We start from the raw sequence: 144,179 nt of genomic DNA on the forward strand, positions 1-144,179 counted from the left end.
GTACCAGCTGCAACAAGGCCGCCGATATTCAGGTCAGACTCCACACATAAGACCTCAGGAGTGGACCTGGATGTCTGACATATGTACCATCTTGACAAACTTTGAGGAGTCCACCAAGATGGTGAGTGGCGATGATGGCCATCATTAGCGTCAGCATTCAACTTGTCTGTCTTTTGTAACGCTCTCTGCAGAGAGTTAAAGAGGAGGCATTGCAGCCAGAGTATGATGAGATGGATCAAGAAGCCATAGCGGTCGATAACACACAGCCCAGCCTCATCTCATCCCAACGTGCATTGGGGGACAATGAGGGAGAGGAGGAGGAGGACGAGGAAGAACAGGAGCTTGTATCATGCGCTGTAGACGGTAGTACCTGTACAACTGTCATACCGTTGGTTCAGCGTGGGTGGCCTGAGGACAGGGGGGAGGAGGAGGAGGAGAGCATGGTCAGTCGTCATCTTGGTGAGGACACGGAAGTCTTGCCCGTTACCAGTCTGGCACGCATCGCTGACTTTATGTTACGCTGCCTTAACCGTGACCCTCGCATTGTCAAAATGTTGGGTGACAGTCATTACTGGTTGGTGACACTTGTAGACCCCCGCTACAAGGAGAACTTTCACTCTCTTATTGCTGAGGTGGAGAGGTCTACAAAAATGGGGCAGTACCAGAAGGCCCTTGCTGCAGAACTGTTAAAAAAATTCCCATCTGAACATGCTAGCGGCAGAGGTCACAGTTCATTGACCAACCAAGGCGTACATGTGAAAGAGACGCAACTCCAATCCAGCAGAGGCAGGGGAACACTGTCAACGTTCTGGGACAGTTTTCTCAGACCCTCCCTTCGGACAGACCCTGAGGCGCAGGGTACTCTCACAAGGAGTGGAAAGTTTCAAAAGATGGTGAGGGAGTACCTTGCCGACCGTACCAGCGTCCTCCGTGATTCCTCTGTGCCTTTTAATTATTGGGTATCCAAGCTGGACACTTGGAATGAACTCGCTCTGTACGCCTTGGAGGTCCTGGCCTGCCCTGCCGCTAGCGTGTTATCGGAGCGTGTTTTCAGTGCCGCTGGGGGAATTATAACTGATAAGCGCACTTGCCTGTCAACTGACAATGCTGACAAGCTGACCCTTATCAAAATGAACAAGGGCTGGATTGGGCCAGACTTCTCATATCCACCAAATGACAGCAGAGTAACATAAAGTAAAATCCACTGTGTTATTTTGGGAGGTGTATTCACATGCACCGCTTCACACCCACACATGGATATACGCTTCCTCATTTTGGCTGTTTTATGTTCTTCTCCTTATCCTCAGCCTCCACCACCACTATACCACCAGGGTGACCGTGGTCCGTGTTGCCATTATTGAAAGTTCCTCCGTCCTTATTTTTGTCAGCTTTTGCTTGGAAGGCATAAGCAAAGACTGTGGGAGACCCACTCCCCAACAAAGGGAAAAATGTTTTTAAGATGCTGTACTGTATGGCTCTTGTAAGGGGCATTAAAAACGTCATGTTAAGCTACTGCGACCTCCACTACTTTTCCAAGGGCCATTAAAACCGTCTTGTTAAGCTAATGGGACCTCCACGTTTCTTCCGAGGGGCATTAAAACCGTCTTGTTAAGCTACTGTGACCTCCACGTCTCTTCCGAGGGGCATTAAATCAGTCTTGTTAAGCTACTGTGACCTCCACCACTTTTCCAAGGGGCATTAAAACCGTCTTGTTAAGCTACTGGGACCTCCACGTCTCTTCCGAGGGGCATTAAAACCGTCTTGTTAAGTTACTGTGACTTCCACCACTTTTCCAAGGGGCATTAAAACCGTCTTGCTAAGCTACTGGGACCTCCACGTCTCTTCCGAGGGGCATTAAAACCGTCTTGTTAAGCTACTGGGACCTCCACGTCTCTTCGAGGGGCATTAAAACCGTCTTGTTAAGTTACTGTGACTTCCACCACTTTTCCAAGGGGCATTAAAACCGGCTTGCTAAGCTACTGGGACCTCCACGTCTCTTCCGAGGGGCATTAAAACAGTCTTGTTAAGCTACTGTGACCGCCATGTCTCTTCCGAGGGGCATTAAAACCGTCTTGTTAAGCTACTGTGACCTCCACGTCTCTTCAAAGGGGCATTAAAAGCGTCTTCTTAAACAACTCTGAACTCCACAGCTCTTCCAATGGGCATTGAAATGTTGTTTTTAATTACCTCTAGCCTCCACGACTCTTTCAACGGGCATTGCATTTCCTCCTAATTTTAGTCAGCTTTTCAATGCAAAGGCGAAAACTAAGGGAGACCCACTCCCCAATAATTGGTAGAAGGTTTTTAGTACGCTGTAATCCACGTCTGTTTCAAGGGGCATTGCAGTTCCTCATAATTTTTGGAAAGTCTTCCATTCACTGCTTATACCAACAGTGTACAGGAGACCCAGTTGCTATAAATGGAAAAAATGGTTTAGTTAAGGCCCTCTGACCTCCATGTCATTTCCAAGGGGCATTGGAGTGCCTCGAAATTTTTGTTAGGCATTGCACTCACTGTATGCCTTATAACTGTGTAGCCGAACCGCTCCTTTTGTTACAGAAACATATCCTACAAGACATATGTGGTTGACTGGCCTGATATTGATGTGAATGGTCCCTGCTCTTTCTCCTTTGCCACCACCTCATGCATCATTTATCACCTGAAGCTTTGTTTTAAAGGAAGTCATAGAACTGGGATAGTAGCAGGGAAACATCCAGCAATCCTCGGAGGAGGTAGGATATGTGCCAAAATGCTGACCACCTCAGGCCTAGCCGCTACTACATACATGCGCTTGCATTCCAAGAAAACAAAGCAGATGCTAACTTCTATCATCATCATCATGCTCCTCACCTTGGTACTCTCAACTCCCCTGATGGAGAAGCCAGGGGCCACCGGAGGAGTCTGGTTCTCTGGTGTGCTCGTCCAATGCTGCCCTAAAGCAGGCCAGGCTAAGAAAAGTGTGTGGGAAGGTGACAGGAGAAATAGAGGCGGCTGGGGACCGTGTGTGGACACCCGGCCTCGGGGCGGCTGGGGACAGAGTATGGACACCCGGCCGCCCCCTGGTGGCTGGGGACCGAGCGTGGACACCCGGCCGCCGGGGACTGAGTATGGATACCTCGCTGCCGAAGCAGCCATGAGGTAGTGGCCAGCTTCAACCTCCTCCAAACTAAAAGGCCCCATTTCAAGTGCAAGTTAGCAGTATGGTATTGCAGCCTGGGGGTGGGTGGGTTGCAGGCTGCACACTTACGCTTGCATTCCAAGAAAACAAAGCAGATGCTAACTTCTATCATCATCGTCATGCTCCTCACCTTGGCACTCTCTACTCCCCTGATGGAGAAGCCAGGGCCCACCGGAGGAGTCTGGTTCTCTGGTGGGCTCATCCAATGCTGCCCTAAAGCAGGCCAGGCTAAGAAAAGTGTGTGGGAAGGTTACAGGAGAATTAGGGGCGGCTGGGGACCGTGTGTGGACACCCAGCCGCCGGGCAGCTGGGGACTGAGTATGGATACCTCGCTGCCGAAGCAGCCATGAGGTAGTGGCCAGCTTCGACCTCCTCCAAACTAAAAGGCCCCATTTCAAGTGCAAGCTAGCAGTATGGCATTGCAGCCTGGGGGTGGGTGGGTGGCAGGCTGCACACTTACGCTTGCATTAAAAGAAAACAAAGCAGATGCTAACTTCTATCATCATCGTCATGCTCCTCACCTTGGCACTCTCTACTCCCCTGATGGAGAAGCCAGGGCCCACCGGAGGAGTCTGGTTCTCTGGTGGGCTCGTCCAATGCTGCACTAAAGCAGGCCAGGCTAAGAGAAATGTGTGGGAAGGTGACAGGAGAAATATGGGCGGCTGGGGACACCCGGCCGCGGGGCGGCTGGGGACCGAGTATGGACCGAGTATGGGGACTGAGCGTGGACACCCGGCTGCCGGTGTGTCCAAGCTAGCAGTATAGTATTGCAGCCTGCGGGTGGGTGGGTAGGTGGTTGGCAGCATATTTGCGCTTGCATTGCAAGGAATGGGGGAGGTACAATTGAACACTGCCCTGGGACAAGGACTTGCACGGGGATAGTTGCAAGTCTGCATCTTCTGATGCGGCAAGGATCACTTCTGATGGGCACACTTTTAGGCAGTGACCTGGGTGTTAGAGATGCTTCCAGGGGTCCTCCCCATGCTCTTCCCATGTCTTTTCAGCACTGTATGTGTGGCGCCCCTGAGGGTTCGACCGCCACAGGAATGCTGCACTTCTCTAATGGAGTGTGGTGTTCCTCCTCTGAGGTAAGCCCAGTGCGATGGTTGTGACCTAACCTTTTGCATCCAACACCACACTTCTCCATCAGAGGGAGCTAGTATGCACTAGGTGCTGCTCCCCTGGTTACAGGGAGACTGGGGAACACAAAGTGGTAGGAACCAGTTAGTGGGTGAGGGTGGAGGACTTACCAGTAAGTTACACTTTAGATTTCATATTTAATAGAATGCCATCTTTGATCTTGGTCTTTGTCTGTCAGTTCTAGTGGTCGTACTGTGCTGTCCAATTACTGTGCGTAATGTGACTCCCGCCTGGGAGTGCAGATTCTGTGAGGGCCTGCACCGGCAAGGGACACAGCCCTCGTACTCTGGCCTTGGGACGAGAGGTAGGTTGCAGACAAGGAATGTCTCAACCCGGCCAAGGACCAGGATCAAGAAGGCCCCGGGAGCTTTAAAGTGTGGCTCCCTAGCAAATGGGTCCCACGGAGGATGCAGACGGAGCGGAGCTCGCCACCTGTCCTCGCCTACCTGATCTATTCAGAGGGATCCCGGCTGCAAGAGGGGTACCGGCCCCCGACACCCGACCTTGTACTCCATGTCCTGGATGGGAAAGCACGGTTAGGCCCTGAGGAATCCACCAGGCATCGGATGGAGAGGAATTGCCACCCGTGCCCTAGTCCTGAGAGGAGCTCAGAGGAAGACCTGGCCTATCCACACACGCACAAACGGGAAAGGGTGAAGTCTGTAGTGCAGGAACACTCTGGTGTAGGGTCATTACCGAACACTGGACTTCCTTGGAGGTAGTCGGACCCCCGTCTCTGGTGGCCGCAGGACTCCGCGGGGAGTCGCCCTCCCGCTGTCATCTCTGGGTAAGTAAAAGCCTTGGAAGTTCACCCCTATGGCCTCCGGACTGTTCATCACGCGCCATACCATGCGATGCGGTGCCCGTACTCCCCGCACTACTACCCCCTCTCTTTCCTGTTTGCCTGCCCTGAGGCCTTGCTCCGCCTGTGGGGAGCAGTGAGAACTTTGGCCGCCATGACACCTGGCCTCAGCAGACTGTAGCGGCGCTGGTGACCCTTCACCAGGCACCACAGGTGGTGTAGTCGTTAATCAGCCACTCAACCCGGACAAGCCCACACCATCTCTTTCTAATGTGACGGCCCTGAGCACGGGTCGGGCCCAGGCCACGGCTGCATCCCATCTCTCCAACAGGGCCCGACACCGAGTCCCCCAACACCCAGGGTAAAACACGGGCTTTACGAGTAGAGGCGTCACAACCTGGCGTAGTTGGCAGGATCGCGTGCTCGCAGCAAAGGAAGAAGTGCCCATTGCTATCGGGTACTGTGTGCCTTACACCTTGAACTGCTGTTTTACACTTAAAATGGCGCCCGTCCAAGAAGAACAGGCGCCATAATGCTGTAGAAAGACTGTCTTTGAACGCCTCCCATCATGGGCTGGGCTCCCACTTGGCGCCTAAAATGTGGACTGCCCCTTCCATCAGAGACTGTCCGTGGGGTAATGCCCGTCAAACTGGATGGGCTGAACGAAGGCGGGCCTGTCAGCATTCCACCCAGGAACCGCCCCGAAAGAGGAGGAAGAAGCAAAGCAACAAGGTGCGGCCGTTGCAGTCGGAGCTTGGCAGTCAACGGAGCCAGACATGGATGCCTCTGGGGAACAAGACCATGCGTCTACTGAACCCGGTTCAGGCCCTTCACCCGGCAGAGAGCAAGGCGGCAGCGTATTGACCCTGGGAGATATTGCATTTCTCCAGCAGGAAGCTCCAGAACTCCTAAGAAGGCAGAGAGAGGCCCAGGAGGCGGCGACGGCTGCGTGGCGGGAAGAGATGCTGCTGCGTATCGGGGACCTCCGCCAAGGAGTTAAAGGCCCAGGACAAGTCGACTCGGTGACAGAGGTCGAGAGCGGCCCAGAGGCGGGTGAGTGTGCAACCCCTGCCCCGGCTGCAGAGCCTACCGTGACTATCTTGGACCTCATGACGGAGTGCCTAATTCCCCACGCGGTCACATGGGAGCAAGCGTTGGCTCCAGAGCTGCAATCGGCAGCCATGGGTGGGGACCTGCGATGCCGCCCAAACCCTGATACGGAGGGAGGTGCCTGAAGCTACGGAGGAAACTACCGGCTCCAACCCGGATTGGTCCGCGTCTACAGAGGACTCGCAGCAACCCGTTCTAACCCCGCTACCTGCACCAGCAGTAACCTGGCCCAAGGCTGAAGAGTGGGCCTGGGAAAACCAGGGGAGCGACCTAATGGGCTTCCCCCGGGAGACCAGGGCTGAAGCGCGGAGGAGGAGCCAGTGGTGCAGCGACCAGATATTCCAGCTTGCATGGGAGCAGAGTCGGCGGGAGCAACGCTGCGAGCGCCTCGAGGCCCGGACCATTGCTGCAAAGACTCGGGCGCGTCAGGAGGAGGCCACCCGTCCCAGTCCCCGGTACGAAGGCCAAGTCGTCCGTTTTCATAATGAGGCGGGGTGGGGGTTCATCCGGTGTCCCCAGTTCCAGGACGATGTGTTCGTCAGCCGGCGGGACATCGAGCAGCGCCTCAAGAAGGGACACCCCGGTCGGAACCTCTTCCCAGGCGACACAGTGACTTTCACTCGCCACCAGGGGGAGCGTGGGTGGTACCCCTGGACGTACACAAGGTGTCCGGGAGCGACGTCACCCCGCGCTCAGCCTCAGGGGACCGGCTAGCCTCCGTCGGGAGGAATGAGCCCTTTCCAAAAAGGCAGCCCGAAGTTTAAAGCAGCCCCCGGCTGTTGTTGCAGTTTTGTTTACAAGTTTAAAAGTTGACTTGTTCTATTATGCCTGATTTCTAACCCGGTTTTTCTAGAGACATGTGTCCCTGCGGACTGGCAGCAGACAGACTCCTTCCTCATGTATATAGTTTGCATCTCTTTAGGTGCTCCATATTGGTTTTATACAAAACCGCAGATATTTCTACCTCAACTGACTCTGAGTCTTTGCACCTTAACTTGTCTGTTTGCACTAATGTCTCTGGAAAGATGCTAGCACTTTTATAATTTTATACTTTTGTATTTTTATACCTGTTATGCAATGTTTAAGAAAGGTGCCTCCCATAAAGGGAAGATAGTTGTGTTATTATAAAAAGAAAATTTCCTGGGTGTTACTTCTTTTGCAGCCCGCGGACGTGCTGTGTTTTACCAGGGGGGAATGTGGCGCCCCTGAGGGTTCGACCGCCACAGGAATGCTGCATTTCTTTAATGGAGTGTGGTGTTCCTCCTCTGAGGTAAGCCCAGTGCGATGGTTATGACCTAACCTTTTGCATCCAAAACCACACTTCTCCACCAGAGGGAGCTAGTATGCACTAGGTGCTGCTCCCCTGGTTACAGGGAGACTGGGGAACACAAATTGGTAGGAACCAGTTAGTGGGTGAGGGTGGAGGACTTACCAGTAAGTTACACTTTAGATTTCATATCTAATAGAATGCCATCTTTGATCTTGGTCTTTGTCTGTCGGTTCTAGTGGTCGTACTGTGCTGTCCAATTACTGTGTGCAATGTGACTCCCGCCTGGGAGTGCAGATCCTGTGTGGGCCTGCACCGGCAAGGGACACAGCCCTCGTACCCTGGCCTTGGGACGAGAGGTAGGTTGTAGACAAGGAATGTCTCAACCCGGCCAAGGACCAGGATCAAGAAGGCCCTGGGAGCTTTAGAGTGTGGCTCACTAGCAAATGGGTCCCGGGGAGGATGCAGACGGAGCGGAGCTTGCCACCTGTCCTCGCCTACCTGATCTATTCAGAGGGATCCAAGCTGCAAGAGGGATACCGGCCCCCGACACCCGACCTGGTACTCCATGTCCTGGATGGGAAAGCCCAGTTAGGCCCTGAGGATCCCACCGGGCATCGGATGGAGAGGAATTGCCACCCATGCCCTAGTCCTGAGAGGAGCTCAGAGGAAGACCTGGCCTATCCACACACACACACAGACGGGAAAGGGTGAAGTCTGTAGTGCAGGAACACTCTGGTGTAGGGTCGCAACCGAACACTGGACTTCCTCGGAGGTAGTCGGACCCCGGTCCCTGGTGGCCGCAGGACTCCGCGGGGAGCAGGGAGTCGCCTTCCCGCTGTCATCTCTGAGTGAGTAAAAGCCTTGGAAGTTCACCCCTATGGCCTCCGGACTGTTCATTACGCGCTATACCATGCGATGCGGTGCCCGTACTCCCCGCACTACTACCCCCTCTCTTTCCTGTTTGCCTGCCCTGAGGCCTTGCTCCGCCTGTGGGGAGCAGTGAGAACTTTGGCCGCCATGACACCTGACCTCAGCGGACTGTAGCGGCGCTGGTGACCCTTCACCAGGCACCACAGGTGGCGTAGTCGTTAATCAGCCACTCAACCCGGACAAGCCCACACCATCTCTTTCTAATGTGATGACCCTGAACACCGAGTCCCCCAACACCCATGGTAAAACACGGGCTTTACGAGTAGATGAGTCACATATGCATGTGTCACACAGCACATGGCGAGATAAGGTTGTAAAATGTTAAAATGACAATGCAATACAAAAGTGCAAAAACGCATAAAAAATGCTACTTGTGAACATAGCCCAAGGTGTGGAGGAGTATTTTTTTGGGGGGTTATTTATTTTACCTTATACACAAGTCTTTACCCTGGAAAGGAACTTCCTTAACATATTTCACAGGAAAGCAGTTTCAGTTTCATTTTTGAACGTTTTATTGTGAGCCCTTAAATCTCATCAGGATCACCTTCCCCCGGGGGGTTAACATCTGGTGCCAAGGGTCAGGATTCTGCTCGGTTCCTACTTCGTCCTGCCCCGGAACCAACCTTAAAAAATTTTGGCCATCGGTGCAGATGCTTTCCTCCTCTTCAGTCTGTGAATCTTTGGAGCAGACCTCTGATGCCCATGGCAAAGAATGTGTGAACAGCTCTGCAGACTCACCCATTTGTGGCTCCGTACAGTCAGTTGGGCGGTTGGAGAGTTGTGATGCGGGGGGAAACAAGGGTAATTGGAGTGACAACTCTGATGACTGTACTGTGTGTGATGTTGAGGTGGAGGAAGAGGAGGAGAGGCCAATAGATGCAGCGTTTGGCATCCACTGGAGCACATGCTCTTTCTGGCCCTCATGTACAAGGCGTACCACTGTGTGGCTACCAAAGAAAGGGAGAGAGTAACCCATCTAGTAACAGAAGTTGTCAGTTGACTTTGGATTTGACTTGACGCATGTTGGTTCACTAGTGATTTCACTAACATTACCACCTACCCCACGTATACCTTGAACACCAAGCCTATTCCCCCTTCCACTCTGACCACGCTTTTTCCCACTCATGTTGCTCAGATAGTATGGTTGGAGCACACTATTAGCAACAAAAAATTAGAATTTTTACTGTGGATGAGGCCTATATAACATAGAATATATGCTCCAAACAATTTCAAACTGAGATTTGTCCTGCTGTATCACAATAGTAACAAAAGAAATTAGATTTTTATTTACTGTGAACGAGCTCTGCATACAGTTGAATTTCACCACCAGGAAATGACAAGCTTAGATCTGGCCTGCTGTATCACGTTAGTAACAGAAATATATTTTTTTACTCTGAACGAGCGCAGCATCCCCAAAGGATGATGAAGATGATGATGAATTGGATGCATCTGAATTTCCCTCTTCCTCTTCTGGACTGCTAGACGCAGATTCAGGGGATACATTTTTGGTCTATTTTTGTTTTTTCGCTTTACCCTGAAGGGATCTAAAAGGTATTTTCTACCTCTGTTTTTACTATGGACCTGAGCTCAGAGGCAAATTTTGGAGTTTCCTCACAGATTGTTCTATACAAGAACTGCAGAGTCTTTTCTCCCATGTTGAGGTTAACTCTTCCGTGCAAAATGCACAGGTCCTGTGCTTGGTCTTGCAAGCATTTTTTTCTTCCCTGTATAAGAGAAGAAAAAGGGGGGGGATCCAAATTACAAAGTGAACTTTCATGAAGATCACTTATAATTCTGACGGAAGAAGGGGTGCCGGGTTAGGAGGAGGAACTAGTTCTGTAGATGGATTCCCTTTAGAAGTTGACGCCACACTGGAGTCCTTGCTACGCTGGGAAGATCTGCCAGAATGCCCACTTCCACAGCTGCCACGACAGTGATGATGGAAGGGTGCTCCTGTCATCCCGTGTGTTTCTTCTTCTTCATCTATTGTTGCTGTGGGGATGCAGACTCTGCACCTACAAGTGCTACTGCACGGTCATAGCTGAAAGAGGGCTGCCAGAACACTATCAGAAGCACCTTCCTAGTTCTTCCCAGTGGTATTTAAGCCCCAGTGTCCCCCCCCCCCCCCCCGTTCTTACTGCCGGCCTATACACTTCCGGTTCAACTTTATTAAATTTACTAGTGTGTCCCCGCATATGTGCAGTTGGGACGCCCGACTGTATGAAAAAAAGTGCTCGCACATCCACGCAGAAAGGACATCCGGCCTGCTGCAGCGCTGCGTCATAGGGACAGGTCCCCGGTGTGTCCCCGTACATGCGCAATGGAATGCGTAAGTCCTGGGTGTGTGGCTTCTCTCACCAGCGGCAGCTCGGGTTGCACAGTATGACAGTCCACAGGGAGAGGCAGTGGACCGGCTGCAACATCCTCCAACGCTGCCCTGGTATGGTGGAATTCCTTGTCTGCTGCATCTCCCCGCACACCCTAGAGGCCCATTGACCCCAGCGGTGGCCCTTCAGGACACTGCGTCAGCGGAGACAGGGACCTCCTGCTGCCTGGATCGGTCTGACTAGGCCTGGAATCCCACAACGTCTTCTTTCTTCCAGCAACCTTCAGGTATGCCTCTTTCTTCAGGAAGGACAGAAAACAAAGTGATGCGGGAGAGAGGTACCGCTCTATTTATCTGTAGGTTTCCTGTCCTTGAATGGCGGATCCCCTCTTTCCATGGTGCTGTCATGGTGGAAGGAGAAATAATAGTGGACAATAGAGGAAATGTATACTTGTTGGGAGTATTACTGGAAAGTCTGAAAGGAATACAAAATGCACATGTTATATTTGATTAATTACATAAACACCAAAACATGCACGTATCGATTTTTTTATGGACAACATAAACAGATGGTAATCAGGAAGACAGCAGGGTAACAGCAATCAATCTCTAATGGTAGATATCAGACTCTCCATTTAAACCCATGAGTGATAGGGTTTCAAGGGTATGAATCCAATAGGATTCACGCTACGTCTATTTTTGGATACGTTTGCCTCCTCTTCTGGCCAATGGGACGTAGTCAATAATCTGATGTTAGCTATGCGATCGTATGTCCCCTGGAGAAGAAGTGTGCCGGAATAGGTAATAGAGTACGTCCACATCTAATGGTCGATTTATGCTGTGAAATGCGGTCTCGGATATGCTGGGTAGTTTCCTCAACATATTCGAGACCGCATGGACATTTAATTAAATACACTACAAAAGATGACTCGCAGGTAAATGGCCTTTGATGAAGTAACATCTCCCAGATCGAGGATGAGTAAAGGAATCTCCTTTACTAACATTAGAACACTGTTAGTATGTTGTGTAATGTTAGACTTATTCAAACTTATGTCAGGCGTGACAAGATGATTTGGATATTACTTGGAAGTTTACTGCAAAGGAGTGGTCGGTTCTTGAATACAGGTATATCAGAATATGATTTTTGAAGCAAAGATCAGTGGGCGAGGATACATTGATTAATCCGTTTACTAAAGGGATGGTATGTACTAACGAACGCCACTCTCTGTTGATTATCCCGCACTCTCGTAGTCGGGGGAAGTGGTTTTTAACAACCTTTCAGGGTAACCTCTACTTCGAAATTTTTGATTCATCGCGTCATGTCTAATGGGTCGGATAGAATTACTAGAAACGATTCGTTCTACTCTTTGGTGTTGGGATTTGGGAAGTGCTTTCTTAATATGGATCGGGTAGCAACTGGAGTAATGTAAAAGACTGTTTTTGTCTGTTGGTTTTATATATAAGTCGGTATCTAAAGTACCACTGGTTCATAGTTACTAAACTGTCCAAAAATTGGATGGAATGATTGTCTTGATGGATCGTAAAAGTCAAACCCGAAAGATAGGTATTAATATCTTGGGAAAAAAAGCTCTTCCTCGCTACCCGACCAAATTAGGAAAATATCAACTATGTATCTTTTCCAGTTAATGACATGGTTTTGGTAAAGAGTATGACTACAGATGAATGACATCTCGAAGTAGGCCATAAAAATATTGCCTTGGGGGGTGCCTCATTGGACCTTATGGCTGTTCCCCTCCTTTGAAGGAAGAATTGGTCTTCAAAGAGAATTTTTTTTAGTAAGTTTCAATGTAAAAAGGTCAATACAGAATATTATCTGGTCATCAGTAAAGGTAGAGTTACCCTTCAGGAACTCTAGGACGGCTTTTATGCCGGTTTGGTGCTCTATACTGGTATATAGGCTATTGACGTCGAGTGTAACTAATATACTCCCTTGTGGGATATTACCAATGGTTTTAATTGAATGAAGGAAGTCTGATGTGTCTCTTAGGCAGGCTGTTATGTTTGGAATATACGGAGTCAGTATCTTCTCCAACATAATAGCTAGGGGGGACAAGATTGAATCAGTTGACATGTCTATACGTCGCCCCAGGGGGGTCTGTATAAATTCTTCTGAACTTTCCGTAATGCATAAAAAACGGGGGTGATGGGGTGTTGATTAACAAGAAATTCTCCTAGTTTTCAATCTATGGTCCCTAGCTGTAAATAATGTTCCACCAGATCCAATTGTTATGATCTGCTACCGGAGCTAAGGAAAGAGAGGAGATCTGTCCCTACGATAGAACTCAGCTTAATCCCTACGATGTAACAGGGAACCTGATCCTGCGATCAGACCTGCTAAAGTCCTAAGCTAGTCTGTACGGAGACCTATAGATGTGGGGAAGGAATCCCTACAAGTACTAAGGACTGGGAGGAATATGGGACACCTCCTAACAGAAATAGTAGCAGACAGACGAACAAACAAAATATATAGAACAAAGAGGTCAGTAGACCAAGCAAACTAACAGAGCAAGACACAGAGCACAGGCTAGCTAGAAAGTAGATATACAATGAAGTCCAGCAAAGCCAGAAGGGCGGAGCAGGATTAAATAGGCCAACAAGGTCATGTGACCAGCAAAGGAAAAAAGACCTAAGAGCAAGGTTCTAACAGTACCCCCCCTTCTAAGAGGATCCTCCGGATCCCCTAGGACCAGGCTTATCAGGAAATCTCCTGTGAAACGCTCTGATAAGTCTGGACGCGGAAACATCATCCGACCTCACCCAAGAGTTATCCTCGGGACCGAAACCTTTCCAGGCCACAAGATACTGCAAACTACCTCTATACCGTCTAGAGTTAAGGATGCGAGAAATTTCATATTCCCCGTCCTCCACCACCGGAGGAACAGAGGCAGAGGCGTCACAATCCGATACAACAGCTTTTTTCAACAGAGAGACATGAAATACCGGATTAATTCTCCAGGAGGTAGGAACCTCCAACCTAACAGCAGATTGGTTGACAACCTGAAGCACCTTAAAGGGCCCTACAAACTTGGGACCCAATTTCTTTGAAGGAATCCTCAACCGCAGATTCCTAGAGGACAACCAAACCATGTCACCAACAGCGAACAAAACCTCCTGTCGTTTCCTATCAAAGTAGTCTTTAGATTTTCTGTTGGCCTCCTGAAGATTACCACGCACATCCGTCCAAACTCTCTCCAAATCACCGGAAAAATTCTCCTCCTCAGGCACGGCAGATCCCAACTTGGAGAACGACCCAAACGACGGATGTCTCCCAGAACAACAAAAAAAAGGCGAACAACCAGCAGAAGAAGATGTATGATTGTTCAGAGCAAATTCAGCAAGTGGCAGAAACTCAGACCACCCCTCTTGATTGTCTGCCACAAAACAACGCAAGAACTGCTCAACATCCTGGTTTTTCCTTTCTGTCTGGCCATTAGATTCAGGATGATATCCGGACGAGAACGACAAATGAATTCCCAACCTATCACAAAAGGCACGCCAAAAACGAGCCACGGACTGAGGACCCCTATCAGAAACAATGTCAGTAGGAACGCCATGAAGTCTGACAATTTCCTTGACAAAGGCCTTAGCGAGAGTTTTAGCGCAGGGCAGTTTGACGAAAGGAACCAAGTGACACATCTTGCTAAAACGGTCCACGACCACCCAGATGACAGTAAAACCCTCAGAGGGGGGAAGGTCAGTTATAAAGTCCATAGCCAAATGTGTCCAAGGAGCACTGGGAACCTCCAAAGGACAAAGCAACCCCGCAGCAGGAGTATGTGAGGACTTAGATCTAGCACATATAGTACATTGACGCACCCACTTAATGACTTCCTTCTGCTATCCAGGCCACCAAAAACTGCGACCCACCAGTCTCTTGGTCTCAGAGATTCCGGGATGACCTGCCAACCGAGATTCGTGACACTCAACAAACAAATCTCTCCTAAAGGTCCCAGGCACAAACAACCTGCCATGAGGAGTGTTAGATGGGGCATTCTCCTGTGCTTTAAGAATCTCATTTTCCAAAACGGAGTCCAAAGCAGCTATCAAAACACCTTCTTGTAAAATGTTCTCCTCTTTCTCAGCACCGACTATGGGAGAAAAACTGCGAGACAAGGCATCCGCCTTAACATTCTTAGTACCAGGGATGTAAGTAACGGAGAAATTAAACCGCGAGAAAAACAGTGCCCACCTAGCCTGACGGGCATTCAGGCGCTTGGCAGCATCAAGATATATCAGATTTTTATGATCCGTAAGAACCTGAACGGGAAATTCCGCACCTTCCAAGAAGTGGCGCCAGTGTTCAAATGCGAGTTTAATAGCCAATAATTCCCGATTACCAATATCGTAATTCAGTTCAGTCTCCGAAAATTTTTTTGAAAAAAAGGCACAGGGATGTAATCCATCCCCGTTATCCTGAGACAATACTGCGCCAACCCCCACAGAGGAAGCATCAACCTCAACCAAAAACGGCCTAGTAACATCAGGCTGCATAAGGATGGGAGCAGAGGTGAACCTCTCCTTGAGATACACAAAAGCTTCAATGGCCTCAGAAGACCACTGAACCGCATCAGCACCTTTCCTGGTGAGATCAGTCAGAGGTTTGACAATACTAGAAAAATTTTTTATGAATTTTCTATAGTAATTGGCGAAACCCAAAAACCTCTGTATCGATTTCAAACCAATAGGCCTAGGCCATTCCTGCACAGCCTGAACCTTAACCGGATCCATCTCAAAACCTTTGCTGGAGATAATGTAGCCCAAAAAACGAATTCTCTGTACAGCGAACTCACATTTCTCCAGCTTAGCAAAAAGCGAATTGTCCATTAATAACTGTAATACCTCACGCACGCTCCGCCAATGAGACTCCAGATCTGGCGAATAAATCAAAATGTCATCCAAATACACAACCACATTTTTAACGATCAAAGGTCTAAGGATGTCATTAATCAGATTCTGAAAAAATGCAGGAGCATTAGTAAGACCAAAAGGCATAACCTGATTCTCAAAATGACCCACAGGAGTGTTAAAAGCAGTCTTCCATTCATCACCCTCCTTCATGCGCAACAGATTGTATGCCCCCTTAAGGTCAATTTTAGAGAACCACTTGGCCCCCAATAACTGGTTAAACAGATCAGGAATCAATGGCAGTGGGTAAGGATTGCGTACCGTAATTTTGTTAATCTCACGAAAATCCAGACAAGGACGTAAACCGCCGTCCTTTTTTTTTTTACAAAAAAAAATCCAACCGCCACAGGAGACTTAGAGGGCCTAATGTGACCGGCGGCCAAACTTGTCTGTATGTATTCCTCCAAAGCCTTCCTCTCAGGAATAGTAAGGTTAAATAAACGACTTTTAGGAAGAGTCGCTCCAGGGACAAATTCAATAGAACAATCATAGTCTCTATGGGGAGGCAAAACCTGCGATTCCTTCTCAGAAAAAACTCTCCAAAAATCCTGAATAGGAACAGGCAATTCTCCCCTATCCAAAGCTGCAATACGCCCGTTACAACACTTTTCATAACATTTATGGCTCCAGGATTTAATTTCACTGGTAGACCAATCCAGTACAGGATTGTGAAATTTTAACCAGGGCAATCCCAATATTACTGGAGAAGGCAAGTTATTCAACACTACCAAATCCAATTTCTCATGGTGAACACCATTAATAGTGAGAGGAAATTCACAGACCTTGAGAGTAATATTCTTCAAAGGGGAACCATCCACAGAAACCACAGCAATGGGGGATGATAAAGGTTCAGGTTTTAAATTGAGTCTTTCCACGAATCCCCCATCAATTACATTCAGTGTAGACCCGCAATCAACAAACACCCGAAATTCCATTAATTTTTTCTGGGCAATCGTGGAAGCAGCTAAAAATATACCCTTGGAATTTAAACAGGCAATACGGGCGTGACTGACCATTTTTTTTTCTTTCTTCATACGAAGCTCACAGCCTTTAATCAAATGACCAGATTTTCCGCAATAGAAACACAAGCCTTCAGAAAATCGACGATCTTTTTCTTGAGAGCGAGGTGCCACCGATCCAATCTCCATCGGTTCACCACTGTTAGTACACACATTCTCATAACCAGAAACTGACATAGCAGAGGATTTGCTCTCATTAACCCTTGCACGCAGTCTTCTATCCACCCGTATAGCTAATTGCATAGCCTGTTGCAAATCTTCAGGTGTAGGATAAGCAATTAGCAGGTCTTTAACCCTTTCACTGAGCCCAGCAAGAAATAGACTTTTCAGAGCAGAATCGTTCCACCCTGTTTGAGTCGACCAACGACGGAAATGAGTACAATATTTTTCCACATTACCTGATCCTTGTTTTAAACGTCTCAACTCAGTCTCAGCTGATGCGACACGGTCAGGATCATCATATAATAGTCCCAAAGCAGAAAAAAAACTATCCACTGATCTGAAGCATGAATCACTAGGTTGCAAAGAAAAGGCCCACTCCTGAGGCTCTTTGCGCAAAAGTGACATTATGAACCCTACGCGCTGGGATTCATCCCCAGAGGACTTAGGTCTCAAACGAAAATACAATAAGCAAGCATTTTTAAATGAAAAAAATTCTCGGTTTTCACCAAAAAATAAATCCGGCAAACATACCTTAGGCTCCAAGAAATGTGCTCCAGGACAGTTACTCACGTGCTGACGGAGCTCGGCCACCTCCAGAGAGAGTCCTTGCAGGCGATGAGCCAAATCCTGAACCGACACCATGATGGAACAGAAAAATCTTTCCTTAGAGAATTTGCTGGCTGGACTTACTGTTATGATCTGCTACCGGAGCTAAGGAAAGAGAGGAGATCTGTCCCTACGATAGAACTCAGCTTAATCCCTACGATGTAACAGGGAACCTGATCCTGCGATCAGACCTGCTAAAGTCCTAAGCTAGTCTGTACGGAGACCTATAGATGTGGGGAAGGAATCCCTACAAGTACTAAGGACTGGGAGGAATATGGGACACCTCCTAACAGAAATAGTAGCAGACAGACGAACAAACAAAATATATAGAACAAAGAGGTCAGTAGACCAAGCAAACTAACAGAGCAAGACACAGAGCACAGGCTAGCTAGAAAGTAGATATACAATGAAGTCCAGCAAAGCCAGAAGGGCGGCGCAGGATTAAATAGGCCAACAAGGTCATGTGACCAGCAAAGGAAAAAAGACCTAAGAGCAAGGTTCTAACACCAATGGTTAACATTGGAGGATGTCACCTCTATTCCAACGTCATCTGTTTATTCTTTACCTGGATAACTAACATCACCCCCAGAGCTTACAGACCAATATCTATGAAATAATACATTTCATCTTCATGATATTGAGTTCCTAAGTCATATTGAGTTCTGTTTAATTTTGGTCCTGCCCTCTCAGGATTGTCTTGAATAAAGAATTGTCGTCCATTGATGTATATGAAATTATCTGTCTATATAGACTTGCAAATTAATTATTTTGTTGTATTAACCCATGTTAAGGTGATTGCTACATTATGATTTATTTATGTATTTTTGTTTTGTATACACCGATACCTTGAAAAATGCCATGATAGGCCGGAACGTTGATTTATGTACAAGTGCTTCAGTTTCAGTTCTTCAACACAAAAAGTGAAACTCAATATATAGAGCCATTACAAACAAGAGTGATCTATTTCAAGTGTTTGTTAATGGTGATGATTATGGCTTACAGCCAATGAAAACACAAAAGTCATTATCTCAGTAGATTAGAATACTTTATAACAGCTTGAAAAATGCTTTTAAAATCCAAAATGTTGGCCTACTGAAATGTATGTTCAGTAAATGCACTCAATACTTCTTCGGGGCTCCTTTTGCATCAATTACTGCATAAATGCTGCGTGGCATGGAGGCGCTCAGCCTATGGCACTGCTGAGGTGTTATGGAAGCCAAGGTTACTTTGATAGCAGCCTTCAGCTCGTCTGCATTGTTGGGTCTGGTGTCTCATCTTCCTCTTGACAATACCCCATAGCTTCTCTATGGGGTTAAGGTTAGGCGAGTTTGCTGGCCAATCAAGCACAGTGATACTGTTGTTTTTAAACCAGGTATTTGTACTTTTGGCAGTGTGGACAAGTGCCAGGTCCTGCTGGAGAATGAAATTTCCATCTCCAAAAAGCTTGTTGGCAGAGGGAAGCATGAAGTGCTCTAAAATTTCCTGGTAGACGGCTGCGCTGACTTTGGTCTTGATAAAGCACAGTGGACCTACACCAGCAGATGACATGGCTCTCCAAACCATCACTGATTGTGGAAACTTCACACTAGACCTCAAGCAGCTTGGATTGTGTGTCTCTCAACTCTTCCTCCAGACTCTGGGACCTTGTTTTCCAAATGAAATGCAAAATGTACTTTCATTTGAAAACAACAACTTGGACCACTGAGAAACAGTCCAGGTCTTTTTCTCCTTGGCCCAGGTAAGACGCTCGTTGTCTATTGGTCATGAGTGGCTTGACACAAGAAATGTGAAACTTGAAGCCCATGTCCTGGATATGTCTGTGTGTGGTGGCTCTTGAAGCAATGACTCCAACAGCAGTCCACTCCTTGTGAATCTCCCCCAAATTTTTGAATGGCCTTTTCTTAATCCTTTCAAAGCTGCGGTTATCCTGGTTGCTTGTGCACCTTTTTCTACCACACTTCTTCCTTCCACTCAACTTTCCATTAATATGCTTGGATACAGCACTCTGTGAACAGCCAGCTTCTTTAGCAATGACCTTCTGTGGTTTACCCTCCTTGTGGAGTGTGTCAATGACTGCCTTCTGGACATCTGTCAAGGCAGCAGTCTTCCCCATGATTTTGGAGCCTATTGAAACAGGCTAAGTGACCTTTTAAACGCTTAGGAAGCCATTGCAGGTGTTTTTTGTTAATTACTCTAATTTACTGAGATAATGACTTGTGTTTTCACTGCCTGTAAGCCATAATCATCAACATTAACAGAAATAAACACTTGCAATAGATCACTGTGTAATAACTATATAATATAGGCGTTTCACTTTTTGTATTTAACTGAAATAAATTAACTTTTTGATGATATTCTAATTTTGTAAGAAGCACTTGTATCTGATTTTCCTACCTTCTGTTAAGCACTATTAATAGACAATCATCTATATTTCACACTTGTGTGCCGAAGTTTTCATCGACTATTGAATATTTGACAATTTTACTCCTGAGCACCACTATACAGTTGAGCACCCAGTTTTCTACACGGTTTGTACATATGTAAACACATTACTAGCTTATTATACGCAGACTAAATGAACAATGTAAATTATGTAAAGCTATTGTGAAAAAATATAAAGCAGATATAGATATTAAAATAAGAGCACCAATACTCTAAAGCGTTAAAGCAATAGTTGAGTAAGCTGAAATTAGAGACTTTATTGAAGGGAGAGTGAATAACTAAAAACTTTATTAAATTGTCACCCTGAGTATCTGCCATCTGATCAACATAATACTAATTAAACAGTCAATGACTTAAATTGGGATACCAAAGGCTTCCTCCCGCTCTTCAAACAGAAGGATACAAAGATTGAGGATGGGAATTGGCCTTATGGCTGAGTTCACATGATGCGTATTTAATGCGTTTCTGCGGCGTTTTTGCAGTTGCGGAAACGCATTAAAAACGCATGGTAGAAGGGCAGCAATGTTCCCCAATTGAAATCCGCATATGCTGTGCCCATGATGCGGATTTTTCCGCAGCGTAAACACTGCGCTCAAAAATCCGCAGCATGTCAATTAATTTTGCGGAAACGCAGCGTTTTCGCCGCCATTGACTTGCATTAGACCGCGCCATTTCCGCAAGACTGCATCTGTACTTGCGTAATTGGTGCGTTCTAATGTGCGTATGGTACCCGGGTGTAGAGGAGAGGAGAGTCTCATCCACACCCAGGTACCATTAAAAAAGCTGTAAAACAAGAATAAAATAAAAAAAATATATATATACTTACCATCTGTCGGCCCGCGCAGCGCTCCTGCTTGCTTCCCGGCACTTGCAGTGAGTTGTAGGACCTGCGCTGACGTCAGAGTCATGTGACGGGTCACGTGCCGCTGACGTCGGCAGGTCTTTCAATTCAAAGTTGCCGGCGAGGGAGAACGGAGTGAGCGGGACAGCGCGGGCCATCGGAGTTAAGTATATACACTCTCTCGGGTCACACTATATAAATCCATGCCGGTTGCATGGATTTATATAGTGTGACCTAGTTGTCAAGCACTTTCCAGGTGATGCTAAAATCACCTGGAAATCGCTTGTCAATCGACATGCGGAAACGCATGTGAATCCGCATGTATTCCGCAGGAAAAACGCATGCACAATCTGCATGCGTTTTTTCTGCCAGGGAGATGCAGAAATGATGCAGAAATGTTCTGCTTCATTTCTGCATCGTGTGCACATACCCTAAAAGACAGATGTTCTTTTATGATGGGTCTTGGACAATGAGCACAAGTTCCTTGTAAGTTTACCTTAAAAATGTACATTGTAGAGGGTTTCAAGATGTGAGAAATGTCACCAACTTTAATTTGCAGTTAAGAGATGACACGTTTTAAAAACTAGACTCAATGTATTGAGAACTATAGCCCATTAGACCTGTTTCAGGATTACATGAACCATTTCAAAATATGGCAGGACTTAAATGTAGACGTGTAAAACTTAGATATTTTGCAATTTCTACGGAGCTGTTAAATACAGCTATACTAGGTTCTGAAGCTGGCTAGGCTTATTCGGTCTCACCCCAGAGTACCCACATCAAAATATAGTGACTACTATGGCTTACATAAAGAAGTGTTGCCACCACACTCTTAATTGGCTCGGGGTGCTTCTAATGCAGGCGGTGCTCAACTTAATAGAGCAATAACAATCATCAAATTCTAAAAGATTTTAAACTGAGGCACTCGGCAAGTCGTCTTTATTATTTACATTCTGACAAACAGGCATATAGAAGTACACTAAGCAGCAGTTACTTCAATTGCAAGTACCCCTCCCCTGCTAAAGTCTGTTTATTCTGTAATGTAAATAAGAAAAAGACTTGGCGAGTGCCACCATTTCAATTCTTTAAGCAGTTAGTTTCTCCATATTACCAGCAAGTTGCAGTCCTCCATTTTAAGACAGTTGCAAAAGGAAGCAATGACAATCTTTTCCTTCATACCATTGTCTCCATTTATACAACACTTCGTATACGGATTGTCATATCTGTTTGGATATTTTAGCATACAGTTTATTTCAGTTGCAAGTCCATTAAGTTTTTATCTTTACAAAGTTCCTATTGGACACACTGCCCCCCACATAGCATAGGAATGGAAAGGACATCATTCTGGCACGACTGCAAAACACCAAGTGATTGTGCAAATGTGGCTTCTAAAATCACGTCCTCCATCTGAAACTTAATCTTTACAAAACTGAACTTCTTGGCACGTCTTCCTCTACTAACGTAAAGATGATCATTTAATTTCAATGTATGAAAATAACCATATGTACTAGACAGTTATATTTAATCTTGCTCTTTCAAAAACATCTCCAGATCAACCCTTTTCTTACCACTCCAAAACAGGTACACATTTTCCCTCAAACCACTCGAGTGTTGCTTTAGTGGTATGCTTTGGGTCATTGCCTTGTTGGAAGAAGAACCTCCATCCCAGTGTCAAATCACTGACAGATTGAAACACGTTTTGCTCAATAATATCCCTGCAGTTCGTACCATCCATCTTCCCCTTCACTCAGACCATTTTCCCTGTCCGTGCTGCTGTAAAACATCCCCACAGCAGGATACTGCCACAGCCATGGTTTGCTGTGGGGATGGTGTTCTTGTGGTGATGATCTGTGTTGGTTTGGCGCCAGACATAGCATTTACCTTTGTGGCCAAAATGTAAAAATTTTGGTCTCCCCTGACCACAGCACCTTCAACACATTTGGGGAGTCGGCCACGTCTTTTGGCAAACTCAAAACGAACCTCACACAAATTGTAAGTGAAGACTTTTCTACCCACTCTTCCATAAAGGCCACCTCTATGGAGTGTATGGCTTATTGTGGTCGTATGGAGGTCGTATGCCTAAACAGTGGAAACCCCCCACAAGTGACACCATTTTGGAAACTAGACCCCTCAGGGAACTTATCTAGATGTGTGATGAGCACCTTGAACCCCCAGGTGCTTCACAGAAATTTAGAACACTGAGCCGTAAAAATAAAATTCACATTTTTGCAACAAAAATGTTTTTCAGCCTCCAATTTTGCATTTTCATAAGGGTAACAGGAGAAATTGCACCATGCAATTTGTTGTGCAATTCCTTCTGAGCACGCCGATACCCCATGTGTGGGGGCAAACCACTGTTTGGGCGCACAGCAGGGAAGGAGCGCCATTTGACTTGGTATGTAAAATTTGCTTGAGTAATTAGCGGGCGCCATGTAGCATTTGGAGAACCCCTGATGTGCCTAAACAGTGGAAACCGCCCACAAGTGACACCATTTTGGAAACTAGCCCCCTCAAGGATTTTATCAAAGGGTATAGCGAACATTTTGAACCCAGAGGTACGACACAGAATTTGATAACATTAGGTCATCATATTGAATAAGTTGTCATTAGTCTTGAGCGCAAGTACTCGCTACCTGAGTTTGCATCGGGTACTCAGGTATGCACCATGTATCGCGGGTGCTCGAGTGACATGCTCGAGTCCCCGCCCGCATGTTTCACGGTTAGTAGACACCCAAAAAAAAAAAAAAAAAACAATATGCAGGGATCACTCGTGCATGGCAGGAAATCCACACAAGTTTTGCAGCTGTTATACAGCAAAAAAAAAAACTTATGGGGCAGGGACTCGAGCATGTCACTCCAGCACCCGCGATACTCTGTGCATACCCAAGCACCCGATGCAAACTCAAGTAGCGAGCACTTGCGCTCACTAGTCGCCATATTGTCATTTTTTTCTTTACTTTTGAAGAAATCCCAATCCTAACCCTAACACAACCAGAACCCTAGAGTTTATTTTTTTACGCCGTTCCTCATGGGGTATAAGTGATTAGACCGCTTTATTCTTCGGGTCGGTGCGATTACATATCGTGTTTTTATTATTGACAGCTGTCACACACTAAGAGACGCATTTTTTTTTTTTGCAATGACTAGTTTCTGCATCGCCATATTTTGAGAGATAGTTTTTCCGTATTTCGGCCGACAGTCATGTGACGGCTTGTTTTTTGCGGGACAAGTTGATGTTTTAATTGGTACCATTTTTGGGCACGTGACATTTTTTGATAGCTTTCCATTTCTATTTTTGGGAAGGAGAACAAACAAAAAAAACAACAATTCCGGAATTTTATTTTTTTTTTAAATACCGTTCCACGTGTGGTAAAATTGATAAGGCAGCTTTATTCTTCGGGTCAGTACGTTTACAGCGGTACCACATTTATCATTTTTTTATGTTTTGGCGCGTTTACACAATAAAAACTATTATAGAAAAAATATATTTTTTTGTATCACTTTATTCTGTGAGCTATAATTTTTTTATTTTTCGGCTGATTGAGCTGTATGGCGGCTTGTTTTTTGCGGGACAAGATGACGTTTTCAGCGGTACCATTTTTATTTGCATTCGTCTTTGATTGCATTTTATTGCATTTTTTGTTTGGCGGTATGTTTGTTTTTTGCTTTTTTTTTTTTTTTTTTACCGCGTTCACTAAAGGGGTTAACTAGTGGGACAGTTTTATAGGACAGGTCGTTCCGGACGCGGCGATACCATATATGAGTACTTTTAATGTTTTTTTCTCCCACAATAATATTTATTTATGAGTACAATATATTTTTATTTTTTTGGATTATTTTATCTAATTTTTTAAAAAAAAAATTTTCCACTTTTACACCTTGTCCCACTATAGGACCTTCACATTTTTTCAGATCGCCTGTATAGCATAGAGAGCAGCAGAAGCTCCCTGTGCTATACAGGCTGTCACTGCTGCAGAGGGAGAAGATACTTTGGTCATGCACTGCGCATGGCAAAAGTATCTTCCTGCTGTCTGGTGAACTGGATATCGTCATGACGACATCGTGTCGTCATGGCAACATCCAGGAGCCGCGGCAGAAAGCGTTGGATGCCGGCAGGAGAGGTGAGTATTGGCGATTACATCCCCTTGCCCCCACAATGCTGCGATTGACTTCGATCATAGCATTGAGGGGATTAATGTGCACATAGTACCGGGAGCAGTGCAGGACCGCACCCTGCACATAGTACCGGTTATCAGCTGTGACAATCATCTGACACCCGGCGGTGATCGCCCCGCACCACTCGTGTGCGATCGCCATATGAACTAATAGTACGTCATTGGTCCAATCGGCCCAGGTCACCATGACGTACTATTAGGTCACACATCAGAAAGGTGTTAACAGGGTTGTATAGACTATTTATACCCACTGTAGAGGAGCAATTGCTAACTCAAGAGAATAAATGTGGAGTGGCAGGAGGTATAGTAGTAGGCTGGTATGGTAAACATGACAAACTATTGCCCATCCATTAGCTGTAATGAGTCTGAGTGGTTGTCAAAATCATGCCTTTTGCATTCTTAAATTCCTGCCTTCGGCACCATGAAAACCTTTCATTTCCAAGCTGATCAGAACTTCACCAAATATGAAAAAAATATAACATCACGCAAATGAAAATTTTAAAAGATATTTTTAATATGTCATCAAGCTCAGAGTTACAACTGTTTGTTTTCCTTAAATATTCTGGAGTTAAATACAATCTGCATAATGTTATAAAATGTAAACTTTCAGGTTTTTTTTTTATTTTTATACATTAGACTATTTATAATCACAAGGCTTTAATACCTGAAGAATTTGAGAAAAAAAAAAAAAAGTAAAAACCTGTGAAATATATATTCCAGCAACGTGAGTATTTAAACCCACAGACTTTTGAGGTAGAGATGTGACATTCCTGAGTTTAACCCCATTTACACCAGAAAGGTATCAACAAGCTGTTGGGACAAGTTGCCATCTGCCCTGATATAAAGGGGTTTACATGATGTATCTGCATTTTATTGTTTTATTTTTCACCACTAAATTCTATAGCCCTGTCTAACACAAAACAAAGGAATACTGCCAACCCACGCCATAAAACACCAACTACTTCCATTTAACTGGGCATATAATTCACAGGACTACAGGATAAGGTGGTGAAATGGTATTGACCAAAAACAGAAGAAAAAAAGAAAATTCTGCATAAAAGCAAGAAACATATAAAAAGGAGATATTTCACATATATTGCTAAAATAATCTACTAACCCTTAAAATAAAAATATATATAGAGAGAAGGAAAAGTCTCAAATTACAGGATAGGTTTGGGGTGTCCCACCGACCCCAGACAATATTTAGCCAATGGGCATTACCTCGGTAGTTCAGCAAGCTGTAGAGAGAAGGCATTTAGTGCATCAAAAATGAGGAAAGCCATTGTGGACAAAGGCTTACAATGCAGAAGGGCAATGGTATGGGTCCCTGAGGAGGAGAATGTAACCAGTAGGGCAGCTCGGTGAGACATGAGCGTACTCCGTAGAGATGTCAGTAAACCAAAGCTGTCAGACATTGAGTTTATTTTACCACTATAACACCAGAAATTAAGCGATCATGCTACATGATCACTCCTACCATGTTATTCAGGACAGTTACTATTTTATGTGGTGTACCTAGCCTGCCCTTGAAGAGTTTTTGAGTTATCTAAATATTGTGGGGTTCCAAGTGAAGTAGTTGAAAGGATAGAAAATAAAAAGATGTCAACATTTTGTTAAGATGAAGTAAAGCCCCACACCCCGCAGACATAAGGCAAACAATTCCTTAATTTCTCTTCCCTGAGGGCGAGTGCCAGTGTTTCTGAAGAACACCACTGCCTCCTAAAAATCACATGATGACAAAAGGAGAATTATTACACAAAATGAAATTATAAAATCACCAAAACAACCCACATGTCCCCAGGCATAGGAGGCAGAGCCAGAAAAAACAATATATCCCCTGAGTTATAATCCAACTCTGCCAAAGATTCACATGGTGCATTTCATGTATATACAAACAATATATATATTAGAGATTTGTTTCTAAATTCGATCTATCCCCACCCGATAAGGACATGATGGGAAAAGCAGCGAGAAGAGAAGGAACAATATCCTGCCCAGCAAACTGTGCCCTACAAGCTTCCGCTTAAGAATTTCATTTTCTTTAGACTGGTCCATCTTATCCCATTGGCATTTGCCATACAGGATGTGGCAGCAGGCTTGCCCTGAGCCAACAATCCTTTGGGCAACAGATATTTTGGCTTTGCAGAACAGACAGATTATTATTCGTATTGATATATGGCGGTAAGTGGCTGCCAGACCTTTCTGGGACCACTTGGGAACCTCCACAGCAAAAATCAGCCAGATCTGCCAAAAAAATTAGAAGTATATGACCAGCTCAACTTTGGGCTGTAAAGCTATTCGAGGCAAATGAGGCATTTGCATCAACTTAATCTGATCACTACCAAGTCCAGGAGCATTATTGCTAAAGATGGTGATCTAACATTAAATGCATGTCAAATGGGTTAATAAAAAAAGTGACAATTAACCTCCAGGGCTGCAATACTATACAATGCTCTACAAGCAATGATCATAGTACTTTTTAAAATCATACACATTTTTACCCGTCATTACCTTAAAAAGACTATTGGTATAATACACTTAAAATAGAGGCTACAAATAGTCCCACTTATAGGGAATATGTCAGCAGGTTTTTGCCATGTAATCTGAGGGTAGCATGATGTAGGGGCTGAAACACTGAATTCAGGGATGTGTCACTTGTTAGGCTGTGTGCCATTTAATTACAATGAGGGTTGTATCACTGGGATGTTATCACTGCCCGGACTATAGCTCACGCTCCTGTTAGACCAACCACGCTCTTTCCTCAGATAAGTAACTCACTGTCAATAGACAATGTACATAGAAAACTGTGGTGTGGGCGAGGTTAGCTTTCTAAGCTGTGCTTCATGCTACATCTAAGAAATCTGTGTTACAACTGCTGCACATGACAACACCATTACTTACCCATTCAATCCTCCAATACGCCAACACCGCCACTGCAGTAGTCTCCACCAGTCATGCAGCGATGAGGTCCATCATTCACATGATTGTTGCTGCCAATCACCAACCTCTTTGGTTGCATTTACATGTACGACAAGTGAACACTGAAGCCAGAGATTGACTGCAGCAATCTTGTAAATGATGGCAGTCACTTAAACCACTTCACGACTTTTATCGTACATGCATATCAAAAGTCATGTCCCTGGCTTTGCTGCAGGCTCACATGCCTCTGCTCTCGCAGCGGCATTTAACACGTGCCAGCAGGGGTGGCGTGTCGTTCCATGCTCCCATCGGCGTGCCGATAGGTTATGACAACCAGGGGTCTGCTCATGACAATCCTCCTGTGAACGCCAGCCTGTGGCTGGCTTACTTAGGAGATAGTGATTTTAGCTATGTATTGGACGATCACAGCTTCAAGTCCCCTAAACTATTAAATCCAGTAAGACGTGAAAAAGTTTTTAAATAATAAAAGTTCAAACCACCCTCCTTTAAAAATAATACCAGTAAAAAAAAAAGAAAAAAAATCACTACGCATATTTGGTATCGCTGTGTTCGTAAGTGTCTGATCAAAATATAAAGCAAATTAAACTTATCGGTAAACGGTGTAATGAAGAAAAGAAGGAAAAAAAAAAGCCAGAATTATGTTTTTTTTGGCCACTGAAACATTGTAATAAAATGCAATAAGAGGCAATCAAAACATTGTATCTGCCCCAAAAATTGTTTTTATTTATACATCAGCTCAGGGCGCAAAAAAATTAGCCCTCACCCAGGCCCATATACCGCAAAATGAAAATGTTACGGGTTTTGGAAAATGGAGACAAAAGCAAGACTTCTTTGAAGTGGTGGAAAAAAATTGGGGGGTAAATTTTGTAAGGAAAAACAGAAAATAAAAAACAAAACAAAAACTATACATGTTTGGTATCTGTGCAATCTCACGGACCTGGAAAATCATATTGCCAGGTCAGTTTTACCATACAGTGAAGATGGTAAATACCCCCCTGAAAAAGTGCCCAGGTGTGAAGGGGTTAATTGCTGCAGGTTCAGTGAGGACCACCAGAGAGGCAGGTGGTGGAACTAGTGCTGGTAATTGTTTTATCCAACTATCCTACTCTTAGCCAGAAAGACAAAACCACAATGTCTTTCTAGTCAACCAGCAATCCTGAAAGATAAGAGGCATCATTTTCATACCTTTACTTAGATAGGTCTGTAATAGCGACAGGTTCGCTACAACCATTTCTTTTTTGCAGTGACTATAAAAGGTATTGGCACCTCAGACATTATTAGCATGTCTACAGGACATGCTATAAGTACCTGATAGGTAAGAGTCCAATCTAAGAAGAACGTTGTCCCAAAACCAGTTTAGCAAACCAAGATGTGTGTATCTGGAAGGAAATCAAGTGGAGTAGTAGCCTTCTACTGAAGAAATGGGCACACTAGTGTGGCTATGCTGTACATGTCTGAAGTCGGAATACCCTTTAAATCACTCTTCGATGCAGTTAAATTAATCTGCTCCTGTGTAGGTATTGTGGGAAATTGTGTAAAGGAAATTCTTTAGAGAATTGTGTGTTTTACATATGATAGACTAGTCTCTGGGTCAATGGATCTCCATGTGCACAGCTCATCCACAAAATCGGCCGTATAGGCAAGCATGTGTAAAATGCAAAATGACAATGCAGTGCAACCAACACAAAAGGGTTAATCACAAAGTGTACAGAACACTCCCATCTACAGGCCTAACAAATGTAGGAAAAGGGGGTATTGGTATAATTCAATATATTAAGTCAAGAGCCTCTTTTTTTACAGCCAGAAAAATATAACCAGAGACTAAAGCCCTAAATCAGCAAAGAGCATGGTATGTGGGTCCAATGTAAGGGCACTTTTTGATACAAAATGGCACTATAGGGGCCATCATTTATGGTTTTGTCTGTTATATGTTAGCATTTCTATTTCATAAAAACGATTAAGCTGGTCTGAGCAAGCTAAGAGAACAAGGTTTGCTTCCTGACATGAAAGTCTTCAGATATTCTGTAACCTTCACTACTACTGCTCCGTCACTTGAATAAAACTATTTGAGCCCATTTGAACATAAGATAAAAAGGAGAGGAAAAAAGTTAATTAATCACAATATACAATCAAAGTGGGTTAAAAACTAACACAGTATCATACTACAAGAGATTAACACTGCCATATCAGCGGCAATTAAGACATTGAGGGTGAACTGCAAATGCCATCTTGTATGGACACCTAATCTAACAGACTTGGCAGTAGATGGTCCTGTGGCATTGCATACACATTATATCGGTGTAAAAAAAATTATTCTGTTTATCTATATGTAAGCAAATATGGATACGCTTCTGTTTTCAATCAAACTACCAGAAGCCGCAAAAGAGCAACATGCTGTCACAGCATGTACCCAGGTAAGAGGGCAAACACAGGAAAGTTCTAGCGTAAAAGTTCAGAAAAACATTCAAATCATATGGTTTGATTTCTTGCCAATTGATTATGACCTGTAAAAAACGTTGAATAGGTGAGGGCAGCAATGGAATGGTGGAGTCTACTTGAGGTACAGATATAGCCTGAACTCCAATACATCAGGCAACCACAGGAACAAAGGGGAAAAACAAGAAAAATATTCAGTAATCTGCATTCCCTGCTCCTCTCGATTACATTCCAGAGCTTGAAGGGCGAGACCAACTAAACACAAGCCTATGAAGGAGCAGCGGGCACGTCCCATCCCATCCCGCGGATATCGTGTGCCCCACATTAGTCCAGCGCCAGGAATACAGCAATATTTATATATTTATATAGATTTCTATTAAAGTTTACATTTTCATCCTTCCTTGAATAAAAGGCATGTACACAAAACCCTCTTTAAATTTCATAGATTTTCATTGTTTGGAGCCATTAAAAAAATAAAAATGTATGTGGGTTCCGGAGAGCAAAGTGGGGATGAGGGGTATATTTGTATTTGGAGGTATTTGAAAGAATTTTTAATATATATATATATGCGCTATATTTGCAGTGCAATAAATGAGGTATATGGGTTTTTTTCACAAAGGGTAAAGGGTAAGATAATTCTAACCCTATACTGGCTCAACCAGAACCCCATCTGAGCCCAGCAATGCATTCCGGAGGTTCCCACAGACAAGGAGTAATAAACCTGAGTGTGAAACATTAAGTGATTTTTTTTTTTTCTTTTTTTTTTTTTGGCTTCAGCTGTACTGGATTTGGCAGAAATGTCAGGGTGAAGAACTATTTGAACCGGGAGCCCGAGTTGCAGACGATGGGGCCAGTGATGTGCTACTACTGGTCCCTCCCACACTGGCAGTCCTGGTGACATTTCCTTTGCTGATTCCAGATGTTGAGGTAGGAGGTTGAGCAAATAAGACCCCTAGAACAAAATAAAAAGCAATGAAATATTAAAACAGAAACCCCAGCAACCATTACAACCCCCAAACAGTTCTATCAAACATCACCACATAGGGCTCCCATTTTTTCCCAGAAGGGCTCTTTAGTAAACTGATTTCAGGGCTTTTCAGCAGGAACATTGCCAGGTTCCCGCAAAGATTATGGCCAAAGAATGCTCAATTCCCCTGCTGTGCTACCATAGGGGAAAACTTTATATAATCCTCATAAAAATCAATGTGTAAGGCATGGCTACATTGGGTCCTGCAGACAAAAGACATGCTCCACTTTGGCTAGTAAAAGGCCTTGAAAATTAAAACTAACACAGAATTTGGGTTTCTAAACCAGAAAGGGAATGTCAGCCCAATCTGACAGTATAAACAAAAAGGCCCAGTGCACCAATCCACCCAATGGCTTTCCATGCTGTGCCTACCTCATTGGTGATTGATTGACAGCACTGACTTGTCTGAACTTTTAGTACAGACAGTGTTCTCTCCAGGTTACCAGCGCTGCCAATCACAAGTGAGGTGGGCTGAGCTTTCTGGCCACACCAAGGATGCACTGAGCACCCAATCAGAATATTTGATTAAAAATTAGCAATGTCTTGACACTTAAAGAGTCTAACCAGTTTAGTACTAGGCCATTTGCCCCATACATGTAGTTTAAATAGCTTTAAAGGGACCCTGTCACCATGAAAATGCAGTCTAATCTGAACACAGTATAACTTGTGTTTTAATGATTTAAACCTCTGCATGTTCCGGGATTTTCAGTCCAGCAGGCGGTCCTATGAGTGATCGCCTTCTTTGTATACGTGTGCACACAGCAATAGCTGTCAATCACTGATAGAACCGCCCAGCGGCCCATTAGAACGAAAATCCCAGAAAGAGCAGAGAATTAAATGAATAAAACTCAAGTTATACTGATTCTTCGCTCACAAAACTATTTATCAATCCACCCAGCTCTCCCTGCTCTAGAACACGGTGCCTGCAGATTGGCCTGCATTCTCATGGTGACAGGTTCTCTTTAAAAATGTTCTTGTATGGATATTAAAATCATTTTTGCATCTCTTTTGTGACACATGGGAGCATTCTGCTCTATTCAGACCTTTTTTCCTTGCCAATATCAGGTGAGAATATAAAGGAAATGTGTGTTTATCTTGCTTTTGAATTTATTTTTTCACATATTGTGCTCACTCATTACAACATTTTACCCCCCCCCCCCCCCATCTGATTTGCCATGTAATTGGGGTTAATATACTAGCCCCAGTCATAGTGGAAATGCAGCCTCCTGCCCACTCCCAGCAGTCACATGACCTGTTGGGTTAGGAGAAAAAAGTGCGACTAGCGTTTCCCATTACCATATACACAGCACTTGTGCAGCGCTGTGTATACAGATATCGGGAAGGTAGACACTGTAACAAACTGTCCCCATCTGTATTGGGAACTAGGCTGTGTAACGGTCAGCTCTCTGTTCCCACAGCAGTATGATCGGTGCAGCTGCTCCACTATGCACTGATGATTTACAGGTTTGTTTTTTTATGCTGCAGATTTTCTACATCAGTGTTCCCAAACTCCAGTCCTCAAGACCTACCAACAGGCCCTGTTTTCAGGATTTCCTTAGTGTATACAGTTATATGAAAAAGTTTGGGCACCCCTATTAATCTTAAGCTTAATGTTTTATAAAAAAAATTGGTGTTTTTGCAACAGCTATTTCAGTTTGATATATGTAATAACTGTTGGACACAGTAATGTTTCTGCCTTGAAATGAGGTTTATTGTACTAACAGAAAATGTGCAATCTGCATTCAAACAAAATTTGACAGGTGCATAAGTATGGGCACCTCACCAGAAAAGTGACATTAATATTTAGTAGATCCTCCTTTTGCAAAAATAACAGCCTCTAGTCGCTTCCTGTAGCTTTTAATGAGTTCCTGGATGAAGGTATTTTTGACCATTCCTCTTTACAAAACAATTCCAGTTCAGTTAAGTTTGATGGTCGCCGAGCATGGACAGCCCTCTTCAAATGATCCCACAGATGTTCAAGGATATTCAGGTCTGGGGACTGGGATGGCCATTCCAGAACATTGTAATTGTTCCTCTGCATGAATGCCTGAGTAGATTTGGAGCGGTGTTTTGGATCATTGTCTTGCTGAAAGATCCATCCCCTACGTAACTTCAACTTTGTCACTGATTCTTGAACATTATTGTCAAGAATCTGCTGATGCTGAGTGGAATCCATGCGTCCCTCAACTTTAACAAGATTCCCGGTGCCGGCATTGGCCACACAGCCCCAAAGCATGATGGAACCTCCACCAAATTTTACTGTGGGTAGCAAGTGTTTTTCTTGGAATGCTGTGTTTTTTTGCCGCCATGCATAACGCCTTTTTGTATGACCAAACAACTCAATCTTGGTTTCATCAGTCCACAGGACCTTCTTCCAAAAAGAAATTGGCTTCTCCAAATGTGCTTTTGCATACCTCAGCCGACTGTTTGTGGCGTGCTTGCAGAAACAGCTTCTTTCGCATCACTCTCCCATACAGTTTCTCCTTGTGCAAAGTGCGTTGTATAGTTGACCGATGCACAGTGACACCATCTGCAGCAAGTTGATGCTGCATCTCTCTGGAGGTGGTCTGAGGATTGTCCTTGACTGATCTCACCATTCTTCTTCTCTGCCTTTCTGATGTTTTTCTTGGCCTTAACAAGAACCGTCCCTGTGTTCTTCCATTTCCTTACTATGTTCCTCACAGTGGAAACTGACAGGTTAAATCTCAGACAGCTTTCTGTATCCTTCCCCTGAACAACTATGTTGAATAATCTTTGTTTTCAGATCATTTGACAGTTGTTTTGAGGAGCCCATGATACCACTCTTCAGAGGAGATTCAAACAGGAGAACAACTTGCAAGTGGCCACTTTAAGTAGCTTTTCTCATGATTGCATACACCTGGCTATGAAGTTCAAAGCTCAATGAGGTTACAAAACCAAAAAAGGTGCTTTAGTAAGTCAGTAAAAAGTAGGTAGGAGTATTTAAAACAAGAAAATGATAAGGGTGCCCATACTTCTGCACCTGTCAAATTTTGTTTGAATGCAGATTGCACATTTTCTGTCAGTACAATAAACCTCATTTCAAGGCAGAAACATTACTGTGTCCAACAGTTATTACATATATGAAACTGAAATAGCTGTTGCAAAATCACCAATTTTTATAAAACATTAATCTTAAGATTAATAGGGGTGCCCAAACTTTTTCATATAACTGTAATATATATTATTATATATACATATATATACATATACATATATACACACACACATTTTTCGGACCATAAGACGCACCTAGGTTTTAGAGGTGGGGAAAAAGAAAAAATTAAGCAAAAAATGTGGTCATGATGCACTTTTAAGGGGGTGGGGGTCTTCTGCTGACACTGGTATAGGTGTAATGTACCCCAATTCTGACAATATCCCCCATCCTGGCATATATGCCCCCACCTTCCTTTTATACGTGGTCCCCGTCCCGGTATGCATGGCACCCCTCATCCCCGTCCCGGTATGCATGGCACCCCTCATCCCAGTCCCGGTATGCATGGCACCCCTCATCCCAGTCCCGGTATGCATGGCACCCCTCATCCCCATTAGGCTGCACATAAAAAAATAAAACACTCCTATCTCTCCTCCAGCGCTGCATCCTGTCTGCCTGCACTGATCTCTCCATGTGAGCCGCGCATGACGTCACTGCCATGCGCGGCTAACAAGGAGAGATCAGCGGCTGGAAGTCACTGCTCCCCACGCCAGGACTGTGTGCGGGGGGGAGCAGAGACTTCACTCTCCTTCATAGCTGGCACACAGCGTTGCCACGCTGCGGCTCCTGCCGGCTATCGCGTGTGCCCGCTTATTAAAGGGCATGAATATTCACCCCATCCCCAAGCTCATGGGCGTGGAGAGAGGTTGAATATTCATGCCCTTTAACAGCGGGCACAGCCGATTCAGGCAGCAGCAGGAGCCGCGCTGCGGCTACACTGTGTGCCGCTATTAAGGAGAATGAATATTCACTGCTCCCCACGCCCTTGGGGAGCAGTGAATATTCATTTTCTTTAGCAGCAGGGACAGTGTAGGCTGCAGCTGGCGGCTGCTGCCTCCTGTGCCCCGCTCCTCCACCGCTAACGCGCCCCCCACACCCCACATATATAATCACCCCCCCAACATAATCACCCCACATATATAATCACCCCCCCAATATAAGACGCACCCCCATTTTCCGCCAATATTTGAGGAAAAAAGTGCGTCTTATAGTCCGAAAAATACGATATATATATATAGATATATATACACATAGATAGAGATATATATATATATATATATATATATATATATATATATATATATATATATATATATATATATATATATATATATATATATATACACACACACACACGCGTGCGTGGGGAGGGGGTGAATATTCATGCCCTTAAACAGCGGGCGCGCGAGATCGCCCGGCAGCATCAGAAGCTACGCTGTGTGCCAGCTATTAATGAGCATGAAGTCACTGCTCCCCGCGCACACAGTCCCGGCGTGGGGAGTAGTGACTTCCGGCAGCTGATCTCTCCTTGTGAGCCGCACATGGCAGTGACGTCATGCGCGGCTCACATGTAGAGATCAGTGCGGGCAGACAGGATGCAGCGCTGGAGGAGAGAAGAAAGGCGAGTAGGAGTGTTTATTTTTTTATGTGCGGCCTGATGGGGATGAGGGGTGCCATGCATAAACAGGATAGGGATGAGGGGTGCCATACATGCCAGGATAGGGACGGGAGCCAAAAATAATAGGAAAGGGGGGCATATCTACCAGGATGGGGGATATTACCCCTATGCCAGTGTCAGCAGCAGACCCCCTCCCCCTTAACAGGGCATCGTGACATTTTTTTGCTTACATTTTTTTCTATTTTCCTCCTCTAAAACCTAGGTGCGTTTTATGGTCTGAAAAATATGGTAGCTAAATTAAGTTTTTTTCCCAGCCACCGTACTAACACAAAATAATGTAACAAGAGGTGATCAAAACATCATATCTACTCCAAAATGACCAATAAAAACCATCAGCGCTGCGGGTACAGTGTGGTGCTATTAGGGAGAATGAATGGTCACTGCACCCCAAGCACGCAGTCCCGGCGTGGGGAGCAGTGACTATTCCGGCACAGAGCGGGGCACAGCGCTAGAGGAGAGAGGAGGTATGACTGTTTATTTTTTTTGTGCAGTGTGACGAGGATCGGGGGGGGGGGGGGGGGGGTCATGCATACAGGGATGAAGCATGGGGGGGGGGATACGGGGATGAGGGGGGCGACGTCTCAGGTCAGGGGGCGCGGTGACGTCATTACACTGCGCTTTCTCCTGAGCCATCACAGGCAGCGCAGAGCGGGAAGACGCCGGCGACGCTGGAGTCCAGAGCTGAGCAGCGGCAGCAGGTGAGAAGTGATTATTCTTTTTTAATGTATGGAGGCATGGGGCATTATAACGGGGAAGGGGGGGGGGGGGTCGAAGTGACATCCTGCATGATGTGACCAAATCACCAACATAAACAAGGTTGTTTTTGTCACAGGGCATATTGGGAGGTACAATGGTGGAGTACGGAATGTCCCTCCATTCAAGAATATAAAGACTGCACAACACATGCACATCTAAATTTGTACCGTGGCCCATGTTATATAACAGATTCAAAAAATGCCCAAGTATATGACATACAGTGAGCCAAAAGAGGACCCCAATTTTAAACTCCTAATTTAGATCTCTCAGGGGTCAAAGTGTCAAATTTGTATATCCATTTCAATTCTAGTCTCTTGAGCTGAGCTACACTATTCTGAGCCCTCCGAGACTGATACACCATTCCTCAATTAAGATGTTGTGGCCAATAGAAGTAAAATGTTTTGGAATAAGAAACTCCTTCATGCATAAAAAAAACAAATACACACACGACTTACCAGTATATACGATTCCATTCAGCTCCACGGACATGCTAATACTGTTAGTGCCATTGGTAGTAAGGTTAACAGCGGAGTCCTGTCTACCTTCAGCTGAAATATAGAAAATGGAAAAAATGTACAAGAAGATATTTTAATCACACCTCCAGAAACAAAGTAATTTATTTATACCACATTTCAGTGGGGTGGGTGGGGGGAGGGCCTGTACATTTTCACTTCACATTATTTTTTAGGCAGTTTTTATTAAACACGCTGGTAGATGTGTCATTTTTTTTTCGGCTTATTGGTGGCACGCCTCCCGTCCATCTCCTATGCACTATTTTTCTTAACTGGTTAAAGCAATAAAAAAAAATAAATATGCAATTCTTCTCTTCAGAAAGGACAAGGACTAGAACTCTAGCGCTACCCATAGGGGATAGCAATCCTAAAGTTCAATATCGACCCTTCAACGAGCCTTGTCATATAACTTTGGAAATAAAGCCAAACCAGACACACGTTTCAGGAAGTTTGCTATTCATCAGTACATAGTCACTTTCCCAGATGAGAATTGCATTTCTTACTAATCTGCTTATACCAGCTTGGCGCTCTCTACAATGAGAACCATTCCCCCCTAAAAAAAAAATGTAGGCACTACAAAAATATTTAACCCCTTAAGGACGGAGACAATTATGTACTTAATGACCAGGCCAATTTTTACAATTCTGACCACTGTCACTTTATGAGGTAATTACTCTGGAACGCTTCAACGGATCCCACTGATTCTGAGATTGTTTTTTCGGGACATATTGTACTTCATGATTGTTGTAAAATTTCTTCGATATCATTTGCGTTTATTTGTGAAAAAACAGAAATTTGGTGACAATTTTGAAAATTTTGCAATTTTCAAACTTTGAATTTTCATGCCCTTAAATCAGAGAGATATGTCACACAAAAGAGTTAATAAATAACATTTCCCACATGTCTACTTTACATCAGCACAATTTTGGAACCAAAATAACTTTCTAACAAAAATGAAATAAGGGTTAAGAGTTGACCAGTGATTTCTCATTTTTCCCCTCAAAAAAAAAAAAAAAAAAAATGGTTTTGTAAATTTTAAGGGACCACATCACATTTGAAGTGACTGAGGGGTGTACATGACAGAATATACCCAAAAGAGACACCATTCTAAAAACTGCATTCCTCATGGGTGCAGTAACAAAAATGTTACTTTAGACACAATTTTTTTTTTTGCAAAGGTAACAGGAGAAAATGGACTACAAAATTTATTGTGCAATTTTTCCTGAGCACGCAGATACCCCATATGAGGGGGAAAACCACTGTTTGGGCGCACGGCAGGGTTAGGAAGGGAAGGAGCGCCATTTGACTTTTTGAATGTAAAATTTGCTTGAATAGTCATTTTGGAAACTAGACCCCTTAAGGATTTTATCAGGGGTATTGTGAACACTTAACCCCAGAGGTACGACACAGAATTTGATAACATTAGGTCATCATATTGAATATGTTGTCATTAGTCTTGAACACAACCCTAACAATCCTAATCCTAACCCTTAAACAACACTGCGGGATAGCCACCAGCGGCTTCCGCTCAATATGCAAATGAGCGGCGCCATTTTTTTATTTTTTTTCTCCCACCTGCAGACTTTCTTCATAGAGGTCAGGTCTATGGGGGAAGCCCGCATGCGGACCCACAAGGGAAATTGACATGCTGCTGTCTGGAAAGACGCGCCGCATGTCAGTTTCCGTGTGTGATCCAAAGGTGCATAGAGACGCATAGTGGACATGGGATTTCTACAAATCCCATCCACTATGCGGTAACAGCTGGTCTCTGTGGATTTGATGCTGCATAAGAACGCAGCGTCAAACCCGCAGCGTCTCCTGATAGTGTGCACATATCCTAACCCTACCACAACCCTAATACTAACTGCAAAGGGGAAAACAAATATGTATTTTTTTATTTTATCATTTTTATCTACCTAAGGGGGGGTGGGGAAACAAAAGGGATTTTGATTTATTTTTTTTCTCTTGATCACTGTGATAGGGTTTATCACAGTGATCAAAAGGAACAAATAGAGAAAATTCTCTATTGTTGCCGGGCACCGGCCGGCAGATCTCAGCAAGCGCACTGCGCATTTGCCAGATATAGATATATATTTTTTTTTACAGGAAGATGCCAGGGGGACGATCAGGGGGAGATCTGGGGACCGTACAGGTACCAGGTGGGCTCAATTTCTCTCTCCTCTGACATGTATATCATGTCAGAGAAGAGATAAATCATTGCAACTACCGGCACACTTTTTTTTTTCGTGATCGCCATTATTCTCTGAATAATGGTGATCACGTGATTGGGGACCGGAAAAAACAGCCCGGATTATATTCTCCAGGGTCTCAGCTACCCCTGATAGCTGAGACACTGGAGAATTAGTACACTTAGCCGCCGTGAAAATGCGTTACGGCTGTCGTTAAGGGGTTAAAACAACAAAAAAAAACCCAGATAAAAAAGATCTTTGTTCAAGTCTAAAGTTTTGTAAAAACAAGCACCTTTGCAGTTTACCCCTTATTAAAAATCCTCTCCATTCTCAAGCAGGGCTATGGAGTCAATAAGCCAAACCTCCGACTCCTCAATTTCCCTAACTTCGGACTCCCCAGCACTGGTCACTACTAAGCATGTACATAAAGAGCAGCACAGATTCATCTCAACTAAAAGCAGAGATCTTTAAATCAGGAACAGAACAGACATTTATAGGACATTTCATAAGTTTCCCAAATTCTTATGGAAACATTTATAGCACATCCTGCATTGTACTACTGTACCTAATTTATTATATATTTTAGTTCAAGTTGGTCCATTTTAATACAACAGACTCCACCAAAATGGATAGACTCCACCTCCACAGCACTGTTCTCAAGAATTAGGAGTATTTTTACTTCTATAGTGTACATCTTGCGGCCTAGATTACCGGCCACTTTGAAGGCACAGCCTGCCGCTGGTTAAGGAGTGTGCTGCGCATGCAAGCTCTGCTTTACAGCCCATCAGCCAGCTTCAAGGTGGCACAAGATCTCCCTTGCTGTGAAGGCAAAGCTTCCTCTCATACAGACTGAAAGAGCGCCAAGTTGGGACAAGCATGCCGCTGGACTGAAGTGTTCTTCAGGAGCCCAAAGCCCCTAGAAAAGAAGGAAGCTGGGGGCTAGGAGCAGTCAGCACCTTAAGATGCAACCTGAGAAAAACACTTTAAAAAGGTGGCATGTAAAAACCACAGGCTGTTTTTTGACTAAAGGTAGCCTTAAAAAAACACAACACAATTCAAATGATAAAAAGAGACACCGTTTGACTTCCTCCATGTCTATGCTAGTTACAATATTTTTCAACGCATAGACTTCACACCAGCTGCAATCACTCCCAATAATCCTTTTTAAATGGGGCCTAATGCAATGATGCACTGGGGCCAATATTCTAAACAGATGAATATCATCAAACGGTACATTGGAAATCATGGGATGAAACACGAGTACTTAGAATAGGACTAACAGAAAACCAACACCAGACATTGCCAGAGAAAGGTTTAATAGCAGGGACTCTAGGACAATACCATGCTTCTGGCCCATTGTGCAGCAACAAGTAAAGGGAATATTAAAAGGAGATCTCTTATTGTTTATGCTATTCATCTTTAACCCCTTAGTGACGGAGCCAATTTTGAACTTAACAGCTTCCCGATCGCCCACTGTAAACGTCGGCGCTTGCTGGGCTCTGTGCAGCACCGACGTTTATGAACGGTCGGCGGTCCCGCAGGGCTCAGGACCCCCAGGGTCCTGCAAGCACTGTGGTTGCGGTGCAGAGCGGTGACATCGGGACCTGATTGGACCAGGTCCCAATGATGTTAACCCTTTGCAATCTTCTAGATGCCGCGATCCATAGAGATCGCGTCATTTAGGAGATAGTGTGAGGGAGATGGGAGTCATCCACTCACCTTTCCAACGGCCCCCATGATAGGACCTGGGGTTGTCATGGCAGCCGGAGGTCACATGACCACCTCCGGATCTGCCATGCACGGTGTCCTACTAGACTCTGGCAGCAGAAAAGTCTAGCAGGAGATCTTACAGTGTAAAACAGTCAGGTCTCATGCAATGCAATACATGTCTACTGCATTGCATGAGACCAGTGATCAGAAAATTAAAAATTTAAGTCCCATAGAGGAACTAAGTAAAAATGTTAAAAAAAAAATAAAAAAAAAAAAGTCTTAAAAAAATATATTATATTAAACCAACAATTCCGTATATTTATACAAAAACAAAAAAGTACACATTTGGTATTGCCGCGTCCGGAACAACCCGATCTATAAAACTTTCACACTAATTAATCCCTTATGTGCACACCGTTAAAAAAAAACAAAAAAAACACACAAACAGAGCAAAAAGCGATGCTTTTTAATCATACCGCCAAACAAAGTGGAATAAAATGCAATCAAAAAGCCAAATGAAAATAAAAATGGTACCACTGAAAAAGTCATCTTGTCCCGCAAAAAAAAAGCCGCCATACAGCTCCATCAGCTGAAAAAAGTTATAGCTGTCAGAACAAAGCGATGCAAAAACAATTCTTTCTATAAAATAGTTTTTATTGTGTAAAAGTGCCAAAACATAAAAAAACTATACAAGTATGGTATCGCTGTAAACGTACACTTTTACCACATGCGGAACGGTAAAAATATATATATACATCTCCTGAATTGCTGGTTTTTGTTCAAAATGAAATAGAAAGTGTTCAAAAAAAGTCACATACCCAAAAATGGTACCAATAAAAACGTCAACTCGTCCCGCAAAAAACAAGCCCATCCATGACTGTCAGCCGAAATATGGGAAAATTATGGCTCTCAAAATATGGCGATGCAAAAACTAGATTTTACAAAACAAAGTGTCTTTTAGTGTGTGACAGCTGTCAATCATAAAAACCCGATATGAATCTGGTATCGCTGTAATCGCACCAACCCAAAGAATAAAGTCGTTTAAATCACTTACACAGCATGAGGAACGGTGTAAAAAAAATAAATAAAGCCAATTCTTCACTTGCTGCTAATTTGTTCATTCTGCTTCCCAAAACAACACAGTAAGGCGAGGCACACATTTATTTTGCGCTCTGCACTTACACCGGGTTTCTGTGTGAATCTCTGAAATACGTGATTCAGACGGAACCCCTGGTGGAAGATTCCCTGTAATGAGGCAGATGTAGGCACCGTGATCAAAGCAACATTTTAGTGGGAAAAAAAAAAATAGTAATATTTCATTTACTCAGCCCAATGTTATACAAGTTTGTGTATTGCCTGAGGGTTAAAAAAGCCTTAGTTACTTACCGGTAACGGGATTTTTCGGAGCCCATGACAGCACCACGTGAGAGAGAGGATCTGCCCATCAAGGACAGGAAACCTACAGGTTAAAAAGGGCGGCCCTCTCTTTCCGCCTCAGTTTAGTTAACAGAGCATGAGAGTACCACCAAGGTTAGCTATAACAAAACATAATCACATTAAGTACATTACTTTTCATCAATTTCCCACAAGGGTGCACAAAAAGAAATCAAATCTACAGGAGTGCACAACACCAGTGAAGGGAGGGAATATACGGGTTCTGTCATGGGCTCCGAAAAATCCCGTTACCGGTAAGTAACGAAGGCTTTATTCGGTCGTCCATGACAGCACCACGTGAGAGAATTACAGAGACGAAGGAAATTAGGGAGGGACCACAGCTTGAAGCACCCTTCTCCCGAAAGTGAGATCTGCAGAGCCACCCAGATCCAATCTATAGTGCCTATAGAAAGTAGAGGGAGAAGACCAAGTGGCAGCCTTACAAATCTCCTCAATGGAAAGCCCTGTCTTCTCCGCCCAGGAGGTTGACACCGCTTTGGTAGAATGCGCCCTCAATCCCTCCGGTATCTCTTTATCCCCTGAGGAGTATGCGAGGGAAATGGCCTACTTGATCCATCTAGCGATTGTAGCCTTTGAGGCCTTACAACCCTTCCTAGCCCCCTGATAGCAAATAAATAGGGACTTATCCTTTCTAAAGCCATGTGATACTTCTAAGTACCTTAGTACGCACCTCCTAACGTCTAAAGTGTGAAGTCTCTCCTCTTTGATTTTTGGGCGGAAAGCAAAAAGTTGGGAGAACTATTTCCTGGGTTCTATGGAATCGAGTGGCCACTTTAGGAAGAAAGGCTGGATCAGGTTTTAATATAATCCTATCGTCCAGAATTTGCGTGAATGGAGGGCATATTGAAAGGGCCTGTAGGTCACTGACTCTCCTGGCTGAAGTTAGGGCTACTAACAGGACCGTCTTTAGGAAAATAATTTTGGGGGAGACTAAATCTAGTGGCTCAAAAGGAGGACTGGTCAAGGCATCTAAGACAAAATTCAAATCCCAGGGAGACATCTTTGCTTTGGTAATGGGTCTACACCTAAAGGAAGCTTTTATAAAACGGCCTTTCCAATAGTTATCTGCAATATTGGAAGAAAATAAAGCTCCCAACGCCAACACCTGTACTTTCAAGGTACTGGTAGTGAGACCTAATTCTAAGCCTCGCTGCAGAAATTCCAGAATTTTCCCAATAGGGGGCCCCTCCTCCACCTTAACTTCTGCAAAGGACAGAAACTTCCTCCAGGTCCTGGCATAAATACGGGTGGTAACAGGTTTTCTGCTAGCCAGGAGAGTATTCACTACATTTGCGGGGAATCCTTTGTTGGTCAGTAACACCCTCTCAAATTCCACGCCGTCAAATGTAGACTCGGGGTTGGAGGATGGGAAAGTGGCCCTTGAGTGAGGAGGTCCGGAATCTCCGGAAGAACCCAGGGATCTGATATGGACATCTTCCGGAGACAAGGGAACCACAGTCTTTTGGGCCAAAAGGGACATACAAGTATCACTCTGGCCCGGTCTGCCCTGATCTTTCTTATCACCGCTGGGAGCAGAATCATGGGAGGGAAGGCATAAGCCAGAGGAAATCTCCAAGGAACCATAAAGGCGTCCTTTGCCAGGGGTCCTTCTCTGGGGTCTAAGGAACAAAAATTTTCCACTTTCCGATTGGCTCTTGTTGCGAATAAGTCCACAGTCGGAAGGCCCCACATTTCTACGATTCTGGAGAATATTTGTGTATTTAGGGACCACTCTCCTTTTACAGAAGTACGGCTGAGGAAATCCGCTGTGATGTTTTCCTTGCCTTTTAGATGAGTAGCCGAAAGAGAGAGACAGTGATCTTCGGCTTTCAGCAGAAGTGCGTTCGCTACCCTCATCAAGTTTCTTGAGCGGGTTCCCCCTTGGTGGTTTATGTAAGCTACCGTGACTTGATTGTCCGAGAGTACACGGACATGCTGGTCCTGAAAATATATAAGGAACTCGTTGAACGCATGCTGCACCGCCAGAAGCTCCTTAACATTTGATGACAACTGTTGCTCACTACTTGACCAGGTTCCCTGCACTAATTTCCCTTCAAAGTGAGCTCCCCAACCTGTAGCACTTGCATCAGTGGACAAGACTGCAGTTGGACTACATTCCCAGGGAACCCCTTTAGCAAGATTGTCTTGTCGTAACCACCAACGAAGGGACCATATGGCACGAGGACCTAGCGTAAACTTACGGTCTAGATGCCCCTCTAAAGCTGCGTTATTGTACAACACATCCCACTGAAAGGCTCTTGAATGCAATTGTGACCAACGAACCGCAGGAAAAGTGGAGGTGAAGGTTCCCAATAGTGACATGGCCTTACGGAGTGACATAGAAGGTTTACGTATACATTGTTCTACCAACTCCCGGATTCTAGCAATCTTCTCTTCTGGAAGACAACATAGCTGTTTCCTGGAATCTAATATGACCCCTAGATATTGTTGTACCTTGAGTGGAGATAGTCTACATTTTTCTAAATTTAGAAACCACCCCAAACTCTTTAAGACCGACATGGTCTCCTGCAGGTGGGTCTCGCATTGAACCAACGAATTCCCCACTATCAGGAGATCATCCAGGTAAGGGATAATTAGAATGTCCCTTTCTCTTATATGGGCCATAACTTCCGCCATTACTTTAGACAAAACCCGTGGGGCTATAGCTAAACCGAAGGGGAGTGCAGTGTATTGGAAGTGTTTAACCACCCTGTCTATTTCAATGGCCAGCCTCAAGTATTTCTGGTAATCACTATGAATTGGGATATGGTAATACGCATCTTTGAGATCGAGCACCACCATATAGCAGAGGGGAAAAAGTAACTTTATTACGGATTTTAAAGACTCCATTTTAAGGAAATTATTCAGGGATTTCAGATTTATAATTGTCCTGAAACTTCCATCCGGTTTCGGAATCAAGAAGAGCGGGGAGTAGAAACCAAGACCCTTTTCAGCTTCCGGAACCTCAATCAGGACGTGCTTTCTTATTAGGGTTTGTACTTCCGAAACGAGGGCAGCCTGGCGTTCTGGGGAAGAACTGGAGGGAACAACCATGAAACTTTTGTGAGGCAATGCTTTAAATTGAAACTTAAGACCATACTTAATCAGGCTCAAAATCCAATTACTATGAGAAATCTGTTCCCAAGCTGGGACAAAAAAATGACAATCTCCCTCCCACCTGGGCTGATTGTGTATCCCCTGTCTTCTGCTCAATTTTTGGAGACGGACCAAAGAGTAGACCTCTACCTTTTCGACCTCTTTCATCAGACTTGTCTTGCTCCCTGAAATCTCTCTTCCGGAACGATCTCTTAAAGGAGGGTAGAGGTACTGATGGAAACCCCCGCTTTCTCCAATAAGTCGTCCATGGTCTGACCAAAGAGGTATTCCCCTTCACACGGGATTTTACACAGTCTGGACTTAGTCTGTAAATCCCCTGGCCAGCTTTTAATCCACAAGGCTCGCCGAGCCGCATTTGACAGTGCTGCTGACTTTGCTGCCAACCTCACTGAGTCCACAGATGCATCAGCAAGAAAAGCTGCCGCCCCCTGAACCAGTGGAAGGGAAGAAATAATGTCTTTCCTAGAAGTCCCATCCTTCAACTGACTGTCTAGCTGTTCAAGCCACACCATCAGGGCTCTGGACGTACAGGTAGCTGCTACTGTTGGTCTCAGTGCTCCCGCAGCTGTCTCCCATGCCCCTTTCAGGAAAGTATCAGCCCGTCTGTCTAGGGGGTCTCTCAATGCACCCATATCATCGAACGGGAGGGAAGTTCTTTTCGCTGCTTTAGTAACAGCAACATCCAGCTTGGGTGCTTTTAACCAGGAGGAACACATAGCATCCTCAAACGGATATTTCCTTTTAAAGGATGGAGGAACACTACCCTTCTTGTCAGGCTTTCTCCACTCCTTATCAATGAGGTCTTTCACCCTTGAATTTACTGGAAAGACCCTTCTCTTCTTTAGCCCCAGACCACCAAACATAACATCCTCAGCTGACTTCTCTACCCTCGAGTCCACTATCCCCATTGTAGATCGGACGGCTTTTACTAGGGCATCGACCTCCTTCAGGGGGAAGCACTGTCTGTCTGGCTCACTATCAGAGGAAGAGAAGGCGGAGGAGGAAGCGACCGATAGCTCAGAGTCCGAACCCGGCTGGATTTCTTGAGGAATATGCCCAGACTCTGAACCTTGCAATGCTTTGCCCATTTCTTCCCTTATTAAAGTTCTTAGGCCTAGGGAAAAATCTGGGGTCTCCTCCGATATCATTTTGCTGATACAAAGCTGACACAACCTTTTGCTATAAGAATCAGGGAGTGGACAGCTGCATAAGGCACACTCTCTGTGCATGGACTTCGAGGAACATTTCTTGCTCTAAAAGAAAGTCATAGATAGAAAGAAGGAGGAAACATTAGTAGAACTTTCACGAAGATTCCACTCACCCCACAGAACCTTCGGTAACGTAGAAGCAGAAGAATCCAGCATGCATGGCGAGGAATCACGCTGCACCGGACCGTCCTTCCTGCTCTTAGTGGTAGCTCTTCTAGTTGTACGACCAGACCCTAGCCGGGAATGACACTGCGCCACTAGTTGTGAGGGCTCCCCAGAGGGCTGCTCCTGCAGCAGATGTTGCCTAGGTGACAGCTCCTGTGAATCTTCCATAGCTTACAATGTAAGAATGGGCTGGGAAGCACCTCTGTATGTTACCAGACCCTTTATATACTGGCCATACCGGTACCATGTGTGGGTGTGTGGTTTTTTTGGGGTTTTTTTGCCCAGGAGGGCGTTACCTGCTCCTTGGTCTTCCTCCCCAGGTCCAGGTGGGATCCAGGTGGGCTACTCGCGCCAGGTCCTCAATCCCCCGGCGTTCAGCTGCTCGCGCCAAAAAATTAAAACGAGCCCCGCCCCTTCCGGTGACGTCACAGGGCTTCCTGCCCGGCGCACCGGAAGTCGCGTCAGAAGGTCGCGCCCGTCACTTGCGCCGCCGGCGCGACCTGGATCTCCTGCAAGCGGTAGCCGGGGGGGGGGGGGGGGGGGGGGGGGAGAAGCCCGCTAGCGGCCCCACACCTGGCGGACATCTACCTCCCGTGAGGCGATGTCGCGCCTGACGCAACGCTCACGGAGGCGCCCCCATAAGCCCTGCCGTGGCGTCTCCAGAGGACCGGGACGGACCGGCTCCAACCACCTGCTGTGGCCCTCTCTGGGACAGGAGTCCATCTTCTGCAGGTAAGCCTGCAAGGTCCCCCATCATGGACAGGAAACCTAAACTGAGGCGGAAAGAGAGGGCCGCCCTTTTTAACCTGTAGGTTTCCTGTCCTTGATGGGCGGATCCTTTCTCTCACGTGGTGCCGTCATGGACGACCGAATAAATACTCACTACTCCCCTAGATGAATTCCTTGAGAGGTGTAGTTTACAAAATGGGGTCACTTGTGGGGGTTCTGCTGTGTCGGCATGTCAGCGACTCTTCAAATGTGACATGGTGTCTGCAACCTATCCCAGCCAACACAGCGCTTCTTTCGCTTACAAGCCCTGCTGTGCGCCAAACTAGTAATTTTCCACTACATATGGGGTATCGGCGTACTCAGGAGAAATTGCACAACAGTTTTTGGGGTCCACTTTCTCCTCTTGCCCTTGTGAAAATAAAAAAAAAATGGAGCTAAAAGATAATTTCTGTGGAAAAAGTTAATTTTTTTTTTATTTTCACAGCTCCATGTTATAAACTTCTGTGACGCACCTGGGGGTTAAGGGTGCTCACCACACATCTAGACAAGTTCCTGGAGGGGTCTAGTTTCCAAAATGGGATCACTTGTGCTTAAACAGTGGAAACCCCCTACATCAGGGGCTCCCCAAACGAGATATGGCTAATTATTAAAGCAAATTTTACATTTAAAAAGTCCTTCCCTTCCAAACCCTGCCGTGTGCCCAAACAGTGGTTTTCCCTTACATATTGGGCATTGGTGTGCTCAGGAGAAATTGCACAACAAATTTTGTAGTCTATTTATTCCTGTTACAAAAATAAAAAAAAATGTTGGTCTAAAATAACATTTTTTGTGAAAAAAAAAGTTAAATGTTCATTGTTTCATTCCACATTCCAAAAATTCCTGTGAAAAACCTGAAGGGTTAATAAATTTCTTGAATGTGGTTTTGAGTACCTTGAGGGTGCAGTTTTTAGAATGGTGTCACTTTTGGGTATTTTCTGTCATAAAGGCCCCTCAAAGTGATACGGTCCCTAAAAAAAAAATTGTTTTGTAAATTTTGTTGGAAAAATGAGAAATCGCTGGTCAACTTTTAACCCCTATAACTTCCTAACAAAAAAAAATGTTGCTTCCAAAATTGTGCTGATGTAAAAGTAGACAAGTGGGAAATGTTATTTATTAACTATTTTGTGTGACATATCTCTCTGATTTAAGGGCACGAAAATTCAAAGTTTGAAAATTGCCAAAAACTTATACCACTACTCAGAATCAGTGGGATCTGCTGAAGCGTTCCAGAGTTATTACCTCATAAAGTGACCGTGGTCAGAATTGTAAAAATTGGCCTGGAAGGCAGAAAACGGGCTCTGGCACGAAAGGGTTAATAACCAGGCCAAATTTTATAAATCTGGCCAGGGTCACTTTGTGGTAACGCTTCAATGGATCCCACAGATTCTGAAATCGTTTTTTCGTGACATATTGTACTTCAGGTTAGTGATAAATTTTGGTCTATTTGATTTGCGCATATTTATGAAAATATCAAAATTGACAAAGATAATTTTGAAAATTTTCGCCATTTTCAAACTTAACATTTTTATGCCCTTAAAATCAGAAAGTTATACCACAAAAATAATTAATATTTCCCATATATCTACTTTACATCTGCATCATTTTTGAAACTTAAAATTACTGCAAAGTGGAGAGAAAAAGAAAAATAAAAAATTTACATTTCACCTCTACTGTTGCTTTAGCCCCAGTTTTTTCACTTTTGAAAGAGGTAAACACCAAAACAGTGGACCACACAGTTTGTTATTCACTCTTACGAGCATGGCAATACCCTCCCCTACATGTAGTCAAAAAGTTCTGTTTGAACAAACGGCAGGGCTCGGAACGGCAGTTGCAATATTAGAATTTTGGAACACACAATTGGCTGAAAGAGACTGATGATGGAAACTACACCCCTCAAGAATTTTATCTAGGTGTATAGTGAGCATTTTGAACCCACAGGTACTACACAGAATTTTAGGACATTCATTTTTTTTTCACAAAAGTGTTGCTTTAGCCCCAAATTTCTCACTTTTGTAAGAGGTAACATCATAAAGTGGACCAAACAAACAGTTTGTTACCCACGTAAGAGGAACATTGCAGCTTAAAAGTCTCCTCACCTTGACATGCCTAACATGTCACTCTCCGCGGATTTCGGTCAGATGCCTCTCACCCAGCCAAACCAGATCTCACACTTTCCACTGACAGTGAGGGGCAGTATCTCAAAACACACAGTCTCTGCAAATTGAGATTCTGGTTCTGGCTTTTAGGCTATGTGCCCACGTTGCATTTATGAAGCAGAAAATTTCTGCTGCATAAATGCAAGTCCTCTCCCGGAAAAACGCATGCGGAATTCCGCACGCGTTTATCGCGCTTTTTTCGCGCGTTTATCACGCGTTTTTCCACATGCGGAATTGCCTTGCGTTTTTTTATGCATTGGACAAAGGCAATTCCGCTTGCGGAAACGCAAAATTAAATGACATGCTGCGGATTTTTGAACGCGGCATAAACGCTGCGGAAAAATCCGCAGCATGTGCATAGAAGTTGCGGAAACCCATTGGGGATCATGGGGTGCGGGTTACCAAGCATTTTACAAGCGTTTCCGCTGCGGAAATTCCGCATCAAAAACGCTTGTAAAACGCTACGTGGGCACACAGCCTTATCCTAAGTCATGTGAAAAGGCTTGTTAGAGAGTCAATATTGACTTTTAGGATTGTTACTTCCTATAGGTGGCACTAGAGTTCTAGTCCTGTTTCTCTCTGAAGAGACAATTTGCATATTTCCCAGAGGAGCATTGCGGCTTAAAAAGTATCCTCACCTTGCCATGCTTTAAGAGGTTGTCCACTACTATGCCCTCATTGATTTAAATTGTGGAAACAAGTCATTTTGTAAATACCTTGCGTGGTCTTTATTCTCTGTGAGCGGCACTATCGCTGACCGCTCACCAGGCATCACGTGACAGGGCTGCAGCTGGCTCAGACATCCGCTGAGGTCACGTCAAGTTCTGGCTGCAGCCAGGCCTGACCCAGTGATGCGCTCCCCCGATTGATGGGCTGTAGGCAGCGTTTCACCGCAAATCACACAGCCCAGCCTCCACTGCAGGCTTTCCCTCTCCTCTGCTTTCATTGGGAAAGCGCTCATTTTCACAAGGGTAACAGGAGAAAATGGAGAGCCCCTGATGTGCCTAAACAGTGGAAAGCCACCCAGAAGTGACCCCATTTTGGAAACTACACCCCTCAAGGATTTTATCCAGGGGTATAGTGAGCTTTTTGAACCCATATGTACTACACAGAATTTAATAACATTAGGTCGTCATATTGAAAATTTCATTTTTCTTCATTAAAAGTAGTTTTGGCCCCAAATTTGTAATTTTCACAATGAATAGGAGAAAACGGACCCCATAATTTGTTAAGCAATTTCTCCTGAATGCTATTATACCAATATGTGGTCAAGGAAAGAGCGTCATTTGTCTGCGATAGATTGTGAGTGCCATTTCGCATTTGGAGAGCCCATGACATGCAAAAACAACAGAAACCCCCCCACAAAGTGACCCCATTTTGGAAACTAAACCCCTCAAGAAATTCATCTAGGAGTGTACTGACTATTTTGTAACCTACAGGTGATTTACAAAACTTAACCTCCAGATGTGGAAAAATAATTTTTTTGTTCACTAAAATACAATTTGGGGAGGAAGGTTGAACTTGATGGACTTAGGTCTTTATTCAACCTATGTTACTATTTTAGTACAAAATTTATAATTTACATGAGGGGTAATAGGAAAAAATGGACCCCATAATTTGTTATGCAATTTTTACGGAAGACCATGATACCTTATGTGGTATATGTGGTTGTACAGTAAAGTTTAAGCTTTTATAACGCAGATTCTGTTTGAATAGATTGTGGACTCTATTAGCCGAGCAGCTGAGGTGCCAGAACAGCAGAACCCCCCACCAGGTGACCTCATATTGGAAACTTCACTGTCTAAGGAATTCATCATCTAGGGGTGTAGCGATTATTTTGAACCTATAGGTGCCTCACAGAATTTTATAACATTGAAATGTGGAAATAGGACATTTTTGTGGTAAATGTAATTTTTGTATTTGCTGCAAATTTGTCAAGTACACAACGGTTAATAGGTGAAATCGGACCACCATATGTTAGGGCTGAGAAGGAAGGAGCGCTACTTAGCTTTTGGAGCACAGATTTTGTTAGAGTAGTTTGACATTTTTGGAACCCCAAAGGTGCCAGAACAGCAGAAAAACCCCAAAAGTGACCCCATTGTAGAATTAACACCTCTCAATGAATTAATGTACGGCTGCAGTGACTATTTTAGAATATCCACGCCATGCTTTTTTTCTGGAGAATTCCAAATATGCCAGTTTAGTGCCCATATTTTGTGCCGCCATACAGTGCAGCGCCCGCATACATTGTACCCAGCTTGTGCTTCCAGAGACACGCATCCTGTAAATTGTTAAGTGCTCTCTCCCCACTACAATAATGCCAAACATGTGGTCGCTTGCCATTGTTTAGGCACAGTGGCGCTCAGAAGGAGGGGGACATTTGGAAGCGCAGAATTCACTGGATTTTTTAAGGGGGTGGGAGCCATCACTTTTCCAGAGTCTTTGTTCTGCCAGTAACGTGGGACCCACTATAGTTCAAGTGACATGTGTGACCTGAGTGGGGCTAGTTTTGTCTAGGATAAACACACTTGTGTGCTAAAAAGAGGCCTAAAATTCTGGGACAAAGCCAGAACAGAGACCAGTCCAAAGTGACTCCATCTGCCTCTTCCATGGGTGGCTCTGTCTGGGGTTGTCTAAATCGCGGTTTTGGGGGAATTTACACCCAGACGTAAGCGCTCAGCGGAGAGCGCAGGATAAAAGTGAGCCGAGCCCAATTCCAATTTTTTTGGAGGCAGGATGAACAAAGACAGCAGTACAAGAATAGTCCTTATTTTTATTTTGCGCGGTTCACAGTGCGGTATAAGTGAAGAGGCAAATTTATTTTTTGGTTTGGTGCAATTATTGGGATACCAGATTTATAGTGTGTTTTTTTTTTGTTTTTTTTTTTAGGTTTTGCTGGAAAAATGCTATTTTATAAAAATTAGGGTTTTTTTCGTTGCCATATTCTCAGTGCTGTAAACTTTTTCATTTTTTGTCGAACAGAGCTGTATTACAGAACAGAGTAATTTTTGATCACTTTTTATTCATAATAAACAAAAACCAGCAATTCAGTTGTTTTGTTTTTTTACACCGTTCAGTGTGGTAAAAGTGATAAAACGGATTTGTTTGTCTGGTCAGTACAATTACAGAGATACAAGATTTATATTGTTTTCTTTATGTTTTGCCATTTTATTTTTGCTACATACTAAAAACAATATTTTAAAGAAATGAAATTTGTCTTTGCATAGTCATTCTGAGAGCTGTAACTTTTTTTTTTTTTTTTTGCTGTTTCAGCCATATTAGGGCTTGTTTTTTTTTTGGCGGGACTGTTTGGAGTTTTCTTTTATACAATTTTTTTTTTACTACACACTTTTTCACTGTGGGACATGTATATATATTTTCTGATCAGTGATCTCATACACTGCAGTGACCCACTGAATTTGCCTGTGAGACCCTGGTTATAGCTGGATCTCACAGGCCACCGCACCCTTTAGGTGACCTCAGGGTACTATGGTAACCATCAGGACCAGCGGTCCAATTGTTACTAAGGGGGTCTTGCGACCCCTTCGCAACAATTTATATACTTTTAAGGGGTTAATCTGCCCGATCTGCTCTAAAACCGGCCGGGGCCGATACAGCCGACACCCGCGGGAATAGTTGCCGGTGGGCGGTGCTATTGACTTTTATGCCTCAGCGCCGTGAAAGGGCAGCGCTGAGGAATAAGTACCCTTAACGACCACCGTTAAAAGGCGCATCTGCGGTAGTTAAAGGGTTAATGCCTCTGGTACCAGATTAAGATCCCATGGGGGAACTCTTGGGATTGTGACTGGCCTGGACCCATCACAGGATTTTATGAATCGCGACACCCACTTATTGGTAGTGAGATAAAGTTGTACAACGTACCTACCCTGAACCTTGAGTGTACTAGTCGCTAATCCTAGCTCAAACCCTGACTGTAGGAATTCTAGAATGCGACCCACTGGAGCATTTTGCCCTAAAGCCCACCCTGAAAATTCTAGAAATGTTTTCCATGTCCTGCCATAAATCCTTGTTGTTATCGGCTTCCTACTTTTTGTCAAGGTGGAGACTAAACCTGGTGAGAAACGTTTCCAACTCAGTAATGACCTTTCAAACTCCACGCTGCTAGATGGAAGTTCTTCACTTGAATGTGGAACACTGGACCCTGAGCAAGAAGATCTGGGATCTCCAGCAGCATCCATTGATCGGACCCTGACATTTCCCTTAAAAAGGGAAAACAATGGTCTTTTTGGCCAGATTGGAGCAATCAGAATCCCTCACCTAATCCTCCCTGATCTTTTTCACGACTGTTAGAATCCTCATCTCCAGGGGATCTGAAGGGCATATGGATTTTCCCTGGGGTTTAGTGAACAGAACGTTTTTACTTTTCTGTTAGGCTTGTTGGTAAATGGGTCTATTTCCGGCAACCCCCATACGAGGACTATCTGCTGAAAGACCTGGTAGTTCAAAGTCCATTCCCCCTGTTTCAGCCTGGTGCGGCTCAGGAAGTCTGCCTTGGTATTTGGCTTGCTGCCATTAGGGAGTGGGACCTTGTTCCCCCCTGGTGATTGATAGACACCACCGTAGCACAGTTGTCCAACATGACCCGGACATGGCAACCAAGAAGGAAGAGAAGAAAGCCTTTTAGAACTCTTTCCACAGCCCTTTCAAGTTTGACGCTTGACTTCTCTTGAGAGCTGACCAGGCCCTCTCCTAAACATCCCCCAACCTCAACTGCCCAAACCAGGACGTGCTATATCCTCGTGCTTCCCGGGCAGCATTTTCACCTAGGGCGCCGCCATCTTCTTCCGGCGTGCTCCCTCTTACATCATTCGGGCATGTCCATTCCTAGCGTGCCTTGCGCCCATGACATCAGTGGAGCACGCCAATACTGGAAGTGAGTCACCGCTGGCCCAGCATGCTGCACGGCTGAGGCCGCAGCAAGGAGTGTAGAGAGGAGAGGGCGGCACAGCGGACCGAGATATGCCATGCATCTTCGTCTCTGCCGCCCATGCCCGCACATTCATCAGAGCCCCCATTGGACCAGTGAACGGGCGCTTCCAGTACCCTGAAGGCCAGGCCACAGGCATGCAGCCTGCCCTTCGGGACACCGCGACAGGGCTGGGTAAGAGAAATCTCTCTTTCCTCTTCACCGAATTCCAGCCAAGGTTCCCATCAAGGACAGGAAACCAACTAATGCGGGGGAGAGAGGTACTGCCCTTTTATTTCAGTAGGTTTCCTATCCTTGGTGGGCAGATCCCTCTTTCAGGTGTGCTGTCTTGGGTGAAGGGAAAATATAGTTATGTTAAGATGTACTACCTACATAGCGCAGCCAATTAACATTTGTTATGTTTTCTTAAAATGATTGTTTGCTGGATAGGTGAACACCTTATTGATCGGTCGGGGTCCAACTCCTGGGACCCACACAGATTGGCAGAATTGGGAATTTTGAACCTTGTTAGAGCACTGGCCTGACCGCTGCACCATTCATTTTCTATGAGGCTCATGGAAAAAGCCCAGCACTAGGCAACCCCATAAGAAATTAATGTAATGGCAGTCGAACATGCCACTATTTTAACCAGGAAAAAAAAAAGTGCCCATTTTGCCAATTGGTGTGTGTCCCAGCGTCAGACCCCTCCAGGTTGTCACCTATCCACAGGATAACTCCTATAAGTCACAAACCATAATAATCTTCAATAAGGAGATAAATCTGAAACCCATGGTATCCATCAGAAGGGCTTACTTTAGAACTGACCATCATTGTACACAATCATATAGCTGTCAATTCTTATGTTAAAACCAATTTAGTTTCTGCCTCCTAATCTACATAGTAAATTACCTTGGCTGTTAATGCGGATGTTCATGGGAAACTGTGTGGTCATTGCCAAAAGGTTTTGCTGGATAGCTCGCTGCACCAAGCGTTGTTGCTCTTCAGTTCCTAGTGCTAACTTTTTCTCAGGGGGCTCTCCAGACTCTAGTTTTTCTCTGAGCTGTTCCAGTGCAGCTGCCTGTGCAGCCACTTGAGCTGCCACCACAGAGTGCCCAGTCAATGTGACTGGAATTCGTGGTGGCAACGTCAACGACAATGGAGAGTCCTCTTCTGGAAAGAAAAAAAAAAATTGGCAAGTACAATCTTGTTTTAAAAAGTGTTATACTTATTATTACAGATTAAAAAACACTTGATGGGATAAAACATTCCCATGCTCACTTACCCTTTTTTATCTTCTGCATGGAGGTTAGGGGGCTTCCATTGGTAGCAGCTCCTGCTAACACCATGGCAGGCATCTGAATCTTTGGTGAAGAAAGCATATTTGGAGCTCCACTTGGAGAATATGTGAAGAGGGAGCCCCCAAAGCTCTGTCTGCGCCCCTCTCGGCGGTTACTGTCAATAGCGGCCTGAAGTTCATTAGGATTGCTAAGGCCTCTCTTCTCACATTCATATGGGTATAAATACTTCATGTATCTGCAAAAGGTGAATAGTATAGTTGCATCCTACTATTGCAGATATAGGACATAATTTTTAAAATAAAGAAGACTTGATAACTAATTAACTACCTCAGAGAGGATTTCTAGGTCTTAAATACGGCCCATATGGTTTATGATCAGTGGTGGTCCTCCTATCTGAATTCTCGCAAATCAGAACAATGAAGGACATGTGGAACAGGAACATGTTCCAGAGCATACAACCATTTGCCAGTGTAAAATGGCCATTCATCATGGTCTTTAACACGTACTACTTACTGAGTGCGCAGAGTAAAGGCTGCACTGGTGATCGATGTTGGCAGATTCAGGCCTTTGGTGATCTCACGCCAGAGCTTCTTATTGATGACTTCCACCAGTCCTCCCTTCTCAGTCACCAAGACATACAACATGTACAAGTCTAAAACCTGCTTGGCCATTATTGGAATTCTGTTCACGGGTGTCCCTAATAAACAAACCACAGTTAGTAGTTCTATAAAAACTTGCAGCGTTATAACTAAGTGTGAATGGAGATTGTGTTGTGTAATACTCAAGAACTTTTCATCTTAAAACAACCCCATTCAGATGAACGAAACCAATTTTCAGAAGCATAATTTCCAGCCAGTGTCAGCGATGTCTGGCCTTACCCAGTTAGTGTTCCATAAATGACAATAGTCTATATAGTCAACGATCATCAGCTTCACAAAGCAATTTCCATCACTTTAGCTTTGGTTTGACAGGGTATGACAATTACTTTGAACATGGTCAAATCTCTATGTAGTTCTTCTCATACTCTCCTCAAATAAAAACAAAAAACAGAAAAAACACACACCAATCAATTCCCTGTACCCTGTTATTTTAGGTCGATACAAGCCATGAATTCATGAGCTTGTGTATAACATAAGAATCAGAAAATACATGCATGGAATAATGCATGATGTAGGACTTTGTTGCACATGTAAAATTGCCCACATGCTTGAGATTTTAAAGGGCTAAACAATTTAGACAATTTTCTGCACCTAAAACGTTTGCAGCCATAGAGTTGAGTTTACAGAAACCGAATCGTACCAGAGAGGCAGAACAATGAACTCAAGAGGACCATGTATATTAAGCTGTATTCTAGGCCTCCGCCACAGAACGGCACAATACGCTGTGCCAAGGTGACCAGTAAAAGGGCACACACAGCGACTGAACTTGTCAGACCCCATTATAGTCTGAGACAGATCACCAGACCTCTCCCTTTTATTATAAAGGCTCATGCAAACAGCTGTATTATCACTCATTTTTCTAATATTAGGATGAAAAATGAGTGATAATACAGCAGACTGATATAGGATATTGTATAAATCAGAGGAAGAGTGTATGAAATCAGAAGCCCAAGCATGAAAATGATATATTATTTACAAACTTAGCCATCCGTCTATGTACACGCACACACTGACCTTGTCTGGGATGTATATTTACAGTAAATTACATACATTATTAAAAAAAAAAAAAACATGTGGAACACAAACAAGTCAAGAAAGCCATGGAGAGGTTGAAAAAAGAAAAAAAAAAAAAATCATTTCTCATTTGCCAGTAGCCCTGCATATTCCACTAATTGCTTTGTTGATAAAGCCAAATTCCCCCCCTCAGGGCTGAAAATGGGTGGGGGGTTGGAATGCTGCATTCCCAGGTGGGTGAGGCCATTTAGATCAAACACTAGACACCCCCCCCCCCCTTAACACGGGCACTGTACTTACCTCGCTTTTGCATGAAACTGAATAAATCATCCAAAAACTCTTTCCTCTTTGGGTCACCATCCAGCTCATAAAGCTATTAAAGAAATACGAAGAGTGAAAACTGAGCCACATAAAGGTTCAAGAGAAGACAACAGGTTTCATGACATAAAACAGACATATCTAGAGACGGCAAGGATAGGGCTGAAGAATTCTAGGTTTCTGGGACAGACCAATCTGAAGAAGCAGCACTAAACTTTCCACATTAACAGAAAACCTAGAAGTAATATAACCAAACGCAAATAGGAAATAACGTATACATTAAAACCAATCGTGGTTATACACATCAGCTACCTGCAGCAACACCCCAATTCTCTAGGGTGCAGGGGTAAAACCAGCTCACCTATTACACAGGCTTTGTTTGATCCACGGCGTAGACAGCCCCTCCTTATAAACGTGAACAGTAGAAACAAACTTTAAGCATCCAGCCGATAAGAGTAAAAACTTCTTCACCAATTTTAATAATGGCTCTTGCATGTAAAGGGAACCCTTGATCTCATTCATGTTGCCCAAACCACATGAATCAGATCCTGACAGCACAATTGCAGCCAGGTACAGGTTTTCTGGGAAACACTCCAGCGTTTCAGAGAAAATATACTTTAAAGCAGTGGTCTCTAACCTTTCTTACCATGAGACACACATTTCGGCTCTGATAGAGGGCCACATCCAATGTGCTCTTCGTAGTGACATCAAGGTCCTCCTTCCCCCACAGTAGTGAGACACACAGCCCTCATCATCAGTATAATGACAACCAAAGCCTATTGAAATCACACCGAGGCAATACAATTACATCTAGAGCAGGGATGTCAAACAAACCCACAGAAGAGCCAAAATGAAGAACTTGGACAGTCGCGGGCCAACCAGTATAATGGGCCCTACACAGAATAATGGCCTCCATACCGAATAATGGGCCCCACAAAGTCCGCCACACAGAATAATGGCCTCCATACCGAATAATGGGACCCACATAGTTCTCCATACAGACTAATAGCCTCACATTGGGGTGGTGGTGGTGTTGCAGACAAAGTGTAAATCACCCTGCGAACCAGATTTGGCCCACGGGCCAGAGAGTTTGACATGTATGATCTAGAGAGTTACCACCTTCGGTATTCTCGCATCAAGTGATCGCACCTCAATATCGCATCCAGTTGACTGGCAGTATCCTCCTATACCAAAGCCAGTATTTGCTCATCCAGATCTGCTTCTGTGCAGAACTCACAAAAGTCTGGAAACTTGCTCTTCATAACTGTTTGACAGCTTGGTGCATTAGCACCATGTTAAGGAGACAGCCGTGAACCACACACTATGGGCCCGTGAGCTACGTATGGCTCCAGAGCCACAGGTTGGGGGCTCCAGCTTTACAGATCCAGCCAGAGGTTAAACTAATCCAGCTCTACCCCAGACTGGCTCTTTCCAGCACCGCTGCAGGTGATTGATGGGTCTCGCCCCTAGCAAGAAACCTCTCAATCACCTTTAGCAGTGCTGGGAAGAGCTGTCCAGGGGCAGTACCAGATAGTCTAGTCTCCTGCTATGATCCCTGGCTGTACCTTTAAAGCATACGTTCTCTGAAACACCACAGCGTTACACAGAAAAATATATCTGGCTGCAATTGTGTTTCCAGAACCAAGGTTAGGAGCACAATGAATCAAATGATTGCTGCAGTTTAGTGAACCTATCATCCAATTTGTGGTTTTGGAAACACAATTGCAGCCAGGTAAAAAAGGTACAGCCAGGGACCACAAGCCTAATATACCTAAAAAGAACTGCTTAAAAATAAAAATTCTATTATGAATTATTTTGTATTAAGGACACCAAAGGACAATTACAATCACACAAAAATCCAAAAAAACATACAGTAAATAAAAAAAGAGGTGCAAGACAGCACACACAGCATATCAGAGAATATATAAATAAAGCACATTCACGATAAGATATAATATAGAAAGTGCAGTGCACAATAGCCTAAAGTGATGAGTGCACAATATAAATAAATTCATTGAGAAGTTGTAGATAAAGGATAGAGGAAAATCACTGTACCAAGTCAAAATATAAAATGCAGTGCACAAAAAAGTTAAGACCTAAAGTGATATAGTGCAATAAATAGTAGGTAATCATGAAGCTCCGCAATAAGGGCAGAAAACGAACCCAATTTCATGCGGTGCGTGCCGTCCGCAAACTCCTCACACTCCAACGTGCGTTTCACACGCTGCCCCTTGATGGTGTTATGTTAGATTATATAATTTCTTTTGGGACTTTAATCCTTCCTTATTTTTTTTGGTAAATACCATAACAAGACTAGACTGGCACCTCCCATGAACATCTCTTCCCAGCACTGCAAGAGGTGATTGACAGGTTTCTTGCTATGGGAGAGACCCATCAATCACCTGCAGCGGTGCTGGAAAGAGCCAGCCTAGGGCAGAGCTGGAATAGTCCAATCTGTGGCTGGATCTTTAAAGTAGATTCTCTCTGAAATGTCGGAGTGTTTAACAGAAAAATATAACTGGCTGCAATCGTGCTTCTAGCACCACAGTTTGGGCAGCATGAATCAGATAATAGGTTCACTTTAATATAGCAATTTATTTTTGCAAAACTTTATATGGATTGCTTTTGTTTTTTTTTTTAATGCTGGTAAAACAACAATTAAGATGTTTTTAAAATCGCCATTGAATGAAACATTTGCATTTGTTTGTGCTTGAAATTTTAATTTTTCTATATGTAGTTAACAGGCAAAGAAAGGAACACTAGTGATAAGTGAAATCTACCGGATGAGTTTTAAAAAGTAACTCCAATTCTTGCAGTCTCATCCTCAGTAATGGAACAGGAACTTACATACTCAAAGGAATGAATGGTTTTGGGGCAGTAATGCATCTGCTTCACAGGAACCTACTTCTCAGAAATGTTGTACAACGGTCTCGGCAAACATTCAGGGTGAAAGGTTTATTAAGACTGAAGATGCCCATACACTTTAGATAACCAATTTAGGGACATTTGCAACAAGTGGTAATGTTGCACATGATTACAGCACAGCCAAGTGCGCCTTCACGTTGTGTTCAGGCACCCGCTCGGTGGTCCCGTCGGGGCAAAAGTCCAAACCCCCTGTACAACGGTATGCGAACGTATGCGTTGACGGGGCCCATAAACTATAATAGTGCCATCAGAGCGAACGTGCTTAATGGAGGCGGAAACTCAGATGCAGTCTACTATGTCTGAGTGTCCGGCTCCTGTAGGCGTACACGCTCGTAAATGATGCACGGCACGTTGGCTCTGCCGGCACCATTATAGTCTATGGCCCCGTCGCCACATAAGTCTGCATACTATATAATAAGGAAGAAAAAAAGACTCAGGATATACAACCGTGCACACCCAATATTAGAAAAATGAAGAAGTCTTTATTACATGATTACACACTGACAACACAAGAAAAAATAAAAACAATTAAAAACAGACAAGGCATAGCAATATTCATGGGGGAGGAATAATAGTGTTCCAAAGCAATAAATCCCCCCTTAAGCCACAGGTATCATTTTTATTTTTACTATCTCATAATGCAATAATGCTTATTGACCAAGCTATGTCGCCCTAGTAAAGGGTAGCACAGCACCACTAGACCAAATATAGGTGATGAACCAGACACTCCCAAGTAATCAGACCATACATCATAATAAATCAAGGAATGAAGGAATGAGTGGGAGTAGTAATCTACTGGAACTAGGGGCCGTATAATATCAGCGTTTATCAAAACATGTCATCCCACCTGATGTACGATGTAGGATCATGAGTAAAGGCCATGTATGGCAAAGCGGGCACTCCTAAGTGGTCAAGGGAAAAGTCAAAAATAATAAAATGACCGTTACCTGTTGGCACCAGAGACCCTACGCGTTACGCTGCTAGCCCGCAGCTTCGTCAGGGGTATGTTGTCAGTGGACACATGTGTATATTAAATAGTCTATCCAATTTAGTGTGATTCCCTTCAGGTGAAAATTAATGCCCTCACTAAGTCTCTCCAGCATCGTGGCGGATCGGACGGTCATTTCCTGTTTCCACAGCGTGCAGCCCACGTGCTGTGGTGTGACACAACCGGAATTGAATAAGACGTCATATCCGGTCGGCGAATCGCCGCCCCTTCCTATCTCTCATGCGTTCCACCCAGACGCTTTGGTGGAACGCAACCGGAGCTAAGTAGAAATCATCATATCCGGTTTTAGGAACCGCCCCCTCAAAGATCGTGCGGGACACAGTCCCCCAAAATAGTCACGATAGGAAAAAGGCCGACATTCCAGGGGAGGACAAAACGCAAAAACATATATGTACCCCCGGAAGTAGCGCGTCCGCTACAAAAAATATACCGGTACAGAGACAAGAGGGCTAGCCCTGATCAAGGAAAGTGCCTGACCAGGCCAAGAGCAAGATAAAAGATGTGATTGAAGTCAGAAAGTCACCAAATGTGCATAAGAATGTGACCAATCATGGCGATACAAACATAAACATAAGACAAACCAACCGCTACTTCCGGGGGTACATATATGTTTTTGCGTTTTGTCCTCCCCTGGAATGTCGGCCTTTTTCCTATCGTGACTATTTTGGGGGACTGTGTCCCGCACGATCTTTGAGGGGGCGGTTCCTAAAACCGGATATGATGATTTCTACTTAGCTCCGGTTGCGTTCCACCAAAGCGTCTGGGTGGAACGCATGAGAGATAGGAAGGGGCGGCGATTCGCCGACCGGATATGACGTCTTATTCAATTCCGGTTGTGTCACACCACAGCACGTGGGCTGCACGCTGTGGAAACAGGAAATGACCGTCCGATCCGCCACGATGCTGGAGAGACTTAGTGAGGGCATTAATTTTCACCTGAAGGGAATCACACTAAATTGGATAGACTATTTAATATACACATGTGTCCACTGACAACATACCCCTGACGAAGCTGCGGGCTAGCAGCGTAACGCGTAGGGTCTCTGGTGCCAACAGGTAACTGTCATTTTATTATTTTTGACTTTTCCCTTGACCACTTAGGAGTGCCCGCTTTGCCATACATGGCCTTTACTCATGATCCTACATCGTACATCAGGTGGGATGACATGTTTTGATAAACGCTGATATTATACGGCCCCTAGTTCCAGTAGATTACTACTCCCACTCATTCCTTCATTCCTTGATTTATTATGATGTATGGTCTGATTACTTGGGAGTGTCTGGTTCATCACCTATATTTGGTCTAGTGGTGCTGTGCTACCCTTTACTAGGGCGACATAGCTTGGTCAATAAGCATTATTGTATTATGAGATAGTAAAAATAAAAATGATACCTGTGGCTTAAGGGGGATTTATTGCTTTGGAACACTATTATTCCTCCCCCATGAATATTGCTATGCCTTGTCTGTTTTTAATTGTTTTTATTTTTTCTTGTGTTGTCAGTGTGTAATCATGTAATAAAGACTTCTTCATTTTTCTAATATTGGGTGTGCACGGTTGTATATCCCGAGTCTTTTTTTCTTCCTTATTATATTGTATAACTGTATCAGGTTACTGTAGCACCCCGTAACATTTACTATTTCATAGCAGTGCCCACCTTTTTGCAAAGGATATATAAGTCTGCATACTGTTATGTGGGGGATTCGGACGTAAGCCCAGATGGTGCCACTTAATGGGTACCCGAACACAATGCGAAAGCACCCCAAAACTATGCTCTCATGATGAGCTTTTCGTGCATTTTTTTGACGCTGCATATTTTTAGGGTCAAAAATGCAGCATCTTACCATTCCAGCAAAGTGGATGGGAGTTCTAGAAATCTCATGACCACTGAGCTTTTTAAGCACTGCGTACTCATCTGTGGTGCGTTTTCCAAATCCGCAGTCTTCAGCATAGATTTTCCCCATAGACTTACGTTAAGATACGGAAAATCAGCAGCAAAATAAAAAGCATATGTATTTTTAGCGCATTTCTGCAGTGGAATTGCATTAAAAAAACATATGTAATCTGCAAGTATAGCAATAAAGTTTTATCAAAGCGAAAAAACAAGAAGTATCAAGAACAAACCAGCTTCATTTAAAGCATGACAAGACAAAAAGCATGTTAAAAAAACACAAGTAACCTAATTTAAATTATAGGTGCAGCATCAAAAAAGGCACCAAAAGCTCATGGAGGGAACATAGCCCATACTGCATGGCTTTATTGCATCTATAGAAAGACAAATTGAAGTCCTATATGGGAAAGAACTCTTTTGTACAGATACCACCATTAGTCCTGCTTAACAAATTAAAGAAATACCAGCTTTACAAAACACACTCACTGAATAATCTCAGGAAAAGAATAGGGATTGTGGAGCGAAGCATACAGCGTCTAACATCTGCTGCTACTGTACAGGAGGAAATAAAAGCGGCAGGCTGAATGAGTCAGACACACAACGTTTTTGGACCAGATCCAGCACTTGTCAGAAGGGATAATAAACCCGCAGGGCATACAACTCCGGTGAGGTCCCAATTCCAGGAGAATAGACCATCATCGGCAAAGATTATCTAGACATGCAGCATGACGGCATACAGATGCGTAAGCAGTGTTTACCTCTCTAGCAGGGACACGTGGTTGCGTGGAATTGGCATGCAGCCACACAAAGTGTGCAAATCTGCCAGAATCAGTGTACTCATTTACATGACAAGATTGCCAACAACGATTATGCTGTGTGTTTAACTCCACCGCAACATCTGCTCCTATAAGCCTGACTGAGTAGGCTCAGGCAGCCGCACAGTGCACACAGGGTGCAGAACAAGATTGCCTAATTGCTGGATAACAAAGGGACATCCCTACAACAGCATCAACCATTGCAGCCACAGCCCTTCACAGCAGGCCAGTCATCCCTAGCCAGGCGGCAACCGAAAACTTTCCAAACACACAATTAGCATTTACAAATACACCATCAGGCCTTCTTCGTATGGGTGCGGGAAACGCTGCGTTTTTCGTGATGTGTTACAAATGTATGCAACAGCAATTTATTTATTTTATTTTTTAAATGTGCTCTTCATGCGCAGTGTTTTTAATGCAATTGCAATTTTACAATGGCTTTTAAACTCCCCATTGGAGTCTATTGGGAAAGAATGTACTCAAAAGAAATTAAATAAAACACTAATTTCCAAAAGCATCTTTTGAGTTTTCAGGAAGTCATGTCCAATTTGTTTGAGCTCTAAAACTGGATTTTCTGCACAAAATTATATCCTGCGGGAAATCCACTTTTTACAGTTCAAGCAAAGATGTGAACATATCAGGTTCCTACATTTAGGTAACTCTAATTTGTAAGTGAATACTTACATTATGCAACGATGTACCTTAGGATGTGTTATTTTTTTCTTTCACAAATCCAATGCTGTAGAGAATGAAAGCAATGTGTCCATGTCCTAAAGTCCCTTTAATATGGTATATCATGTTGTTGCCTCTCAGGTAATGTTTCCACTATTAAGCATAAACAATGAACTTGAATGCAAGTTGGTGTGCATGCAGCATGTAAGTGCATGTTCACACTGGCCACTAAGCAGACAAAACCCAACTCTTGGGTCTTGTGGTCAGTGTGAACATGTACTTACTGTACATGCTGCATGCACACCAACTTGCATTCCAGTTCATTGTTTTTGCTTGCCGTTTCAGTTTCTGCATTTAGTGCAGGTAAGGGTGTGGCCTCCCTTTTCTTTGAGCTGGACATTACAATTAAAGAGCTCCCCAATGCTGGGTGTCAATTAATCCACACCTCGGTCCTTCTCAACCCTTATTCACACAACGTCATTAGACACATGGTAAGGTTTTAATACTAGAGGTTAAAACCAAATAGGGTCACCGTGACGTGGTGGGATGGCTTTTACATTTTTTATGATCATTAATATATGCTAACCAAGTACCCCATATTATTTTCATGCACTATTGCTGTTTATTTACTGCAGGATATTTGCTCATTTTGTTTTTTTCTTGGGTTTTGAATGTTTCCACTAGTGTAAATGCTGACATAATGGAGAGGATAGAGGAAACTTAGCCTATAAGGTCCATTTAGATGTGACCATTTGGGCCCATTAACAAGCACCAATAGACTATACAAGTTGATCAGCATTTAATTACTAAGGCTACCTAAAACAGGCTAATTATTGATGGGAAGGGAACTATTAATACGAGAGTTATGTCCCCATACAGCATTAGGTTATTGGCATCAGAACCTCCGGTCACATGGGAGAGGTGTGCTGTCAATAACTGATTTTTATGCTGGCATAATGATCTAGCGCCCCAATGAACGAGGGTTTTGCTGGTTCATCAGGTGTTTGCCAGCATGTTTACACAAGCAGATAAATTGGGAAGGAGAGGTCCTACAGCTCATTGGATCGTAAGGATATCAATGTTTACGTATATACCCCAATACCAAAACGCTCATCACCGATTTGCTCATTGTAGCAAAATTCAAAGAATCATATTAACACTGATCATAGCAGTTTAATGTCCACCAGACATTACGCTCTGCTTGTCATCAATCCAGGATGACCCTGGTGTAGTACTTTAATCCCTCTGTACTATGTCGCAGAAAATTGTGGTTAGGTAGTACCTTAAGCAACAGGAAGTAAGGTGCACTGGCACTGCAAGATCGTGAACAAGTGTCCATAGGACTGCTCGGTTCATGATAGCCGTGCAATCTTAGGCTAGGGTCACATGAGCAGATCTCCTATCATCCAAGAAAAATTGGGTCGATTATGCAGATCAGAGTGTGATCAGAGAGTCTCGGATGAGAAGAGGGAGAGAGGGAGATCATACCGCTCAGGAAGGAGACGGGTGCGGTGTCACAGAGATGAACATGGTTTGGTCAGACATGTGCATATCAACCCAAGGACAAAAGCAAAAGACCTTGTGAAGAGGATGGCAGAAGCTGGTAAGATTGTGTCAATATCCACAGTGAAATCAGTACTGTATCAATGTGGGCTGAAAGGCCACTCAGCCAGGAAGAAGCCATTCCTCCAAAAGAAACAAAGCCAGATTAATGTTTGCAAAATGCACAAAGGAACAAATACCTTAATTTTTTGGAGACATGTCCTGTGGTCTGATGAAACTAAAATTTTACTTTTTTGGCATAATGACCATCGTTACGTTTGGAGAAAAAAAGGGAAAAGCTTAGAAGCCTAAGAACACCACCCCAATGGTGAAACAGCATCAAGTTGTGGGGTTGTTTTGCTGCAGGAGGGACTCGTGTATTTCACAAAATAGATGGCATCATGAGAAAAGAAGATTATGTGGCAGTACTGAAGCAACATCTCAAGACATCAGCCAAGAAATTAAAGCTTGGGCAGAAATGGGTCTTCCAAATGGACAAAGACCCGAAGCATACTGTCCAAATGGTAACAATGTGGCTTAAGGATAAAGTCAATGTTTTGGAGTGGCCCTGATCTCAATCCTATTGAAAATTTATGGGCAAAGCTGAAAAGGCAGGTGTGAGCAAGGTGACCTACAAACCTGGATCAGTTACACCAGTTGTTAGGAGGAATGGGCCCAAATTCCGACCAACTATTGTGAGAAGCTTCTGGAAGGATATTCTAAACGTTCTACAATTCTGACCACTGTCACTTTGAGGCAATTACTCTGGAAAGCTTCAACGGATCCCCCCAATTCTGAGACAGTTTTTTCATGACATATTGTACTTCATGATTGTGGCAAAATTTCTTTTATACCACTTGCGTTTATTTGTGAAAAAAAAACTGAAATTTGTCGAAAATTTAGAAAATTTTGCAATTTTCAAAATTTGAATTTTTATGCCCTTAAATCATAGATATGTCACACAAAATAGTTAATAAATAACATTTCCCACATGTCTACTTTACAGCAGCACAATTTTGGAACCAAAAAGGTTTTTTGTTTGTTTTTTTATTATTATTAGGGAGCTATAAGAGTTAAAAGTTGACCAGCAATTTCTCATTTTTCCAACAAAATTTACAAAACCATTTTTTTTTTTTTTTTTTTTTAGTGACATCACTTTGAGGGGTCTTTATGACAGAAAATACCCAAAAGTGACACCATTCTAAAAACTGCACCCCTCAAGGTGCTCAAAACCACATTCAAGAACTTTATTAACCCTTCAGGTGCTTCACAGGAATTATTGGAATGTGGAAGAAAAAAAAATGAAAATTTAACTTTTTTCACAAAAATGTTACTTTAGACCCAATTTTTTTTTTTTTTTTCGCAGAGGTAACAGGAAAAAAAAAAATGGACCCCAAAATTTGTTGTGCAATTTCCCCTGAGCAAGCAGATACCCCATATGTGGGGAAAAAACACTGTTTGGGAGCACGGCAGGGTTCGGAAGGGATGTAAAATTTTTGAATGTAAAATTTGCTTGAATAATTAGCGGACGCCATGTTACATTTGGGGAGCACCTGATGTGGGGGTTTTCACTGTTTAGGCACATCAGGTGCTCCCCAAATGCAACATGGCGTCCGCTAATTATTCAAGCAAATTTTACATTCAAAAAGTCAAATGGTGCTCCTTCTCTTCCGAGCCCTGCCATGTGCCCAAACAGTGGTTTTCCCCCACATATGGGGTATCTGCGTGCTCAGGAGGAATTGCACAACAAATTGCATGGTGCAATTTCTCATGTTACCCTCATGAAAATGCAAAATGGGAGGCTGAAAAAACCTTTTTGTTGAAACAAATGTGAAATTTTTTATTTTTACGGCTCAATGTTCTAAACTTCTGTGAAGCACCTGGGGGTTCAAGGTGCTCCTCACTCATCTAGATAAGTTCCCTGAGGGGTCTAGTTTCCAAAATGGTGTCACTTGTGGGGGTTTTCACTGTTTAGGCACAAGTGACACCATTTTGGAAAGTATACCCCTCGGGGAACTTATCTAGATGTGTGGTGAGCACCTTGAACCCTCAAGTGCTTTACAGAAATTTATAACATGGAGCCGTGAAAAATAAATAAATAAAAAAATAATCAAACTTTTTCCACAAAAATGATGTTCTAGCCCTTTTTTTTTTTTTTTTTTTTTTTAATTTTCTTAAGAGGAGAAAATGGACCCCAAAAACTTTTGAGCAATTTCTCCTGAGTACGCCAATACCCCATATGTGGGGAAAATAGAGTGTTTGGGCGCACGGCAGGGTTCAGAAGGGAAGGAGCACTGTATGACTTTTTGAACGCAAAATTGTCTGGAATCGAGAGCGGACGCCATGTCACGTTTGGAGAGCCCCTGATGTGCCTAAACAGTGGAAACCCCCCACAAGTGACACCATTTTGGAAACTACATCCTTCAAGGATTTTATCAAGGGGTATAGCGAACATTTTGAACCCAGAAGTACGACACAGAATTTGATAACATTAGGTCATCATATTGAATAAGTTGTCATTAGTCTTGAGCGCAAGTGCTCGCTACCTGAGTTTGCATCGGGTACTCAGGTATGCACCATGTACCACAGGTGCTCAAGTGAAATGCTCAAGTCCCCGCTCGCATGTTTCACGGTTATTAGACACCCAAAAAAAAAAAACTTGCAGGGATTGCATATGGGGCGGAGACTCGAGCATGTCACTTGAGTTTGCATCGGGTGCTCAGGTATGCACCGAGTATCGCGGGTGCTCAAGTAGCGAGCACTTGCGCTTAACACTAGTCGCCATATCTTTTTTTTTTTTTTTTTTTTACTTTTGAAAAAAAAACAAAAAAAACAACCCTAATCCATAAGTGATTAGACGACTTTATTCTTTGGGTCGGTGTGATTACAGCAGTACCAGATTCATATCGGGTTTTATGATCGACAGCTGTCACACACTAAAAGACGCATTTTTTGTAAAATCTAGTTTTTGCATCGCCATATTTTGAGAGCTATAATTTTTCCATATTTTGGCCGACAGTCATGTGACGGCTTGCTTTTTGCGGGATGAGTTGACGTTTATTGGTGCCATTTTCAGGCACGTGACATTTTTTGATTGCTTTCTATTCCGATTTTTGGGAGACAGAATAAACAAAACACAATTCAGAATTTTTTTTTTTTTTTTTTTAATACTGTTCCGTGTGTGGTAAAGTTGATATGGTAGCTTTATTCTTCGGGTTTGGAGATATGATGATAAAGTATTGTTTTTTGCTTAGTCTTTTATCTTATTTAATTTTTTTTTTTTTTCAGGGTTTACTAAAGGGGTTAGCTAGTGGGACAGGTTTATAGGTCAGGTCGTTCCGATACAAAATGTGTGTACTTTTATTATTTTGTTTGTTTTTTTTTCAGAATATTTATTGATGGGTACATTATATTTTGATTTTTGGTGCATTTTTTTATTTGTTATACTTTTACAAATTCCGCAGGCTGTCAGCGCTGCAGATGCAGAAGATACTCTGGTCATGCACTGCGCATGACCAAAGTATCTTCCTGCTGTCTGGTGACCCAGATATTGTCATGACGACATCAGGTCATCATGGCAAGATCCGGGAAGCCACGGCAGACAAGGTTGGATGCCGGCAGGAGAGTTGAGTATCGATCACCTCCCCTTGCCATCGCAATGCTGCGATAGACTTCGATCACAGCATTGCAGGGGTTAATGTCCCGGGAGCGATGCGCGACCACTCCCTACACATAGTACCAGGGGTCAGCTGTGACAATCAGCTGACACCCGGCAGCGATCGCGCCCGCACATCTTGTGTGCAGGCGCAATCGCCATGACGTACGAATACGTATCTGGCTCTCGAGTCCCAGGACGCAGGAACGTACGTATTAGTACATCATGGGCTTTTGAGGGGTTGAGGGCAATGGTACCAAATACTAATGAAATGTATGTAAACTTTTGACTTTGCAGTAAGTAATAAAATGCCTTAAAACATTCCCTCTCTCTCATTATTCTGGCATTAGGCAAATATTAAAAATTCTGGTAATCCTAATTGACCTAAAACGGGAAAGGTTTATTCTGATTTCATGTCAGATATTGAGAAAAACATCCATGTGTCTTTTTATATAGTGTATGTAAACGTCTGGTTTCAACTGTACTCAAAACCATAACTTATACATGCACACCTTCCTGCAGACACTAAAAATCATTTTTATTCCGGTAACTTCAGATCATTTCCATACAGCTAGATTTGCCATGAAACCACTTCATTGCCTGGCATCACATATAGGAGGTGTTTAGTAACTACAGAGAGTGTGTGGAGCCCATCCCTTCTGAAAAGCCAGGATAAATAAAAGATGAGACCGGCTATAAACCACTTCCCAAGATTAATTATTTAATGAGTTGCTGCAGCATCAGCTAAACGAGAGGGTGGGGGTTAGAGATCAAAATAAAGATATGGCGGGGGAGGGGGGAGTAAAAACAAGTTAAGGCTCTGGAAAGACAGTTGAGAGGAAATTGAACTCCACGCACCTGAAAGCAGGTCGGTTACCCAAAACAGCATGGTAGGCCTCTATATGAGAAAAGGAGTTGTTTTATTATTATTATTATTTATATAGCGCCATTGATTCCATGGTGCTGTACATAAGAAGGGGTTATATACCAGATACAGATATCACTTACAGTAAATAAACAATGATAGACTGGTACAGGGGGAAGAAGACCCTGCCCCTGCGGGCTTACATTCTACAGGAATTGGGAAGGAGACAGTGTTTTAGGGAAGAATAGAGTCATACATGGGGATGTCCTTCAACGTTTCTTGATGTATATAGCGCATGTGAGTAGTCAGATTTTGGACCATAAATCTGACCCAAAACCAGGTGCGGATACTCTGGCCTTTCATTTTTACCTATGAGCCTTGATTCAATCAACACAGGCAGTTTTCATTCCAGTCTTAAGGAGGCATGATGGAGTCAGATGCTCCCGATTCATTTAGAGGCATTAAGAGACTTCAAAATATCTCGACACGTCAAAGTATGTCATTTGTTAAGATCTCATCTGCATGCCTACTACAGTATTTCGCTGTTGATTGTATCTGCACAATCCGCAGCTTTTCTGTCTTGTACTGACCTACGCCTACATATCCTTTTGAATAAACTACTGCTTTTGAGAATAAAAAAAACAACAACTAACTGTATGAAGCGTGCTGGTGCAATTCCAGCCCTAAATGCATTTTTTAGGGTTCTAAGGACAGGAAACTGCCCCTTACCCATCAGATGTTACTGGGAAGTAGCTGCACATCATAAAGGTCTGCCATTGCTAGTACAGACTAGAAGTAAAATGCCATCACAATATGCACTTCTAAACATAAGCAGTTGTGCTTTCAACACAAATTGGACAGACTGGATAGGCCTGTTTGTTACATTAGCCTGTGTACATAAACCCAGGGCTGGAAATTTCCATTAGGACTCCACAGACTTGTTTCCCCACTTGGCTAGTAATGTTTGCTTGAGCATATTTAAAAGCCTATACATTTGTAAAGAGGAACAGAAAAAAAAATATGGAAACAGGGAGCCAAATAACTATTAGGAAACCAGCTTTGGTGAGGCAAAAATAGGCTATGCACACAGTGCAAGGTCGACACCATTGTCAGACAGGAAACGTCAGGATTTAGAGAACTGCACTTTGTAAAGGTGATGCTCTACAACAGGGTTCCCCAACTCCAGTCCTCAAGGCCCACCAACAGGTCATGTTTTCAGGATTTCCTTAGTATTACACAGGTGATAATTGCATCACCTGCACAGGCAATAATTCCATCACCTGTGCAATACTAAGGAAATCCTGAAAACATGACCTGTTGGTGGGCCTTGAGGACTGGAGTTGGGGAACCCTGCTCTACAACACTCCCACAGATAGTGTCTCCCGGATAATTCATGCGTCAAAGCCAGCACGTTACGTCCCCAACCGCTACATAGGACTAGTCAAAAATTATATACAAAGGCAGAACCTACAGGCAAAGACTACCTGACATTTATTTTGCCCATATCAAGCTGCTTTTTAGCTCAGCTTTATTAGGGCAAAGTAGTCATCTGTGACTACAGGGAGTCCAAGATATTCTGAAGCGCACCTCCTGTCTCATGACTGGTTCAGGCTACCGCTCCCTCCTATCCCACAGCTATGCCTGTTCCACCTGGATAAAACACTCGTTTATGAAGAGATTTCCAGCACAGAAAAGGGCAAAATAATGACAAAGTGCAGACCACGAGGTTATCAAGTGTTGCCATACATGAAGGGCCAGAGTTAGGGGCAGGCAAAATAAGCATTTGCCTAGGGCCCCCAAGCCAGTAGCGTGCCACTAATAGCGGCATATCACACGGACGCTATGAAGGGGGCCCGGCGCCAGCACTGGCCCCCCCGCATTCAATTGTATCAGCATCTTATATGCCGATACAGTTGCAATGATGGAGGAAAGCACGTCAGGTGATGCTCCCACTCCCATCGGTCCCCCCTGCCTCGGCAGCGCGCCACGCTGTTCCGGGCAGTGGAGCAGCTGGGACGCGCTGCAGAGACCGGACCAGCAGGGCAACGAGGCAGGTTATTTTTAAAATCAGTAAGTACGTGGTGGCCATAGTATTGCAGGACAATAGGGGTGCATTATACTGTATTGAGGACTAAAAGGGGAGTGCATTATACTATGTGGAGGACTACAGGGAGTGCATTATACTATATAGAGAACTATGGAGTACATTATACACTGCTCAAAAAAATAAAAGGAACACTCAAACACTTCCTAAATCTGAATGAATGAAATATTCTCATTGAATACTTTGTTCTGTACAAAGTTGAATGTGCTGACAACAAAACCACACAAAAATCATCAATGTAAATCAAGTTTATTAACCAATGGAGACCTGGATTTGGAGTCACCCCCAAAATTAAAGTGGAAAAACACACTACAGGCTGATCCAACTTTGCTGTAATGTCCTTAAAACAAGTCAAAATGAGGCTCAGTATTGTGTGTGGCCTCCACGTGTCTGTATGACCTCCCTACAACGCCTGGGCATGCTCCTGATGAGGTTGCGGATGGTCTCCTGTGGGATCTCCTCCCAGACCTGGACTAAAGCATCCGCCAACTCCTGAACAGTCTGTGGTGCAACGTGACGTTGGTGGATGGAGCGAGACATGATGTCCCAGATGTGCTCAATCGGATTCAGGTCTGGGAACCGGGCGGGCCAGTCTATAGCTTCAATGCCTTACTCTTGCAGGAACTGCTGACACACTCCAGCCACATGAGGTCTGGCATGGTCCTGCATTAGGAAGAACCCATGGCCAACCGCACCAGCATATGGTCTCACAAGGGGTCTGAGGATCTCATCTCGGTACCTAATGGCAGTCAGGCTACCTCTGGCAAACACATGGAGGGCTGTGCGGCGCTCCAAAGAAATGTCACCCCACACCATTACTGACAAACCGGTCATGCTGAAGGATGTTTCAGGCAGATCGCTCTCCATGGCGTCTCCAGACTCTGTCACGTCTGTCCCATGTGCTCAGTGTGAACCTGCTTTCATCTGTGAAGAGCACAGGGCGCCAGTGGCGACTTTGCCAATCCTGGTGTTCTGTGGCAAATGCCAAGCGTCCTGAACAGTGTTGGGCTGTGAGCACAACCCCCATCTGTGGACGTCAGGCCCTCATACCACCCTCATGGAGTCGGTTTCTAACCGTTTGTGCAGACACATGCACATTTGTGGCCTGCTGGAGGTCACTTTACAGGGCTCTGGCAGTGCTCCTCCTGCTCCACCTTGCACAAAGGCGGAGGTAGCGGTCCTGCTGCTGGGTTGTTGCCCTCCTACGGCCCCCTCCACGTCTCCTGGTGTACTGGCCTGTCTCCTGATAGCGCTTCCAGCCTCTGGACACTACGCTGACAGACACTGCAAACCTTCTTGCCACAGCTCGCATTGATGTGCCATCCTGGATGTGCTGCACTACCTGAGCAACTTCTGTGGGTTGTAGAGTCCGTCTCATGCTACCACGAGTGTGAAAGCACAAACATCATTCAAAAGTGACCAAAACATCAGCCAAAAAGCATTGGTACTGAGATGTGGTCTGTGGTCCCCACCTGCAGAACCACTCCTTTATTGAGTGAGTCTTGATAATTGCCAATAATTTCCATCTATTGTCTATTCCATTTGCACAACTATATAGAGAACTATGGGTTGTGCATTATACTATATGGAGGACTCTGGATTGCATTATACAAAACAAAATGCTGACTAATCATCGAGTGATTAGATTGTTTATGCCGGAACAAAAATCATTGCTCTCGGCAGTACATCACCGGTGAAAACTGCAGATATGCTGCTGATAACATGATACTGTATTTGTAAGGGACAGATTGATCTATTAGTAGTTGTTTTGTGCCCATCATTCTTACTCAACCGGTGTAAAGATGGGAAACAAGCGTCGAACTATTTCAATATTGTCGATCATGCTCATTTAACGGCTTTAACTCAGCGCATGTAAATACAACCAAAATGTTCCTGTGTGATGGTACAATATGTAAGCATTTGATGCCCCCACTTTACACTTTTGTCCAGGGACCCACTTTGTCCAAAACCGGCCCTGCATACAGGTACTATATACAGATGAGGCTTCGTTAAGAGCACTCAATGGGGAACACAAAGCTCCAGAAAAAGGACAATGTCTAGCAACTACTGCAGACCACAAATGGAATTAATTCCTAATTACTAAATAATCATCTGGCCTCATCAGCAAGGTGGCACAGTAGTCAATCACCAATGCATTGCAGCACTGGTGTCCTGGGTTTAACTCCAACCAAAGACATGTTCATGGGATTGGTACATTCTCTGTGCTGTGTGCATTTCTTGTCTCTTCAGAGAGGAGAGGACCAGAAGTCTAGTGCCACCTACAGGAAGTAGCAATCCTAAAAGTCAACAGTGACCCTTTAAAAAGGACCCTTATCACATGACTTAGGATATAAGCCAGAACCAGAAACTTAATTTGCAGACACTGTGCTTCGGGGTACTGCCCCTCGTCAGTGCAAAGTGTGAGTTCTGGTTTAGCTGGAAGAGAGGCATCAGACCGGTATCTAGGGGTAATAGCTCTACTTGCGGAGAGCGACACGTTAAGCACGTCAGGTAAAGGAGACTTTTAAAGCCGCAATGCTCCTCTGGGAAATATGCAAATTGTCTCTTCAGAGAGGAAGAGGACCAGAACTCTACAGGAAGTAAAAATCCTGAAAGTCAATAGTGACCCTTGTATCTTCTCACAGACATAATGATAGGAAATTTAGATTGTCATCACTGTTTTCAGTGAGGCTCACAATGTCTGTAAAGTGCTGCACAACACGATGGAACTATTTAAAGAGATTCTGTCACCAGGTTCAAAGAGGAAGGAAAAAATAGGAGCAAAAACTGGACTCTTGATCTGGTGACAGATGCTATTTAAAGGGGTTGTCCACTACTTTTACATTCATGCCCTATCCGTAGGATCCGTGTTTTCTTTAAAGACTTTATAATGTATCCGAGTCGCTCCTGCACTGGTGTATGAGCAGCCATAATATGAGTATCCAAGGACTTGTGACAGTAATAATCTGAATTCCACAGCTCAGACTCATCAGAAGCTGGGAGGGGCGACAGCAGACAATATAATATAATCAGGAAGCAACTGCAAACTGTATTCTGGCAGATCTGGAAAATAAAAGTATACATCACTTTCCTCATAGATAAGTATAGATTCAATGAATCAGAGTCTAGAAGCACAAGTTTGTTATAGCGGATAGGCCTTCCTGTGGTGGAGCACGAAGGAGGGAACAGGATTTTATATATTTGTGGCTTTAATAATCAGGTGAAATGGAACAACGCTTTCAGCAGCTGCTTAGCTATACGGCATCAGATATTAGAAAGACATTGAGAACTAAATATATATTTTTTTATAGAGAAATTTCATAAAGTTGCAAACAGAGACCCTCTAACGTACTGATGCCAAAAGTGGACACGTCTAACATGTTATAAGTGCAACATTTCTACCATAGTCGAAAGAAATAACTGAATAGGTTCCTCAACCACCATCTTTATTCACTGATGCATTAAATTTGTCCAGGGAAGACACTTTGTACATCAAGTACATTCAAGACTACCTCTTGCAGCTCATCAAGAGAATGCCAAGAGTGTGCAAAGCAGTCATCAAAGCAAAAGGTGGCTACTTTGAAGAACCTAGAATATAAGACATATTTTCTGTTTCACACTTTTTTGTTAAGTATATAATTCCACATGTGTTAATTCATAGTTTTGATGCCTTCAGTGTGAATGTACAATTTTGATAGTTATGAAAATACAGAAAAATCTTTAAATGAGAAGGTGTGTCCAAACTTTTGGTCTGTACATTTTACCTTTTGTGTTCCCCCTATTTCCTCAGACTGTAAGCTAGCGAGCAGGGCCCTCACTCCTTTTGATAGGAGTTATGCTTATTCTGTAAAATCTGTATCGTCTGGTCTGTACAAGTCCCCCCTTAAAATTGTAAAGTGCTGTGGAATATGTTGGCGCTATAAAAATAAAAATCATCATCACTTAGTTCTTGGAAAACACATCCTGTACATATTGACAGGCAAAGCATTTTGGCCTTCAAACTGAAGAAATTATTCTGGAAATTGGATTATTACACAAATTCATTCCATACAGCAGTCAGTAGACAGCACCAAGTATGTCTCTGACCAGCAATAGGGTTGTGTTATGACAGCCGATTACAGGGAGGACTCCGATCAATAAGAGTGTAAGTTACCGTTTAACCTCCGGAGCTCTACACCCACAGAATCATTCTTCCAATATCCAGAGGAGGGACCGCACAATCATCATTAGGTAGGACATCTTAAGATGCAAGAGTTCAATGGGAAAAGTATTTAATGCTTACAAAAATACACAAACACAGTTATTGTCACACTTCACAAGACAAATGTGAATGCAGACTTTTAGATTGGCGGCTGGGTAGCCCACAGAGGAAGCTTGCTCATCAGTCTATGTTAATACTTCTCCCACGATCTTTTATTATGGCATGAACATTAACCATAAACCAAAGATTTAGCAAAATCCAGGAAAACAACAGTCAGAAACTGAGTATCCACAGCTACATTAGAGCCGAAGCACTGATGGAACGACACACAAAGTGTGCATCTGTAATATATACATAAACAGACAATTAGGAGTATAGTAGCATATTACTACACATTTAATCACATGCAGACTTTTATAGAATTATAGCTTGACAAGCCACACATTTGGAGTAAAACCCAACTTGTATTTTTATTATTCTGCCATACACCAAATTCATGGATCATTCCGTTCATTTAGGCAAGATAAAGGGACCTGCTTTTGATGGGATACTCCGCTCTGGACTATTATTTCAAAAGCTACCGCAAAGCTTTTAAATGGGAGTGGATGACATAAGAAGAATGCAGATATAAATTCACAAAGAATACATTGCATATAAAGATAAATCAGCATAGTCTAAGTAAATATATATTTAGATTAAACTGATTTCTTTATATGCAATGTATTCATTGTAAATTTACTTCTGAGAGATGATATAAGTATAATTGGTGTCAGCACCAAAGAGCACAATAGCAATCTGCACAGATTTGTTTTTGATGTGTTTTTTAGTGCAGATTTGACCGCACTTTTCAGTGCAGAACACTACAGAAGTCTATATGAAAGAGCACACAGTTCAGCAGCAACTTTAAACTCACATTATCACCTTTAATAGTATCGGACAGGTGATACGAGCCATATAATGCGGTGGCATTGTAACTACTAATCTCGCAATGTCATGCTTTAAAACACTGGCCAAAAATCTGACTCAACCACAGACTTTGCTAACCTGTGACTCTTGCAATCAGAGCTAGCGGTCGTGCAAGAGAATGAGTTATTTCAAGTGATTAAGGTTTATAGAACATGGCTCAAACCCAAACCAAAGACGGGAAACAATCAACAGACGGCAGGCAAGCAGCCAAACCATGATTCCTGGAGAGAATCTGCGAGTTATCACTCAACTGTGATGCTGAGCTATGAGAGATTACATAACTGCCTATAGTGGCGGCTGCGGTCCCTCATGCGATAGAGATCGTATTCACACACGTGAAGAGAGCCCGTTATCCCACCCCCTTCCCCATTACAACCTCACCATTCAGGTTCTTTTCTTTTACATAGCATATAAACAGGTTACAGTCCCCAGATGCGCTGCTTTAAACAAACTTTACCTGGCATTTATCAGAGACAAAAGAACAACCCCCACAAGTACAGTGACACCTGTGTGCATCTCAGCTACACAAAGTCAGACAGGTGCAGCCGGCTGATCTCCTCCCTCTACAGAGACAAGGGCTGAACTCGGGAGTGGGGACATACCTGCACCTGTAACTGACACAAAGCCCACTATGAGGAGATGTTAGGGTGCAAGACTCATGACTAACCCCTTCACTGCTCAATCACTAAACTAAAGTAATGGATTACATTTAATACAATTCAACAATTAAATGTAATTATAGGTAAGAAAGGCTTTAACATTTTAAAAGTTAACCTATTCCACAAAATATAACAGATCAGGATTATGTGATGTAGCAATCAGAAATTGTGCTATGAGTTTGTAGGAATTAAGGGTTTTTCTGAGGCTAGATCTAAAAAAAAAGAGGAAATAGCCTTAGGGCTCTTTCCCAGCGTCCACAGGTTGTGTGCCCACGATGCAGAAATGCTCTGGATTTTTCCTGAGCGTTTCTGCATCTGCCTGGCAGAAAAAACGCATGTGGATTGTACATGCGGTTATCTTGCCAGGGACAAGCGGATGTGAAGCGCTCTTCACATACATTTCCGCATGCGGGTTGTCAAGCACTTTCCAAGCGATTTTAGCATCACTTGGAAAGTGCTTGACAACTTGGTCACACTATATAAATCCATGCAACCGGCATGGATTTATGTAGTGTGACCGTAAAGAATGGTTAAAAATAAATATATACTTACCTTCTGATGGCCCCCGGAGTCTTTATTCGATGCGTCTCGGCTTGCCGGCAGCTCGCGGTACACTGAAGGACCTGCTGTCACATGACTAAATGACGTCAGCGCAGGTCCTTCAGTCCACCGCGATCTGCCGGCAAGCGAAGACAAGCACACCAGGAGCCATCAGAAGGTAAATATAATATTTATTTTATTCTTTTTTTTTTTTTTTTTTTTTTTTTTTTAACAGGTTCTATGGTACCCGGGTCCGGAGGAGAGTCTCCTCTTCTCCACACCCGGGTACAATCCGCACATTGAAACGCTTGGATTCCGAATGTACAGATGCAGTGATGAAGATGACATGCGTTCCAATGCAAGTCAATGGCGGCGAAAACGCAGCGCTTCCGCAAAATAATTGGTAGTGCGGCGTTTTTTTCCGCAATGATAATCTGCAGCGGAAATTTCCGCAGCATGTGCACAGCGGATTATCATTGGGGGACATGGCAGGCCTTATACCATGCGTTTTTTAAGCCCTTCTGCAGAGGAATTGTCACTGCGGAAATGCTTAAAAAACGCATCGTGGGCACACTGCCTTACAGCCCTAACTAATCTTTTGATTAGCCATACTGGTTCAACAATTGGCGTACGTTAGGTTGTGTCAGGCCAGTAAGTAGTAGTTCACTCATTCACCTTCAGGCCAAATTTGTATAATCCCAGAAACCCCCTTTAGAAAGGGAACTCTGAACAATTTGCAACAATGCACTATAGCAGTGCAAACATTTTTAGTATACATTTATATATTAGTTCTCAAAATGTACACAAATCGAACTGCAGCTGAAGAAATAGGATTGTGCAGAAGACACTGCAAACTCCTGAGTTATGTTGTATACCCATTTTATATTTTGGAGTACACCTAGTTTTAAAAACAGTTGCCAGATCTTACAACTATGAGCCATGTAGCTTGGATCTAAAAAAACAAAACAAAACAAAACCACAAACAAGCTTTTTAATACAGACTTATCCATCAAAGTGGTCAAAGAAAATTTGATAATGCAGTCAGAACACTTTCCATACTGCACATACACAATGGTGTATTGCTAAGGAGGGGGGTCTCCAGAAACCTTGAATGAGAGTCCTGGTAGTACAGCATAGGTTCACAATTTAAATGGGTCCATACAACTTTGTGGTTCTCATGGAACTGAACCCCTTTAGCACAGGACATTTTGCAGAATAATCCATGTGGGTGGGTAATAGCAGCACTAAAATGTTGCCACATAAATACTATGAATTTGTGTACCATAGGGTGAAAATGTACAGAAAATAAGTAGTTGAGCTTAAATTAAGGGTATATGCAAACATACTGCTGTGGAATTTGTTGCAGCAGCCCTATCATTGTAAAAATGGAGCAGGATGCTTCATCCTTTGTAATACACATGGTAACATAGGCATAAATTGAATTCTTGAGTAGTTAAAACCTGTAGGGTCAGGCAGTTGATGCCGCATTAATAAACTGCGTATTCTGTCTGGATAATATGCTATGTATGCTCCTAATGAGCGCATACTTTCAAACTGGGATTTCTCATCAGACTCTCGTCGACCGTGGAAACTTTCAAAAGGAACCTGAAGACCCACCTCTTCCGACAAGCCTACAACCTGCAGTAACCACCGCTGCACGACCAGCTCTACCCTCACCTACTGTATCCTCACCCATTCCTCGTAGATTGTGAGCCCTCGCGGGCAGGGTCCCCGCTCCTCCTGTACCAGTCGCCATCACATTGTGTTCAAGATTATTGTAATTGTTTTTGCCATGTATACCCCTTCTTCATATGTAAAAGCGCCATGGAATAATTGGCGCTATAATAAATAATTTCTCACGTAGAGCATGGACGAGATTTGGTAATATCTCATCAACTATGCTGCCACTATAATGCACTACGCATTTCCTGCCAGCAAATTCACAGCAGAAAATCTGCATATTAAAGTCCAAGTAGAAGTATAAGGAATGAGAATTCACAAAGGCTCGACCACATGCTGCACAGAAAATCCAAAGTGAAAGCTACCTGGTGCTGCAGATTTAACATCTGACATCTGTAATTAATGCTGCAGTTTCACCCTTCGTAATGCAAAATGTGAAATCTGTAGCATTTCCAGAGAAATTGCTTAATCTAGGCGAATGTTGCCACAGGCCTATGTCCTAACAAAGCTGATACTGCTAAACCATCGAACATCAGTTATTCCCCAGAAAAATCACAATACGCTAAAGTACTTCAAGATGCCACAAGAAAGTAGAAGCAGGCAAACACACACACCTCCAGCTACCCCTGATGTGCCCACCCTGCAGTGTCACACCCTACTCGCTCCCTCCCCCGCTACAGGAAGTGAGAGAAAACCCACACACAGAAGCATTATCAGGGGAGGAGAGGGGAAGCAGTGATATAAACAAGGATCTAGTCACGCAATACCTGCTGCTAGGCAGAACCACAGCATGACAACATACAGTTACAAGGCAGGACATAGCTAGAAAGGAAAACAGCTAACTTGACAGAAAGCGAATAGTGAGCATTCCCTGAAGCACAAATCGAGCAGCCTCCAGAAATCAATCAAGCCACTGACAACTACACGGAGCGAACAAGCCATGCCTTCACTACAGCTCTGCATGCAAAGCAGTTGTCCGCAACATCCAATCAGCTTATAGTTTTCATTTTGCAGAGGCGTTTCTTTACATAATAGCTGCAGCCTGATTGGTTGCTATGGGCAACGGCTCCATTTAGCCTTCGCACTAGTTTTAGTAAATCTTCCTAAATGTGTTTATTGTGCTGCACAAAAGCAATGTGCCATGAGGACATTCCCTGGAAATATCATACCATTACTAGAGAACATGGGAAGCAAAAGAAGTGGTTGCAGGCAGGGCTGTGGAGTCGGTAAGCCAAACCGCCGACTCCCTCATACATGGCTCATGTTGAAAGGGGTTGTCCACCACTATTCAAAATAGCCCAATGTGTTTTTCTGATGAAAAGAAGCTTCTTTCTTACCTCCCTCTTCTGTTTCTGCCTGTGAGCGGCGCTATCACTGGCATCAAGTGACCCCCGGCTGCAGCCGGCTGGGACATCCACTGAGGTCACGTCATGATTCCGGATGCAGCCGGGGGTGACTTACATCTGCGTTCCACGGTGGCTGCCAGGTTGTGGGCGGGGTTATCCTGCGCGTCACACCCGGAATCACGCCTCACTCAGAGGGAGGTAATTCGAGAGAAGCTTCTTTTCATCAGAAAAACACATTGGGCTATTTTGAATAGTAGTGGACAACCCTTTTACATGATAAATTTACTGTAGCACAGATTTATCTCCGCTAAAAGTCTAGACCCTTAGATCAGGGATAGGACAGACATTTATAGGACATTTCATAACTTTCCCAAATTCTTATGAAAAAATATTCCCCACAAACTGCACTAAACTAATGTACCCAATTTATTATAGATTTTAGGAGTTGGTCCATTTTATACCGACTCCACCAAAATGGGCTCCGACTCCACAGTCCCGGTTACAGGATTTCTCCACTCTGGGTTCTCCTATGTTAGCCGGAGAGAAAAGCCAGTACCGAATACACTGATGGACTCTGCCCAACTAGAATATACTGCAACGACTACTTTTTGTCAGGAATCTGGATAAATAGCTGGACTCATTTGTCTGTCAGCAAGCCAAGGTGCATGGCTAACTGGTACATGTGCTAACTGCACACCTGCAGACAGGTGTGCCAATGCCATCACTTATCTGGCATTGGAACCAACCATCCAGAGTCTGCTCACCAACCTTTGTACCAAGTGGAGAAGATTACCATTTCATCACAAAATGAATGACTCGCCACATCCTAAAGCTGGTCCTAGTACGTACCGGCCATGGTCATCCTGACCCTAACAGAACAGCCTCATAGACATATATAAAGCGGTTGAGCTTAGGTCAAGACATCTGTAATTGGACCATGAGTGTCTGATGTGTGAAACACACTTGTCAATTTTAGGTCAAACATTAAAACACACATCAAAGAATGTAAAGGCAAATTAAAAATGACAATGGATGACCAGAGTATCTTTCTCACCAACTGTCCTTAAATGGGTTTTCTCACTTTATGAATGGCGGGGGTCCAAACCCTAAGGGCCCCGTCACACTAAGCGATGCAGCAGCGATCCCGACAACGATACGACCTGTCAGGGATCGTTGCTGCATCGCTAATACATCGCTGGTGAGCTGTCAAACAGGCAGGCTCACCAGCGATCAGGGGAGCAGCGATATCGTGGAAAGAATCGTTCCACGATGTCCTGCTCCCGTTACCAGCCTGCTGCAAGCAGGAGCAGGCTGGTAACTATGGTAAACATCGGGTTACTAAGTGCGCGTGTGCCCCTAGTAACCCGCTGTTTACCATGGATACCACTCTGCTACAGTGCGCGGGAGCCTCCGTGCACCGTAGCAGAGTGGTATCCATGGTAAACAGCGGGTTACTAAGTGCACGCGTGCCCCTAGTAACCTGATGTTTACCATAGTTACCAGCCAGATCGTTGGTCCCGCTGGTCACACACAGCGATGTGTGCTGGCCAGCGGGAGGCCAACGACCAAAAAATGGTCCAGGACACTTTGCAACGATCAGCGACCTCACAGCAGGGGCCTGATCGTTGCAAAGTGTCACACACAGCGACATCGCTGGTGAGGTCGCTGGTGAGTCACCAAAACCGTGACTCAGCAGCGATATCGCTAGCGATATCGCTATGTGAGACGGGGGCTGAAGACTTCCACCAATTCCAAGACAGACACAGACTGCCTAGGCCCCATTCACTTCCCTTCCCAGCCTGGTTATACAGAAGGAAAGAACATTACTTCTCTATATGACACTGCTAATATACCCTTGTTCACGGGTAGATAACCCAAAACACGGAAGCTTATGGATCCATGAATGTATGGGTTTGTGTTTTTTTTTTTAAATTATTTTTCTCATCTTGTTTTCAATTGGACAGTAAAAGTTATGTTTTAACATTTTCCCACTGGTGCTGGAGCCCAGTCATCATGGACCCTTCTTCCATTTTTGACCTAGTATGTTACACTATATACTATTAAGGCCATTATCTGTTTATACAAGTTCTTAGACAAATATAGCATATTGCAGCAGGACATACAGTATAAACTGACTGCTGCTTGGTTCCTGTATTTTACATAGCCCATATACAGAAGTGTCTATACACATACAAATAGGCATATAAACCATGTTGACTGATACTATATCCACTTTCGTATACACATTACCACCAAGCAATCATCTGTCAGCTTAGCAAGCTACACAACACAATGTGCGGCCTAGACTAGCCAACTGTAAATACATCTAACTATTGTGTAGCTACTGTATATACTTGTGTAAAGGCGTGACCCCAGTGAAATAGAATATGGATGCCTTGTAGAAGGAGCCTTTTCTACATGTTCATGGTCACTACAGTGAGATATATAGGGGATACCGAGAGTCAAGTGAGCAGCGACCTGAAACAAATGGCAAATAGTCTCTTTAATTTGAAAGCCCCCAGTTCTATTAAAGAGGGGTGCAATCCCATTGGGTACACTATAAGGAATACACAATCTCAGGTAAAATTTCTAGGTGGCTGACGCACCACAACAATATCTTTACAAATTAAAAAAAAAAAAAATTTAAGCCAAACACAGCAATCAGAGTACGCAAGTCCAGAATCTGAAATCTCCAGCAAACATTTACCCTCCAGTGTAATCTGTAGCATTACATGACCGCCCATTTAATAAAGGGACACAATGGATCTACCAAAGTGTGTGCCACAAAACTCAACAGATCATACAGAGGCGTTCCAATTGGCCCCACCTAGGATACCCCAATGTTCTAATAGGATGGTAATTTACATGCTGACTGAATCATTGAAATTCCACGTTAACAATTCACATACCAAACTCATTGATGTACACACCTGTTTGAATTGTTCTTCATATGTCCAATCCCCATGATCCTGAATTGGAGGATGTGCATTTTGTGGAAGTCCTGGACGCTCTGCACCACCAGCTGGGCGTGATGGTAAGGTCTGTTGAGCAGGGTGCTTAGGTTGCAAGCCTGCACCTTTACCAGGCCTGCCAGATTCACCCACATCAAGTCCTTCCTCCATATCATCATATTCATCTTCCTCTTCAAAATCATCTTCATCCCATTTCCCCTTCCTTTAAAAAAAAAAAAAAATATGGAATTTGAGGCATTTGAACAATTGCCCAAATCTATCATACCCAAATGAGGAGTAGATTGATCTACTAGAGATGAAAATGTATGCACATATAATCAGCAGCCAAATCAAGCGATAGTCAAAGTAGGTAACATTACCCAGTCTTAGACTACGCAGTCAGAGTTGCTCCAATAAGAGAACAAACCATGTACAACTTGGCACAGATAGTGCGAACAAGAGATCCTGCCACTTCAAAACGGTTGTCTGGAGGTTTCTAACCGCCTCTGACTGACTGCCAACATATGCAGGCCTGCTGCCAGCTTCTGGCACACACTGTATCACTAGGTCATCCAAGGGGCAGCACTCATTACTACTGCTCATTATGAAGCAGGACACCACAGACAATTAAAGTTGTTAATTAGATCAGTATGTTAATGATTTCCTCCTCTGTGTTAACCTCGTAGGATACATTATGTTATGAAGTACATTCTACTTTCTCTCTGGGATATCAGTTATGAAGACTTTAAAATTACAGCACACACACACACACTTACTTACTTTCCGGAGGGGCCATCCGTCCATCTAATAATATGTACACTGGTGTGAAAAAGTGTTTCCCCCTTCCTGATTTCTTATTCTTTTGCATGCTTGTCACACTTCAAATGTTTCAGATCACAAAACAAATTTAAATATGAGACAAAGATAAACACAAGTAAACACATAAGACCTTCATTTAAAAACTGAATTAAGGGAAAAAGAAATCCAAACCTACAGGTCTATTTGTGAAAAAGTGATTGCCCCTAAACCTAATAACCGGTTGGCCACCCTTAGCAGCAGCAACTGCAATCAAGCGTTTGCCAGTTATCACAATCAGTATTTTGCAACGCTCTGGAGGAATTGTGGCCCACTCATCTTTGCAAAATGGTTGTAATTCAGCCACATTGGAGGGTTTCTGAGCATGATCTGCCTTTTTAAAGATTATGCCACAGTATCTCATATCGGAGTAAGGTCAGGATTTTGATTAGGCCACTCCAAAGTCTTAATTTTGGTTTTCTTAAGTAATTCAGAGGTGGACTTGATGGTGTGTTTTGGATCATTGTCCTGCTGCATAGCCCAAGTGCGCTTCAGCTTCAGGAAAAGATGTCAGGACATTCTCCTTCAGGATTTTTTGGAAGACAGCAGAATTCATGGTTCCATTTATCACAGCAAGCCTTCCAGCAAAACAGAAGCAGCAGCAAAACAGCCCCAGACTATCACACTACCACCACCATATTTTACTGTTGGTATGATGTTCCTTTTCTGAAATGCTGTGTTACTTCTATGCTAGATGTAATGGGACATACACCTTGCAAAAAGTTTAACCTTTGTCTCATTAGTCCACAGAGTATTCTCCCAAAAGTCTTGGTAATCATCAGGATGTTTTCTGGCAAAACTGAGGTGAACCTTCATGTTCTTTTTGCTCAGCAGTGGTTTTTGTCTTAGAACTCTGCCATGCATGCCATTTTTGCCCAGTCTCTTTCTTATGGTGCAGTCATGAACACTGACCTTACCTGAGGTAAGTGAGGCCAACAGTTCTTTGGATGCTGTTGTGGAGTCTTGTGACCTCTTGAATGAGTCGTCGCTTGGGGTAATTTTGGTTGGCCGGCCGCTCCTGGGACGGTGCACCACTGTTCCATGTTTTTGCCATTTGTGGATAATGGCTCTCACTGTGGTTCGCCGAAGTCCCAAAGTTTTAGAAATGGCTTTTCCAGACTGATAAAAACAAAGTAATTGAGATCTCATTTGTTCCTGAATTTCTTTGGATCACAGCATGACGTCTAGCTTTGGAGGATCTTTTGGTCTACTTCACTTTGTCAGGCAGGTCCTATTTAATTGATTTCTTGATTGAGAACAGGTGTGGCCATAATCAGGCCTGTGTGTAGCTAGGGAAATTGAACTCTGCTTCCAAAGATGTGATAAAACATAAATTAACTGTGGTTTAAGAGGAGGGGGAAGGGGACGATCACTTTTTCAGAGGGCCCTGTAGGTTTGGATTTATTTTTCCCTTAACAATAAAGACCTTCATTTAAAAACTGCATTTTGTGTTTAGGTGTTATCTTTGTCTAATATTTTAGTTTGTTTTGTGATCTGAAACATTTAAGTGTGACAAACATGCAAAATAATAAGAAATCAGGAAGGGGGAAATGCTTTTTAACACCACTGTAAATGGCTGTTTTGACTCTCCCCCAATTGCCGATTACAGGGAAAAGAAGGATCCGGCATTTTAATGGTTTTATTATCATGGTAGATGAGCAGCTGCCAGGAGTCTGAAAGAGGTTAATTCACCATTGAGAGCATATGCATGTTCAGTGTATGGGGAACTTAGGAGAACTGCTCAAAAGATCTTAGATATTGAAAAAAGTGAGACATCATATATGTATACTTGAATCAATAAAACCACGAGTTTAAAATACAAAACTGTCATCTACCACTACTTTAATCAGAAAAATGGCAGAAAATAGGCCTCAAATAACTTTCTACCTGCGAGTAATTATTGCATTTATATTTGTGCCTGCTTAACATGGATAACCCTGACCCTTAGACAGGACATAAAGTGTGCAAACAAAGTTAGGAACTGCAGGAAAACACACAGATTACAAGTAGAAGGTGCATGGCCTCCCACACACAGTAACCTTACAATGGTTAGGAATGGTGGAGAGAGAAAGACTAAACACTTACAGTTCGTCCTCCTCAGAGCCCATGTCCTGGAAGTGCTCACTTTCCACATCCCTTTCTCTTTCATCCTCTGATGGCATGCTTTCCTCATCATCGTCGTCGTCTTCTTCTGAAGCAGCTGGACTTGGCTGTTGACTTAAGCCAGCAGCTGCAGCCCTCATGGCGGCAAGAGCTGCTGCCTGCGCTCGCTGCATTTTTAAGGACTCTGGCTCAGCATCTTCAGTACCGTTGGTAGGATAACCACCTTCAGGGGGAGCGCCCGCCGAATCCTGCTGAAGCTGCCTTGCTTCAAGTTCCTGCTGCAGCCGCGCCCGCTGCTGGCGCTGAAGCGTCTCCATCACCGCCTGCAGCTTCATTGCGCGGTGAGGCGGGCGAGGAGGGCCACGTACTGCCTCCTCCACCTTCTGAATGTATTAAAACTAAACAACGAAGACCAGTGGGGGGCCAGCAGCACTGAAGTCCTAGCAGTCAGCCACGTTAAAGACTCAGCATGGGTAAACTGGCATTCTTTGCATGGCAAGGTTTCAATTACTTCTTTATAAAGTGCCAGATCGAAGATTTCCTTGCTCCAACCTAGACTGGTGGCAAACCATGTGATTGCAGCATGAACTCTACAGGAGAAATAAAAAGTGGGTGTGGGGACAAAAAGACACCAAAAAGTTAGGACTAGTGTGATATCCCGTGAAGTGAGCCAAGCATTGCATTACTATAACATGATCACTAACCATGGTTACCATATAGTAACGGCCAAACAGTTGCACAATGGACAGAGGACTTTATGTAGACAGCACAAACAACAGATCACTTACAACTGACTGCAGGCATTTTTTTTAAATCACTGAAGCCATAGTACTATGGCTCAATAAAACGTACAAGTTGTAAAACCGTCCCTATAGAAGTGTATGGGGCCCTACAGTACTTCTGTATTCCTCTTCTTATTTGATATATAAGCATATGAAGAGATTAGATTATGTATGCATTTAACAAAAAAAAAATGAAACACAAGACTCCAAAGTGGTGGAGTACAGGGTTCTGATACGGTGGTAGAGTGCATAACACAGATCTTCATGGCGTCCATAGGCCTTCGTACATGGCTCTGCTGCAAGAGAATGGGCAAAGCAGGAAGCATATACAGCACTGTGAACAAGTTTTAGGCAGGTGTGCAAAAATGCTACAAAGTAAGAATGCCTTCAATAATAGAAGTGTTAATAGTTTATTTTTATCAATTAATAAAATGTCAAGTGAGCAGACAAAACAAATCTAGTGTGACCGCCCTATAGGCCTTCAAAACAGCATCAATTCTTCTAGGTACTCTTGTACACCGATTAAGAAGAAACTAGGCAGTGAGGTTGTTCCAGACACCTTCATATTGATTTGATTTTGATTTCTCTTTTATTCATTCATTTACATTTTGCTAATGTACAGTAGTTCAGTGCAGGATGTGATGTAAATGTTTTCATAAGAATTTGGGAAAGTTATGAATTGTCCTATAAATATCTGTTCTGTTCCTGATCTAAGGATCTCGGCTTTTAGTTGAGATGAATCTGTGCTGCTCTTTATGTACACGCTCAGTAGTGACCAGTGTTGGGGAGTCTGAAGTCAGGGAAATTGAGGAGTCGGAGGCTTGGCTTACTGACTCCACAGCCCTGCTTACAATGCTGGTGAACTAATTTCCCCCCAGGAGCAGCCGGCTTTCAGACTTCGAGGCGTGCATGGAGTGGCGGCTGGAAGCAACATGGAGCTGTCAATCAAAATACCAGGGCATGCTCACAGTTGCCACTCACAGTGCTGTGTAATGAAGCCATTCCGTAAAATGTATACACAGTACATAAATCTAAATTTGGTCCGTTTCATTAATTCTTCGCTAAATTGCACATTACAAAACGAACTTAAAGTAGGCCTCTTTGAAAAGTAACAAAAATGCTTAAAAAGATTTTGTCTGAGGGTGACATGTCTTCTCTCTAAGGGCAAATAGACATTATTGAGGTGGATGACAGTAGTTCCAGGTGGAACCCCATCAGTGTCTAACAGCAGCTTCTAGTTTGGCAGACCCAGCATGCACATGCATTATATGTAAAGCCATTTAGCTAAATGGCCATCGTATAGTTACAAATGCAGTTCCACAGTTACAATAGCTGGAGGTGCAGTGACCAGCCGATTGTGGCTCCACTTTGATTTTAAAAAGGGTGCTGCCTTTGGAGGACAACTGCTTTAAGGAGGAAGAACAAACTTTAAAGTTAAAAAGACTCAGCTAAAAAAAAAAAAAATGTTGAAATGGGGCAGAAAAAAAACAAAGCAAAAAAAGTACAATAAAAACCTGCTCTACCACACAGCATAGGATAATGGTGACCACACATACTGCAGTCTGCCAGATCATGATTGCTGAATGACTAGATAAGCAACCTGATACCCCACACAACTGGATGTTCAGCTACTGTGTACAGACAGCTACCTCACTGCATGTGCACTCACAAGGCAATCGGAGATACCAGGGGCCAGCCCTTCAACACTTCTGTTCTGCTTCTGGAAAAGGTTTTGTTCTAACACAGTAAACCTAATAGGTATTGTGAAAAAAATAGCAAAATTATGCAAATGTCAACAACCGATCCCTGTGTGCAATTTTACTGCATATTCTTTCAGATGAGAAAAAAAAGAGAAGAAACGTTGTGACATGTAACATGATTGCACGAGACGTGCATAGATAACCCCACACAATGGTCAAATAAAAAAAAAAAAAAGATGCTTTTGTAGACAAGTTTGCATAACTACCTAGAGCTTGCCAGAGATCATATCATCTGGAAAATACATAACATTTCATTTACAAGGGGGCAAGTTCTGTAAAACTGGAGGAAATTAAAGGGAAAACCTCCCCTCCCCCATCCCGTTGGGAGTGGGCTTAATGTATTTCCTACTAAAAAAAAATAAGGCCAGAAGAGCTGACACAACGACACAGTGTAAAACGCCTGCAGTATACGTGCTCTATTAATGTCACCGCTACTTCAACGTTCCTGTACCAACTAAAGGTTAAATATTAGTCACTATCACAGCACAAGGTCTATCTGGCCAGACAGAAAAAGACCCATGTCTGTAACAAGTCCCCATCCTCCCCACCTTTCCCAAAATAGTGCAGCAAGCAATGTACATCAAGTCTTATTTCAACATCCCCTCCCCCTACAAAAAAGGACACAACCACCCATATACACCAGGCTCCTTGTACCCCTAATGCTCCACTGACCAGCAGAGTAGATCCAAGCACTAAGTGAATGCACAGAACATGGCTCACACACTGGGTGTTCAGAGATTAAACAAATACACCAACTGGAGACTGGGTGGGAGATTAATGGAGGGAGGGGCTGTGTACCCCCTCCCCCATGGACATTAGCTCTTAATTATCTAAGCAGATAGACTGGATTAACTGACTATGTGCCACAGTAGTAGGCATGATAGAGCAGAGCCTTGGAATAGGCCATGCAGACAGGACAGTCTCCAAACATGATCTCTACCATAAACCGTAATACAGTAATCAATGGTCCAAGTAGAAAGCAGATATACTACAAGACAGGCCAAAGGCACATTCTCCTCCCAGCAGTTCCCACTCCACTTATTCCTATTTAATTTTTGGATAGAAAATATTTAACCAGAGTACTGTAAGCAGCAGAGAAACCGCCCCCCACCCCCATGAAAGTTCTGGTTTCCAGAAATACTTGTAAACAGCCAGCATGGTGTCTCTTGCCCGAGGCCAGACTTGTGCTGCAGCATTGTTCTGTGGAACAAATGGATCCAGACCAGTCAGGCAAAAGGTTAATACAGCAGCTGGAATCCCCCCCCTCCCTCTTACTATAGCTACTGGATGTTTCCAAGGAGGAGGGGAGGTGACACTCCCCAAAGTGTGCCGGTACACAGGGTCAGTGCTCCATTCTGGCACAAAGGGAGGTTTGTTTTGGACACGAGGCACAATCAATGGAAGACATTCAAGTCTCTGCCAACACTAGAGAAGTAGCACTTGGGAGAGTAGTGCCACGCAGGGCCCATCAATTCTAAGCTGCCGTGCCACGCAGGGCCCATCAATTCTAACCCGCATTGCCCCACAGGGCCCATCAATTCTAAGCGGCAGGGCCCATCAGTCCGAGACGCAGTGCCACGCAGGGCCCATCAGTCCGAGACGCAGTGCCACGCAGGGCCCATCAGTCCGAGACGCAGTGCCACGCAGGGCCCATCAGTCCGAGACGCAGTGCCACGCAGGACCCATCAGTCCGAGCCGCAGTGCCACGCAGGACCCATCAGTCCGAGCCGCAGTGCCACGCAGGACCCATCAGTCCGAGCCGCAGTGCCACGCAGGACCCATTAATTCTAAGCCACAGTTCTACAATGATAACATATCCAATCTCACCCATCCCTTGTAGACAGTGGCCCTTACGGGCAGGGTCCTCTCTCCTGTACCAGTCGCTGACTTGTATTGCTTATGATTATTATTATGTATACCCCTCTTCACATGTAAAGTGCCATAAATAAATGGCGATATAATAAGATTAGCAATTGAGAACAGGACTCCCAGTCTGATCTGTTCCCCATAAACCTGAGAGGTCCCATGTTCATTGCACTACTTTCTGAATGAAATGTGAACCTGCCTGGCACTTCCCCTCCAAGTGTGCCAGCCACCAGCCAGCTGTACACATGCCAAGCGTCCCCTTACAGAGAGGCTTCCACAAAGATACAAACAGGTTAAAGTGTACAGTTGTGTAATCTGGTGAAGCTAGCACCGAGCACCAGCCTACAGCTGGCATTTTTGTACACTCTTCGGAATGCCACCATTGTGATGGGACATCCAGACATGATAGGCTGCCACATGATCCTCTGGACAGCTGGCAGCAATGATGCCAGCACAGGGCAGGAGTTGTCAGGCCTACATAAGCAATACCCACAGGAGACAGAGCTACAGAGGCTGAGGTGCCCCTAGCCCACATGCCCGTCCCAGCACACTTTACTATGGGTGCCATAACATAGTCCATACAGTACGCACATACGTGCCCAACCCCACCCTATAGCCGGAGTGACTGCTCGGCAAAGCCCGGGCACCCGACCACCCTCCAGGTCACCCCTAAACAGCACCTGCACCCACCATCAAGTCCTCTCCAGGCAGGGACCCCCAGCCTTCACCCCACCCACGTCATCCTTCCCACCACCTCACCTCCCCTCCCCCACCAGGCCCAGAATAACACCCTGGAATAATACAAGCGGCCAGAGGTTGACTTTCCCGCTCCCCCCACCGGCTGGAGCTGGGGGTCCCCCGCCGTACCCCACTCTTACCCCCACTGTCTCCGCTGCTTTTTCTCGGAGGAGAAACTTGGGATCTGAGCGAAAGGCGGAGCCACCACGAGAGGGGGTACCTGATTGGCCACAAGCCAGGGAGAGTCGGCAAACTTCCAACCTCGTTACACTACAGAGTACTGGAGGACTAACCTTTAAAGGGAGCGTCTGCAAACAAGTGCGGATAGGGACAGTGTGTAAGTGATCATCAACAGTAGTCAGCGGAGAAGTTTAAAAATGGCCAACTAATTAAGGGAAGGTCTGCAAATTTCCCGCCGCGCAGGTCTCAGTGTGTATTGTACATAAAGCGTACTTAAGGGGTCGTGTGACAACTGCTGCACTGTACAGCGAAGCCGTTACTAAGCCGTGCCACCAGGTCACTGTACAGCCTGCAGCTCCAGGCATGGCAAGTGCAAGCATGGGCCGAATGCACCGGGAAGTGTATATATATATAGATAGATAGATAGATAGATAGATAGAAACTGCGAGCTAAATGAGCATGATACCTGGAGATGGCATATATAGGTGCATATATATCTATCTATATACATATACACCACTAAATAAATGAGTGTGATACCTGGAGATGGCTTATATAGGTGCATATATATCTATCTATATACATACACACCACTAAATAAATGAGCGTGATACCTGGAGATGGCTTATATAGGTGCATATATATCTATCTATATACATACACACCACTAAATAAATGAGCATGATACCTGGAGATGGCTTATATAGGTGCATATATATCTATCTATATACATACACACCACTAAATAAATGAGCATGATACCTGGAGATGGCTTATATAGGTGCATATATATCTATATACATACATACACACCACTAAATAAATGAGCGTGATACATGGAGATGGCTTATATAGGTGCATATATATCTATCTATATACATACACACCACTAAATAAATGAGCATGATACCTGGAGATGGCTTATATAGGTGCATATATATCTATCTATATACATACACACCACTAAATAAATGAGCGTGATACCTGGAGATGGCTTATATAGGTGCATATATATCTATATATATACATACACACCACTAAATAAATGAGTGTGATACCTGGAGATGGCTTATATAGGTGCATATATATCTATCTATATACATACACACCACTAAATAAATGAGCGTGATACCCGGAGATGGCTTATATAGGTGCATATATATCTATCTATATACATACACACCACTAAATAAATGAGTATGATACCTGGAGATGGCATATATAGGTGCATATATATCTATCTATATACATACATACCACTAAATAAATGAGCATGATACCTGGAGATGGCTTATATAGGTGCATATATATCTATCTATATACATACACACCACTAAATAAATGAGCATGATACCTGGAGATGGCTTATATAGGTGCATATATATCTATATATATACATACACACCACTAAATAAATGAGCATGATACCTGGAGATGGCTTATATAGGTGCATATATATCTATATACATACACACCACTAAATAAATGAGCATGATACCTGGAGATGGCATATATAGGTGCATATATATCTATATATATACATACACACCACTAAATAAATGAGCGTGATACCTGGAGATGGATTATATAGGTGCATATATATCTATCTATATACATACACACCACTAAATAAATGAGCGTGATACCTGGAGATGGCTTATATAGGTGCATATATATCTATCTATATACATACATACCACTAAATAAATGAGCATGATACCTGGAGATGGCTTATATAGGTGCATATATATCTATCTATATACATACACACCACTAAATAAATGAGCATGATACCTGGAGATGGCTTATATAGGTGCATATATATCTATATATATACATACACACCACTAAATAAATGAGCATGATACCTGGAGATGGCTTATATAGGTGCATATATATCTATATACATACACACCACTAAATAAATGAGCATGATACCTGGAGATGGCATATATAGGTGCATATATATCTATATATATACATACACACCACTAAATAAATGAGCGTGATACCTGGAGATGGATTATATAGGTGCATATATATCTATCTATATACATACACACCACTAAATAAATGAGCGTGATACCTGGAGATGGCTTATATAGGTGCATATATATCTATCTATATACATACATACCACTAAATAAATGAGCATGATACCTGGAGATGGCTTATATAGGTGCATATATATCTATCTATATACATACACACCACTAAATAAATGAGTGTGATACCTGGAGATGGCTTATATAGGTGCATATATATCTATATACATACACACCACTAAATAAATGAGCGTGATACCTGGAGATGGCTTATATAGGTGCATATATATCTATCAATATACATACACACCACTAAATAAATGAGCGTGATACCTGGAGATGACTTATATAGGTGCATATATATCTATATACATACACACCACTAAATAAATGAGCGTGATACCTGGAGATGGCTTATATAGGTGCATATATATCTATCTATATACATACACACCACTAAATAAATGAGCATGATACCTGGAGATGGCTTATATAGGTGCATATATATCTATCTATATACATACACACCACTAAATAAATGAGCATGATACCTGGAGATGGCTTATATAGGTGCATATATATCTATCTATATACATACACACCACTAAATAAATGAGCGTGATACCTGGAGATGGCTTATATAGGTGCATATATATCTATCTATATACATACACACCACTAAATAAATGAGCGTGATACCTGGAGATGGCTTATATAGGTGCATATATATCTATCTATATACATACACACCACTAAATAAATGAGCATGATACCTGGAGATGGCTTATATAGATGCATATATATCTATATATATACATACACACCACTAAATAAATGAGTGTGATACCTGGAGATGGCTTATATAGGTGCATATATATCTATCTATATACATACACACCACTAAATAAATGAGCGTTATACCTGGAGATGGCTTATATAGGTGCATATATATCTATATACATACACACCACTAAATAAATGAGCGTGATACCTGGAGATGGCTTATATAGGTGCATATCTATCTATATACATACACACCACTAAATAAATGAGCGTTATACCTGGAGATGGCTTATATAGGTGCATATATATCTATCTATATACATACACACCACTAAATAAATGAGCATGATACCTGGAGATGGCTTATATAGGTGCATATATATCTATATATATACATACATACATACCACTAAATAAATGAGCGTGATACCTGGAGATGGCTTATATAGGTGCATATATATCTATATATATACATACATACATACCACTAAATAAATGAGTGTGATACCTGGAGATGGCTTATATAGGTGCATATATATCTATCTATATACATACACACCACTAAATAAATGAGCGTGATACCTGGAGATGGCTTATATAGGTGCATATATATCTATCTATATACATACATACATACCACTAAATAAATGAGCGTGATACCTGGAGATGGCTTATATAGGTGCATATATATCTATATATATACATACATACATACCACTAAATAAATGAGTGTGATACCTGGAGATGGCTTATATAGGTGCATATATATCTATCTATATACATACACACCACTAAATAAATGAGCGTTATACCTGGAGATGGCTTATATAGGTGCATATATATCTATATACATACACACCACTAAATAAATGAGCGTGATACCTGGAGATGGCTTATATAGGTGCATATCTATCTATATACATACACACCACTAAATAAATGAGCGTTATACCTGGAGATGGCTTATATAGGTGCATATATATCTATCTATATACATACACACCACTAAATAAATGAGCATGATACCTGGAGATGGCTTATATAGGTGCATATATATCTATATATATACATACATACATACCACTAAATAAATGAGCATGATACCTGGAGATGGCTTATATAGGTGCATATATATCTATATATATACATACATACATACCACTAAATAAATGAGTGTGATACCTGGAGATGGCTTATATAGGTGCATATATATCTATCTATATACATACACACCACTAAATAAATGAGCGTGATACCTGGAGATGGCTTATATAGGTGCATATATATCTATCTATATACATACACACCACTAAATAAATGAGCGTGATACCTGGAGATGGCTTATATAGGTGCATATATATCTATCTATATACATACATACACACCACTAAATAAATGAGCGTGATACCTGGAGATGGCTTATATAGGTGCATATATATCTATCTATATACATACACACCACTAAATAAATGAGCGTGATACCTGGAGATGGCTTATATAGGTGCATATATATCTATATACATACACACCACTAAATAAATGAGTGTGATACCTGGAGATGGCTTATATAGGTGCATATATATCTATATACATACATAGACACCACTAAATAAATGAGCGTGATACCTGGAGATGGCTTATATAGGTGCATATATATCTATATACATACACACCACTAAATAAATGAGCGTGATACCTGGAGATGGCTTATATAGGTGCATATATATCTATCTATATACATACATACACACCACTAAATAAATGAGCGTGATACCTGGAGATGGCTTATATAGGTGCATATATATCTATCTACATACATACACACCACTAAATAAATGAGTGTGATACCTGGAGATGGCTTATATAGGTGCATATATATCTATCTATATACATACATACCACTAAATAAATGAGCGTGATACCTGGAGATGGCTTATATAGGTGCATATATATCTATCTATATACATACACACCACTAAATAAATGAGCGTGATACCTGGAGATGGCTTATATAGGTGCATATATATCTATCTATATACATACACACCACTAAATAAATGAGCGTGATACCTGGAGATGGCTTATATAGGTGCATATATATCTATCTATATACATACACACCACTAAATAAATGAGCATGATACCTGGAGATGGCTTATATAGGTGCATATATATCTATATACATACACACCACTAAATAAATGAGCATGATACCTGGAGATGGCTTATATAGGTGCATATATATCTATCTATATACATACACACCACTAAATAAATGAGCATTATACCTGGAGATGGCTTATATAGGTGCATATATATCTATTAATATACATGCACACACACCACTAAATAAATGAGTGTGATACCTGGAGATGGCTTATATAGGTGCATATATATCTATCTATATACATACACACCACTAAATAAATGAGCATGATACCTGGAGATGGCTTATATAGGTGCATATATATCTATCTATATACATACACACCACTAAATAAATGAGCATTATACCTGGAGATGGCTTATATAGGTGCATATATATCTATTAATATACATACACACACACCACTAAATAAATGAGTGTGATACCTGGAAATGGCTTATATAGGTGCATATATATCTATCTATATACATCCACACCACTAAATAAATGAGTGTGATACCTGGAGATGGCTTATATAGGGGCATATATATCTATCTATATACATACATACACACCACTAAATAAATGAGCGTGATACCTGGAGATGGCTTATATAGGTGCATATATATCTATTAATATACATACACACACACCACTAAATAAATGAGTGTGATACCTGGAAATGGCTTATATAGGTGCATATATATCTATCTATATACATCCACACCACTAAATAAATGAGTGTGATACCTGGAGATGGCTTATATAGGTGCATGTATATCTATCTATATACATACACACCACTAAATAAATGAGTGTGATACCTGGAGATGGCTTATATAGGTGCATATATATCTATCTATACACGTACACACCACTAAATAAATGAGCGTGATACCTGGAGATGGCTTATATAGGTGCATATATATCTATCTATATACATCCACACCACTAAATAAATGAGCGTGATACCTGGAGATGGCTTATATAGGTGCATATATATCTATCTATATACATACACACACACCACTAAATAAATGAGCGTGATACCTGGAGATGGCTTATATAGGTGCATATATATCTATCTATATACATCCACACCACTAAATAAATGAGTGTGATACCTGGAGATGGCTTATATAGGGGCATATATATCTATCTATATACATACACACCACTAAATAAATGAGCATGATACCTGGAGATGGCTTATATAGGTGCATATATATCTATCTATATACATCCACACCACTAAATAAATGAGTGTGATACCTGGAGATGGCTTATATAGGTGCATATATATCTATCTATACACATACACACCACTAAATAAATGAGTGTGATACCTGGAGATGGCTTATATAGGTGCATATATATCTATCTATATACATCCACACCACTAAATAAATGAGTGTGATACCTGGAGATGGCTTATATAGGTGCATATATATCTATCTATATACATACACACCAGTAAATAAATGAGCATGATACCTGGAGATGGCTTATATAGGTGCATATATATCTATCTATATACATACACACCACTAAATAAATGAGTGTGATACCTGGAGATGGCTTATATAGGGGCATATATATCTATCTATATACATACACACCACTAAATAAATGAGCGTGATACCTGGAGATGGCTTATATAGGTGCATATATATCTATATACATACACACCACTAAATAAATGAGCGTGATACCTGGAGATGGCTTATATAGGTGCATATCTATCTATCTATATACATACACACCACTAAATAAATGAGCGTGATACCTGGAGATGGCTTATATAGGTGCATATATATCTATCTATATACATACACACCACTAAATAAATGAGCATGATACCTGGAGATGGATTATATAGGTACATATATATCTATCTATATACATACATACCACTAAATAAATGAGCGTGATACCTGGAGATGGCTTATATAGGTGCATTTATATCTATCTATATACATACACACCACTAAATAAATGAGCGTGATATCTGGAGATGGCTTATATAGGTGCATATATATCTATCTATATACATACACACCACTAAATAAATGAGCATGATACCTGGAGATGGATTATATAGGTACATATATATCTATCTATATACATACATACACACCACTAAATAAATGAGCGTGATACCTGGAGATGGCTTATATAGGTGCATATATATCTATCTATATACATACACACCACTAAATAAATGAGCATGATACCTGGAGATGGATTATATAGGTACATATATATCTATCTATATACATACATACACACCACTAAATAAATGAGCGTGATACCTGGAGATGGCTTATATAGGTGCATATATATCTATCTATATACATACACACCACTAAATAAATGAGCGTGATACCTGGAGATGGCTTATATAGGTGCATATATATCTATATACATACACACCACTAAATAAATGAGCATGATACCTGGAGATGGCTTATATAGGTGCATATATATCAATCTATATACATACACACCACTAAATAAATGAGCGTGATACCTGGAGATGGCTTATATAGGTGCATATATATCTATCTATATACATACACACCACTAAATAAATGAGCGTGATACCTGGAGATGGCTTATATAGGTGCATATATATCTATCTATATACATACACACCACTAAATAAATGAGCATGATACCTGGAGATGGCTTATATAGGTGCATATATATCTATCTATATACATACACACCACTAAATAAATGAGCGTGATACCTGGAGATGGCTTATATAGGTGCATATATATCTATCTATATACATACACACCACTAAATAAATGAGCGTGATACCTGGAGATGGCTTATATAGATGCATATATATCTATCTATATACATACACACCACTAAATAAATGAGTGTGATACCTGGAGATGGCTTATATAGGTGCATATATATCTATCTATATACATACACACCACTAAATAAATGAGCGTTATACCTGGAGATGGCTTATATAGGTGCATATATATCTATATACATACACACCACTAAATAAATGAGCGTGATACCTGGAGATGGCTTATATAGGTGCATATCTATCTATATACATACACACCACTAAATAAATGAGCGTTATACCTGGAGATGGCTTATATAGGTGCATATATATCTATCTATATACATACACACCACTAAATAAATGAGCATGATACCTGGAGATGGCTTATATAGGTGCATATATATCTATATATATACATACATACATACCACTAAATAAATGAGCGTGATACCTGGAGATGGCTTATATAGGTGCATATATATCTATCTATATACATACACACCACTAAATAAATGAGCGTGATACCTGGAGATGGCTTATATAGGTGCATATATATCTATCTATATACATACACACCACTAAATAAATGAGCGTTATACCTGGAGATGGCTTATATAGGTGCATATATATCTATATACATACACACCACTAAATAAATGAGCGTGATACCTGGAGATGGCTTATATAGGTGCATATCTATCTATATACATACACACCACTAAATAAATGAGCGTTATACCTGGAGATGGCTTATATAGGTGCATATATATCTATCTATATACATACACACCACTAAATAAATGAGCATGATACCTGGAGATGGCTTATATAGGTGCATATATATCTATATATATACATACATACATACCACTAAATAAATGAGCGTGATACCTGGAGATGGCTTATATAGGTGCATATATATCTATCTATATACATACACACCACTAAATAAATGAGCGTGATACCTGGAGATGGCTTATATAGGTGCATATATATCTATCTATATACATACACACCACTAAATAAATGAGCGTGATACCTGGAGATGGCTTATATAGGTGCATATATATCTATCTATATACATACATACACACCACTAAATAAATGAGCGTGATACCTGGAGATGGCTTATATAGGTGCATATATATCTATCTATATACATACACACCACTAAATAAATGAGCGTGATACCTGGAGATGGCTTATATAGGTGCATATATATCTATATACATACACACCACTAAATAAATGAGTGTGATACCTGGAGATGGCTTATATAGGTGCATATATATCTATATACATACATAGACACCACTAAATAAATGAGCGTGATACCTGGAGATGGCTTATATAGGTGCATATATATCTATATACATACACACCACTAAATAAATGAGCGTGATACCTGGAGATGGCTTATATAGGTGCATATATATCTATCTATATACATACATACACACCACTAAATAAATGAGCGTGATACCTGGAGATGGCTTATATAGGTGCATATATATCTATCTATATACATACACACCACTAAATAAATGAGTGTGATACCTGGAGATGGCTTATATAGGTGCATATATATCTATCTATATACATACATACCACTAAATAAATGAGCGTGATACCTGGAGATGGCTTATATAGGTGCATATATATCTATCTATATACATACACACCACTAAATAAATGAGCGTGATACCTGGAGATGGCTTATATAGGTGCATATATATCTATCTATATACATACACACCACTAAATAAATGAGCGTGATACCTGGAGATGGCTTATATAGGTGCATATATATCTATCTATATACATACACACCACTAAATAAATGAGCATGATACCTGGAGATGGCTTATATAGGTGCATATATATCTATATACATACACACCACTAAATAAATGAGCATGATACCTGGAGATGGCTTATATAGGTGCATATATATCTATCTATATACATACACACCACTAAATAAATGAGTGTGATACCTGGAGATGGCTTATATAGGTGCATATATATCTATTAATATACATACACACACACCACTAAATAAATGAGTGTGATACCTGGAGATGGCTTATATAGGTGCATATATATCTATCTATATACATACACACCACTAAATAAATGAGCATGATACCTGGAGATGGCTTATATAGGTGCATATATATCTATCTATATACATACACACCACTAAATAAATGAGCATTATACCTGGAGATGGCTTATATAGGTGCATATATATCTATTAATATACATACACACACACCACTAAATAAATGAGTGTGATACCTGGAAATGGCTTATATAGGTGCATATATATCTATCTATATACATCCACACCACTAAATAAATGAGTGTGATACCTGGAGATGGCTTATATAGGGGCATATATATCTATCTATATACATACATACACACCACTAAATAAATGAGCGTGATACCTGGAGATGGCTTATATAGGTGCATGTATATCTATCTATATACATACACACCACTAAATAAATGAGTGTGATACCTGGAGATGGCTTATATAGGTGCATATATATCTATCTATACACATACACACCACTAAATAAATGAGCGTGATACCTGGAGATGGCTTATATAGGTGCATATATATCTATCTATATACATCCACACCACTAAATAAATGAGCGTGATACCTGGAGATGGCTTATATAGGTGCATATATATCTATCTATATACATACACACACACCACTAAATAAATGAGCGTGATACCTGGAGATGGCTTATATAGGTGCATATATATCTATCTATATACATCCACACCACTAAATAAATGAGTGTGATACCTGGAGATGGCTTATATAGGGGCATATATATCTATCTATATACATACACACCACTAAATAAATGAGCATGATACCTGGAGATGGCTTATATAGGTGCATATATATCTATCTATATACATCCACACCACTAAATAAATGAGTGTGATACCTGGAGATGGCTTATATAGGTGCATATATATCTATCTATACACATACACACCACTAAATAAATGAGTGTGATACCTGGAGATGGCTTATATAGGTGCATATATATCTATCTATATACATCCACACCACTAAATAAATGAGTGTGATACCTGGAGATGGCTTATATAGGTGCATATATATCTATCTATATACATACACACCACTAAATAAATGAGTGTGATACCTGGAGATGGCTTATATAGGTGCATATATATCTATCTATATACATACACACCAGTAAATAAATGAGCATGATACCTGGAGATGGCTTATATAGGTGCATATATATCTATCTATATACATACACACCACTAAATAAATGAGTGTGATACCTGGAGATGGCTTATATAGGGGCATATATATCTATCTATATACATACACACCACTAAATAAATGAGCGTGATACCTGGAGATGGCTTATATAGGTGCATATATATCTATATACATACACACCACTAAATAAATGAGCGTGATACCTGGAGATGGCTTATATAGGTGCATATCTATCTATCTATATACATACACACCACTAAATAAATGAGCGTGATACCTGGAGATGGCTTATATAGGTGCATATATATCTATCTATATACATACACACCACTAAATAAATGAGCATGATACCTGGAGATGGATTATATAGGTACATATATATCTATCTATATACATACATACCACTAAATAAATGAGCGTGATACCTGGAGATGGCTTATATAGGTGCATTTATATCTATCTATATACATACACACCACTAAATAAATGAGCGTGATATCTGGAGATGGCTTATATAGGTGCATATATATCTATCTATATACATACACACCACTAAATAAATGAGCATGATACCTGGAGATGGATTATATAGGTACATATATATCTATCTATATACATACATACACACCACTAAATAAATGAGCGTGATACCTGGAGATGGCTTATATAGGTGCATTTATATCTATCTATATACATACACACCACTAAATAAATGAGTGTGATACCTGGAGATGGCTTATATAGGTGCATATATATCTATCTATATACATACATACACACCACTAAATAAATGAGCGTGATACCTGGAGATGGCTTATATAGGTGCATTTATATCTATCTATATACATACACACCACTAAATAAATGAGTGTGATACCTGGACATGGCTTATATAGGTGCATATATATCTATCTATATACATACACACCACTAAATAAATGAGCGTGATACCTGGAGATGGCTTATATAGGTGCATACATATCTATATACATACACACCACTAAATAAATGAGCGTGATACCTGGAGATGGCTTATATAGGTGCATATCTATCTATCTATATACATACACACCACTAAATAAATGAGCGTGATACCTGGAGATGGCATATATAGGTGCATATATATCTATCTATATACATACACACCACTAAATAAATGAGCATGATACCTGGAGATGGCTTATATAGGGGCATATATATCTATCTATATACATACACACCACTAAATAAATGAGCATGATACCTGGAGATGGCTTATATAGGTGCATATATATCTATCTATATACATACACACCACTAAATAAATGAGCGTGATACCTGGAGATGGCTTATATAGGTGCATATATATCTATCTATATACATCCACACCACTAAATAAATGAGTGTGATACCTGGAGATGGCTTATATAGGGGCATATATATCTATCTATATACATACACACCACTAAATAAATGAGCATGATACCTGGAGATGGCTTATATAGGTGCATATATATCTATCTATATACATCCACACCACTAAATAAATGAGTGTGATACCTGGAGATGGCTTATATAGGTGCATATATATCTATCTATACACATACACACCACTAAATAAATGAGTGTGATACCTGGAGATGGCTTATATAGGTGCATATATATCTATCTATATACATCCACACCACTAAATAAATGAGTGTGATACCTGGAGATGGCTTATATAGGTGCATATATATCTATCTATATACATACACACCACTAAATAAATGAGCATGATACCTGGAGATGGCTTATATAGGTGCATATATATCTATCTATATACATACACACCACTAAATAAATGAGTGTGATACCTGGAGATGGCTTATATAGGGGCATATATATCTATCTATATACATACACACCACTAAATAAATGAGCGTGATACCTGGAGATGGCTTATATAGGTGCATATCTATCTATCTATATACATACACACCACTAAATAAATGAGCGTGATACCTGGAGATGGCTTATATAGGTGCATATATATCTATATATATACATACATACATACCACTAAATAAATGAGCGTGATACCTGGAGATGGCTTATATAGGTGCATATATATCTATCTATATACATACACACCACTAAATAAATGAGCGTGATACCTGGAGATGGCTTATATAGGTGCATATATATCTATCTATATACATACACACCACTAAATAAATGAGCGTGATACCTGGAGATGGCTTATATAGGTGCATTTATATCTATCTATATACATACACACCACTAAATAAATGAGCGTGATATCTGGAGATGGCTTATATAGGTGCATATCTATCTATTATCTATCTATATACATACACACCACTAAATAAATGAGCATGATACCTGGAGATGGATTATATAGGTACATATATATCTATCTATATACATACATGCACACCACTAAATAAATGAGCGTGATACCTGGAGATGGCTTATATAGGTGCATTTATATCTATCTATATACATACACACCACTAAATAAATGAGTGTGATACCTGGAGATGGCTTATATAGGTGCATATATATCTATCTATATACATACATACACACCACTAAATAAATGAGCGTGATACCTGGAGATGGCTTATATAGGTGCATTTATATCTATCTATATACATACACACCACTAAATAAATGAGCGTGATACCTGGAGATGGCTTATATAGGTGCATATATATCTATATACATACACACCACTAAATAAATGAGCATGATACCTGGAGATGGCTTATATAGGTGCATATCTATCTATCTATATACATACACACCACTAAATAAATGAGCGTGATACCTGGAGATGGCATATATAGGTGCATATATATCTATCTATATACATACACACCACTAAATAAATGAGCATGATACCTGGAGATGGATTATATAGGTACATATATATCTATCTATATACATACATACACACCACTAAATAAATGAGCGTGATACCTGGAGATGGCTTATATAGGTGCATATATATCTATCTATATACATACACACCACTAAATAAATGAGTGTGATACCTGGAGATGGCTTATATAGGTGCATATATATCTATCTATATACATACACACCACTAAATAAATGAGCATGATACCTGGAGATGGCTTATATAGGTGCATATATATCTATCTATATACATACACACCACTAAATAAATGAGCGTGATACCTGGAGATGGCCTATATAGGTGCATATATATCTATCTATATACATACACACCACTAAATAAATGAGTGTGATACCTGGAGATGGCTTATATAGGTGCATATATATGTATCTGTATACATACACACCACTAAATAAATGAGCGTGATACCTGGAGATGGCTTATATAGGTGAATATATATCTATATACATACATACACACCACTAAATAAATGAGCGTGATACCTGGAGATGGCTTATATAGGTGCATATATATCTATATACATACATACACACCACTAAATAAATGAGTGTGATACCTGGAGATGGCTTATATAGGTGCATATATATCTATCTATATACATACACACCACTAAATAAATGAGTGTGATACCTGGAGATGGCTTATATAGGTGCATATATATCTATCTATATACATACACACCACTAAATAAATGAGTGTGATACCTGGAGATGGCTTATATAGGTGCATATATATCTATATACATACACACCACTAAATAAATGAGCGTGATACCTGGAGGTGGCTTATATAGGTGCATATATATCTATCTATATACATACATACTACTAAATAAATGAGCATGATACCTGGAGGTGGCTTATATAGGTGCATATATATCTATCTATATACATACACACCACTAAATAAATGAGTGTGATACCTGGAGATGGCTTATATAGGTGCATATATATCTATATACATACATACACACTACTAAATGAATGAGCATGATACCTGGAGATGGCTTATATAGGTGCATATATATCTATCTATATACATACACACCACTAAATAAATGAGCGTGATACCTGGAGATGGCTTATATAGGTGCATATATATCTATCTATATACATACACACCACTAAATAAATTAGCGTGATACCTGGAGATAGCTTATATAGGTGCATATATATCTTTCTATATACGTACACACCACTAAATAAATGAGCATGATACCTGGAGATGGCTTATATAGGTGCATATATATCTATCTATATACGTACACACCACTAAATAAATGAGCATGATACCCGGAGATGGCTTATATAGGTGCATATATATCTATCTATATACATACACACCACTAAATAAATGAGCGTGATACCTGGAGATGGCTTATATAGGTGCATATATATCTATCTATATACATACACACCACTAAATAAATTAGCGTGATACCTGGAGATAGCTTATATAGGTGCATATATATCTATCTATATACGTACACACCACTAAATAAATGAGCATGATACCTGGAGATGGCTTATATAGGTGCATATATATCTATCTATATACATACACACCACTAAATAAATGAGCGTGATACCTGGAGATGGCTTATATAGGTGCATATATATCTATCTATATACATACACACCACTAAATAAATGAGTGTGATACCTGGAGATGGCTTATATAGGTGCATATATATCTATCTATATACATACACACCACTAAATAAATGAGCATGATACCTGGAGATGGCTTATATAGGTGCATATATATCTCCATACATACACACCACTAAATAAATGAGTGTGATACCTGGAGATGGCTTATATAGGTGCATATATATCTATCTATATACATACACACCACTAAATAAATGAGTGTGATACCTGAAGATGGCTTATATAGGTGCATATATATCTATCTATATACATACACACCACTAAATAAATGAGCGTGATACCTGGAGATGGCTTATATAGGTGCATATATATCTATCTATATACATACACACCACTAAATAAATGAGTGTGATACCTGAAGATGGCTTATATAGGTGCATATATATCTATCTATATACATACACACCACTAAATAAATGAGTGTGATACCTGGAGATGGCTTATATAGGTGCATATATATCTATCTATATACATACACACCACTAAATAAATGAGTGTGATACCTGGAGATGGCTTATATAGGTGCATATATATCTATCTATATACATACATACACACCACTAAATAAATGAGCATGATACCTGGAGATGGCTTATATAGGTGCATATATATCTATCTATCTATATACATACACACCACTAAATAAATGAGTGTGATACCTGGAGATGGCTTATATAGGTGCATATATATCTATCTATATCCATACACACCACTAAATAAATGAGTGTGATACCTGAAGATGGCTTATATAGGTGCATATATATCTATCTATATCCATACACACCACTAAATAAATGAGTGTGATACCTGGAGATGGCTTATATAGGTGCATATATATCTATCTATATACATACACACCACTAAATAAATGAGCGTGATACCTGGAGATGGCTTATATAGGTGCATATATATCTATCTATATACATACACACCACTAAATAAATGAGTGTGATACCTGGAGATGGCTTATATAGGTGCATATATATCTATCTATATACATACACACCACTAAATAAATGAGTGTGATACCTGGAGATGGCTTATATAGGTGCATATATATCTATCTATATACATACATACACACCACTAAATAAATGAGCATGATACCTGGTGATGGCTTATATAGGTGCATATATATCTATCTATCTATATACATACACACCACTAAATAAATGAGTGTGATACCTGGAGATGGCTTATATAGGTGCATATATATCTATCTATATCCATACACACCACTAAATAAATGAGCGTGATACCTGGAGATGGCTTATATAGGTGCATATATATCTATCTATATACATACATACACACCACTAAATAAATGAGTGTGATACCTGGAGATGGCTTATATAGGTGCATATATATCTATCTATATACATACACACCACTAAATAAATGAGCATGATACCTGGAGATGGATTATATAGGTACATATATATCTATCTATATACATACATACACACCACTAAATAAATGAGCATGATACCTGGAGATGGCTTATATAGGTGCATATATATCTATCTATATACATACACACCACTAAATAAATGAGCGTGATACCTGGAGATGGCTTATATAGGTGCATATATATCTATCTATATACATACATACACACCACTAAATAAATGAGCATGATACCTGGAGATGGCTTATATAGGTGCATATATATCTATCTATATACATACACACCACTAAATAAATGAGCGTAATACCTGGAGATGGCTTATATAGGTGCATATATATCTATATACATACATACACACCACTAAATAAATGAGCGTGATACCTGGAGATGGCTTATATAGGTGCATATATATCTATCTATATACATACACACCACTAAATAAATGAGCGTGATACCTGGAGATGGCTTATATAGGTGCATATATATCTATATACATACACACCACTAAATAAATGAGCGTGATACCTGGAGATGGCTTATATAGGTGCATGTATATCTATCTATATACATACACACCACTAAATAAATGAGCGTGATACCTGGAGATGGCTTATATAGGTGCATATATATCTATCTATATACATACACACCACTAAATAAATGAGCGTGATACCTGGAGATGGCTTATATAGGTGCATATATATCTATATACATACACACCACTAAATAAATGAGCGTGATACCTGGAGATGGCTTATATAGGTGCATGTATATCTATCTATATACATACACACCACTAAATAAATGAGCGTGATACCTGGAGATGACTTATGTAGGTGCATATATATCTATCTATATACATACACACCATTAAATAAATGAGTGTGATACCTGGAGATGGCATATATAGGTGTATATATATCTATCTATATACATACACACCACTAAATAAATGAGCATGATACCTGGAGATGGCTTATATAGGTGCTTATATATCTATCTATATACATACATACACACCACTAAATAAATGAGCGTGATAGCTGGAGATGGCTTATATAGGTGCATATATATCTATCTATATACATACACAGCACTAAATAAATGAGTGTGATACCTGGAGATGGCTTATATAGGTGCATATATATATCTATCTATATACATACCCACCACTAAATAAATGGGCATGATACCTGGAGATGGCTTATATAGGTGCATATATATCTATCTATATACATACATACCACTAAATAAATGAGTGTGATACCTGGAGATGGCTTATATAGGTGCATATATATCTATCTATATACATACACAGCACTAAATAAATGAGTGTGATACCTGGAGATGGCTTATATAGGTGCATATATATATCTATCTATATACATACCCACCACTAAATAAATGGGCATGATACCTGGAGATGGCTTATATAGGTGCATATATATCTATCTATATACATACATACCACTAAATAAATGAGCGTGATACCTGGAGATGGCTTATATAGGTGCATATATATCTATGTATATACATACACACCACTAAATAAATGAGCGTGATACCTGGAGATTGCTTATATAGGTGCATATATATCTATCTATATACATACACACCACTAAATAAATGAGTGTGATATCTGGAGATGGCTTATATAGGTGCATATATATCTATCTATACACATACACACCCCTAAATAAATGAGTGTGATACCTGGAGATGGCTTATATAGGTGCATATATATCTATCTATATACATACACACCACTAAATAAATGAGTGTGATACCTGGAGATGGCATATATAGGTGCATATATATCTATCTATATACATACATACCACTAAATAAATGAGCGTGATACCTGGAGATGGCTTATATAGGTGCATATATATCTATCTATATACATACATACCACTAAATAAATGAGTGTGATACCTGGAGATGGCATATATAGGTGCATATAGAGTACAGACCAAAAGTTTGGACACACCTTCTCATTTAAAGATTTTTCTGTATTTTCAAGACTTTGAATATTGTACATTCACACTGAAGGCATCAAAACTATGAATTAACACATGTGGAATTATATACTTAACAAAAAAGTGTGAAACAACTGAAAATATGTCTTATATTCTAGGTTCTTCAAAGTAGCCACCTTTTGCTTTGATGACTGCTTTGCACACTCTTGGCATTCTCTTGATGAGCTTCAAGAGGTAGTCACCGGAAATGGTCTTCCAACAATCTTGAAGGAGTTCCCAGAGATCCTTAGCACTTGTTGGCCCTTTTGTCTTCACTCTGCAGTCCAGCCCACCCCAAACCATCTCGATTGGGTTCAGGTCTGGTGACTGTGGAGGCCAGGTCATCTGGCGTAGCACCCCATCACTCTCCTTCTTGGTCAAATAGCCCTTACACAGCCTGAAGGTGTGTTTGGGGTCATTGTCCTGTTGAAAAATAAATGATGGTCCAACTAAACGCAAACCGGATGGAATAGCATGCCGCTGCAAAATGCTGTGGTAGCCATGCTGGTTCCGTATGCCTTCAATTTTGAATAAATCCCCAACAGTGTCACCAGCAAAGCACCCCCACACCATCACACCTCCTCCTCCATGCTTCACGGTGGGAACCAGACATGTAGAGTCAATCCATTCACCTTTTCGGCGTCGCACAAAGACACGGTGGTTGGAACCAAAGATCTCAAATTTGGACTCATCAGAACAAAGCACAGATTTCCACTGGTCTGATGTCCATTCCTTGTGTAGTTTAACCCAAACAAGTCTCTTCTGCTTGCTGCCTGTCCTTAGCAGTGGTTTCCTAGCAGCTATTTTACCATGAAGGCCTGCTGCACAAAGTCTCCTCTTAACAGTTGTTGTAGAGATGTGTCTGCTGCTAGAACTCGGCGTGGCATTGACCTGGTCTCTAATCTGAGCTGCTGTTAACCTGCGATTTCTGAGGCTGGTGACTTGGATAAACTTATCCTCAGAAGCAGAGGTGACTCTTGGTCTTCCTTTCCTGGGGCGGTCCTCATGTGAGCCAGTTTCTTTGTAGTGCTTGATGGTTTTTGCAACTGCACTTGGGGACACTTTCAAAATTTTCCCAATTTTTCGGACTGACTGACCTTCATTTCTTAAAGTAATGATGGCCACTCGTTTTTCTTTACTTAGCTGCTTTTTTTCTTGCCATAATAAAAATTCTAACAGTCTATTCAGTAGGACTATCAGCTGTGTATCCACCTGACTTCTGCACAACACAACTGATGGTCCCAACCCCATTTATAAGGCAAGAAATCCCACTTATTAAACCTGACAGGGGACACCTGTAAGTGAAAACCATTTCCGGTGACTACCTGTTGAAGCTCATCAAGAGAATGCCAAGAGTGTGCAAAGCAGTCATCAAAGCAAAAGGTGGCTACTTTGAAGAACCTAGAATATAAGACATATTTTCAGTTGTTTCACACTTTTTTGTTAAGTATATAATTCCACATGTGTTAATTCATAGTTTTGATGACTTCAGTGTGAATGTACAATTTTCATAGTCATGAAAATACAGACAAATCTTCAAATGAGAAGGTGTGTCCAAACTTTTGGTCTGTACGGTATATCTATCTATATACATACATACCACTAAATAAATGAGCGTGATACCTGGAGATATATAGGCTTATATAGGTGCATATATATCTATCTATATACATACACACCACTAAATAAATGAGTGTGATACCTGGAGATGGCTTATATAGGTGCATATATATCTATCTATATACATACACACCACTAAATAAATGAGTGTTGTCACGAAAACAACACCCACTCTTGGGTCAGACCTTGCAGCTCTCTGGCGCCCCCTTATCCTGCTGGTCAAACACGGTATTGACAGAGGATAAGCACGGGTGCAGCTGCTCTCATTTATGTCGACTATTGCGGCACGTGATGTGACAGGACGTATATATACCACCAGTTCCTTCCAGGAACGTATATATACCTCCGACCAGCCACCCTCAAACCACAATATCACATAAATACTGGTATACTGCCACCACCGATCGCTTAACAGGTGGATCGGGTACCTGGTAGGTAACGTGAATTAGCGGGTGAGGAACGTGTTTGCTCGACATAGGACAAGAAGAAAGAAACTGGTAAATAATTAATGATTTACTCCCAAAAGGTGGGCAGTGTTTACAAAATATATACAAGATATTATAAAGGAGACAATTTACATGTATGCATAAACAGTTATTAAAATAAAAGGGATAAGTAATAGCAAAACCTGCTTCATAAGGTGATGGTCTCAGATTCTGTGGGAGGGACGGCTCCCCGGAAATTAGAGGTGATTCTTCTTACGCCGTGTGAAGTGCGTGCGTTCGACGTCCCTGAGAAGAATGACCTGAAAATGGCCGATTTGCTTTTTAGTAAGCAGCCAAAACTCTGGGGAACACCCCTTATTTACCTTACAAGGGGGGCTCGGCTTTGCGAGCCCACCCAGCTGCAGAAGACCTAACAGATCCTTCAGATTCCATATCTTGGTGTGGGGGGGTCCCACATCCAAGAGGGAGACATCATCTTGACCGTCACCAATATTCATGAAGATAGATATTAACCCCTTAAGCCCCGCGGGTGGTTTGCACGTTAATGACCGGGCCAATTTTTACAATTCTGACCACTGTCACTTTATGAGGTAATTACTCTCGAACGCTTCAACGGATCCCCCTGATTCTGAGATTGTTTTTTCGTGACATATTGTACTTCATGATTGTGGAAAAATTTCTTCGATATCACTTGCGTTTATTTGTGAAAAAAACGGAAATTTGGCAAAAATTTTGAAAATTTTGCAATTTTCAAAATTTGAATTTTTAAGCCCTGAAATCAGAGCGATATGTCACACAAAAGAGTTAATAAATAACATTTCCCACATGTCTACTTTACATCAGCACAATTTTGGAACCAAAATTTTTTTTTGTTAGGGAGCTATAAGGGTTAAAAGTTGACCAGCGATTTCTCATTTTTCCAGCAAAATTTACAAAACCATTTTTTTAGGGACCACATCACATTTGAAGTCACTTTGAGAGGTCTTTATGACAGAAAATACCCAAAAGTGACACCATTCTAAAAACTGCACCCCTCAAGGTGCTCAAAACCACATTCAAGAACTTTATTAACCCTTCAGGTGCTTCACAGGAATTTTTTGAATGTGGAAGAAAAAAATGAACATTTAACTTTTTTCACAAAAATGTTAATTTAGACCCAATTTTTTTTATTTTCACAGGGGTAACAAGAAAAAATGGACCCCAAAATTTGTTGTGCAATTTCCCCTGGGCACGCAGATACCCAATATTTGGGGAAAAAATACTGTTTGGGCGCACGGCAGGGCTCGGAAGGGAAGGAGCGCTATTTGACTTTTTGATTGTAAAATTTGCTTGAATAATTAGCGGACGCCATGTTGTGTTTGGAGAGCCCATGTGTGCCCAAACTTTGGAGCTCCCCCACAAGTGACCCCATTTTGGAAACTAGACCCCCCAAGGCACCTTTCTAGATGCATAGTGAGCACTTGGAACCCCCAGGTGCTTCACAAATTGATTCGTAACAATGAAAAAGTGAAAAAAAAAAACACTTTTTCATTTTTATGAATCAATTTGTGAAGCACCTGAGTGTTCCAAGTGCTCACAATGCATCTAGATAGGTGCCTTGGGGGGTCTAGTTTCCAAAATGGGGTCACTTGTGGGGGAGCTCCAATGTTTGGGCACACAGCGGCTCTCCAAACGCAACATGGTGTCGCTAACAATTTGAGCCGATTTTCCGTTAAATTTGTTAGAGGACACCATGTTGCATTTAGAGAGTCCCTGTGTGCCCAAACATTGGAGCTCCCCCACAAGTGACCCCATTTTGGAAACTAGACCCCCCAAGGCACCTATCTAGATGCATAGTGAGCACTTGGAACCCCCAGGTGCTTCACAAATTGATTCGTAACAATGAAAAAGTGAAAAAAAAAACACTTTTTCATTTGTATGAATCAATTTGTGAAGCACCTGAGGGTTCCAAGTGCTCACTATGCATCTAGATAGGTGCCTTGGGTGGTCTAGTTTCCAAAATGGGGTCACTTGTGGGGGAGCTCCAATATTTGGGCACACAGCGGCTCTCTAAATGCAACATGGTGTCCGCTAACAAATTTAACGCAAAATTGGCTCAAATTGTTAGCGACACCATGTTGCGTTTGGAGAGCTGCTGTGTGCCCAAACATTGGAGCTCCCCCACAAGTGACCCCATTTTGGAAACTAGACCCCCCAAGGCACCTATCTAGATGCATAGTGAGCACTTGGAACCCCCAGGTGCTTCACAAATTGATTCGTAACAATGAAAAAGTGAAAAAAAAAACACTTTTTCATTTTTATGAATCAATTTGTGAAGCACCTGGGGGTTCCAACTGCTCACTATGCATCTAGATAGGTGCCTTGGGGGGTCTAGTTTCCAAAATGGGGTCACTTGTGGGAGAGCTCCAATGTTTGGGCACACAGGGACTCTCTAAATGCAACATGGTATCCGCTAACAAATTGAATGGAAAATCGGCTCAAATTGTTAGCGGACGCCACATTGCGTTTGGAGAGCCCCTCTGTGCCCAAACTTTGGAGCTCCCCCACAAGTGACCCCATTTTGGAAACTAGACCCCCCAAGGCACCTTTCTAGATGCATAGTGAGCACTTGGAACCCCCAGGTGCTTCACAAATTGATTCGTAATAATGAAAAAGTGAAAAAAAAAACACTTTTTCATTTTTACGAATTAATTTGTGAAGCACCTAGGGGTTCCAAGTGCTCACTATGCATCTAGATAGGTGCCTTGGGGGGTCTAGTTTCCAAAATGGGGTCACTTGTGGGGGAGCTCCAATGTTTGGGCACACAGGGACTCTCTAAATGCAACATGGTATCCGCTAACAAATTGAATGGAAAATCGGCTCAAATTGTTAGCGGACGCCACATTGCGTTTGGAGAGCCCCTCTGTGCCCAAACTTTGGAGCTCCCCCACAAGTGACCCCATTTTGGAAACTAGACCCCCCAAGGCACCTTTCTAGATGCATAGTGAGCACTTGGAACCCCCAGGTGCTTCACAAATTGATTCGTAATAATGAAAAAGTGAAAAAAAAAACACTTTTTCATTTTTACGAATTAATTTGTGAAGCACCTAGGGGTTCCAAGTGCTCACTATGCATCTAGATAGGTGCCTTGGGGGGTCTAGTTTCCAAAATGGGGTCACTTGTGGAGGAGCTCCAATGTTTGGGCACACAGGGACTCTCCAAATGCAACATGATATCCGCTAACAATTTGAGCCGACAATTTGTTAGCGGATATCATGTTGCATTTGGAGAGTCCCTGTGTGCCCAAACATTGGAGCTCCCCCACAAGTGACCCCATTTTGGAAACTAGACCCCCCAAGGCACCTATCTAGATTCATAGTGAGCACTTGGAACCCCAGGTGCTTCACAAATTGATTCATAAAAATGAAAAAGTGTTTTTTTTTTCACTTTTTCATTTTTACGAATCAATTTGTGAAGCACCTGGGGGTTCCAAGTGCTCACTATGCATCTAGAAAGGTGCCTTGGGGGGTCTAGTTTCCAAAATGGGGTCACTTGTGGGGGAGCTCCAAAGTTTGGGCACAGAGGGGCTCTCCAAACGCAATGTGGTGTCCGCTAACAATTTGAGCCGATTTTCCATTTAATTTGTTAGCGGATACCATGTTGCATTTAGAGAGTCCCTGTGTGCCCAAACATTGGAGCTCCCCCACAAGTGACCCCATTTTGGAAACTAGACCCCCCAAGGCACCTATCTAGATTCATAGTGAGCACTTGGAACCCCAGGTGCTTCACAAATTGATTCATAAAAATGAAAAAGTGTTTTTTTTTTCACTTTTTCATTTTTACGAATCAATTTGTGAAGCACCTGGGGGATCCAAGTGCTCACTATGCATCTAGAAAGGTGCCTTGGGGGGTCTAGTTTCCAAAATGGGGTCACTTGTGGGGGAGCTCCAAAGTTTGGGCACAGAGGGGCTCTCCAAACGCAATGTGGTGTCCGCTAACAATTTGAGCCGATTTTCCATTCAATTTGTTAGCGGATACCATGTTGCATTTAGAGAGTCCCTGTGTGCCCAAACATTGGAGCTCCCCCACAAGTGACCCCATTTTGGAAACTAGACCCCCCAAGGCACCTATCTAGATTCATAGTGAGCACTTGGAACCCCAGGTGCTTCACAAATTGATTCATAAAAATGAAAAAGTGTTTTATTTTCACTTTTTCATTTTTACGAATCAATTTGTAAAGCACCTGGGGGTTCTAAGTGCTCACTATGCATCTAGATAGGTGCCTTGGGGGGTCTAGTTTCCAAAATGGGGTCACTTGTGGGGGAGCTCCAATGTTTGGACACACAGGGGCTCTCCAAACGCAACATGGCGTCCGCTAACAATTTGAGCCGATTTTCCATTCAATTTGTTAGCGGACACCATGTCGCGTTTGGAGAGCCCGTGATGTGCCTAAACAGTGGAGCTCCCCCACAAGTGTCCCCATTTTGGAAACTATACCCCTCAAAGATTTTATTAAGGTGTATAGTGAACATTTTGAACCCAGAGGTACGGCACATTATTTGTTTACATTAGGTCATCATATTGAATAAGTTTTCATTATTCTTGAGCGCAAGTGCTCGCTACTTGAGTTTGCATCGGGTACTCAGGTATGCACCATGTACAGCGTGTGCTCGAGTGACATGCTCGAGTCCCTGCTCCGCATGTTTCACGGTTATTAGACACCCAAAAAAAAACATGCGGGGATCGCTCGTGCATGGCAGGCAATCCCCGTAAAGTTTTTTGGCCGCGAAGCATATGGGGCAGAGACTCGAGCATGTCACTCAAATACCCACGATACTAAATGCATACCAGAGCACCCGATGCAAACTCAAGTAGCGAGCACTTGCTCTCAACACTAGTCGCCATATCGTCATCTTTTTTTCTTACTTTTGAAAAAAATCCCAACCCCAGCCCTAACCCTAGCACAACCCTAGCCCCAGCACAACCCTAGCCCCAGCACAACCCTAGCCCCAGCACAACCCTAGCCCCAGCACAACCCTAGCCCCAAACCCAGCCCTAACCCTAGCCCAATCCTAACTCAAGAGTTTATTTTTGACGCCGTTCCTTGTGCGGTATAAGTGATTAGACGACTTTATTCTTCGGGTCGGTGTGATTACAGCAATGCCAGAATCATATGGGGTTTTTATGACTGACAGCTGTCACACACTAAAAGACGCATTTTTTGTAAAATCTAGTTTTTGCATCGCCATATTTTGAGAGCTATAATTTTTCCAAATTTTGGCAGACAGTCATGTGACGGCTCGTTTTTTGCGGGATGACTTGACGTTGTTATTGGTGCCATTTTCAGGCACGTGACATTTTTTGATCGCTTTCTATTCCGATTTTTGGGAGGCAGAATAAACAAAAACCAACAATTCAGGAATTGTTTTTTTTTTTTTTTTTTTATTCTGTTCCGCGTGTGGTAAAATTGATGAGGCAGCTTTACTCTTCGGGTCAGTACGTTTACAGCGGTACCACATTTGTATAATTTTTCTATGTTTTGGCGCTTATACACAATAAAAGCTATTTTATAGAAAAAAACATTTTTTAGTATCGCTTTATTCTGAGAGCTATAACTTTTTTATTTTTCCGGCTGATGGAGCTATATGGCGGCTTGTTTTTTGCGGGACGAGATGACGTTTTCAGCGGTATCATTTTTATTTATATGCGTCTTTTTGATCGCGTGTTATTCCACTTTTTGTTTGGCGGTATGGTGATAAAGCATTGTTTTTTGCTTGGTTTTTTTTTTTTTTTTTTTACCGTGTTCACTGAAGGGGTTAACTAGTGGGACAGTTTTATAGGTCAGGTTGTTCTGGACGCGGCGATACCAAATATGTGTACTTTTATTGTTTTTTTTTAATTTTTTTTATAATAATATTTATTGATGGGTACATTATATTTTTATTTTTGGTGTATTATTTTTTTTATTTTTTTATAATATTTTTGCACATTTTTTTTTTTTTTTTTTTTTCCACTTTCACACAGTTTATACACTTTATTACTTTGTCCCACTCTGGGACTTTCACTTTTTTTTTTCTGATCGCCTGCATGGCACAGGAATGGAGCACCATCCCTATGCCATGAAGGCTGTCAGAAGTGCACAGTGTGAAGATTGCTTGGAGATGCACTGCGCATGTCCAAGCAATCTTCCTGCTCTCTGGTGACCCGGATGTTGTCATGACGACATCGGGTCGTCATGGCAACACCCGGGAAGCCTTTGCAGACTGCGCTGGAAGCCGGAAGAGGAGGTGAGTATCTGCGATCACCTCCCCTTGCCCCCGCAATGCCGCGATCGACTTCGATCGACTTCGATCGCAGCATCGCGGGGGTTAATGTGCTGGGAGCGGTGCGTGACCGCTCCCTGCACATAGTACCGGGTGTCAGCTGTGACAATCAGCTGACACCCGGCGGCGATCGCGCCCGCACAGCCTGTGTGCGCGCGCGATCGCCATGACGTACTAATACGGGTCTGGCTCTTAAGTCCCAGGGCACAGACGCGTATTAGTACGTCAGATGTTATTAAGGGGTTAAATATGAAACCTCTATGACGCTCAGAAGCTCAGAATCCATTATCTCAGTTCCCGGTCATTCCTCAGTTATGCAAGTTATACTATTGTAATGGGAAAAAGGTAAGCATTCAAAAAACGTGGTTCCGATGTTTCTGTCAGACCTGTGCGTGATTAAAATTGGCATAAAACGTTTGTACAATTAAACAATGGGATTTTTTGGAGGGATTTTCCGGTTTGTACTAGCGCTTGCCCTGGACTGAGGTTTTATGGCGGGTCATAAAAATTCCTGGTTTGGGGAAAAGCAAAAGTGAGTTCTATGTCTTCACTTACAAACAGATAGGGGGTGGGGTTTTTTTTTCCTTTTTTAAAACATCTCTCATTTTTAAAAACTCGGGCAAAAATACCTTTTGCCTGACACCTCCCCCTTTTTGACTGCGCTATGGAGGTAGGACCTTCTGGTACTCCTCCAAGCGTATGTCTGGAGGCTCCCCTCGCCGGGACAACCCATCGGCATTGCCATGCTCGCTGCCCTTGCGGTGTTGAACAGTAAAGTCGTACTGCTGGAGGGTGAGGCTCCAGCGTAACAACCTTCCGTTGGCACCTGACATGGTGTGCAGCCAACTCAGGGGGTTGTGGTCAGTCACGACAGTGAAGGGGCGCCCGTACAAGTAAGGCTGTAAGCGGTTGAGGGCCCATACAATGGCCAGGCACTCCTTCTCTATGGTGGAATAGGCCACTTCCCTCGGCAGCAGTTTCCGGCTTAGGTACAACACGGGGTGTTCTTGGTTCCCCGAGTCGACCTGGCTGAGTACAGCACCGAGGCCAAATTCACTGGCGTCGGTCTGTACTAAGAGTGGCCGTGTGCCGTCGACCGCCTTTAGTACAGGAGAGCTGCTCAGGGCAGTCTTCAAAGCCCTAAAGGCCACCTCGCATTCATCCGTCCATTTGACGGAATGGGGTAGGCTCTTCCTGGTGAGGTCTGTCAAGGGCTTCGCAAGGCTACTATAGTCCTGCACAAAGCGTCTATAGTACCCTGCGGTGCCCAAGAAGGACTGCACCTGCTTCTTGGTCCTGGGGGTGGGCCAGGACACGATAGCGTCCACCTTCCCAGGCTCTGGCTTCAGAGTACCCCCATCTACCCGGTGCCCCAGGTAGTGGACCTCGTTCATGCCCATCTGGCACTTTCCCGGCTTGATGGTCAAGCCCGCCTGGTGAATGCGCCCGAGCACCTGCTGCAGATGCTCGAGGTGATCCTCCCAGGTGGGACTGAAGATGGCAATGTCATCCAGGTACGCTACTGCGTACCTCTCCAGTCCCTGGAGCAGGTGGTTGACCATTCGCTGGAACGTGGCAGGGGCATTTTTCATGCCGAAGGGCATGACCGTGGATTCATACAATCCGAAGGGGGTGATAAAGGCGGACTTCTCCTGAGCCCCGGGGCTCAAGGGAATCTGCCAATATCCCCGACTCAAATCCATAATGGAGAGATAGCTCGCGCTGGCTAACCGCTCCAGCAGCTCCTCAATGCGTGGCATTGGTTGTGCGTCAGAGGCGGTGATAGCGTTGAGCCCCCTGTAGTCCACACAGAACCGGGTGGTCCGGTCCTTCTTAGGCACCAGGACTACAGGTGAGGCCCACGCGCTCTTGGACCGCTTAATCACCCCCAACTGCAGCATCTCCTCGACCTCCTGGCGCATGACATGCTGCACCTCGTCGGAGATTCGATAGGCTGTCCGCCGGAGTGGGGCATGATTCCCGGTGTCCACTTCATGGACCGCCACTTCAGTCCTGCCAGGCAGGTTGGTGAACACTGCTTGGAAGGGTTTCAGCACTGCTTGCATCTGAGACCTCTGGTCTGCGGATAGCAAGTCGCTTAGCTCTACATCCTCTAGGGACCCGCTGGCCTTCGCTTGGGCGAGCATGTCCAAGAGGGGGTCATCCTCCCCATCCTCGGGCAGGTTGCAGACCGGTAGGACGCAGGTTCCACGTTCTTGATGAGCCTTCATCATATTAACGTGAAACGCCTTCCGCCTACCCCGCTCGTGGTCAAGTGTGATCACGTAGGTGACCGGGTTGAGCTGTTGGTGAATGACGTACGGGCCTTCCCAGGCCGCCTGAAGCTTGTCCTTTGGTACGGGGACCAGCACCCACACCTTCTGACCCACCTGGTAGGTCCGTTCTCGGGCGTTCTGGTCGTACCAATGCTTCTGGTCAGCCTGGGCTTGCGCCATGTTGTCATGCACCAACTGCGTCAAGGTCTGCATCTTGTCACGGAAGCGCATGACATACTCCACGATGGACACTCCTGGGGAGCTCGGCTCTTCTTCCCAGAATTCCCTTATCAACCCAAGGGGTCCTCGGACACGCCTGCCATACAGGAGCTCAAAGGGGGAGAACCCCGTCGAGGCCTGTGGAACCTCTCTGTAAGCAAATAGCAGGTGTGGGAGGTAACGCTCCCAGTCGCGACCCTGGGTCTCAACCAGCATTTTTAACATCTGTTTGAGGGTACCGTTGAATCGCTCACACAAACCATTGGTCTGTGGGTGATACGCACTCGATACCAGATGCTGCACCTGCATTTTCTTACATAGGGCCTCCATTAAGCGTGACATGAACTGAGTCCCCTGGTCGGTAAGCATCTCCCTGGGAAATCCTACTCGCGAAAAGATGGCCAAGAGGGCGTCCGCCACCTTATCCGCCCTAATTGAGGACAGGGCTACTGCCTCCGGATACCGGGTAGCATAGTCTACCACGGTAAGGATGAATCGTTTTCCAGAGCTGCTGGGTATGGCCAGTGGTCCCACAATGTCCACAGCAATCCTCTGGAAAGGCTCCTCTATCACTGGCAAAGAGATCAGGGGGGCTTTGGGGGCCGGCCCTGACTTTCCCACTCTTTGACACGTGGTACAGGATCGACAGTAGTTCACCACATCTGTCCTCATTTTGGGCCAATAAAAGTGATGAGACAGCCGGGCCTTGGTTTTGCTGACCCCCAAGTGTCCAGCGAGTGGAATTTCATGGGCGATCCGCAACAACTCATCCCTGAATGGGTAGGGGATGACCAGCTGTCTTTCCCTCAGCCACTCCTGTTGGGGTGTACAGGGAACTGTCTCCCGGTACAACCTCCCTTGGTCCCAGAATACCCTCTCCTTATCCGACTCGGAGGTGGGTTTCTCCGCGAGGCTCCTTAACGTCTCCAGGCTAGCATCTGAGTGCAGAGCTGCCTGAAACTCCTGGCTGGAGGAAGCCAGAAGTGAGGTTAAGGCCACGTCCTCACTGGGACCCTCTGGGACCGGCTCTGGGTCCATACCTGATCCTGTTATTCCTCTGTCCGAGGAGGGTCCAGAAGGCAGGGCGTTACTTGCATTCTGGGCACTCTGACTGCGGGTAACAGCGGCTATATAGGCCGTCTCCCCGGGGAATAACACCGTCTCATTAGCCTGAGAGGCCATGAGAACTACTTCTCCATCATCCTCCATTACCTCAGGCACAGTGCTACGTATGCGGCAGCTACCATCAGCCAGGTCACCTTCTGTTGTGACACTGGTCACTGGCACAGCACCACCTGCTTCATGGTCCTCGTGCCTCTCCCCATTACCCTTGGCACTGACATTTGCTCCTGCTAGGGGATCCTCAGCAACATCACCCCGCAGAGTGACATGGCTGAGTTCTCCTGCACCTTCCAATACAACAACATCATCATCATCATCATCATCATCACCATCATCATGTAAAGCATTGACATTCACATTATTAGCATTAACCTTACCAACCGTATCAGATCGGGGAGGGGTGTCAGGGACATAATAAGCAAACATCCTCCCCAAATCAGTTCCCAACAAAACATTTGCAGGTAGGTTTTTGGATACTCCCACTTCCTTCACCCCACTCCCCGCACCCCAATCAATAAAAACCCGGGCCATGGGCAAGGGGCATCGGACGCCCCCAATCCCAGTGACAGTCAGGGTCTTTCCTGGAATAAGCGCTTCAGGGGACACCAGTTCGGGTCGGATGAGGGTTCGTTCGGCCCCAGTGTCCTTGAGGCCTACAGTGAGAGTGTTCCCCACCCTGACAGACTGAAAGTTTTCACAGGCCCTCCCAACCGGCCCACCCACCAAAAGAACTGAAGCATTAGGCCCTGGGGCCTTGGATGGGGGGTTCTTCCTCTGCTTCTCTGGGCAAGTGGCGCTGAGATGACCAGTCTGGTTGCAGGAATAACACCTGCGGGCATCGGATGCAGGCAGGGCCTTGGCAACGGGAAAAAGGCCTCCGGAAGGTCGGCTGGCAGGGGCAGGGATGGTGGTTGATGGCTTACCCCCTTTCCAGCTGGCGACGACCGGCTTCCGCACCTCTGGTCTCCGGTTGGCCTCGTAGGTGTCTGCGATCTGCGCTGCTTTATTGGCATCAGGTGGCTCCCGATCCATCACGAACTGCCGTACCTCAGTCGGACACAGATGCAGGAACTGGTCTTTCACCATCAGGTCCTTTAGCTGCTCAAAGGTGGTCGCTGACAGTCCTTGGATCCACTGCTCAAAGTTGATTCTGAGCCCGTCTACCACATCACGGTAGGTGTCCTGTGGTCCACGCTGGAGGGTTCTGAATTTTTTCCGGTAAACCTCCGGAGTCAGCTGGTACTTTTTTATCAGGGCCTGCTTGACGGCCTCATAGTCTCCATCCTGCTCTCGAGGGAGGGAAGCAAACACCTCCAAAGCTTTTCCTCGGAGCCCTGGAGTTAAATATCTTGCCCATTGGTCCATGGGCAGCTGATACTGCCTGCAGGCTTTTTCAAAGCCTCGCAGAAATGTGTCCAAGTCCCCATCCTTTTCCATCACAGGGAAGTGCTCAGGACGAGGTTTAAAGCAGCTGGCACTGTTGGACTCACGGGTCTGCGTAGAGGGCGACTCCTTCTGAATCCGGGCTAGCTCCAGCTGGTGTTGTCGGTCAGCTTGTCGCTCAGCAGCCTCTCGGTCAGCTTGTCGCTCAGCCCGCTCCTGGAATTTCAGGATCAGCTCCAGTCGTCCATCATGATTGTCTGTGGCGAGCTCCTCCAAGGCCATCTGCAGGTGGGGGTCCACACTACCCTGGTTGCGGGTATGGCTGGCAATCACAGGTTGGACCCCGGCAGCAGCACCATCCAGGCCTTGGCTGGCCGCCCCCTCATCAGGGCTCTGCTGTCGGACGGGCTCTGCAGCACCTTGTAACAGTTCAGAAATCATTTGTTCTTTGCTTTTGCCGAGGGGGTCAATGCCTTTGATTATACATATTCCAGTAAGAGTGTCCTTTTTCTGCTGGTGATACCAGGACTCCCCAACTACGACCATGATCACCAAAATAAAAATAGAAAAGAAAAAGCGAAGAAGGGTAGGGGTAACTGCTACACATACAGTATTGTCTCAGATCTAATAAACACTGAGTTCGATCTTCAAAACTTTTGTGCAAGTTTTTAGTGAGAGGAATGATTGCTCAAACCAGATCACTAATGTCCTATGATCCCACCGCTGCCACCAATTTGTCACGAAAACAACACCCACTCTTGGGTCAGACCTTGCAGCTCTCTGGCGCCCCCTTATCCTGCTGGTCAAACACGGTATTGACAGAGGATAAGCACGGGTGCAGCTGCTCTCATTTATGTCGACTATTGCGGCACGTGATGTGACAGGACGTATATATACCACCAGTTCCTTCCAGGAACGTATATATACCTCCGACCAGCCACCCTCAAACCACAATATCACATAAATACTGGTATACTGCCACCACCGATCGCTTAACAGGTGGATCGGGTACCTGGTAGGTAACGTGAATTAGCGGGTGAGGAACGTGTTTGCTCGACATAGGACAAGAAGAAAGAAACTGGTAAATAATTAATGATTTACTCCCAAAAGGTGGGCAGTGTTTACAAAATATATACAAGATATTATAAAGGAGACAATTTACATGTATGCATAAACAGTTATTAAAATAAAAGGGATAAGTAATAGCAAAACCTGCTTCACAAGGTGATGGTCTCAGATTCTGTGGGGGGGAAGGCTCCCCGGAAATTAGAGGTGATTCTTCTTACGCCGTGTGAAGTGCGTGCGTTCGACGTCCCTGAGAAGAATGACCTGAAAATGGCCGATTTGCTTTTTAGTAAGCAGCCAAAACTCTGGGGAACACCCCTTATTTACCTTACAAGGGGGGCTCGGCTTTGCGAGCCCACCCAGCTGCAGAAGACCTAACAGATCCTTCAGATTCCATATCTTGGTGTGGGGGGGTCCCACATCCAAGAGGGAGACATCATCTTGACCGTCACCAATATTCATGAAGATAGATATTAAATATGAAACCTCTATGACGCTCAGAAGCTCAGAATCCATTATCTCAGTTCCCGGTCATTCCTCAGTTATGCAAGTTATACTATTGTAATGGGAAAAAGGTAAGCATTCAAAAAAAGTGGTTCCGATGTTTCTGTCAGACCTGTGCGTGATTAAAATTGGCATAAAACGTTTGTACAATTAAACAATGGGATTTTTTGGAGGGATTTTCCGGTTTCTACCAGTGCTTGCCCTGGACTGAGGTTTTATGGCGGGTCATAAACATTCCTGGTTTGGGGAAAAGCAAAAGTGAGTTCTATGTCTTCTCTTACAAACAGATAGGGGGTGGGGGTTTTCCTTTTTAAAACATCTCTCATTTTTAAAACTCGGGCAAAAATACCTTTTGCCTGACAAGTGTGATACCTGGAGATGGCTTATATAGGTGCATATCTATCTATCTATCTATATACATACACACCACTAAATAAATGAGCGTGATACCTGGAGATGGCTTATATAGGTGCATATATATCTATATACATACACACCACTAAATAAATGAGCGTGATACCCAGAGATGGCATATATAGGTGCATATCTATCTATCTATATACATACACACCACTAAATAAATGAGCGTGATACCTGGAGATGGCTTATATAGGTGCATATATATCTATATACATACACACCACTAAATAAATGAGCGTGATACCCAGAGATGGCATATATAGGTGCATATATATCTATCTATATACATACACACACACCACTAAATAAATGAGTGTGATACCTGGAGATGGCTTATATAGGTGCATATCTATCTATCTATATACATACACACCACTAAATAAATGAGCGTGATACCTGGAGATGGCTTATATAGGTGCATATATATCTATATACATACACACCACTAAATAAATGAGCGTGATACCCAGAGATGGCATATATAGGTGCATATATATCTATCTATATACATACACACACACCACTAAATAAATGAGTGTGATACCTGGAGATGGCTTATATAGGTGCATATATATCTATCTATATACATACACACCACTAAATAAATGAGCAAGATACCTGGAGATGGCTTATATAGGTGAATATATATCTATCTATATACATACACACCACTAAATAAATGAGCATGATACCTGGAGATGGCTTATATAGGTGCATATATATCTATCTATATACATACACACCACTAAATAAATGAGTGTGATACCTGGAGATGGCTTATATAGGTGCATATATATCTTTCTTTATACATACACACCACTAAATAAATGAGCATGATACCTGGATATGGCTTATATAGGTGCATATATATCTATCTATATACATACACACACACCACTAAATAAATTAGTGTGATACCTGGAGATGGCTTATATAGGTGCATATATATCTATATACATACATAGACACCACTAAATAAATGAGCGTGATACCTGGAGATGGCTTATATAGGTGCATATATATCTATCTATATACATAGACACCACTAAATAAATGAGTGTGATACCTGGAGATGGCTTATATAGGTGCATATATATCTATCTATATACATACACACACACCACTAAATAAATGAGCATGATAGCTGGAGATGGCTTATATAGGTGCATATATATCTATATACATACATAGACACCACTAAATAAATGAGCGTGATACCTGGAGATGGCTTATATAGGTGCATATATATCTATCTGTATACATACACACCACTAAATAAATGAGCGTGATACCTGGAGATGGCATATATAGGTGCATATATATCTATATACATACATACCACTAAATAAATGAGCATGATACCCGGAGATGGCTTATATAGGTGCATATATACCTATCTATATACATACATACCACTAAATAAATGAGTATGATACCTGGAGATGGCTTATATAGGTGCATATATATCTATCTATATACATACACACCACTAAATAAATGAGCGTGATACCTGGAGATGGCTTATATAGGTGCATATATATCTATCTATATACATACACACACACCACTAAATAAATGAGTGTGATACCTGGAGATGGCTTATATAGGTGCATATATATCTATCTATATACATACACACCACTAAATAAATGAGCAAGATACCTGGAGATGGCTTATATAGGTGAATATATATCTATCTATATACATACACACCACTAAATAAATGAGCATGATACCTGGAGATGGCTTATATAGGTGCATATATATCTATCTATATACATACACACCACTAAATAAATGAGTGTGATACCTGGAGATGGCTTATATAGGTGCATATATATCTTTCTTTATACATACACACCACTAAATAAATGAGCATGATACCTGGATATGGCTTATATAGGTGCATATATATCTATCTATATACATACACACACACCACTAAATAAATTAGTGTGATACCTGGAGATGGCTTATATAGGTGCATATATATCTATATACATACATAGACACCACTAAATAAATGAGCGTGATACCTGGAGATGGCTTATATAGGTGCATATATATCTATCTATATACATAGACACCACTAAATAAATGAGTGTGATACCTGGAGATGGCTTATATAGGTGCATATATATCTATCTATATACATACACACCACTAAATAAATGAGCATGATAGCTGGAGATGGCTTATATAGGTGCATATATATATCTATCTATATACATACATACCACTAAATAAATGAGCGTGATACCTGGAGATGGCTTATATAGGTGCATATATATCTATATACATACATACTACTAAATAAATGAGTGTGATACCTGGAGATGGCTTATATAGGTGCATATATATCTATCTATATACATACACACCACTAAATAAATGAGCATGATAGCTGGAGATGGCTTATATAGGTGCATATATATCTATCTATATACATACACACACACCACTAAATAAATGAGCATGATAGCTGGAGATGGCTTATATAGGTGCATATATATCTATATACATACATAGACACCACTAAATAAATGAGCGTGATACCTGGAGATGGCTTATATAGGTGCATATATATCTATCTGTATACATACACACCACTAAATAAATGAGCGTGATACCTGGAGATGCAATATATAGGTGCATATATATCTATATACATACATACCACTAAATAAATGAGCATGATACCCGGAGATGGCTTATATAGGTGCATATATACCTATCTATATACATACATACCACTAAATAAATGAGTATGATACCTGGAGATGGCTTATATAGGTGCATATATATCTATCTATATACATACACACCACTAAATAAATGAGCGTGATACCTGGAGATGGCTTATATAGGTGCATATATATCTATCTATATACATACACACACACCACTAAATAAATGAGTGTGATACCTGGAGATGGCTTATATAGGTGCATATATATCTATCTATATACATACACACCACTAAATAAATGAGCAAGATACCTGGAGATGGCTTATATAGGTGAATATATATCTATCTATATACATACACACCACTAAATAAATGAGCATGATACCTGGAGATGGCTTATATAGGTGCATATATATCTATCTATATACATACACACCACTAAATAAATGAGTGTGATACCTGGAGATGGCTTATATAGGTGCATATATATCTTTCTTTATACATACACACCACTAAATAAATGAGCATGATACCTGGATATGGCTTATATAGGTGCATATATATCTATCTATATACATACACACACACCACTAAATAAATTAGTGTGATACCTGGAGATGGCTTATATAGGTGCATATATATCTATATACATACATAGACACCACTAAATAAATGAGCGTGATACCTGGAGATGGCTTATATAGGTGCATATATATCTATCTATATACATAGACACCACTAAATAAATGAGTGTGATACCTGGAGATGGCTTATATAGGTGCATATATATCTATCTATATACATACACACCACTAAATAAATGAGCATGATAGCTGGAGATGGCTTATATAGGTGCATATATATATCTATCTATATACATACATACCACTAAATAAATGAGCGTGATACCTGGAGATGGCTTATATAGGTGCATATATATCTATATACATACATACTACTAAATAAATGAGTGTGATACCTGGAGATGGCTTATATAGGTGCATATATATCTATCTATATACATACACACCACTAAATAAATGAGCATGATAGCTGGAGATGGCTTATATAGGTGCATATATATCTATCTATATACATACACACACACCACTAAATAAATGAGCATGATAGCTGGAGATGGCTTATATAGGTGCATATATATCTATATACATACATAGACACCACTAAATAAATGAGCGTGATACCTGGAGATGGCTTATATAGGTGCATATATATCTATCTGTATACATACACACCACTAAATAAATGAGCGTGATACCTGGAGATGCAATATATAGGTGCATATATATCTATATACATACATACCACTAAATAAATGAGCATGATACCCGGAGATGGCTTATATAGGTGCATATATACCTATCTATATACATACATACACACCACTAAATAAATGAGCGTGATACCTGGAGATGGCTTATATAGGTGCATATATATCTATCTATATACATACACACCACTAAATAAATGAGCGTGATACCCGGAGATGGCTTATATAGGTGCATATATATCTATCTATATACATACACACTACTAAATAAATGAGCGTGATACCTGGAGATGGCTTATATAGGTGCATATATATCTATTTATATACATACACACTACTAAATAAATGAGCGTGATACCCGGAGATGGCTTATATAGGTGCATATATATCTATCTATATACATACACACTACTAAATAAATGAGCGTGATACCTGGAGATGGCTAATATAGGTGCATATATATCTATCTATATACATACACACCACTAAATAAATGAGCGTGATACCCGGAGATGGCTTATATAGGTGCATATATATCTATCTATATACATACACACTACTAAATAAATGAGCGTGATACCTGGAGATGGCTTATATAGGTGCATATATATCTATATACATACATACATACACACCACTAAATAAATGAGCGTGATACCTGGAGATGGCTTATATAGGTGCATATATATCTATCTATATACATACATACCACTAAATAAATGAGTATGATACCTGGAGATGGCTTATATAGGTGCATATATATCTATCTATATACATACATACACACCACTAAATAAATGAGTGTGATACCTGTAGATGGCTTATATAGGTGCATATATATCTATCTATATACATACACACCACTAAATAAATGAGCGTGATACCTGGAGATGGCTTATATAGGTGCATATATATCTATCTATATACATACATACCACTAAATAAATGAGTGTGATATCTGTAGATGGCTTATATAGGTGCATATATATCTATCTATATACATACATACCACTAAATAAATGAGTATGATACCTGGAGATGGCTTATATAGGTGCATATATATCTATCTATATACATACATACACACCACTAAATAAATGAGTGTGATACCTGGAGATGGCTTATATAGGTGCATATATATCTATCTATATACATACACACCACTAAATAAATGAGCGTGATACCTGGAGATGGCTTATATAGGTGCATATATATCTATCTATATACTTACACACACACCACTAAATAAATGAGTGTGATACCTGGAGATGGCTTACATAGGTGCATATATATCTATCTATATACATGCACACCACTAAATAAATGAGCATGATACCTGGAGATGGCTTATATAGGTGCATATATATATCTATCTATATACATACACACCACTAAATAAATGAGCGTGATACCTGGAGATGGCTTATATAGGTGCATATATACCTATCTATATACATACACACCACTAAATAAATGAGCATGATACCTGGAGATGGCTTATATAGGTGCATATATATCTATATACATACACACCACTAAATAAATGAGCGTGATAGCTGGAGATGGCTTATATAGGTGCATATATATCTATCTATATACATACACACCACTAAATAAATGAGCGTGATACCTGGAGATGGCTTATATAGGTGCATATATATCTATCTATATACATACACACCACTAAATAAATGAGCATGATACCTGGAGATGGCTTATATAGGTGCATATATATCTATATACATACACACCACTAAATAAATGAGCGTGATAGCTGGAGATGGCTTATATAGGTGCATATATATCTATCTTTATACATACACACACACCACTAAATAAATGAGTGTGATACCTGGAGATGGCTTATATAGGTGCATATATATCTATCTATATACATACATACACGCCACTAAATAAATGAGCGTGATACCTGGAGATGGCATATATAGGTGCATATATATCTATATACATACATACCACTAAATAAATGAGCATGATACCCGGAGATGGCTTATATAGGTGCATATATACCTATCTATATACATACATACACACCACTAAATAAATGAGCGTGATACCTGGAGATGGCTTATATAGGTGCATATATATCTATCTATATACATACACACACACCACTAAATAAATGAGTGTGATACCTGGAGATGGCTTATATAGGTGCATATATATCTATCTATATACATACACACCACTAAATAAATGAGCAAGATACCTGGAGATGGCTTATATAGGTGAATATATATCTATCTATATACATACACACCACTAAATAAATGAGCATGATACCTGGAGATGGCTTATATAGGTGCATATATATCTATCTATATACATACACACCACTAAATAAATGAGTGTGATACCTGGAGATGGCTTATATAGGTGCATATATATCTATCTATATACATACACACACACCACTAAATAAATTAGTGTGATACCTGGAGATGGCTTATATAGGTGCATATATATCTATATACATACATAGACACCACTAAATAAATGAGCGTGATACCTGGAGATGGCTTATATAGGTGCATATATATCTATCTATATACATAGACACCACTAAATAAATGAGTGTGATACCTGGAGATGGCTTATATAGGTGCATATATATCTATCTATATACATACACACCACTAAATAAATGAGCATGATAGCTGGAGATGGCTTATATAGGTGCATATATATATCTATCTATATACATACATACCACTAAATAAATGAGCGTGATACCTGGAGATGGCTTATATAGGTGCATATATATCTATATACATACATACTACTAAATAAATGAGTGTGATACCTGGAGATGGCTTATATAGGTGCATATATATCTATCTATATACATACACACCACTAAATAAATGAGCATGATAGCTGGAGATGGCTTATATAGGTGCATATATATCTATCTATATACATACACACACACCACTAAATAAATGAGCATGATAGCTGGAGATGGCTTATATAGGTGCATATATATCTATATACATACATAGACACCACTAAATAAATGAGCGTGATACCTGGAGATGGCTTATATAGGTGCATATATATCTATCTGTATACATACACACCACTAAATAAATGAGCGTGATACCTGGAGATGGCATATATAGGTGCATATATATCTATATACATACATACCACTAAATAAATGAGCATGATACCCGGAGATGGCTTATATAGGTGCATATATACCTATCTATATACATACATACACACCACTAAATAAATGAGCGTGATACCTGGAGATGGCTTATATAGGTGCATATATATCTATCTATATACATACACACCACTAAATAAATGAGCGTGATACCCGGAGATGGCTTATATAGGTGCATATATATCTATCTATATACATACACACTACTAAATAAATGAGCGTGATACCTGGAGATGGCTTATATAGGTGCATATATATCTATTTATATACATACACACTACTAAATAAATGAGCGTGATACCCGGAGATGGCTTATATAGGTGCATATATATCTATCTATATACATACACACTACTAAATAAATGAGCGTGATACCTGGAGATGGCTAATATAGGTGCATATATATCTATCTATATACATACACACCACTAAATAAATGAGCGTGATACCCGGAGATGGCTTATATAGGTGCATATATATCTATCTATATACATACACACTACTAAATAAATGAGCGTGATACCTGGAGATGGCTTATATAGGTGCATATATATCTATATACATACATACATACACACCACTAAATAAATGAGCGTGATACCTGGAGATGGCTTATATAGGTGCATATATATCTATCTATATACATACATACCACTAAATAATTGAGTATGATACCTGGAGATGGCTTATATAGGTGCATATATATCTATCTATATACATACATACACACCACTAAATAAATGAGTGTGATACCTGTAGATGGCTTATATAGGTGCATATATATCTATCTATATACATACACACCACTAAATAAATGAGCGTGATACCTGGAGATGGCTTATATAGGTGCATATATATCTATCTATATACATACATACCACTAAATAAATGAGTGTGATATCTGTAGATGGCTTATATAGGTGCATATATATCTATCTATATACATACATACCACTAAATAAATGAGTATGATACCTGGAGATGGCTTATATAGGTGCATATATATCTATCTATATACATACATACACACCACTAAATAAATGAGTGTGATACCTGGAGATGGCTTATATAGGTGCATATATATCTATCTATATACATACACACCACTAAATAAATGAGCGTGATACCTGGAGATGGCTTATATAGGTGCATATATATCTATCTATATACTTACACACACACCACTAAATAAATGAGTGTGATACCTGGAGATGGCATATATAGGTGCATATATATCTATCTATATACATGCACACCACTAAATAAATGAGCATGATACCTGGAGATGGCTTATATAGGTGCATATATATATCTATCTATATACATACACACCACTAAATAAATGAGCGTGATACCTGGAGATGGCTTATATAGGTGCATATATACCTATCTATATACATACACACCACTAAATAAATGAGCATGATACCTGGAGATGGCTTATATAGGTGCATATATATCTATATACATACACACCACTAAATAAATGAGCGTGATAGCTGGAGATGGCTTATATAGGTGCATATATATCTATCTATATACATACACACCACTAAATAAATGAGCGTGATACCTGGAGATGGCTTATATAGGTGCATATATATCTATCTATATACATACACACCACTAAATAAATGAGCATGATACCTGGAGATGGCTTATATAGGTGCATATATATCTATATACATACACACCACTAAATAAATGAGCGTGATAGCTGGAGATGGCTTATATAGGTGCATATATATCTATCTTTATACATACACACACACCACTAAATAAATGAGTGTGATACCTGGAGATGGCTTATATAGGTGCATATATATCTATCTATATACATACATACACGCCACTAAATAAATGAGCGTGATACCTGGAGATGGCTTATATAGGTGCATATATATCTATCTATATACATACATACACACCACTAAATAAATGAGCGTGATACCTGGAGATGGCTTATATAGGTGCATATATATCTATCTATATACATACATACACACCATTAAATAAATGAGCGTGATACCTGGAGATGGCTTATATAGGTGCATATATATCTATCTATATACATACATTCCACTAAATAAATGAGCGTGATACCTGGAGATGGCTTATATAGGTGCATATATATCTATCTATATACATACATTCCACTAAATAAATGAGCGTGATACATGGAGATGGCTTATATAGGTGCATATATATCTATCTATATACATACATTCCACTAAATAAATGAGCGTGATACATGGAGATGGCTTATATAGGTGCATATATATCTATCTATATACATACATACACACCACTAAATAAATGAGCATGATACCTGGAGATGGCTTATATAGGTGCATATATATCTATCTATATACATACACACCACTAAATAAATGAGCGTGATACCTGGAGATGGCTTATATAGGTGCATATACAGTACAGACCAAAAGTTTGGACACACCTTCTCATTTAAAGATTTTTCTGTATTTTCATGACTATGAAAATTGTACATTCACACTGAAGGCATCAAAACTATGAATTAACACATGTGGAATTATATACTTAACAAAAAAGTGTGAAACATCTGAATGTATTTCTTATATTCTAGGTTCTTCAAAGTAGCCACATTTTGCTTTGATGACTGCTTTGCACACTCTTGGCATTCTCTTGATGAGCTTCAAGAGGTAGTCACCGGAAATGGTCTTCCAACAATCTTGAAGGAGTTCCCAGAGATCCTTAGCACTTGTTGGCCCTTTTGTCTTCACTCTGCAGTCCAGCCCACCCCAAACCATCTCGATTGGGTTCAGGTCTGGTGACTGTGGAGGCCAGGTCATCTGGCGTAGCACCCCATCACTCTCCTTCTTGGTCAAATAGCCCTTACACAGCCTGAAGGTGTGTTTGGGGTCATTGTCCTGTTGAAAAATAAATGATGGTCCAACTAAACGCAAACCGGATGGAATAGCATGCCGCTGCAAAATGCTGTGGTAGCCATGCTGGTTCCGTATGCCTTCAATTTTGAATAAATCTCCAACAGTGTCACCAGCAAAGCACCCCCACACCATCACACCTCCTCCTCCATGCTTCACGGTGGGAACCAGACATGTAGAGTCAATCCATTCACCTTTTCGGCGTCGCACAAAGACACGGTGGTTGGAACCAAAGATCTCAAATTTGGACTCATCAGAACAAAGCACAGATTTCCACTGGTCTGATGTCCATTCCTTGTGTAGTTTAACCCAAACAAGTCTCTTCTGCTTGCTGCCTGTCCTTAGCAGTGGTTTCCTAGCAGCTATTTTACCATGAAGGCCTGCTGCACAAAGTCTCCTCTTAACAGTTGTTGTAGAGATGTGTCTGCTGCTAGAACTCGGCGTGGCATTGACCTGGTCTCTAATCTGAGCTGCTGTTAACCTGCGATTTCTGAGGCTGGTGACTTGGATAAACTTATCCTCAGAAGCAGAGGTGACTCTTGGTCTTCCTTTCCTGGGGCGGTCCTCATGTGAGCCAGTTTCTTTGTAGTGCTTGATGGTTTTTGCAACTGCACTTGGGGACACTTTCAAAATTTTCCCAATTTTTCGGACTGACTGACCTTCATTTCTTAAAGTAATGATGGCCACTCGTTTTTCTTTACTTAGCTGCTTTTTTTCTTGCCATAATAAAAATTCTAACAGTCTATTCAGTAGGACTATCAGCTGTGTATCCACCTGACTTCTGCACAACACAACTGATGGTCCCAACCCCATTTATAAGGCAAGAAATCCCACTTATTAAACCTGACAGGGGACACCTGTAAGTGAAAACCATTTCCGGTGACTACCTGTTGAAGCTCATCAAGAGAATGCCAAGAGTGTGCAAAGCAGTCATCAAAGCAAAAGGTGGCTACTTTGAAGAACCTAGAATATAAGACATATTTTCAGTTGTTTCACACTTTTTTGTTAAGTATATAATTCCACATGTGTTAATTCATAGTTTTGATGACTTCAGTGTGAATGTACAATTTTCATAGTCATGAAAATACAGACAAATCTTCAAATGAGAAGGTGTGTCCAAACTTTTGGTCTGTACGGTATATCTATCTATATACATACATACCACTAAATAAATGAGCGTGATACCTGGAGATATATAGGCTTATATAGGTGCATATATATCTATCTATATACATACACACCACTAAATAAATGAGTGTGATACCTGGAGATGGCTTATATAGGTGCATATATATCTATCTATATACATACACACCACTAAATAAATGAGTGTTGTCACGAAAACAACACCCACTCTTGGGTCAGACCTTGCAGCTCTCTGGCGCCCCCTTATCCTGCTGGTCAAACACGGTATTGACAGAGGATAAGCACGGGTGCAGCTGCTCTCATTTATGTCGACTATTGCGGCACGTGATGTGACAGGACGTATATATACCACCAGTTCCTTCCAGGAACGTATATATACCTCCGACCAGCCACCCTCAAACCACAATATCACATAAATACTGGTATACTGCCACCACCGATCGCTTAACAGGTGGATCGGGTACCTGGTAGGTAACGTGAATTAGCGGGTGAGGAACGTGTTTGCTCGACATAGGACAAGAAGAAAGAAACTGGTAAATAATTAATGATTTACTCCCAAAAGGTGGGCAGTGTTTACAAAATATATACAAGATATTATAAAGGAGACAATTTACATGTATGCATAAACAGTTATTAAAATAAAAGGGATAAGTAATAGCAAAACCTGCTTCATAAGGTGATGGTCTCAGATTCTGTGGGAGGGACGGCTCCCCGGAAATTAGAGGTGATTCTTCTTACGCCGTGTGAAGTGCGTGCGTTCGACGTCCCTGAGAAGAATGACCTGAAAATGGCCGATTTGCTTTTTAGTAAGCAGCCAAAACTCTGGGGAACACCCCTTATTTACCTTACAAGGGGGGCTCGGCTTTGCGAGCCCACCCAGCTGCAGAAGACCTAACAGATCCTTCAGATTCCATATCTTGGTGTGGGGGGGTCCCACATCCAAGAGGGAGACATCATCTTGACCGTCACCAATATTCATGAAGATAGATATTAAATATGAAACCTCTATGACGCTCAGAAGCTCAGAATCCATTATCTCAGTTCCCGGTCATTCCTCAGTTATGCAAGTTATACTATTGTAATGGGAAAAAGGTAAGCATTCAAAAAACGTGGTTCCGATGTTTCTGTCAGACCTGTGCGTGATTAAAATTGGCATAAAACGTTTGTACAATTAAACAATGGGATTTTTTGGAGGGATTTTCCGGTTTGTACTAGCGCTTGCCCTGGACTGAGGTTTTATGGCGGGTCATAAAAATTCCTGGTTTGGGGAAAAGCAAAAGTGAGTTCTATGTCTTCACTTACAAACAGATAGGGGGTGGGGTTTTTTTTTCCTTTTTTAAAACATCTCTCATTTTTAAAAACTCGGGCAAAAATACCTTTTGCCTGACACCTCCCCCTTTTTGACTGCGCTATGGAGGTAGGACCTTCTGGTACTCCTCCAAGCGTATGTCTGGAGGCTCCCCTCGCCGGGACAACCCATCGGCATTGCCATGCTCGCTGCCCTTGCGGTGTTGAACAGTAAAGTCGTACTGCTGGAGGGTGAGGCTCCAGCGTAACAACCTTCCGTTGGCACCTGACATGGTGTGCAGCCAACTCAGGGGGTTGTGGTCAGTCACGACAGTGAAGGGGCGCCCGTACAAGTAAGGCTGTAAGCGGTTGAGGGCCCATACAATGGCCAGGCACTCCTTCTCTATGGTGGAATAGGCCACTTCCCTCGGCAGCAGTTTCCGGCTTAGGTACAACACGGGGTGTTCTTGGTTCCCCGAGTCGACCTGGCTGAGTACAGCACCGAGGCCAAATTCACTGGCGTCGGTCTGTACTAAGAGTGGCCGTGTGCCGTCGACCGCCTTTAGTACAGGAGAGCTGCTCAGGGCAGTCTTCAAAGCCCTAAAGGCCACCTCGCATTCATCCGTCCATTTGACGGAATGGGGTAGGCTCTTCCTGGTGAGGTCTGTCAAGGGCTTCGCAAGGCTACTATAGTCCTGCACAAAGCGTCTATAGTACCCTGCGGTGCCCAAGAAGGACTGCACCTGCTTCTTGGTCCTGGGGGTGGGCCAGGACACGATAGCGTCCACCTTCCCAGGCTCTGGCTTCAGAGTACCCCCATCTACCCGGTGCCCCAGGTAGTGGACCTCGTTCATGCCCATCTGGCACTTTCCCGGCTTGATGGTCAAGCCCGCCTGGTGAATGCGCCCGAGCACCTGCTGCAGATGCTCGAGGTGATCCTCCCAGGTGGGACTGAAGATGGCAATGTCATCCAGGTACGCTACTGCGTACCTCTCCAGTCCCTGGAGCAGGTGGTTGACCATTCGCTGGAACGTGGCAGGGGCATTTTTCATGCCGAAGGGCATGACCGTGGATTCATACAATCCGAAGGGGGTGATAAAGGCGGACTTCTCCTGAGCCCCGGGGCTCAAGGGAATCTGCCAATATCCCCGACTCAAATCCATAATGGAGAGATAGCTCGCGCTGGCTAACCGCTCCAGCAGCTCCTCAATGCGTGGCATTGGTTGTGCGTCAGAGGCGGTGATAGCGTTGAGCCCCCTGTAGTCCACACAGAACCGGGTGGTCCGGTCCTTCTTAGGCACCAGGACTACAGGTGAGGCCCACGCGCTCTTGGACCGCTTAATCACCCCCAACTGCAGCATCTCCTCGACCTCCTGGCGCATGACATGCTGCACCTCGTCGGAGATTCGATAGGCTGTCCGCCGGAGTGGGGCATGATTCCCGGTGTCCACTTCATGGACCGCCACTTCAGTCCTGCCAGGCAGGTTGGTGAACACTGCTTGGAAGGGTTTCAGCACTGCTTGCATCTGAGACCTCTGGTCTGCGGATAGCAAGTCGCTTAGCTCTACATCCTCTAGGGACCCGCTGGCCTTCGCTTGGGCGAGCATGTCCAAGAGGGGGTCATCCTCCCCATCCTCGGGCAGGTTGCAGACCGGTAGGACGCAGGTTCCACGTTCTTGATGAGCCTTCATCATATTAACGTGAAACGCCTTCCGCCTACCCCGCTCGTGGTCAAGTGTGATCACGTAGGTGACCGGGTTGAGCTGTTGGTGAATGACGTACGGGCCTTCCCAGGCCGCCTGAAGCTTGTCCTTTGGTACGGGGACCAGCACCCACACCTTCTGACCCACCTGGTAGGTCCGTTCTCGGGCGTTCTGGTCGTACCAATGCTTCTGGTCAGCCTGGGCTTGCGCCATGTTGTCATGCACCAACTGCGTCAAGGTCTGCATCTTGTCACGGAAGCGCATGACATACTCCACGATGGACACTCCTGGGGAGCTCGGCTCTTCTTCCCAGAATTCCCTTATCAACCCAAGGGGTCCTCGGACACGCCTGCCATACAGGAGCTCAAAGGGGGAGAACCCCGTCGAGGCCTGTGGAACCTCTCTGTAAGCAAATAGCAGGTGTGGGAGGTAACGCTCCCAGTCGCGACCCTGGGTCTCAACCAGCATTTTTAACATCTGTTTGAGGGTACCGTTGAATCGCTCACACAAACCATTGGTCTGTGGGTGATACGCACTCGATACCAGATGCTGCACCTGCATTTTCTTACATAGGGCCTCCATTAAGCGTGACATGAACTGAGTCCCCTGGTCGGTAAGCATCTCCCTGGGAAATCCTACTCGCGAAAAGATGGCCAAGAGGGCGTCCGCCACCTTATCCGCCCTAATTGAGGACAGGGCTACTGCCTCCGGATACCGGGTAGCATAGTCTACCACGGTAAGGATGAATCGTTTTCCAGAGCTGCTGGGTATGGCCAGTGGTCCCACAATGTCCACAGCAATCCTCTGGAAAGGCTCCTCTATCACTGGCAAAGAGATCAGGGGGGCTTTGGGGGCCGGCCCTGACTTTCCCACTCTTTGACACGTGGTACAGGATCGACAGTAGTTCACCACATCTGTCCTCATTTTGGGCCAATAAAAGTGATGAGACAGCCGGGCCTTGGTTTTGCTGACCCCCAAGTGTCCAGCGAGTGGAATTTCATGGGCGATCCGCAACAACTCATCCCTGAATGGGTAGGGGATGACCAGCTGTCTTTCCCTCAGCCACTCCTGTTGGGGTGTACAGGGAACTGTCTCCCGGTACAACCTCCCTT

The 144,179-nt window shown here is 42.3% G+C and overlaps 1 protein-coding gene across 2 annotated transcripts; it reads right to left on the reverse strand.

Moving 5' to 3' along the window:
• Nucleotides 1-30,851: 30,851 nt before the first annotated feature.
• On the reverse strand, nt 30,852-94,567 carry ARID3A (AT-rich interaction domain 3A). Of its 2 annotated transcripts, none has more exons than XM_073685500.1 (9): nt 94,491-94,567; nt 89,034-89,641; nt 86,073-86,316; nt 58,256-58,328; nt 56,796-56,979; nt 56,267-56,517; nt 55,894-56,154; nt 37,233-37,325; nt 30,852-31,255 (listed from the first exon to the last, which is right to left on the reverse strand). In XM_073685500.1, exons 2-9 carry the CDS (start codon nt 89,384-89,386, stop codon nt 31,104-31,106), a joined length of 1,611 nt encoding a protein of 536 aa, XP_073541601.1. In that variant the 5' UTR covers nt 89,387-89,641; nt 94,491-94,567; the 3' UTR covers nt 30,852-31,103. The 2 variants fall into 2 exon arrangements, with proteins under 2 accessions (XP_073541601.1, XP_073541591.1); XM_073685490.1 differs by lacking the exon at nt 94,491-94,567 and adding an exon at nt 94,338-94,418.
• Between the last annotated feature and the right edge of the window lie 49,612 nt (nt 94,568-144,179).

This window comes from Phyllobates terribilis, unplaced genomic scaffold, assembly GCF_046119375.1.
Source record: "Phyllobates terribilis strain yellow unplaced genomic scaffold, ASM4611937v1 Scaffold_1__5_contigs__length_1240528914, whole genome shotgun sequence".
In the NCBI taxonomy this organism is placed as follows: Eukaryota; Metazoa; Chordata; class Amphibia; order Anura; family Dendrobatidae; genus Phyllobates; species Phyllobates terribilis.

Coding starts and splice junctions, on each gene's coding strand:
- ARID3A (XM_073685500.1), bottom strand. CDS start 89,386: ATGAAGCTGCAGGCGGTGATGGAGACGCTTCAGCGCCAGCAGCGGGCG. Junction 56,518..56,795: donor GCCTTTACTCTGCGCACTCA/GTAAGTAGTACG, acceptor CACCTTTTGCAG/ATACATGAAGTATTTATACC. Junction 31,256..37,232: donor GAATGGAATCGTATATACTG/GTAAGTCGTGTG, acceptor ATTTTGTTCTAG/GGGTCTTATTTGCTCAACCT.